This window comes from Panthera tigris, chromosome B2 (assembly GCF_018350195.1).
Source record: "Panthera tigris isolate Pti1 chromosome B2, P.tigris_Pti1_mat1.1, whole genome shotgun sequence".
NCBI lineage: Eukaryota > Metazoa > Chordata > Mammalia > Carnivora > Felidae > Panthera > Panthera tigris.
In genome coordinates, this window is record NC_056664.1 from 35,790,032 (window position 1) to 35,931,996 (window position 141,965).

Here is a 141,965-nt window from a genome sequence, read left to right on the forward strand (position 1 = left end):
TAAATTGTGCCTCATGGATCCCATTTTATTTTATGGTAAACCCTGCACCCGCATTCCTAACTCCTAACAATCACTAATCCATTCTTTGTCTCTATAGTTTTGTCTTTTCCAGAAGGTCATGTAGATGGAATCATACAGTATGTAACCGTTGGAACCTGGCTTCTTTTACTCAGCATTTGAAATTTTTTCATGTTGTTGCCTATGTCAATAGTTCTTGCTTGTATGGTATTCCATTACATAGGTGTACTACAGTTTGTTTATCCATTCTCCAATTGAAGAACATTTTAGTTCTTTCTAGATTTTGGCAATTATGAATAGAGCTACTTGATATACAAACATTTGTATTTTTTATTTTTATTTATTTATTTTTATTTATTTTTAATTTTTTTTATTTTTAAAAAAAATTTTTTTAATGTTTTTATTTATTTTTGAGACAGAGAGAGACACAGCATGAACAGGGGAGGGGCAGAGAGAGAGGGAGACACAGAATGGGAAGCAGGCTCCAGGCTCTGAGCCATCAGCTCAGAGCCCAACGCGGGGCTCGAACTCATGGACCGGGAGATTGTGACCTGAGCTGAAGTTGGACGCTTAACCGACTGAGCCACCCAGGCACCCCAAACATTTGTATTTTTTAAAACTTTTTTCATGTTTATTTATTTCTGAGAGAGAGAGAGAGACAAAGTGCAAGCGGGGATAGACAGAGAGGGAGACAAAGAATCTGAAGCAGGCTCCAGGCTCTGTGCTGTCAGCACAGAGCTTGATGTGGGTCTCAGCCCACTACCCATGAAATCATGGCCTGAGCCGAAGTCAGACACTCAACTGACTGAGCCACCCAGGTGCCCCTATATTTGGTTTTTGTGTGAACATAAGATTCATTTATACAGGGGTGCCTGGCTGGCTCAGTTCGAAGAGCATGTGACTCTTGATCTTGGAGTGGTGAGTTTGAGCCCCATGTTGGGTGTAGAGATTACTTAAAAATAAAATCTTTATGGGGGTGCCGGGTGGCTCAGTCAGACTCTTGATTTCGGCTCAGGTTATGATTTCACAGTTTGTGAGTTTGAGCGCCACCCCACCATGGGACTCTGTGCTGACAGTGCAGAGCCTGCTTAGAATTCTCTCTCTCCCCTCTCTCTCTGCCCCTCCCTTGCTTATGTGCACACACACACTCTTGCTCTCTCTCACTCTCTTTCTCCCTCAAAATAAATAAATTTAAAAATAAGATAAAAAATAAAATCGTAAAAAAGGATTCATTTATATAGGGTAAATAGATAAGTGTGACCGCTGGGTAATAGGTGTGTGTATACATATTAAGTTTCTAAGACGCTGCCAAACTGCCAAATAAAGTTCTTCTAGAGTGTTTGTACCATTTTGTATACCCACCAGCAACATAGAAGAGTTTCAATTGCTTTGCATCTTCACAAGCACTTAGTATTATCAGATTTTTAAAAAATTGTAGGTGTATATCTCACTGTGGTTTTAAACTGCATTTCATTAATGGTTAATGATGTTGAATATCTTTTCAGATGTTTATTCGTCATCCATATATTTTTTTTGGTAAGTTATCTGCTTAAATCTTTTGTCCATTTAAAAAAGTGGGTTGTTTTCTTACTGTTTAATACTGAGAGGGTTTTTTTGTTTGTTTGTTTGTTTTTTTTTTTAAGTAGGCGCCACCAAACCAGGGCTCAAACTCACCACTCTGAGATCAAGGGTCTGTGGCTTAACAACTGAGCCAGCCAGGTACCCCAAGAGTTGTCTGTATATTCTAGATACAAGTCCATAGAGGGATATATGATTAGCAAATCTTTTCCCCAAAACTATAGCATCTCTTTTCATTTTCTCAACAATGTCTTCTACAGAGCAATAATTTTCAGTTTTGATGCAGTTCAATTTGTCAATATTTTTTTATGGATCATGATTTGGTGTCATATCTATGAACCCTTTGTCTAAACCAACGTTATGAAGATTTTTTCCTATGTTTTTTTTCTAAAAGTTTTATAGCTTTAGAGTTTATGTTTAGATCAATGATCCATTTGGGTTTAATTTTTGTATAATGCTGCAGTTTAGTTCAAGATGATGATGATGATGATGATGATGATGATGATGATTTTACATATGGATATTTAATTGGTGTTCTAACACCATCTGTTGAAAAGACCATCTTTTCTCCAGTCAGTTGCCTTTGTACTTTTGTCAAAAAGCAATTGGCCATGTTTGTACGAGTCCATTTATGACCTTTATATTCTTTTCCATTGATTCCCCAATCCCATGACTCTGGGATCATGACCTGAGCTGAAATCAAGAATCAGATGCTCAACTGACTGAGCCCTGTAAATTACAGGTGACCTGTAAACTTTTTATAGTAAGTCTTAAAATCATGTACTATGAACTCTAACTTCTCTTTTTTTGAGATTGTTTTTGGCTATCCAAGTGTCTTTGCTTTTCCACATAAATTTAAAAACCAGTGTGTCTATATCTATAAATATTGCTGCTGGAATTTTTATCGGAATTACACTAAATCAATAGATCATTTAAGGATAATTAACATCTTAATTATACTGAGTCATCCAGTCCCTGAATGTGGTATTTTTCTCTATATAGGTCCTCCTTGATTTATTACATCAACATTTTGTAGTTGTTTTTTCTTTTTAGCAGACATTCCTTGAATAAGTTTTGTTAGAATATTTCATTTTCTTGAAGCTTTTGTAAATGGTATTTTTAAAACTTTGATGTCCAATTATTAATTGCTAGTATGCAGAAATGTTAATTTATATATGTTGACTTTGAATTCAACAAACTTAAAAAACTCACTTATTAATTCTAGGAACTTTTTTGTAGATTCTTTGGGATTATCTATATAGATATCATTTTCTGTGTGAATAAGATCCTTTTCTTCCTTCCTTTCCAATAATCTGTCTTTTTTCTCCTGCCTTATTGCACTGGGTAGGACTTTCAGTATGGTTTTTTTTTAATGTTTTATTTATTTCTGAGAGAGAGAGAAAGAGACAGAGTGTGAGTGGGGTAGGGGCAGAGAGGAAGGGAAACACAGAATCTGAAGCAGGCTCCATCCAGCCTCTGAGCTATCACCAACAGCAAGATGATAACCTGAATGGAAGTCAGACGCTTAACCTGCTTAACCAACTGACTGAGCCACCCAGGAGCCCCAGTATGATTTGAATATGAGTGGTGAGAATGTTTATCCTTCCCTCATTTTTGATTTCAGATAAAAAGCATCAGACTTTTACTGTTAATTAGGATAATTAATATATATCACATATCACTACATTATATTATGATAATATATGGTTATATATATCCTTTTTACTACTAGTTTTTAATGAGTGCTGAATTTTGTCATACACTTTTTTGCAACAATTAATATCATGAGGTTTGATTTTTTTAGTCTGTTAATATGATGGATTACATTGACCTTTTAATATTTAATCTGTGTTGCATTCCTAGGATAAACCCTACTTGGCCATGGTGTAGAATTTTTTTTATACATTGTTGGATTTGATTTGCCAGTATTTTGGTTAGGACTTTTGTTTCTAATTGTCGTAAGGGATATTGGTCTACAATTTTCTTTTCTTCTATTGTCTTTATCTCATTTTTGGTATCAGGATAATGCTGGCCTCATATTAACTGGAAAGTGTTCTTTCTTTTATTTTCTGGAAGAGATTGTGTAGAGTTGGTGTGATTTCTTCTTTATATGTTTGGAAGAATTCAACAGTGAAGCCATCTGGACCTCAATTTTATTTTGAAGTTTTTTTTTTTTAAATTAAAACTATGAAGTCATTTTCTTTAACAGATATAGAACTATTCAGATATCAATTTCTTCTTGGGTGAGTTTTGGTAATTTGTAGTTTTTAAGAAATTGGTCAATATCAGTTGGTCCATTTTTATATGTAGGGATGTTCTTAGTATTCCCTTATTATCTTTTTAATGCCTGCAAGGCCTGTAAAGATACTCCCTTTCTGGGGCGCCTGGGTGGCTCAGTTGGTTAGGCCACCGACTTCGGCTCAGGTCATGATCTCGCGGTCCGTGAGTTCGAGCCCCGTGTCGGGCTCTGTTCTGACAGTCCAGAGCCTGGAGCCTGTTTCAGATTCTGTGTCTCCCTCTCTCTGACCCTCCCCCGTTCATGCTCTGTCTCTGTCTCAAAAATAAATAAACGTTAAAAAAAAAATTAAAAAAAAAAAAGATACTCCCTTTCTCATTCCTGGTATCAGAAATTTATACCTCCTTTTTTTCTTGGTCAGTCTTACAAAAAGATTATTAATTTTACTGATCTTTTCAAAGAACAGCTTCTGGTTTCTTTCTTTTTCTTTTTTGAATTCCACTCATTTTTGCTTTTATTTTTATTATTTCCTTCTTCTGCTTACTTTGGGTTTATTTGCTTTTCCTTTTCTATTTTCTTGAAGTGAAGCTTTGATTGTTGATTGTGACTTTTCTTCTTTTCTGCATTTCATGCAATAAAATTGACCTCTATGCGTGATTTATCTGCATGCTGGAAGTTTTTGTATGTTGTATTTTTATTTTTATTTTGTTCAAAATACTTTCTAATTTTCCTTGAGATTTCTTTTTGACCCATAGATCATTTGAAATAATTAATATAAGTACCAAGTATTTGGAGATTTTTCAGTTATCTTTCTGTTATTGATTTCTACTTTAATGCTAAATAGTTAGAGAACTTACTTTGTATGATTTCAATTATTTTAAATGTATCAAGGTTTGTTTAATGATCCAGCATGTAGTCTATCTTAGTGCACATGTGTACTTGAATGTGTATTCCACTGTTGTTGGGTGAAGTGTTCTGTCAGTGTCAGTTAGATCCGGTTGGTTAATGAAGTTGTTCAGATTTTCTATATCCTTGCTGACTTCTGTCTCTTGTCCCACTGATTACTGAGAGATGAACTCACCAACCATAACTGCCCATTTTTCCTTCCATTTCCATCAGTCTTCACTTTTATTTGGAAGTCCTGTTGTGATGCACATACATATTTAAGATTGTTATGTCTTCTTGATCCTTTTTATCATTATACAATGTCTCTCTTTATTCTTGAGAATTTTCCTCTCTCTGAAGTCTACTTTGATATTATTCTAGATCTTTCAGCTTTCTTTTGGTCAGTATTTGCTTGGTATATCATTTCTTGATTCTTTTAATTTTAACTGACTCTTGTATTAAGTGAATTTTTATAGATAGCATATAAATTGGTTCTTGATTTTTTTATCCTTTATGACAATCTTGGTCTTCAAATTGATGTGTTTAGACTATTGACACTAAATACAATTATTGATATATTTGGCTATAGGTCTGCATTCTTTATATTGTGTTTGTTTATACTGTTTGTTCTGTTTTTCATACCTCTGTCTCGTTCTGACTTTTTTGGATTAAGATTCCATTTTAATTGATATAGTAAGTTTTTTTTTTTTACTATATCTCTGTATATACTTTAAAAATTCATATTTATTTTTAAAGTAAGAAATAAAAATACATCTTCTCAAGTTACTTCTGACTTGGTTTTCTGATTAAGTGACAGGGATGAACATGGCAGAGAATAGAAGACAGAGAACTCTGAATGTAATTTATTTACTGTTTTTCATTTGCCTACTCTGAAAATGGATTTGAGGCAGCCTCTACTGGTGCTATATATTTCTTTGTGTGGATTCAATTTACTGTCTAGTGTCTTTTCTTTCAGCTTGAAAGATTCATTTCAGTATTTCTTGTAAGGCAGGTCTGATAATGACAAATTTTTGTTTTTAATCTGGGAATGTCTTAATTTCTTCTTTATGACCCCTACCCCCAGTTTGGTTTTGTTGCTATTTTTTTGAAGTTTTGCTGGATATAGAATTCTTAATTTACAATTTTTTTCTTTCAACACTTTTTTTTTTTTAAGTTTATTCTGAGAAAGAGAGAGAGCTTGCATATGAGAGGGGAGGGAAGGCGAGATAGGGAGAGAGAAAGAGAATTCAAAGCAGGCTTCATGTTGTCAGTGTAGAGCCCCACATGGGCTTGATCTCACAAACTGTGAGATCAGGACCTGAGCCAAAATCAAGTGTCAGACACCTGACTGAGCCACCCAGGTGCACTCTTTGAACATTGTGAATATGTCATCCTACTGTCTTCTGGCCTCCATGATTTCTGATGCAGTCAGCTGTTAATGTTATTGAGGATCCCTTATGACCTCATTTAACCTTACTTATCTCCTAAAAGCCCTATCTGCAGATGCAGTCACATTGGGAATTAGGGCTTCAACATATGAATTTTATGGGGGACAATTCAGTCCATTATAAGCCCCAACAGTGAAATTTTCATGTCAGTTTTTGTACTTTTCAACTCTAGAATTTCTACTTTGTTCTTTTTATTCATTTAAAAAAATTTTTTTTAACATTTATTCATTTTTGAAAGGCAGAGAGAGACAGAGCGCGAATGGGGGAGGGGCAGAGAGAGAGGGAGACACAGAAACAGAAGCAGGCTCCAGGCTCCGAGCTATCAGCACAGAGCCCGGCGCGGGGCTCGAACTCACGGACCACGAGATCATGACCTGAGCCGAAGTTGGCCACTTAACCGACTGAGCCACCCAGGCGCCCCTACTTTGTTCTTTTTAAAAAATGATTTCTGTCTTCTTATTGATGTTCTCTATTTGGTGAGACACTACCCTCATACTTTCTTTTAATTCTTTGGACATATTATAATAGATGATTAAAAGTCATTATCTACTAGGTTCAGTTTCTGGGCATTCTCCGGTATAGTTTCTATTGGCTGCTTCCCCTCCTTGTATGAGTCATACTTTACCATTTCTTTCTGTCTTGAAAACGGAATGTTTAAAATAATTTTGCAGTGTCCCCTCCCTACCCCGCCCCCCGCCCGCAACTAGTTTGGTTTCATTGCTGTTAGTAATTTTCCTGAATTCTGTAAAGTTTGCATTCTTTGTCATGGATGGCCACTGAAGTCTCTGCTTGGTTAGTTTAATGGTCAGCTAATGACTGGACAGATTTCCTTAAATGCCTGGAACCAATAAATCTCCTAGCCTTTGTCAAGGTCTGTGTGTGCATGTTGGGATATGGCTTCAATGCTCTGACAGGCAGTTTGCAACTAACTCTGCCTTTGTCTTCACTTCCTGCTTGTGCAGAGCCGCACAGTAGGTGAGAGGTGAGAGATTAGGGCCCTCTCAGGTCTGTCTTTTTTTTTTTATTATTATTTAAAAAAATTTTTTTTTCAACGTTTTTTATTTATTTTTGGGACAGAGAGAGACAGAGCATGAACGGGGGAGGGGCAGAGAGAGAGGGAGACACAGAATCGGAAACAGGCTCCAGGCTCCGAGCCATCAGCCCAGAGCCTGACGCGGGGCTCGAACTCACGGACCGCGAGATCGTGACCTGGCTGAAGTCGGACGCTTAACCGACTGCGCCACCCAGGCGCCCCGCCTCTCAGGTCTTTCTTAAGCATGTGCACAGCCCTGCATATTCCTGTAGCCTTCTAGATACCTAGGAATATTCTGGGGCTTTTTAGAGAGCCCTTTGGGCAACTCATTCCCAGATATTTGTTTTTTGTTAGGTCCAACTGGTAACGCTGCCTCAAGTAATGCTTGCCAGTGATTATTTTTGATAATGTTTTGCAAATAGAACTGTTTGCACAGAGTAACCTCTGGGTCAGATAAAATAAAGACATGCTTTGAGAATGGAGTTTTTCAGCAAGCTGCCAGACAGTTAAAATAGAGATAATTCTCTGGAGGTGGGGCTTTGGAGGAGCTCCAAACCTGTTTTGTCCTGCTAGTTGCTGCTAGGTTGATGGTTTTCATAGCTACCATGCTTGTGATGCTGTTGATTTTCAAGTCTACTATGGAGCTGGTGATAAGGGGATAGGATTGGGGCAAGTTAAAATGCCACAAAGCTCATTGTTCTTACTGAACCCATTTTTCCTGAGGAGACCCTCCTTGGATTGTTGCAAGTCTCTGGTTAATTTCTAGAGTTCTAAAAAAATTGATTTTGACAAATTTGCCTGTGTTTTCATTGCTTCTATGGAAGACTGTGTTTTTAGAGGTCCTTACTATGCTATTCCAGAAGTTGGAATTCTTAAATCTTTTTTAAGGGGTTGCTCTAGGGATTACAATATGCATAGCTAACTTTTCATAGTCTATTTAGAATTAATATTTTACAACTTTCAGCAGAATATGGAAACCTTGCCACCTTATAGGTCATTTTGCCATCCCGCATTCATGTTATAGTTGTCATACATAGAGACAGACATCTACAATGGTCTACATCCATTGAAAACCCCATCAGACGATGTTATATTTTTTCCTTTCAAATCTCATGTGAATTTTAAAGAACATAAAAGTAGAAAAACAGTTTATGATATTTACTTAAATACTTACCATTTTTATCATTCTTCCTTCATTCCTGACATTTCCGATGTGAAATCCATAGTTGCTCTAATTGTTGTTTTTCTATATATGATATTCAGTTTTTCTCTGTTTTCTTTTTTTTTTTTTTTAAGTTTATCATTCATTTTGAGAGAGAGGGAACATGCTCAGGAGGGGCAGAAAGAGAGGGAGAGAGAGAATTCCAAGTAGGCTCTGCATTGTCAATGCAAGGAGCAGATGCGGGGCTTAAACACATGAACCTGTGAGAGCATGACCTGAGCTAAAATCAAGAGTCGGACACTTAATTGACTGAGCCACCCAGGCGCCCCTCTTGCTGCTTTCAAGATAGTTTCTTTGTCATTAGTTTTCAGCAGTTTGGTTATGATGCTTTTGGGAATAGATTTCTTTGAGTTTTTCATGTTTGGAGAGTTGTGAGCTTCTGGAATCTATAAATTTATGGGTCCCCCCCCCCACCTTTTGGAAGTTTTCAGCCATTATTTCTTCAAATATTTTTTTCTGCACCCAATATTTTGTCTTTCTGTCTTCCTTCTGGGACTGGTGTCAGACCTTTTGATGTTTTCCCACAGGTCCCTGACATTCTGTTCATTTTTTTTTCTTTGTTGTTCAGATTGGAGAGTTTCCATTGATTTATCTTCAAGTTCAATGACTCTTCCTCTGGCATTGCCATTCGGATATTGAGTTCATCCAGTGAAATTTTTGTTTCTCTTACTGTATTTTTCAATTCTAAAATCCCTACTTGGTTCTCTTTTATATTTTTTCTTTCTCTGTGGAAACTTACGATTTTTCTATTCATTTTAATAGTCTGCATTCCTTCTTAGGTTGTGGTTATAATAGACATTTTTTTTCAATTGTGAGGAAAACACATAAAAATTTACCATTTGTAAATTGTAACCATTTATTTTCATCTTAACCATTTTAATTTTTTTTATGATTTTTTTTTAAGTAATCTCTACACCCAACATGGAGCCTGAACTAACAACCCCAAGATCAAGAGTCTCACACTCTACCAACTGAGCCAGCCAGGCGCCCCTCATCTTAACCATCTTAAAACGTACAGTTCAGTAGTGTTAACTATATTCATATTGTTGTGCAACAGATCTTTAGACACTTAGGTTGCTTCTATTTCTTGACTACTGTGAATAATGCTTCAATGACCAGGGATGTGCAAATATCTCTTTCAGATCCTGCTTTTGATTCTTTTGGATATATACCTGGAAGTGGGATTGCTGAATCATATGGTAGCTCTATTTTTAATTTTTTGAGGAACCTCCATACTGTTTTCCATAGTGGCTGCACTTGACATTCCCACCAACAGAGCACTAGGGTTTCAACTTCTGCATACCCTCATCAATACTTGTTATTTTCTGTTATAGTATATATTTAAAAAATTTTTAACATTTTTATTTATTTTTGAGAGAGAAGGAGAGAGAGAGAGAGAGAGAGAGAGAGAGAGAGAGAGAGAGCGCACATGAGTGGGGGAGGTAGAGAGAGAAAGAGAGGGAGACACAGAATCTAAAGCAGGCTCCAGGCTCTGAGCTGTCAGCACAGAGCCTGACATGGGGCTTGAACCCACAAACCATGAGATCATGACCCGAGCTGAAGTCAGACACTTAACAGACTGAGCCACCCAGGCACCCCTGTTTCATTTTTTGATAGTGACCATCCTAATGGGTGTGAGGTGATGTCTCATTGCAGTTTGGATTTTCATTTTTCTAATGATTTCTGATATTAAGCATATTTTCATATTCTTGTTGGCCATTTGTATTTCCTCTTTGCAGAAATGTCTATTCAAGTCTTTTGCTCATTTTTAAATTGGGCTATTTGTTTTGGTCACTGTTATTTTATAACAGTTATTATAAACAGTTATTATAAACAGTTATTATTTGTCTTTTGAGGTGCCTGTGTGTCTCAGTTGGTTAAGCAAATGACTTCAGCTCAGGTCATGATCTTGCGGTTTGTTGGTTCGAGCCCCACATCAGGCTGTAGGCTGACAGCTCAGAGCTGGGAGCCTGCTTTGAATTCCGTGTCTCCCTCTTTCTCTGCCCCTTCCTTGCTCAGGCTCTGTCTCTCTCTCTCTCTCTCTCAAAAATAAATATATATTAAAAAAAACCTTTTGTCTCTTGCAGGATATAGGATTAATATACAGAAGTTAATCAGTTTCTTATATACCAGAATGAACAAACGGAACTTGAAATTAAAAACACAATATTATTTACTTTAACACCCTCAAAAATGAAATACTTAGGTATAAATCTAACAAAATATGTACAAGATCTATAGGAGAAAAAGTATAAAATTCCAATTAATGAAATAAAAGATCTAAATAAATGGAGAGATATTCCATGTTTATGGATAGGAATACTTAATATTGTCAAGATATCAATTTCACCCAACTTTATCTATAGATTCAATGCAATCCCAATCAGAATCCCAGAAGGTTATTTTGTGGATAATGACAAACTGATTATTATTTTTTTGATGTTTATTTACCTGTTTAGAGAGAGAGAAAGAAAGCATGATTGAGGGAGGGGCAGAGAGAAAGGGAGCAAGAGAATCTCAAGCAGGGCCCATGCCCCAATGCTGGGCCTGATCCCACAAAGCAGGAGACCATGACCCAAGCCAAAATCAAGAGCTGGAGATGCTTAAACATCTGAGCCACCCAGGTGCCCCTTGACAAACTGATCCTAAATTTTATATTGAAAGACAAAAGGTACAGAATAGGCAACACATTATTGAAGGTGATGAAAAAAGTTGGAGGGCTGACATTACCCAACTTTAAGACTTACTGTAAAGCTGTGGTAATCAAGATAATGTGGTATGGACCAAAGAATAGACAAATAGATCAGTGGAACAGAATAGAGAGCCCAGAAATAGACCCACACAAATATAGCCAACTGATGTTTGACAAATGAATAAGGGTAATACAATGGAGAAAAAAATCTTTTCAACAAATGGTGCCTGAATAACTGGACATCCACATTTAAAACAATCTAGACAGAGACCTTACACATTTCACCAAAATGGACTCAAAATGGATAACAGACCTAAATGTAAAACACAAAGCTGTAAAGTTTCTAGAAGAGAACATATGAGAAATCCCAGATGAATTTGGGTATGAGGATGACTTTTAAGATACAACACCAAAGGCATTATTTATGAAAAAAATAATTGATATGCTAGACTTCATTAAAATAAAAAACCTGTTCTATGAAAGACAATGTCAAGAGAATGAGAAGACAGACTGGGAGAAAATATTTGCAAAAGACACATCTGATAAAGTACATTACCTAAGATTTATGGAGAACTCTTAGAACTTCATAAGACAGCAGACAACTTAATTATAAAATAGGCCAAAGACCTGACCAGACATCTCACCAAAGAAGATATACAAATGGCAAATCAACATATGAAAAGATGCCCCACATCATATGCCATCAGAGAAATGCAAATTAAAATAAGATACCATCACACACACACACTGGAATGGCCAAAATTCAGAATACTGATACCACCAAGCATTGGTGTGGGTGTGGAACAAGAGGAACTCTCATGCATTGCTGGTGAGAATGTAAGATAGTACAGCCACATTGGAAGACAGTTTGATAGTTTCTTATAAAACTAAATATACTCTTAAGATACTATCCAGAAATTGTGCTCCTTGGTATTTACCCAAAGGAGTTGAAAACTTATGTCCACACCAAAACATCCACATGGATGTTTACAGCAGCTTTATTCATAACTTAGAAGTAACAGAATAACCAAGATATCCTTCAGTAGGTGAATGGATAAATAACTGTGGTACATCCAGGCAATGGAATATTACTGAGCACTAAAAAGAAAAGAGCTATTTAGCCATGAAAAGACCTGGAGGAAACTTAGTGCGTATTACTAACTAATGACACTCTGGAAAAGACAAAAACTATGGTGGCAGTAAAAAGATCAGTGGTTGCCAGGGTTTGGGGTGGGGAGGGAAAAATAGGTAGAATGCAGAGGACTTTTACAGTAGTGAAAATATTATGTATGAAACCATATGATGAATACATGTCATTATACGTTTGTCCAAACCCTCAGAATGTGCAACATCAAGAGTGAACCTTAATGTAAACTCCGGACGTTGGGTGATTATGACTTGTCAGTGTAAGTCCATCAATCGTAACAAATGTACTATTCTTGTGGGAGATGTTGATAAAGGGGGAAGCTACCACACATGTGTGGGGGCAGGGGTATATGGAAAATCTCTGTACTTTCCCTTCAATTTTGCTGTGAACCTTAAACTCTAGAAAAGATAAAGTCTTTTTTTTAAGTTTACTTGTTTATTTTGAGAGAGAGTGTGTGGAGGAGGGGCAGAGAAAGACGGGGGGGGGGGGAGAGAACCCCAAGCAGGCTCTGCACTGTCAGCGCAGAGCCTGAAGTGGGGTTCAATGTCACCAACCTTGAGATCATGACCTGAGCTGAAATCAAGAGTTGGTTGCTCAACTGACTGAGCCACCCAGGCACCTGAGTAGTTTTGGATTTTATCTTGGACGCTTTGAATATTACATATATGATGCTGGGTCTTGCTTAAATCCTGTGGAGAATGTTGATTTTTTTTTTCTTTTTTGGTTTATTTGTTTTTGCTTGGTTGTTTTTTGTTCTGTTTTTGTTTGTTTTAACTGGGAACTGGGGGCACCTGGGTGGCTCAGTTGGTGAAGTGTCCCAACTCTTGATCTCAGCTCAGGTCTTGATCTCAGGGTCATGAATTCAAGCTCTACATTGGACCCCGTGCTGGGCGTGGAGCCTACTAAAACAAACAAACAAACAAACAAACAAACAAACAAACAAGCAAAATAATGGGGAACTGGCCCAAGTAGGTCCAAACCACAATTGCCTATCTACTTTCTGTGGACTGTGATTCTAATGGGCTGTAAGCTTTGTCCGCATTGTTGCCTGGTGACTGCCGGGAGACTGGGATAGAAGTGAATTAAGGAAGCTGACAAAACAACCCCCTCTCCCCCACTTTCTGTAATCTGTAGGAACCTCTTTCTTGCTTCTGGGATGAGAAATACATGGTTTCTCTCGGAGTTCTTTTCACCTGCACCTGTTGGATAGCTCCACGTTTCAAGCTGCCTTTCATTCCCCGCCAGGAGATACCAACGAGGTTAGAATTGGGAAACTTATCTCCAATTTGGTGGTTCTTTGACTTCTGGTTTCCTTCTCCACTAATCCTGCTACCATTTCCTTTTCAGAATCCTTAGAGAGATGTTCCATGCATTCTTCCTAGGTTTTAGTTGCATTCAGTTGGAGAAATGGGATGGAATGTATTTTCTCCATTTTGACAAGAATTGCAACTTTCTTTCTTTTTATTACTGAGTATTATGTGTTTTTTGGATGTAAGTCATTTGTCAGATATATGTGTTGTGAATGTTTTTCTCTCAGTCTGCGGCTTGCTTATTCAATTTCTTTTTCTTAAAGATTTTATTTTTAAGTAATCTCTACACCCAACTCGGGGCTGGAACTCACAACCCTGAGATCAAGAATTGCATGCTCTACTGACTGAGCCAGCTAGGTGCCCTTTGCCTGTTGAATTTCTTAATGGTGTCTTTTTTATTTTTTAAATGTTTATTTATGTTTTTCAGAGAGAGAGAGAGAGAACAAGCTAGGGGCAGAGAGAGAGGGAGACAGAGAATCCCAAGCAGGCTCCATGCCATCAGTGCAGAGCCCGATGCAGGGCTCAAACCCACAAACCATGAGATCATGACCTGAGCTGAAATCAAGAGTCAGAGGCTTAACCCACTGAGCCACCCAGGTGCCCCTCTTAATGGTGTCTTTTGATGAGCAACAGCCTCTTATTTTTTTCCCAAAATTTTATTTAAATTCTAGTTATTTAACATACAGTGCAATATTGGTTTCAGGAGCAAAAAGCCTTTTATTTGATGAGGTCTATTAAGTTTTTCTTCTGATTAATGCTGTTCTGGTCTTTTGTGAAAAAAAACCTTTGTCTACTCCATGTCTGCAAGGATATTCTCCTGTTTTCTTTTTTTAACTTCCTTGTCCCCCTGTTTATGGAGTTATAATAACATATAGTATCAGTTTAAGGTGTGTAACATAATGACAATATGTATATGTTGTGAAATGATTACCACAAATAAGTTACTATCCATCACCTCACACAGTGGTAATTGTTTTTCTTGTGATGAGAACTTTTAAGATCTACTCTGTTAGTAACTTTCAAATATACATTACTGTTCTCCATAGTTGCTAATGTTTTCTTTTACAAGCTTTACCATTTTTGCTCTTATGTTTAGGTCTGATCCATTTTGATTTAATTCTGCACATGGTGTAAGGTAGAAATCAAGATTCATCATTCCCCTAAATACTTATTTGGTTGTTTCAGCTCTATTCATTGGTTTTTTACTCATATATATCAAAAACTAATTTTATCTTTAATTTTCCTATTTTTAAAATCATTACTTAATGCTTTACATTAAAATTACAAAAAAATCATAAAGTTCATTAAATAATTTATTTCAATATAATTGATTTCCCCTGTTATCTAAACTTGTATTTTGTGCCATTCAAATTATTATTTTTGAGAATGGGTCTGTCCATAAGCTTTACAAGATTACCAAAGGTGTCTAAGGCACACATACGTTAAGAATCTGTCGTGAGTTGGTTTAAATGCTCATCTGCTGCTTCCTGGTTCTGTGACCTTGGGCACATCACTTAACCTTCATTCATCTTCCATACTTCAACAGATTCAATAAATGTCTATTGAGCACCTACTACCAGCCACTGTATTAAATCTTATGGATCTTAAGGATTTAATACAGACAGATGGAGATAACCTTTCTTAAAATTTCTTTTAATGTTTATTTATTTTTGAGACAGAGAGAGACAGAGCATGAGCTGGGGAGGGGAAGAGAGAGAGGGAGACACAGTCTGAAGCAGTGCCCAGGCTCTGAGCTGTCAGCACAGAGCCTGATGCGGAGCTTGAACTCATGAACTGTGAAATCATGACCTGAGCTGAAGTCACATGCTTAACAGACTGAGCCACCCAGGCACCCCGGAAAGAACCTTTCTTGTACAAAATTTACAACCGAGTTGGGGAGGCAAACCTGTCAAGGGGTCATTACACAACACTGTGATAAATGCTTTGATAGCAGAAGGACAAAGCTATGGGAACACAGGGTGGGACTCCCAACCCATACTTGGGGAGTCGGGAAAGATTTCCAGATAAGGATACTAAACACATATCAGGGATATGTGGACATTAGCCAAGCAAAGGGGGAGAAGAGCTATCCAGACAGGAGGATGAACCCTTAGGAGACATGGCAATGGGGATAAAGGATCAGTAACACAAGGCATGACTGCAGAAGGGGTGAGACTGGAGAGTTTTGTAACCATCTCAGGGACATTAGCTTCAACCTAAGTGAAATAGGAAGTCCTTGCTGGGTTTTAACCATTGATAGGTAGTGACAGGATCAGAATAAATTTTTAAAAATCTACACCAGAAGCATCACCAATGGAGACAGGGATAATGGTTTGGAGATTATTGGACTAATCTTGGTTAGAGAAAGTGAGTGCATGGGTTGTGGCAATGGGGATGGAGAAGAATGGGTATATATGAGACATAATTAGGAGGTAAACTCAATTAAGTGTATATTGGGAGGACTTGGGGAATGAGGAAAATGGGCCATCTCAGATTTCTGGTTGGATCAACAGGATGAATGGTGGTGCCATTCACTGGGAAAAGGGCAGGTTTACAGAACATAAAGTCAGATTAGAATTTATGGGTGTGAAGTGACAGAGTGAGGATGTTCAGCACACGTCTGGCCATATTGGCTAGAAAACTGGAAGAGGGTTTGGGATGGGAAACCATCTGCGTCCATATGGTAAGATGCCATAGGCAGCATTCCTTCTTTCCTCCCGACCTTCGTTCAACATCTGGTTAGGATATACTATATGCTGGATGTTGGGGATACAGCCAGCAGTGAACAAGAAGACTGGGTTTCTGCCCTCAACCAGTTCACCATTTACCTTCTCAACTTGTTCTTAATCTGTAAACTGAAGACAATGAGATTAAGTGAAATGAGGTGATGTGACGACACCTGCTCTTCCAATTTTTATATTTGTTTGTCGTCCCCAGAGCGGGAAGAGAAGGTACCTCGGTTACTTTTACTTTCGTATCCTTCCCCGCTAGGCTCTTCCGCGCAGGCGCCTTGGAAGGCCCTGGGTGGGGGTGGGGCGGGCCCTAACCTGGGTCTTCTTCCCCGGGGCCAGGACCCGGCCGCGGGAAGGAGCGGGCTGCCCGTGACGTCATCAAACTGCGCAGCCCGCAGGGCGGGACCCGAGCGCGACAGCGCGGCCGGCGGACCTGGCTGGCTTGTGGGGGAAACGAAACTGAGGGAGGAGGCGGCGGCTCTGGCAGCGGCAGGGCCAGGCCTGGTGGAGGAGGCGGCGGCAACGGCGGCCTGACCCCCCCCTCTCCGCTCCCAGGCAGCTCACCCTCTCCCCTCAGCGTGAGTGCCGACGCGCGGCCCGGGGGGAGCGAGCGGGCGGGCGCGCGGGCTCAGCATCCCTCTCCCCTCCACCGCCGCCTCGGCCACGCACCGGCGGTGGTGACCCTCGCCGCCCCTTCTCTCTCCCCTCCTCCTCTCCACCCTCCCCCGCTCCCCACCCGCTCTTCCAGCTCCCGCAGCCCGAGCTGCCGCTGACAAACGTTTCTGCGCACACATTCACACACGTTGTTTTCAAATGAAAAGACTGGCTCGGAGAGATGGGAGCTCATCTCCTCCCTCAGTGGATAGGGGTGGCAGTGCGAAACCGACACCCCGGGAGAGAAGACTGGAGAGGGGATTTGAACCCGTCCCTTGGGGGAGCAGCAGGTAGAACCAGGCCTCTTGCCTTCCACGCAGAAGTTCCCTGCCTGGGCACATTCTTCTGGCCTGTGTCGGTCACTGGAGCAGGGCACTGGTTAAGGTGTGCGGCCTTCCCCTCTCAGGCCTCAGTTTTTTTCCAGTGGAAAATGAGAGCGCTGGAGTAGATGATTTGGAAGGCCCAAATCTAAGATGGTTTGGGGAGGAGCATCAGTGTCTCCTGCCTTTCACACAACTATGTATTCTTTTTTTGCACCCACCGCGACGCAGTCCACGTTGAATTCCCGTTGCTTACCATCTCTCAGAGTCGCTAATAATCAGATGGCCCTTTTACTTTTGTTATGGGCCTTTGGGGGCATTTAAGACGCTGGTTTAAAGTGAAACGTGGTCTTGCTTTCTCTTTGTTCAGTGTCTCCCGTTTTTCTTCCCTGGGATAACCCCTGCCTGTGCCTAGTAAAAGGCTGCTTCCTTAAAGAGGATAAGATTATGCATTGGGTTGATGGGCTCATCCTTGAGCTGGAGAGAAGTGAAACATGTGATTCAGGGTTTTGTGAGATTGAAGGGATCAGTGATATCTGTGCATTTCATTGCTTTCTTCCTGCTGTGATTCATGTTAAAAGACCATTTTGTGCCTCTGCACCTCCCCTTTCTCAAGGAATTGCAGCCCAGCTGGTCACCCACCTGTTGGCTCCTATGTTTTGAGTTCTTTCTCTTTTCTGAGTCTTAACAGACAGTCAGTTGTGTGTAAACCACACTGTATTCACTACTACTCTTGCTTGCTCTTTGACTTGATCATTCCTTAAAGTTTCTAGATGTAATAATCACTTCATTCCATCGCATTTTTTCCCCCTCATGCTTACCTCCTGTGCCTACACATGGGCATGGGTGATGGTGATGTGGTGCCTGATTGTTTCCATCCTCTTTTCACGGAGGTGTGTTCGTGTTCTTAAAATTATTTTTGTACCTGAGTCCTATGACGTGGCTACTTCTGGTTTCAGTAATTTTCCTACTCTTCTGTATCCTCAGCCCTGAGTCAACTACTGTTTCCATTCCTTACTCATTAAAAACTTTCCCAATTCTTCCATGCTTTCAAATATCCCGAAATAAACCACAGCCAGTATTTTTATCATATTATGTAATCCGTTAATTGTCTTGCTAAAATAATAATGGTGATGGAGCAGTCATTCTGGGGTGGTCCCTTCACCTTCTGGAATGGTTGATACTCATTAGGTCCAGTTTACACTGTTGTCATGCATGGCTAGTGTTGCATGAAAAGTATAGAATGATAAGTTCCCAAGGCTTTTTTTTTTTTTTTTTTTTTCCTCCTTGTGGCCTGTGGAGTTGATCCATGACTTTTTGGTATCTGACACCCTTTCCCTGAGGCCTCTGGATCTGTAAGCACCACACATTATCCAGTAAAATTAACTGCTATTATTGAAGACAAGCTTGGCTAGCATCCTTCCTGGACTTCAATTTGAGGAAGAGGCTATTCAAGTGCTGGCACTGGAAGCTATTTAGAATTGCCAAATCCCATTCCATTGATGACTTTTACCTTGGAATCCCTGCTCTGATCCTAGTGGCTCTAACAAGGGCAGCTGACTATCTGGATTTATGGTTGCAGTAACAATGAGGAGGAGAAATGATCCAGAATGCACTGCCCCTATCAAGAAACAGAAGAAAAGAGTTGCAGAGCTTGCCCTGAACCTCAGCTCTACGTCTGATGACGAACCTCCCTCTTCTGTCAATCACGCAGCAAAAGGTATGCTTGCCCATGTGATGTGAGGCCACTGGCCATCTGGTTATTTGAATCCCTGGTGCCTGAATTGGGCAGAACACAGTCCACTGCCCCTTGAGGGAAATTAGGCAAGTTCTACAGAGAGTTGTTTGCTATAGCTTCTCTTGCTTCTGCCATTCTTCTACTAGGAACGGGCAACTTGTTTTAAATAAAAAAATTGGAATTTTGACAGTAGTGCCTTAGTTCTGCTGCTGGCCTTTCAGCAGGTGGCACTCTTTTGCTGCCTTAAACCTGTTGGAGGTAGTGGTGAGCATTGAGTGCCCTGTGCTCTTAATTGCTGTTAATGATCCTGGGGCTCTTTCACAGGGGATGGGCTCTTTGCTGCAGTGATCTGGCCTAATTCCCCTCAGGTTTTTGTATTCTGTTTTCTCAATTCCCTCAGCATGTGTGACCAGAAACACCTAAATGAATTGGAGCATCCTGTGCTCACTATTGACGTTAAACTCAAAAGATTTCACTGATCTGGTTGAAACTGACGTTTGCTTTGCCTGTTTTTTAGGGTTATGGACATTCACAGTTTCCATAGGTAACTTTCTGTGAGAAATTGTAAGGTGCCTACGAGCTTGCCTCAGATACCAAGCAATTAGAAGTAGTTCCACTTACATTTACCTTGACTTGCCAGCTGTATTTCCTAGGGCTACTGTAACAAATTACCACAAACTGGGTGGCTTAAGACAACAAATTTATTCTCCGTAGTTCTGGAGGCTCCATGTCTGAAGTCACGGTGTCGGCAGGGCTGTGCTCCCTCCTAAGTCTCTTGGGAAGGATCCTTCCTTGCCTCTTCTAGCTTCTGGTAGTTGCTGGCAGTCCTTGGTGTTCTTGGCTTATAGCAGCATAACTCCAGTCTGCCTCTGACTTCCCTCTGTGTGTGTCTGTGTGCAAATTTTCCTTTATAACGACATCAGTCATTGGATCAGGGCCCACCCTAATCTAGTATGACCTCATTTTAATTTGATTACATCTGCAAAGACCATATTTCCAAATCTCACATTTCCCAGGTGCTGAGTGGATATAGCTTTTTGGAGGGACGCTAGTCAGTCCAGTATACCAGTCATCTTGGATTTTGGATCCTTTGCTGGATCACTGGTAAATTAGAATGAAATTTGGTGACAGATTGGTGACTGAAAGGGTATGAAGCATCCTTTGAGAGTGGTAGGAAATACAGTTTACAAGTGGTAGACTAATGGAAGGACAGTTACTCATCAGTTGTACTGAGAAGCTGGTTCCGAGAGGAGAAGCTTGACCGGCAGTAGAGCTGAATGAAGCATTTGGTGCAGCTCTGGTCCCGGTTGAATAAGAGACTCATAACCTTGTGTGTGGAGATATGTTTGCCTTTAAAGTTGTCATAGTAGCTTCCATTCCAGGTAGCTGAGAAAGGCTGTATGTAATTGAGGTTACTAAGTGGGAAGGCAAAAACATACTGGGTGCGTTGGTTCTAGGGATTGTTGAAGAAAGGGAGTTTTGCTTTTCACCTGGGGTTTGAGCAGCTTGGTGAAAGTAGAGTCTCCTTAGGTAGAACTGTGGGTTATTGGGAGAGATGGCCTACAAGAGAAGAAGGGAAAGCACATCTGTGCTTTCACAATTTCTCAAATGCTTTTCACGTTTCTCAGATGTGCTCAGGTGCCGGCAGTATTTAGGTCTAAGCGGTTCTCGGGGGACATCTCTTTGAGGTAAGGAGAGGGCAACGCCCAGGTAGAGGAAGGTACATGGTTAAGGATCTTATAAGGGAACCAGTCTGATTTAAATTTCAAGCTTTTAAAATGGACTGAATTGAGATTACCCAACTCCCCCCTGCATCCCCCTTAATTGTACCAAATAGCTTTAACCTTTTCTGGAAGTAGCGCCATATGATTCAGTTAGGATTGACTATTGCTGTTGTGTGTACAGAATGGAAGTCTAGATGTGGCCAGTACCTTGTACGTGTCTGGCAGTAGGCCATTTGGTCCTTTTCATTTTTCAGGAAATGAGGCGGGAGGCAGAGGCAAAGAAACATTGTGAGATTTCCCTGGTTTAGCTTATTTTAGGAAGGGGCAGCTCCACGTCACAAAAACTGAGGGCTGGAGTCTGGTGTCTTCATCAGCAAGATTGCTTTCTGTGCTGCCCCCACCCCACCTCCCGCATGGAATAAATGCTTAATAAATATTCACTGAATAGAATTGATAGAAGTACCAGTAGCATCTTTTCCAAGAAGCTTAAAATGCTTCACCTCTTTCATTTTGCCTGTCCTCCTCCATTCTGCAGAAGATCATTTCACTAAGTACTTAGCATTTATATCATTTCTGTTCTGTATTGGCTTTTCTTAGGTGTCCCCTGGACGGTGTGCCCTGGTAGTTTACTGTCTCTCCAGAAACTACATTTGCTGGGGTTTATATACAGCTTTCCTAGTGAGGTCAGTGCATTAAAGCAAATGTGTTTCCTTTTGCTTCAGCCACTTCTACCTGAACATACTGTTGAACAGATGACTGAAAAATGCTCTTTAGGGAGTACAAATAGAAAAACAAAAAATAGTAGTTACTGTTTTTGTCTTTCTGTGCTTTCTTGTGCTTTCTGTCTTTATTTGTGCTTTGTCTGCTACTTCAGTGCAATGACTCATTAATAGATCTATTTAGTTTAATCAGTGTGTTTATTTTACTTTATTGACAAGGTAACTGCGTTGCCTGGTCAGAGATTGACATTTGACCAGAGTAGAGGAAAAAAGGGATGTTATTGTAATGGCCACTCTGGCATCATGTGTTCTTTTGAGTTTTGTTTTGTTAAGTTTATTCATTTTTGAAAGAGGGAGAGAGACAGAGTGTGAGCAGGGGAGGGACAGAGAGAGACTGAGACACAGAATCCAAAGCCGGCTCCAGGCTCTGAGCTGTCAGCACAGAGCCTGACGTGGGGCTCGAACTCCCTAACCTCGAGATCGTGACCTGAGCTGAAGATGGACGCTCAACCAGCTGAGCCACCCAGGTGCCCCTCTTTTGAGTATTTTAAGAGGACTTTGAAGGATTTTTAAGCCTAAATAAACTCTTGGAAATTTGCTATTAAGTAACAACCTTTTGAAGTAAGAAGAGGCAGGTGGAGGTCATTTTGTTCTTTTTAGTTGTTTCTCTCAGGGAAAATGCGGTCTAGGCTCCAAGACAGTTTCCTTTTCTCTTTAGCTGTGTGTGTATCCAGTGCGGGCTCCTGGCCCTCCCACAGTGTGTTGCTTTGGATGTTGCCAGGCCCTTTTGCTGGCACCACGCTAGTAGCGTCTTCCCCTCCACCAGGTTTAATTCTTCCCTAAATAGGCTATTTTCCCTGAAACACCATCGCTTTCCTGTCAGCCCAGATTCATGACCTTAATCAAAAACTTCCTTTATCGGTATCTGCTTAAATTGCTCTAACGAGTTACCATTTGTCTGGCATGAAGGAGAAATTGAGTCTTTAAACAGGAATGAGTGTATTCCAAAGCAGTTGTTAGGCAGGATGCGATATTTATTAAAATCCATAATTTATTCTTCTGTATCTGTGTGCTGCTCACCTTGGCCGTTAGTGGTTGGAACTGCCTCTCTATATGTGTTGTCACTCTCATTTTTAATCTTGGCTTGTTTGCCCTACTGTTCTATTGCCATGTAAAAAATTCTGCCCTACTGTTGTATTGCTATGTGAAAAATTTTGAACTTTTCTTCTTTAAGATGACTTAAGAGTAATGATTTCTATCAGGTAGAGAAGAATTCTTAAATGAAAACTCTAAATAATGTTTTGGGCTCTCTGCTAGGTTTTAGAAGGGGAGCTCCTGGGGAGGTAAATGGGAGTGCCACCCAGCTTTGGCAAGTTCTTAATGAAACTAATCATTTTAATAGACTGACCTTATTACTCCTGTTAATTTATATCTTCATTACAAAATTGCCCAGTGTTTGCTAAATTCTTATCAGTCTTGGGAGGCTAAATCTCCTCTTTAGTTACTGCTGCAGCAATGACAGTTGTCTCCTTTTCATCTGAAAAGAGTGGCCCCAAAGGCCCAGGGGTAAAATGGGTAGTGACTGTGGCAGTCTGTGGGCATCAGGATTAATCCAGGCAACTTTATCTTAAATCATGGCAGGCTAAGAATTGGCTTCAAATACTGCATGAAATAAAAGAAATAAGGCTTATCCAAGACACTTCTTGATCTCACAAATGCCTGGTAAGGTGATATTTTAGCTCCCGTCAACCTCACTCTCAGAACCATGTAGACAGCTGCATGCTAGGTAACGCCTAAGGAAGAGGAACGGAGTGGAAAGGTAATTTGTGCCAGAATCTGGTGCTGGTAGTTTGCACCAGAGTCACCACTGATTTGCCTGATAAGCCTTCCACTCAAATTTGGTTCTCCCTGTCATTTTGGTCCAAGAATGTTACGAAGACAAAAAAGACAAAAGATTTCTCTTTGAGATTTGAGGGTGGTGTGTGCCCTGCATGCCCAGGAATGATATTCGTACCATTGATGAGTGACCACAGATGGGTCCTCAAGCAAACCTGAGAGCCTGCAACTCTAACTGGAGCTAGACCAAGGGCACACTCTCCTTTGGTGAGGTTACCAGGTTTTCCTAACTTGTCGTAGGTAGGCCTATGAATCCCCAGAGAGCTGGTGAAAGGAGTAGTAACTGATTTAACATTGTAGCTTCTGGTTAGTCAGGACCCTGAATCCCTGGGCTACACAGAAAGAAACTTAAGGGCTGTGCTTAGGGACCTGCCCACATACCACCTCTTTCTGTGTCATTTGGTACAGGTTGAAGGCATGGAAACAATTGAGTAAAGAGAATTTCACCTTTGGAAGCACAATTCTTTAGTATGTGGGCACTGTGCTGTAGAGTGTATCTGTTTCCTCTGTATGTGAGAGAATAGATGAGAAACCCAGGGTTAGTCTTGAGCCACTTGAGAGCTCTTCCTCTTTAGATCTGCTGCCCTCTGAAGATTGGTCTAAAAAGGAACTGGCTTTTTCTCAAGGTGTGGAATGGTACTTTATTTCTTTATAGCTTTATTTATTTATTTATTTTTTAACTCAAATGTATTCTTTTTTTTTTCTTTCTTTTTTTTTTTTTTTTTTTTTTGAGAGAGAGAGTGTGTGTGTGCAAGTGAGGGAGGGGCAGAGGCGGGGCTTGGTGGGGAGAGAGAGAGAAAATATCCCACGAGAGGAGGAGGGAGAGAGAGGCAGGACTTTTTTTTTTTTTTTTTTTACCCAAAGCGGGGCTCGTGTTCACCTCAAGCAGGGCTCATGCTCACCCGCTGTGGGACTCGAACTCACGAACTGTGAGATCATGACCTGAGCCGAAGTCAGATGCTTAACAACTGAGCCACCCAGCCGCCCTCTAATGAATATATTCTTATTTCTCACACAGAAAATGTAGACAAGTGCAAAACAGAAAATAAATATAACCTCACCTCACAGTTTCCATGGTTACTCATTGTTCTGGGTCTTTCCTTCTGAGTGGCATTCTCTGGCACTCTGTGACATGTGCTGCATTGGTCTGTGTAAGCAAGTCAGTTCCTTTTTGAGAGAATTGGAGAAACCTTACGAGGAAAGGGTAGATTTGATAACCTCTCATACAGGACGTTCTCAACCAAAATTTCTCCTTGCCAGCTGCTTAGGAACCAGAATGTTGGTTTTAAGTTTATTCTATTTTTTTCAAACATGTTCATAGGACTTTTCTTTATTTTGCAAAATGCTATATCCTTGAAAGAAAAGAAATGCATATTTAGTTATCTGATTTTTATTTATTATTATTAAATTTTTTTTTTCATGGACCAATCTAAGTTATTTATTTAAGCCATCCCCTGCCATAAGCAAAGGGACTCAAGATCAGTGTACCAGTCATCATCTGATACAAGTAAGGAAGGTGGGCTTAAGGTCCTATATCCTTTTCTGGTCCTTGTGCTGAGTCATGGTCTAAACCAGTGCTGTGGTCCCCACGGGGCAGTGGTCCAGGTTCTCTTTATTCATCTTCATAGCTAGTGGGAAGTGAATTCATGTGAGAGTTATGGAATAGAGTATGATTACCATCTCCCCACGGAAAGGGCTTGGACCTGATGTGGAAATGGGGGTAGGTGATGAACTCCCAATCTCTCGTGCTCTCCATGAGGTGACTTCAGGAAGATGTTCAGCATGCTCACTTCCACACTGGGGAGCCCTACAGAGTGGGTGAGGGCCTTACACGTGCAGGCTGAGCCTTCCTTGCCATGTGTGCCATCTGACATGGACCACCCCAGTTGTGCCCTGGACCAACGCAGTGGCCTAGAAACCTGTACCCAGCTGCTGCCACCATTTTCAACCAGGACCTTAGCTATCTGATTTTTAAACTCTGAGGGTAGAGTTATTACTTTAGGGGAGTGCCCCATTATATATAGCATGGACCTTTTGTAGAACAGGTTCTGAACCAGAGTGGTTGTCTGATCAATTAAACAATACCAGTGTTTTTTTTTCTGACAGATCTGACACATGTCCTATTTCAGCCTACTGGTGGGAGGGGTGGGGGAATGGGCTTTGTTAATAGTCCAAGGAAGGCCCAATTCTCTGTTAAGGTATAGGCATTTCACACTCATGCTTAAACTTTTTGTTCTTACTTAACCTTTTTTTAAAAAAAGTTTAAAGACTTAATTTAAAAAATTTTTATGGCATTAGGTCATAAAGCAGCTTTTTTAAAAACCATCTTTGTCAGAGTTTTAACGGTAAAACAAAGTTAAATGTACCTAAGTGAGACATGAAGCCATTCTTGGCAATACTGTACATTTTGTCCCCTGGGTATTACTATTTTCAAGTTTTCTCCTCTATATGAAACTATTGAAGGGAAAATTTATGTTGCAATTTCTAGATTACTTTGTACATGTCTCATTCTATAGACAAATGTATTCGTAGTTAATACATTAAGACCATAAATCAAGGCTTAAAATTTTTTTTTAAATTCACTGCAGTGAGTACTTAATTTTTGTTAAATGGAAAGATTCAGTCCAGGTGTTGGAGATGGGATGTGGAGTGTGACACAGTTCTTGCTCTCTGGGAGTGACCCTGTCCTAGTATTTGTGATGAGTGCTGGGCTGATAGTGCTGCTGCTGCTGCTGCTGGGGCCCGGTGGGAGGGAGAATCAGGCCTGGGGTGCTGGAGGAAGGCTTGGCTCTTCTCAAATGTTCACCCTTAGTGAGTTTGTGTTCTCATGGGGAAGTGGGCGGATCAGTGCAGATAGGCTTTAGAATTATGACGTCATTGCAAGTTACGAATACCTGAATAGTAACCATCTTGGGTTTTTGAAGAATTGTTTTACCCGAGTGCCTTTCCTTAACAAGCAGCCAGGCTTTGACTCCGCATCTCTTCTCCGGGACTTCCTTTCTTCCTTACGAGAATTGTGTCAGTCACTTTCTTTTTCACATTTATTTTAAATTTTAATAGGTAATATATTCACATGGTTCATAAATCAAAAATATAAAAAGATAGTAAGTATAAACTCTAGTGATATAAAATGTAAATCAAATGTCATGTCTTTCACTTGTTCCAAGTAATCATTTTGGCATTCTGTCTCCATGCCTCATCTCCGCATATGTGGATAATCACTTTTATTGGTCTTTTTGTACATCTTTCCTTCCAAAAGCTCTTTGTGCAATTACAAGAAATATAAATATATATTCTTATTTTCTCTTTAGTATAGACTTAGGATGCCATGTGTCATGCATATGGTCTAGCTCTTCTGTTACTCATTTGACAGTATGTCCTGGTGATCTGTTCATTTCAGTACATAGAGCAGAGACTCCCAAGTGTTTTTTTTTTTTTTGATTCTTGGCACCCTCAGTGTTCCCTTAACTTTTTTCACCATGCTCCTAGACCAAAAGAAATAACTAAAAGTTTGTGTTATTAATATTTAGGTCTAAGTAACAAGCATTTCTAGTGTAACAACTAGTACATGTTTGAAAGCATAATACATGTAAACTGGAAAAAAATTTTTTTATTCTTAAATAAGTACAGTTACTTATTAATGAAATGTGTATACCGTTGAGCACTGTACAACATCTCAAGCCTTGGGATGAGATTAGACACCACCACCCTCATTTTCTGTCTTGCATTCTTCCTGGCTTGCAAGTTATACCATTTTCAATGGGAATATGCAGAAATCGATAAGTTTTTGAGATACGGTCCATTTCTAAATTTGGTTGGGTTTGTCTGAGAAACTACCTGAATAAAATTACATCAGGTTGAAATCGCTTTCAATTTAAGAAATTCATGTATCTATAAAAGAGAGGGTAAGAGCCAGACAGACATAGTGAATAGAGTGTGAGTCATCCCACTTTGAGCCAGGATACAGGTAACCGACCACTTCTGGCAGCTGCTAAGGTGGGTCTTATTTGGAGTCCTTTGGTAACGAGGTGGTTGACCATGAAGATAATGGTTTAGCTTATTTAGGCCACCAGCTTCCTCCTGAAGCATTTAGGTGTAGCTCCTCTGCTGTTTGCCTTAGTTGATGCTGCTGCATAAGCACCTTTCCTCTTCCCTGTCCTTCCTTTCTTTTCCCCCTTCCTGTTCTTTTTCCTTCCTCCCACCCTTCTCTTTTCCCTTGCTCTTCTTCTACCTCTTCTCTGGGGCAGTGCTGTAGATCTGCCCTCTTACCTACATGTTTGAAGGACTGTGAAAACAGAGGAAACCAGGAGATTAAGCAATCAGAAACTGTTAGTCCCATGATAAAATTGTTGAAAATGGAGCTAGGTATCAGTGTTTGGAAGTTGATGTTCAAATAATAAACAAAATTTCAATAAATACATTTTATATTTGACAGTGTACTTCCAAACACTGGTTTCATTTAACTTTCATACAACCCCATGAGGTAGGTATTATCATCTCAGTTTTGTGGGGGAGAAATTGAAAGGATGGGAAAGGACACCTGTTATTTCTGAGCTCCCGTCGTGTGTCAAGTACTATTAGGAACTTTGAGTGACTTGCTCACGTTAACATAGTAGGAGGTAGAGAATACGTTTGACCCTGGGTCATTTAATGCACTTTATGTGTGCGATGCATAAACTGAACACTAGTTGAATAAATGAAACCTGGACTTCTAGAGGATACTTCGTTCCATAAGCTCACCTAAACAGTTTCTTTTCTTCTTTTCCAGCATCTACCACGAGCCTAAGTGGGTCCGACAGTGAGACTGAGGGGAAGCAACACAGCTCTGACTCTTTTGACGATGCGTTCAAAGCAGACTCCCTTGTGGAGGGAACTTCTTCTCGCTATTCCATGTATAATAGTGTCTCCCAGAAGCTTATGGTATGTCAGTGCTCGGGTTGGGTTTCTAAAGCTCCACCAGCAGAGTAAGAGAAGGGAAATTGTATTGGTATGAAAAGAAGAAAAGCTAGGGCATGAGTTTTTCCTCTGCTTTTCAGCCACTGAAATTTAGTAGAGAGAGCGTGGCCCCCTTCTTAATAGAACTATCTGTCACATTTGAATCATCCATGGTAAGTGGCTGCACAAGCCTGCTTCTTCTGTCCAGAGCTGGATCACTCTTTAGTCTCCCTAGTAATGAAAGCTTATTGTAAGTACATGTGAACATACTTCCCTACACATAGATGTGTGTGGATGGGTAAAGAGGCTTCATGCTGTGAATTTTTGCTCTAGTGAGTAATCTCAAGAGAAATGACTAAAATCCTGCTCACTCTCAGATGCCTAAAATAAGTGGGAGCAGAACAGTCTTTTATATTATTTCGAAAGAAGGTCCGGTTCTCCTTCCCAATTTCTATACTCCATTGATATATCAGAAGAAGGAAAGCGACCAGGAAGACCTGCTTGCTTTCCTTATCAAACGTTAGTGCACAAAGGTTAGGGAAATTCAAGTTTGCTTTCTGACTAGAAATATTAATATTATAGTTAACCCCTCCATTTTCTTTTGGATTCATTTAAGAGTAAGAACTGCAACTTCTGAAGTCATAGTCCAGATTCTAGTCTGGGGGGCCACAAACTTTGGGGAAGTGGACAGTGGGGAGGTTTGTAGCTCAGTCAGCCTTTTTGACCTGGGGAGAGATTTGTGGCTGCTGTAGGAATTCTGTCCAGTTCTTGAGTTGGTAATGCTCCTTCCAAAGGGAATATAGACCCTCAAGGAGGAACTATGTTTTCTTAGGACTGGAGTTCTTTTATTAGATAAGGGTGCTTGGGTTTGGGATTTGGGTTTCTGATTTTGGGGGCATATAACTGGGCCCAATGCCTCAGGGGATTAGTGTGAGCTTATGGACAATGGTGACATTTAAAAAACATTCCTGTCCGGTATCTTATGGTACCTTCCATACCTCAGTGTTACATGAAGTGATTTTTCAGTTAATATCTTGATTAAGTGGGCTCCTGCAAGCCCTCATTGTCTTTACCTGGTAAGGCTGTTTGAGTGGCTGAGAGTAAGGTAGAGTTGCTGCTTGAAGCATTTCCATTTTAAATTACGTTCTCTTTATCAACTCTACTCTAGAGCTACGTTTCAGTTAATCAGACAAATTAGCTGGAAGGGTAGTTGTGCAAATGTCCAATGAGATTTGTTAAGTGCTCTTGGTGCTTTTAATTACAGCTATGAGGTTCCTTCTCATTTATCCAGCTTCTGGTTGCCCTAGACTTTCACCTCCAGAATAGACAGCCACTGGACCCACAGTTAAACTGCAGTTACTTTTTGTGCTTATTTTCTTCATTAGGGCTTTCCTAAAGGAAAACTTCAGGCCTTACTCAAAAAAAACTCATGTTTTTTCAGAGCTTAGCACAATGTCTGACACGTGATAGGGGCTAAGTAAATGTCTGTTTATAGAAGTGCTCCCTTATTATCTGTTTATTTATTTAAATGCTCTATCTTATTTCTTTTTCAGGCCAAGATGGGCTTCAGGGAAGGTGAAGGATTGGGTAAATACAGCCAGGGTCGGAAGGACATCGTTGAGGCCTCTAATCAAAAAGGTCGAAGAGGCCTGGGTCTGACCCTGCAAGGTTTTGATCAAGAGCTGAATGTGGACTGGCGAGATGAGCCAGAGGTAACTGGTGAGGGGAGGAGGAGACAGGAAAGCCAATTTGTATACGTGGCCTTAAGTAGCCATATTAACAAATTAGAAGTCTCCAGAGGCAGTGGGGATTGGAACTGGTTTTTTTTACATGGACTTGTACTGGGGATGTCCATAATGGAAACAGGAGAGATATACTGAGGGAGATATGATAGGATGTGGGTTTGTTTTCTGTTCAGGACCGGTGGGTAGAAGATGCTGGAAGACAGAGTTTGACTTCACAAAGAGCTTAAAAAAATTGTTTTTAACGTTTATTTTTTGAGAGAGAGAGAGAGAGAGAGACGGAGACAGAGACAGTGAGTGGGGAGGGGCAGAGAGAGAGGGAGACACAGAATCCAAAGCAAGTTCCAGGCTTTGAGCTGTCAGCACAGAGCCCTACGCGGGGCTTGAACTCACAAGCTGTGAGATCATGACCTGAGCCGAAGTCAGATGCTTAATCGACTTGAGCCACCCACGCGCTCCCACAAAGAACTTTAGTAAATAGGTATACCTTTCCACTAGTGGTTAAGGTACCTCATGAGATAGTGAGGTCCCTCTCTCTGCTGAAAGGATTCAGAGGCGCTGAATGAGGACCCGTTTACCCATTGTGTGAGTGACTGGATTAGATGCCCTCTAAGGTCTTGCACCTCTATGGGTTTATGACACCCCATCTCTACCTATGTAGGTGTTTGTTTATACTCCATAAGTTACTGTTTGGTCTGCTTATCTGGTTGGGTACCAGTTCTAACCCCAACTACCAAAAGGGACTCCTGTCCTTTTTCATGGCACAGATGATGTTGAGATTTTATTTTTATTCATTTATTTATGTCCTATCGTATTTCACAGAGGATTTGAAGTAGATGTGATAAAAGCAACTAAAAATAATGATGAAATATTACCATTACGGAGTTGAAACTAGAGAAAATAGAACACAAATGTCTAGTCTTCTACCTAGTTGCTGTAGTTGAGCTTCACACGTGGCTCTGAACTCTGGAGAATTGATATTTTGTCTCCCTGATATTCCAGTTCGGGAAAGAACTCTCGTGAATGCACATGATAAAAGCCTAATAAGGCTTCAGAATAAGACGCTGACAAGTCAGGAGCTAATGGTTTCTGGAGGTGGTCCTGCTGTGTTGCCTTGTAGTTGTGAGGAGACGAGACCAGCAGAATAGCAGATGACACAGTGCAGAATAGGGTAAATATTTGTAATTGGGTGCTAGGTAGAGGTTTTTACCTCAGAAATACTTGGTGCTTTCCATGTCTTCATTTGTATGAAAACCAGTAAAGAGTCTTGATTTGATTCTCTTAGTGGGGCAGAATTAGAACTAACTTAACTCAGAATCTCAAATTTGCCTGTAAGATCTCTGTTTTTAATGGACACAGGCTATTGAAATTCCTTTCTGAGGCAAGGCTGTCCTAATTATCACTTACTGTGATTCAGTTTTTCTCTTAAAAGAGCTGCCCTATTGTTTAAGAGTTTGGCCTATTAGTTGGTGTCCACTTCTTTAAGGTAGATGAGTCTGGGTTGCCTTGGGGTGACTGTCCAATCCTGGAGTCGCTGCAGAGAAAGTGCTTGGTGCCTGCTGCAGCCCAGGAATGTGGAATGCAAGGTTTGACCCTTCGGACAAAGTCCTCTTTGCGGTCCATTTTTGCCCTTAATGTTCGCACTTCTGTGGGGAGATTGAGTCTGCTTATTTTCTCCAAAAGGACATGCCAAGTGTATGTGAGTTTTCTTCCCCCTAGAGTTTATAATGTATAACCATTTACAAATGGATTTGACCAGGGTGGGGGGAGGGGGGGAAGCCATGATTCACTGCCAGATTCATTGACAAAAGGCTTCAGTAACTTTTCTTTGAAACTTTCTCTCTCTAGTTGATGGTTGGCTTGCTCTCATGACCTTGCATTGCGTTACCATTTTATGCTTTTCAGAGCATGGAATATTGCCTTTAATCACATTGCTTCAGTTTGCAGTGGTGAGTCTCTTCTCCACACTTGCTTGGGAGGCAGTGTGTAGTGTTGCCACGCAGGTTAGCCACCTGTTTAGGTTTTATAATCCAGTGAATGTAGTCCTGGTTGGACATTAGAATCATTTGGGGACAGCTAAAAATGTACTTAGAACCAGATTCTGCCTCAGACTGATAGAATTATATACTCTGAGGGTGGAGCCTAGCTATCAGTAGTTTTTAAAAGGACCGCAGAGGGGTGCCTGGCTGGCTCAGTCAGCGGAGCACGCGACTCTCGATCTTGGGTTGTGAGTTCAAGCCCGACGTGGGGTGAAGAGATTACTTAAAAATAAATAAAATCTTAAAAAAAAAAACACAAAACAGGACTGAAGATATTTCTAATGTATAATGTAATTGAAAAATTAAGAGAATACACCATTGAGGTGCCAGTTTCGGCTTTGGAATGAATAGGTGAAGAATCTTATTTGTTCATAACACTTTGAAAGGCATCAGGAGGTGAGACACATTGCCATTGGGTCTTCCTGGTATAATTACCTTTTCATAGACTTATATCCTATGTGTGCTTCCCTGTGTCCCTACTGCTCTGATTGTAGGCCCCTTGGGTCAAGGACCATGTCTTTTTAACTGCATTCTGAGTACTTAGCCCATAGTATGTATTTTTGAAATAACATTGGAACAAATAAAAGAAACTTTGAAGTTTTGGGAAGTTTCTAGAGATTCAAACTAGAATTGTTGCTGGCCTTCAGAAGTTAAACTTTAGCATCATGGCTCTCAATTCTCATGTCTGACCACTGCATTTGGTCTCAGCTTTCTGAAGGGACCCTTCCTAGTCTTGTCTGAGTCCCTTTTGATTGTTTTGGGGGAAACCCTAATGAGTTGGGGCATAGCCCTAAGGGGTTGTTTTACTTGACTTACTTGCCTCTTTTTTGTTTGTAGCCCAGTGCCTGTGAGCAGGTGTCATGGTTTCCAGAATGTACCACTGAAATTCCTGACACTCAGGAAATGAGTGATTGGATGGTTGTGGGAAAGGTAGGATTTCAGGAAAATACACCCTGAATTATTGGCACTTATCTCCTGACTTTTCTCCTTGAGTCTAGTATGTATACTCATAGTTTAAGAAAAATGTAAATCTGCCATTCTGGCAAGAGTAAAGCTGTGTCAAGATGGTGTGTCAAGGGCTTTACAGATATTCCCCTAGGAGATGTGACAAGGTTTTTTTCTCCTAGTCATTTAACTTGCAAGGCAGCACAAAATGCATAACTTCTGTCTTCCTCATGGATGCTTTTTAGAGTAGCTGATTATACATTTGTGTATATTCTGGTCACTGCTGGGCACTGTTCCAGGTAGATGAAAAGACACCGTCCCTGTCCTCAGAAAATAATGAGGGAGTTGTTACAGAGGGAATTTGTTTAATCTCCTTCTGGAAAATTGTAAGAATAAAGTAGATAGCCACCAAATCAGTATGGTCTGGAGAACAGTTCTCAAAGTGTAGGGCCCCCTGGGGATCTCCAGGACCCTTTCAGGGGCTCTGCAGGGTCACGGTTATTTTCATAATGGTACTGGAAAGTTACTTGTCTTTTCACTCATTCTCTCATAAGTGTCCAGGGGAGTCTTCCAGAGGCTGCACCACAACCAATTGAATGTAAATGTAGAGAGGAGAATCTAGCCAGATATTAAGAGATTTGTAAAAATGGAAAATAGTGCCACTCATTAAAAGTTTTTTGGGGAAATATAGTTACTTTTCATAAATATGTTATGTTAACACAATGTATTGCTTTTTTACACTGAATGACATTTTAGCATTTTCTCAGTTTTAATTTCTAATAATGTTGATACGTATATATCCCCCACATAAACAAAAGCTCTTTGGGGTCCTCAGTGATTTTGAAGTGTGTAAAACCTGAGAACACCCAAGTCTGAGCATCGTTGGTTTAGAGGTAGCCTCACTCAGACCTGAGGTTGGATTTGACACCCATGTGAAGGTCTCTTGAACCCTTGTCTTCTCTGATGCTACCAGCTCCTACCTGGTGCCTGGTGTCCTACCTTTGTACTCATCATCGATCAGGAGGCTTCCTGGTTGAAGGAAGAACAGGCTTCTGTCATTTAGGGTGGTCCCCATCCGTCTGCCTCCATGCTCTGGGGGCAGACAGCTTGAACGTTTCCTTCCTGTTTGCTTTTCTCAGCCTCAGCGTTCATGAGTCTTATATCCATATGGTGCTCTAGTCAGAGCACCCAGAGGGCTGCTTCATCTCACAGCCATCTGGAGTGTAGCCAGAGGGATTTAAGGTTTTCTCTTTCCCTTCCCCCAGGGATTGATGTTCCTTGGCAGACACTCAAGCCCCTTCTTGCTCTACTCACTTGGAACCCTCGTTTCTCCATTCATTCCCCTAAATGCAGTCACACGTGGTCGTTATTGATTGTTTTCTTCTTTCTATAGAGAAAGATGATTATTGAAGATGAGACAGAGTTTTGTGGGGAAGAGCTGCTTCACAGTGTGTTGCAGTGTAAGGTAAGGCCTGTGGCTAGAGCTGGGGTTGAAAACCTTGTGTGAGGGGATGTTCTGGGCTCTTCCAGTTCTTTTGAATTGGTTGTGGGGCTGAAGTTTAGCTGAGGTTTTTCCTGGAGATCAGATGTGTGTCTTGCTACATTTCTCTGAGATAGTGTCCTTTTTCCTGGTTCCCTGCAGTAGTGCGCTGTCCCTGTGGTCAGTAGCCGGGAAAGGATTCACTTAACAACTCAGTGGGTCCGTTCTTTACCATCAGACCTGAATTCAAATCCTTGTTTTTCAGGTTTTTTTTGTTGTGTGACCTTGGGCCAGTTGCTTTAGCTGCTCTGAGTTTGAGTTTCCCCATCTATAAAATGGGGAGAGAATACTTTCCAGGATTGTTATGAGAATTAAATGAAATAATCCACGTGAAGCTCATGACACGCTGGGTGAATGTTAGTCTCTCCTTGATACTTTTGGAGTGATTTTGTGTCAGGAAGTACGTTGCCTGGGGCAGAATGAGCCAGGGAACCTCTGAGGAAGAAATGGGTTGGAGAAGAAGTAATACCTCAGACCAGCCTCACTGAACTTATGTTTTTTGCCGGCAGAGGGTTGGGAATATCCTTAAGGTGACTGGAACTCAGGTGAAATGAGGCTTTTTGTTCCCCAGGGAAAAAATTGGGAGAAGGAAGAAGGGGTCTCCGTTGTGCATTAGGTGCCATCAGAAAACACTGGTCTTGGTTTGTTTGCCCTCTCTGAGTCAGCTCAACATCAGAATTCTGGTCCCTGGAAAGTTGCTGTTGGAGTGGAGAAACAGATTTGCTCTAAGGATTTGTGATGCCAACAGGTGGCTTTCTGCATAACCACAGGTGCCATTTATTAACCACTTACCATGCAGGGATGTGCTTACATTTTCTCTTTTCCACTTAATAGGTGAGATAGTGGAGGGTCAGAGTGATTGGGCAACTTGTCTGGGGTCACACAACCGGTCGTTTCAGAGCTGAGATGCAGCAGTATTCTACCTCCTCAGAGGGCTGAGTTGGGCTCCTCTAGCACTTGAGTCCCCTGTCCCATCCTGGAGGGTGATGCTCACCTCGAGGTTCTGATTGTCTCTGGGCAGAGTGTGTTTGATGTCCTGGATGGGGAGGAGATGCGGCGAGCTCGGACCCGGGCTAATCCCTACGAAATGATCCGTGGAGTCTTCTTCCTAAACAGGTTTGCGGACGTTCCCCTCCCCTCCCCTGCCCTGATATGTACTGTTGCACATTTCATCTGAGCCTCAGCTTTCCATACATCTGGTGTACTGAGTTGCACTTTTCTGTCTTTGTTGCAGGGCGGCAATGAAGATGGCTAACATGGATTTTGTGTTTGATCGCATGTTTACAAATCCGCGGGACTCTTGTGGGGTGAGAACAAGATTCTGTGTGTGAATTTATAGCTTAAGCTTCAGCGGCCCAGAAATTGCCATTCGTGCAATGCTAAGAGAGTATTCCTGCTATGTGGTAGAGATAGATTTTGCTTGGAGCTCCTCAAATTGGGTCCCTCAGTGCTTCCTCTGGTCCCAGGGATGCTCCACAAGGCAGTTGTGCCTAGGGCTTCAGGCCCAGAGTTCCAGCCCCCAACTCTGCAGATCCTCCTGCCCACCCCAAGTGGAGGAGGGCAGGGCTTGCAGCAGTGGCAAAGGGACATTTCTGGGCAAAGTTGGCAGTTGTTCTACCTACAGGCCTAGGGAGCAGGGAGGTGAGGCTATGAGATAGGGCGTGGGCCCTCCTCCTGCATCCGGTAAACATGTATTTATCCTACTATGTGCCAGGTACCAGGAATATAATTTTAAATGAGATAGATGTGATCCCTTCCCCCGTGGCACTTAGGTTCCGGATGTTCTGGTGGATTTGAGAACTGGTAAGGGTGCAGGGTTGAGATGCTTGTAAAGCCTTTCTGGGCTCATTGGTGTGTGGAGGGCAGCTGCGGCCAGGGAGCTTTAGACTGCTGCCTTCCTACCATGGATGAGGTGGAGTGGTAAGGGTGAGTATGTAGTCCTTACAGTGAGCTTATTTTCCAAATTCAAATTTGTGATATCGTCTGACTTCAGTGCTGTTGCTGGTATGAGAAGGGAGTGCTCTGGCAAATGTGATGTGAGTGTTGAATGAAATGTGGGCATCTGGGTCCTTTCACTGGTCTATTTAAAATCAGTATCACGTCTGACGGGGCGCCTGGGTGGCGCAGTCGGCTAAGCGTCCGACTTCAGCCAGGTCACGATCTCGCGGTCCGTGAGTTCGAGCCTCGCGTCAGGCTCTGGGCTGATGGCTCAGAGCCTGGAGCCTGTTTCCGATTCTGTGTCTCCCTCTCTCTGCCCCTCCCCCGTTCATGCTCTGTCTCTCTCTGTGCCAAAAATAAATAAAAAACGTTGAAAAAAAAAAAAATTTTTTTTAAAATCAGTATCACGTCTGAAAATCTAGGCTGTGTTTTTCAGTGAGGGGTCGCAGGGGGCAGGAAGTACAGAACGTCCATCGAAAGTAGTGTCACTTAAGTTCATCCCTTCTTTGGGGCTCGGCTGCCTCATCTCTGGAATTAGTCCTACTAACCTGCCAGAGGGTTGGACCAAAGGCCCTTAAGATTTGTTCCAGATCTAAGATCTGTGATTTCAGATGTGGCCACTTTCCCTTTCTGCCTTTCTGAACCAGCTTTGCGTGGGATCATAATTATTAGATTTTGGCCCTTCTCAAGAAGTGGTAGAGCAGAATGATTTTCTACTTTGCTACATCTCATTTATCTGAACCCAGACACACAATAATTATAGAGAAAGAAAAAAGGAAATTTCATTCTGGCATTTCCTTTAGGGTTTCAAAGCATTTTTGCCCGGTCCTAGAAAGTTAGTTCTCTTTGACAGTGAAGGGTCAGCAGCCAGCTGTTCCCAAACCTGTTTCTGCTTCACACTCTGTCCTTCCAGTAGGCCCCATGATTATCCACCTGCTAAAGGAACTTATCTTCCAAGTTTTTTAGTGTTTCAGCTCCACCTCCCTTACTGCTTCCCTCAATGCTGGCAAAACTGGCATGTAGACCCCTCCAGCCTGTAGTCATTTCTCTCTCCCAGGTCTCCCTCCCTGTTTGCCAGGACCAGCAGGCAGCACAAAAGGGCTCTTGGAATTAGCATCTTGAGAAAATTAGGTTGATATAATGTTGGTTTAATTTTCTGAGTTCCAAATGATTTCCTTTAAACCCCTGCCTGGCAGAGGAGCTCTGTCAAGCTGATGGGAAGTCACAGCATCATTTTGGGCTTTTGAATGTAAACGCCTCCAGCAGCTGGTATCTGGTTATTGTCTTTTGCTGTCAGGAAAATGAAGTAGGCGCCAGGGTTGTACCATTCAGGTCAAGGGTGGAGATGTTAGTTACATAGGAAAAGGCAACTGTGTTTGTAACGCTTCAGGCAGCTTCTTGACCTGAATTGATTGTTAGTGGCCATGGAGAATTGCCCTTTCTGAGATGTTTCTCTACACTCTGCTATAAAAAGGGATTTTTCTCCAGCCCCTAGTGTTTTCTTCCCTCTTTTCATCTCTGTTTTCCCCTGAGGACCAGAGTGATAGCCAAGCCCAGTAGTCTTGGTGTGTTTTTCAGGCGAGCAGAGACACTCCAGAGCAATCCCCAGCAGAGATGGGAGTGGCTGAAGGTCCAGACACACACTGGGTTTGCTAGAATCTCAGTGGCTCTGGGATCACACAAACTTTAGAATAAGAGCATGGAGAACTTGAAGCTTAGATAGGTGTGAGGAGGTTCGAGGTGGGAAGCAGAGGGGACTGTGAATTTTTTTACTGGGTTTCTGGTTCTGTGGGTTGTGGTAAAAGGAGAAAAGAGACTAGGGAAACAAATTGTAAATATGAATTGGAAGAGATAAGGGAAAGAAGAGAGTTTAAGATTCTTTGGGTATATGCTAGCACGTTATGTGCAGGCTCTGTGTGCCTGGGGGTATTGCTGAGGTAGTAAACATTGTGTAGCCTCAGGAGACAAAAATTGAATGTAGATCTTTAAGTTTCAGTGCTATCTTAGAGGAAATTAGATAGCACTTATAAAGTGCCTACTGAGTGTGGAGTACTGCACTAGGCATTGGAAAAGGAAAAAGATGGGAAAAGACAAGAGTTTTGACTCCAAGGAAGTTGATCAGTTGAATGTTGTGTCATCTTACATTTAGTATTTACAGTTTATAAAGATCTTTGACATATGATACTTTAATCCTACAACAGCCTTGAGAAATTAGTTACATTAATCCCAGTTTACAGTTGAGGGAATGTGAGCTTAGAGGCATAAATCTCATGCTTGCCCTTAACTGCGCAGCCAGTAAGTGGCAGAGGTGAGAACTCCAGCTGTCCTTTCTATGAAAAGACCTTCTGGCCATGACCTGTGAGGTCTTGAAATCACAGATGGAGATCATACTTAAGTGCTCTTTTTGGAGGTGAGATTCTTTCACTGATTCATTTTCCTTCCTCTGCCTGGTCTTCCTTTGGGCCAGTGGCTCACCTGGAGAGCCTAGAGCCTGGGGCTAGGGCATAGCCAGTGATGAGAAACATTGTTTTTCCTCTTTCCAGTGTGTGCAGGCCTTAAACTTGTGACCCCTGCCTCATTACCACTGGGCTGCCTAGAAAATGCTACATAATGTTCTCAGCAAATGCCATTAGGCCTTTTTTGTATGTGTGCAAGTGAATATAATCCAAAAATATGAATAATTGATGGCTCAGAAAGGAAGAATACTGAGGCCGATTGGTGGGAAAGAAGAGAAGGAACTGATACATCTCAGCATGCCTGGGTAGGCTTGTCTTAGGATGATGAAGTTTATTTTTAGCTAAAGTCCAGAGACTTCTTCAACTGTTTTGGTTAAGCAGGATAGCTATCATCAGAGGCTAGGCCCTTTTCACCCAGAAAGTGACTAGATTGTGAACATTAGTATTTTCCATTTCTTTCTTACAGCTCTTTCCCTGAAAGCTTTCTGATCTTTATCTAGTAGTTACAGAACTCTGGATAAGTACTCAGCCAAGACAAACCTATGGAGAGGGAAGGCTGAGCTGCCTAAGCTCCTTCTAGCTGGATGTTCCTCAGGGTCCTCTAGTTACCTGCTCTAGAGCTCAACCTCTTGTTGTCACCAGTGTGCAGGTGGTATATCCCCTCTGCCTTGGAGCCAGGTCGGAAGAAGTAGAATTCATCCTCCAGGGCCAGGTGTGTAAAAGATAAACGCAATATGGGCCAGTGCTGGTTCAGCGTAAATTTCAGATTAAGGGTTAAAAGCTACTGGAGGGTTAAAAACTATAATCCAGCAAAAATTCAAATACTTGTTGTAATTTAGTTATTCCTAAGGTGTGGGTGGGTACCCTGGGGGCTGCCTGGAAGCTCCATGCCAGTGTCTCCTTCCCCCTCTGCCTTGTCAGCCTCCAGCTCTGCACTGCCCCGTACTTCTGGCTGGCAGAGGGGCAAAGGCAGGAGAAGAAGGGAGTGCATAAAAGGAGGAGACTCAAAGCACTGTGATATATTGGACTGGATCTTGGAACAAAACAAGGACTCTAGTGAAATATGAATCAAGTTGAATTTAGTTAATAGCAGTGTACCAGTGTTGGTTTCTTAATTTTGACAGATTTTGTAAGATGCTAACAAAATTGGAATCTGGATGAAGAGTATATGAGAACTCTGTCTTTGCAACTTTTTTGTAAATCTAAAATTATTCCAAGATAAAAAGTTAATTGGAAAAAAATAGGGAGAACCAAGAAGGAAGGGGAGAAGGGAAGCAAAGGCTATGGTTTGGAAAGGTAGGCCCTGTGACCAGGAGGGAGACATGTTAAAGCCTCTCAGACTTTGTTTTTGTTTGTTTTCTTAATGTTTTTTATTTATGGTTGAGAGAGAGAGAGAGAGAGAGAGAGAGAGAGAGAGAGGCAAAGAGAGAGGGAGACACAATCTGAAGCAGGCTTCAGGCTCTGAGCTGTCAGCACAGAACCCGACACGGGGCTCGAACTCACAAGCTGTGAGATCATGACCTGAGCCGAAGTCAGACACTCAACCGACTAAGCCACCCAGGAACCCTGACCTCTCAGACTTTGGATAGGAAGACCGGAGTCCAGCAGTCAGGCCAACTGGGTTCTGATTGAGCTTTGTTGCACACAGGCTATGAACAGGTTGCTTTGTGTCTTGGTGTCTTTTTTCCCTGTCTGTAAGTGGGGGATACAGCATCTATTCTGCTCAATGGGACTCTTAGAGGCAGGATATGGTAAGGAAAGGACTCAGAAATAAAAACGAATACTCAGATTCCCATTAAGATGTTTTTATTAGGAGTCTGAGTCAGGCCATGTAGTTGAAAGGCATTAGGGGTATCTTGAAGCACGAATGGGCAACTCCAGGGGGTGATGATCACAGAGGATACATATCCTGGGTGTCGTGGCCCTGGCGGGAGTTCTGCACTCCGCTTGCTGAAAGGCTCGTTTTACTCCCCTGCATTCTCCTTCCTGTTGCCCGTTGAGCCAGACTTTTTCCCTTCCTCCCCTGTCCTCCACTTACCTTTGCAGAAACCACTGGTAAAGGACCGGGAAGCTGAGCTTCTGTACTTTGCTGACGTCTGCGCAGGCCCAGGCGGTTTTTCTGAGTATGTGCTGTGGAGGAAGAAGTGGCATGCGAAGGGCTTTGGAATGACTCTGAAGGGCCCAAATGACTTCAAGCTGGAGGACTTCTACTCGGCCTCCAGTGAGCTCTTCGAACCCTACTATGGTAGGAACATGGAGGAGGGTGATGGGCTTTGAGAGAGTCCTCTGTGGGGACTTTAGGTCAGATGCAGTTATTATCCACTTGGCATGCTTTCTTTCCTAGGTCTCTCAGCCTGGGGTTTCCAGTCCTTGTCCTGAAGATCTCCGTTCCCTCTAGACCTTCCCTTTTTACCCCAGGCCTGTAGGATACAGGTTAAACACTCCACTAGGCAAACTCTCATCAAAACCATATTAATTCCCCTTTTCTTCTCTTGTGGTGACAGGAGATAATGAAACTGCCTGATCTCCAGCTGAGAAATGACAGGGTTATTAACAAATACAAACTCCATGCCCATCTCCAGCCTGTGCACGGGGTGTGGAATTCACTGGATAACGGACAGCTCAGCAGCCCCACAGCAGTCCCCTCCACTCTTTCTTGATTGTTGTGATTTGGCAGAAAGTCCCAAGTTCTTTCTTAACAGTTCTTATTTAAAAGTGGATGTTGGTTCCTAAATATAGGTGCTTTAAACACAACTTGAGTCTTGAAGAGGAAGGCCCTCTACTTCAATTGATGACTCTTGGCTGGACAACTCTTTGTGAATTCTGCTTTATCACAACAGGCCCTGTTTTTACCTCTTGGTCCATCACTGTAAGGCAGCCTTGCAGGATGGATCCTGCATTGAGTTGCTCCTCACAGGGCCTTTTCTCCAGGTCCTTGAGGAGAACCTGTGTTCACAGTCCCAGAGAGCTTGTGTTCCGGCTCCTGGGATCCACAGGGCAGATGAGCTAAATGTGAATCTTGTGTCCTGCCAGGTGAGGGTGGCATCGATGGAGATGGGGATATTACCCGCCCAGAGAACATCACTGCTTTTCGGAATTTTGTCCTGGATAACACAGATCGCAAGGGTGTCCACTTTCTGATGGCTGATGGGGTAGGTGATCTGTTCTCCATAGAGCGATGCTTTAAGGATTTATCATGTTAGAAGCTTGAGAGTTGCTTTTGTTTTGTTTTATTTTACTTGGTCCTTTTGGCTGCCCTAGAAAATGGTAGTTCACTATTCAGATAGTAGGGATATGTGATACATTTTTTTATTCTTTCTGCACATATTTTCAATGATAACTTTGTCAATGCTGTGATTTTGTGGACACCTTTGCTTAGAGCAAGTGGACCTTCTGAGCTCACTTCTTCGAAGGGCCTCGGTTGGCTGTGAGAAATGGTAGGGGAGAACCATGACTAAGATGGACTACGTAAAACTGACTGGAAAGAACATTTCCATCGTTGGTCACCTGGGTGTGGCTCCTGGTAGAGGCTGTCCTTACATGACCATACCTAAGCCTCTGGATGGGCTGAAGATGACCACATAACCAAAGGCAGTGGCTCAGGGGAATCCACTGGAAGCCCTGTCAGTGACTGGGCTGCAGTGAATATTCAAGGAACCTTGTTCTTCGGGCAGCTGCTTGAGGCACAGAGGGGAGCCCACTGTAGCTTTCTCACCTAGAAATCTGATGCTGCAGGTAGTCTTTTTTGGTTTTTTTTTTTTTTTTTTTTTTTTTTTAATTTATTTATTTTTGGGACAGAGAGAGACAGAGCATGAACGGGGGAGGGGCAGAGAGAGAGGGAGACACAGAATCGGAAACAGGCTCCAGGCTCCGAGCCATCAGCCCAGAGCCTGACGCGGGGCTCGAACTCACGGACCGCGAGATCGTGACCTGGCTGAAGTCGGACACTTAACCGACTGCGCCACCCAGGCGCCCCACAGGTAGTCTTTTTTGGAGGAAGCCACCACTCACTAAGAGGAAAGACAGAATGTGGCAGTTGCTCCAGGGTCACATGGCTAGAATTGAGAAGAGCCTCTAGAGCTCCTTGGGTGGCCTCTGAAGCAGTAACCATGTGGAAAGGTGAAAGAGTGTGTAGGATGTCAGCATAGGCTCTGAAGATGCCTTGGCTTTCCACAGCACCGTGCGTGGCAGGGAACAGCAGATAGGCTTGGGGGAGAAGAGGGAGGGGCTGCTCCAGCTGAGCAGATGTGAGGGCCTGATAGTGCTTGGGGGGCTGTTGTTGCATTGTGGCAGCTAGAGCACAAACTCAAGGATTGTCTTTCTGTTTGGGCATTGGAGCCTGATGACTTGGGATATTTATTTATTTATTTATTTGACTCTGTGAACAGGCATGCATTTTGAGAAACATCTACAAATCTGGAGGACATTGTTAAATAATTTCTGATTCTGAGTCATTTAGCTATTACCTTTGTAGGACTGAGGCAGGGAGACCTGGCCTGGCTGGTGCCAGCTTAACAGTCATCAGCGTCCTTTACATTTTAAGAAAGTTATTGTTAAAACAACAATAACACACATACAATTTACCATCTCAGCCATTAAATTTTTTTTAAATTGTTTTTAATTTTAATGTTTTTATTTGAGAGAGAGTGCAAACAGGGCAGAGGGAGAGAGAGAGAGAGAGAGAGAGAGAGAGAATGAATGAATGAATGAATGAATCCATCCCAAGCAGGCTCCATGTTCAGCGTGGAACACAATGCAGGGCCTGATCTCACGACCCTGGGATCATGATCTGAGCCAAAATCAAGAGTTGGACTCTCAACTGACTGAGCCACCCAGGCGCCCCCCCATTGCAACCATTTTTAAGTTCAGTAGTGTTGAGTATGTTCAAATTTTTGTGAAACAGATTTCCATGCTTTTTTCCTTTTTGTAAAATTGAAACTCTGTAGTCATTAAACAACTCTCCTCTCCCCCCTCCTCCAACTCCTAGCCTCCTTTACTTCTGTGCGAGCTTGGCTCTCTGCTCCCTGCTGGTATCTCACAGAGAGGGAGACCACTCCAGGGGTGGCAAGGCACATTCTTTGAACAAACACCCTGGCCAGAGACCCTGCCAGCTAGAGGGAGAGGCTCCAAGGTCTTGAGACAGGAAGGGGGTTTTGGTTAGCAGAGAACGAGATTATTGTGACTGTCAGTTGTGTTAACTTTTCACCTATCACCATCCTGGGGCCTGAACAGTGGCTAAGCCCAGGCAGAGTATTCACACCACTCTCAGGGTCTTGGACTGACCAGGGCATTCTGTTTCCTATCTTGTAGTTGGCCTGTGACCAGCCAGTATTTTGCCTCTGCCCTGCCTTACTCTTCCCCTGGGTTCCCAAATGGGTTTTAAAATTTTCTGGACCATCTCCTTGGAAAAGTAGTCTTGGTTGTATCCCCTGGGAGTGATGGAGCAGAAGAGTGGCCCTGTGCTAGGAGTCAGGCCTGGGTCCTGGTACTGGCTCCGTCTGCGAGGAGCCATATGACTGTGCAAAATAATCTAAACGCTGAGCTGTATTTTTTATCAGCCTGATGGTGGAAATCAATGGAAACGCTTCAGGAAATCTTAATGAAGATGTAGTAGAGATGAACGAGGTCCTCATCACTACTCTTTCCTACTCCCGATTCTTACACTCTCATTTCAGGGTTTCTCAGTGGAGGGACAGGAGAACCTGCAAGAGATCCTCAGCAAGCAGCTGCTGCTCTGTCAGTTCCTCATGGCGCTGTCTGTTGTCCGAACAGGTAATGCTTCCTCAGGTGTCTCCCCAGCCTGGGGTCCGCTAGAGGCCCCGTTTGGACACGAGCACGTATGGGGTTTTGGAGTAAGAAAAAAAAAAACCTGCTTAAATCAGGTGTCAGTTGGCTAAATGAGGAATTTAGGGAAGTTAGTGCAATAGAATCCCCCAGAGTCCCCTCTAAAACTGAGACTACCCCTTAAATTGCCTCTTTTAATGGACCCGAGTGCTGGGTCCCTGGCTTTGTCACATTTACTCCTTCAGACTACCTTACCACTGGGTAAGAGCCCACTGACGGCTGTTGGTGTCTTCACTCTAATCTAGGAGGCCACTTCATCTGTAAAACCTTTGACCTGTTCACACCGTTCAGCGTGGGGCTCATCTACCTGCTGTACTGCTGCTTTGAACGAGTGTGTCTCTTTAAGCCGATTACCAGCCGTCCTGCCAACTCCGAGAGGTAAAGCCTTCCTCTCCATTCTAATCAGACTAGTTGACTAAATGTTAGAACAGAAAAGTGCAGCTCTCTGGCATAACTACTCAAGCTTGTACTCAAGCTACATTAAAACCCTGATTTTAAGGAAGTGATTAGAGCCAAGAGGAGTCAAGATTTGGATCTTACTGGTTCTGTGGTGTGTCAGTGCAACTTCTGCCTCCTTCTCCACAAGCCTTATTCCTCACACTTAGGTCGGGGATCCTTGGCTTGGTCCGGGAAAGAGAAAGTGAAAAGGGGCACCTATGGGCTGGGCCAGGGCAGGAGGGCCACCAACCAGAGGCACTGTTGGCATCCTAGTTGGGACACAGTGCTCATGCATGACGTGAGAGAAGATGTGGCCAGTCTGAATTGCTAGGTGGCTTGTTAAAAACACAGATTTCTGGGCCCTGTTCCTGGGGAGTCTGATTGACAAGGTCTGTAATTTAACAGACTCCCTAGTGACAGTGATACAGCCAGCCTGGCACCGGGCAGTTGGGAACCACTGCCACAGAGAGTAGAAATATAGCCCAACATAAAAAGGAAGGAATTGAATTGAACTTTTGCAGCACAGAATTGGTACTGTTCTTTGTGCATAGACTTAAGATTCTTTAGCTTTATGACTCAGCAAGGAGTTTGGGGAGGAGGAATGTGGGGGAGAAGCCCTTGCTCAGTGGAGTGACAGGGTATCTTCTGCCAGGTATGTGGTGTGCAAGGGCCTGAAGGTGGGCATAGATGACGTGCGCGATTACCTCTTCTCAGTCAATATTAAACTCAACCAGCTGCGGAACACTGATTCTGATGTCAACCTTGTGGTCCCCTTGGAGGTAATCAAGGGAGACCATGAATTTACTGACTACATGATACGGTCCAATGAGAGGTAAGCAAACCCAGTGTTTTTTGCTGATACCACTGTAGTTATCAAGGAAGACCAGAGATTGAAGGACTGAATGGCTCTTAGTATCACTTTGTCGATTCCCAAACATTGGTAACTAGGATCGGTGTGCTTGTTCCAGGGCTCTCTGGGACGTGGGGGACCTTGGGGACCCTTGTCCTACTCCCATGCCCTGTCCCTAGGGTGGCCAGTGGGAACCTGGTTGGTGTTGCCCTGCCCATGGGAGCCTGAATATGATAGTGGAACCTGATAGAGAGCAGCCTTGCCCGGTCCCTGGAGGCAGGAGTAACTCTATTTGCTTCTGTTTGTGAAAAGCCATCATGGTTGTTGCCTTGTGAAACTCCCTGTTTGGAAATAGGAGATGGCTAGAAAGCAAATATGCAACATGCTTTGGAAATTTCTGGTAGTAAAACTTTTTTGCCAGTTCATGAATTCTTTAGATGCGTGATCTGAATGCTGGGGTTTTTTTGTTTGTTTGTTTGTTTTAAGCCTTTTTTTGGTTTCTGCCCCCTTCTTGTTATTGGTAATAATTTAAAGTTGACAGTTGACTCAGTTTTCTAAGGGAAAACTTGGAGAAAAATTTTTTGAGGTAAGTTGGAGAGTTGTATAGTAACAGTGGATCAGTAGAAGTGCTTTCTCACAGGGCCAAACAGGTGTTGGTGTCATTTCTAAGGGTATAATCCTGTCTCCCATGGAAGTTTGAACGTATAGGTGGCCCTGGAGAATCACAGAAGGATAGAACGTCTTTACCCATTTGCCCACCATCCTACAGTGTTTTAACTTTGTACAGTACTGCCACATCAGCGCTTTCATCTTGATGGTAATGCTAGGCACCACGGTGGAGAAGACACTAAGCTTCGGTATGTTATACATGAGGAAACAGGTCCGGGAACTGGTCTAGAGTCAGCAACGCCAGGGCTTTGTAACATTTCTGTTTGCTGAACCGTGCTCCCATCTGCTATGAATGTGTGTGGACGCATGGCGGAACTGGACTCTGCAGTGCTCCCAATAGTGCAGTGTTTAAGCAGACCTACAATGAATCAGTTTGCTTTTTTTTTTTTTTAAAGATTGATGGATAATTCCATAATTGAAATGCAGATCTTATGTGTATTTTTGACAAATGCATATCTTCATATAGCCTACATTCCTATTAAGATTAAAAAAAAACAATTAACCTCAGGAAATTTCTTTGTGCCCCTACCTAGTCAACCTGGAAGTAACCACTCTTCTGATTTTTATCTTAGGCTGATTTTGCCCGTTCTAGAACTTAGTGTAAGTGGAATCATATATACATACACACTTATGTGTCTGTTTTTTGTTTAATTTGTCTTTTTTCCTTACCGTAACATTTTTGAGATTCTCTCATGTGGTGTTAGTTTGTTCCTCTTTATTGCTGAATAGTATTCCATTGTATGGGCATACCAAATTTATTCTTCTGTTAATGGACACTTTATTTCCAGTTTGGGGCTATTCTGAATAAAGCTGCTAAAACATTCTTGTACAGCGATTTTGGTGGACAAATGTTTTCACCTTTCTTAGATAAATACCCAAGAGTGGAAATTGTAGGTCATAGGTTAGATGAGTACTTTTTAATAATGCCATACAGTTTTCTCAAGTGCTTATATGAGTTTATATTCCCTGTAGCAGAGTGTGAGAATTCTGATTGTTCTACATCTTTGCCAACATTTGGTATTGTTAGTCTTTTTCATTTTAGCTATTCTGGTGGGGGGTTCTATTTTTGTTTGTTTGTGTGTGTGTGTGTGTGTGTGTGTGTGTGTGTATAGTTAATTAAGTACCTGTGTTAGTTTCAGGAGTACAACATAGTGATTCAGCATTTATATACATATATGAAATGGTAACTACAATAAGTCTAGTTACCATCTGTTACCATATAAAGTTGTTACGATATTGTTAACTATATTCCCTGTGCTATATGTTACATTCCCGTCTCTCATTTATTTAACTGGAAGATTGTACCACTTGCACCACTTAATCTCCTTCACCTATTTTGTCCATTCCCCCTCCACTCTTTCCCTCCTGGCAACCATCAGTTGGTTCTCTGTAAGTCTGTTTCTGTTTTGTTTTATTTGTTAATTTGTTTTGTGTTTTAGATTCTACGTATAAGTGTTTTTGTCTTTTTCTTATTTTGACTTATTTCACATAGCATAATATCCTCTAGATCCATCCATATTGTTGGAAATAATAAGATTTCATTCTTTTTTGTGGCCAAGTAATATTCCATTGTATATATACATTTTATTTGTCCATTCATCTGTTGAACATTCAGATTGCTTCCACATTTTGGCTATTATAAATAATGGTGTGATGACTCTAGGGGGACATATGTCTTTTCAAATTAGTGTTTTTGTTTTCTTTTGATAAATACCTAGAAGAATTGCTGGACCGTGGTAGTTTTATATCTTTAATTTTCTGAGAAAATGCTATACTGTGTTCCATAGTGGCTGTACCAATTAACATTCCTACCATCACTGCACAAGGGTTCTCTTCTCCACATCCTCTCTAGCACTTGTTATTTCTTGTCTTTTTTTGGGGAGGGGGGGTTGGTTTTCAGTTTCTTTTTTTTTTTTTAACTTGTTTTATTTTTTATTCTTGATAATAGTTCTGTGAAGTGATATCTCATTGTGGTTTGGATTTGTATATCTGTGGTGACTAATGACGTTGAACCTCTTTTCATGTGTTTATTGGCTGTTGAACATGTGACTCATGATCTCACGGTTTGTGGGATCAAGCCACACTCTCAGTGCGGAGCCTGCTTGGGATTCTCTCTCTCCCTCTTTCTTATCCCTTTCCTCACTTTCGCAAAGTAAATAAATAAACTTTTTAAAAAAAGTTGATTTTTTTTTTTTTTCTTTTTTTGTGAGAGCACAAGCTGGGGAAAGAGAATCCCAAGCAGGCTCCATGCTTAGCATGGAGGCTGACATGGGACTCAATCCCGTAACCCTAGGATCATGACCTGAGCAAAATCAAGAGTCAGACGCTCAACTGACTGAGTCACCCAGGTGCCCCTCTTTTTATTAAATTGTAATATATTTTCTATTTTCTATATTTTGAATACAAGTCTGATTTCAAATATGTGTGTTGTGAATATTTTGTCCTAATGTGTGACATGCCTATTCATTTTCTTAATGGTATATTTTGATAAACAGAAGTTAAAAAAAGTTTTTTTTAAGTTTATTTATTTTGAGAGAGAATATAAATAAGTAGGGGAGGGCCAGAGAGAGAGAGAGAGAGAGGGGGAGAGAGAATCCCAAGCAGGCTCTGTACAGAGCCTGCTGACAGCACAAAGCCCGTTGCAGGGCTCCAACTCACCCAGGTGCCCCCTACTTTGACCCTTTTTATTTGTTTGTTTATTTTTGAGAGAGAGTGCAAACAGGGGAGGGCAGAGAGAGAGAGAGAGAGAGAGACACACACACACACACACACACACACACACACACACACACACACACACACACAGAATCCGAAGCAGGCTCTAGGCCCCGAGCTGTCAGCACAGAGCCGACCGTGGGGTGGGCCTTGAACCCACAAACCGTGAGATTATGACGTGAGCCGAAGTTGGAGGTTTAACCAACTGAGCCACCCAGGTGCCTCTATTTTTAAAATGTGTAATTCTGGGGCACCTGGGTGGCTCAGTCGGTTAAGTGTCTGACTTCAGCTCAGGTCATGATCTCACAGTTTGTGGGTTTGAGCCCCACGTCGGGCTCTGTGCTGACAGCTCGGAGCCTGGAGCCTATTTCAGATTTTGTCTCCCTCTCTCTGCCCCTCCCATGCTCACTCCCTGTCTCTGTGTCTCTCAAAAATGAATAAATGTTAAAAAAAAAAAATGTATAATTCACTGGCATTAAATACATTCACATTGTTGTGCAACCATCATCACTGTATATTTCCAGAATGTTTTAATCATCCAAAACAGAAATTCTGTACCCATTAAACAATAACTCCCCATTTCTCCCACCTTGAAGCTCGATGAATTTGCCTGTTCTAGGTACCTCATATAAGTGAAATCATAACGATATTTGTTCTTTTGTGTCTGGCTTATTTCACTTCGCATAATGTTTTTAAGGTTTATATCATGTTGTAGCATGTGTCAGAATTCCATTCCTTTTAGGGCTAAATAATATTCCATACACACACACACACACACACACACACACACACCACATTTTCTTTACCCATTCATCTGTTGTTGGATATTTGGATTGTCCCCACATTTTAGCTCCTGTGAATAATACTGCTTTGAATATTGGTGTGCAAGTAACTGAGCCCCTGCTTTCAGTTCTTTCGTGTATACACTTAGTGGAGTTGTTGGATCCTATGGTAATTGTGCTTAAAATGGTGCAGCTACAACTGCCATACTATTTTTTACAACACTTGGCCTATTTCACGTTACCAACAGTCATGCTCAAGGGTTCCAGTTTCTCCACATTCTCACCAACACCCGTTGTTGTCTCTGTGTTTTTGTTTCTGTTTTTGTTTTTTTTGGATAATAGCCCTCCTAATGGGTGTGAGGTGGTGTCTCATTGTAGTTTTGAGTTTTGATATTGAGTATATTTTCGTATCAGGCTGTTTGTGTATCTTTGGAGAAATGCTTATTCTATCTAGTCCTTTGCCTATTTTTAAATTGGTGTTTTTCATTGTCAAATGGTAGGATTCTTTATTAATATTCTGGATATTAATCCCTCATCAGATATATGATTTGAAAATATTTTCTCTCATTATGTGTTTTTTTTCCTGCATTGATTGTGTCCTTCAATGCACAGATTTTAATTTGATGTGGTTCAATTTCTTTTTTTTCTTTTATTGTTTATGCTTTTGGTGTAATATTCAGGAAATCATTGCTGAATCCAGCATCATGAAACTTTTCACTGTGCTTTTTTCGAAGTGTTTTATACTTTTAGCTCTCATCTTTAGGTCTTTGATCCATTTTGAGTTAATTTTTGTAGATGTTATAAAGTAAGGGTCCAACTTCATACATTTGCATGTAGACAACCAGTTTTCCCAGCACCATTTGTTGAAAAGACTATTCTTTCCTCATGAAATGGTTTTGGTACCCTTGTTGAAAATCATTTGATCATATATGCAGAGGTTTACTTCTGGGCTGTCTATTCTGTACCTTTGGTTCTGTATGCCTATCTTTATGCCAGTACCACAGTTGTGATTATTCTAGCTTTGTAGTAAGTTTTGAAACTAGGAAATATGAGACCTTCAGTTTGTTTTTCTCGTTCAAGATTGTTCTGGCTATGGGGCCCCTTGAGATTCCATATGAATTTTAGGATGGGTTTTTCCATTTTCGCAAAAATTGCCTTTGGGATTTTGAAAGGGATTACATTGAATCTGTAGATTGCTTTAGATAATATTGTCTTGTTAACAATATTGAGTCTTCCAATCCATGATCACAGGATGTCTTTCCATTTATGTCTTTTTCCATTTTTGTCAGCAGTGATTTGTAGCTTTTAGTGTATAAGTCTTACACTTCTTTAGTTTATTTCTGAGTATTTTATTCTTTCTGATGCTATTGTAAATGGAGTTATTTTCTTCATCCTTTCAGATTATTCATTATTGTGTAGAAATGACTGGTTTTTGTGTGTTGATTTTGTATCCTGCAAATTGGCCAGATTTGATTATTAGTTGTAATAGTTTTTGGTGGAATCTTTAGGGTTTTTTTGCATGAAAGATTATGCTGTCTGTGAACTGAGATAATTTTACTTTTTTTTTTTTTTCCAGTTTGGATGCCTAGAACTTTTAAATTTTGATAATGAAATCCAGCTTATCAGTTTTTTCTTTTTGTTAGTGATTTTTCTTTCTAAACAGTCTTGGCCTAAAGTCATGAAAATATTCTTCTCTTTTCATGTAGACATTTCTTTTGTTTAGGTCTATAGCCCACCTGAAATTAACTTTTTGTATGTGGTGTAATGGTAGGGGTTGAAGTTCTTTTTTTTTCCTTAGAGATACCCAGTTCTAACACCATTTGTTAAAAATACTTTTCTTTTTCCATTTAATTGTCTTGGCACTCTTGTTGAAAATTTATCTAGAGCATTCTGTTCTGTTAATCTGTATGTCTTCTGCCATATTCTCTTGATGACTGTACCTTCAAACAGGTCATCTTGAGGTCAGGTAGTGTGTGTTCTCCAGCATTGATCTTTTTCAGGACTGTTTCAGCTTAGTCTAGGTGTGTTGTTTGCAGTTCTATGTAAATTTTAGAATCAGTTTGTCAATTTCTATAAGATTTGATGAAGATTACATTGAATTTATGAATCATTTTGGCAAGAAGTGACATCTTAATACTGAATCTTTCTATCCATAAATTAAACAATACCCATTTATTTAGTTTCTTAAATGTCTCTCAGCAGTGTTTTATAGTTTTCAGTATAGAGGTCTTACACATCTTTTGTTAAATTTATCCTTAAGAATTTTGTGTATTTGGATGCTCTTATAAGTGGTATTTTTATTTATTTATTTATTTATTTATTTATTTATTTATTTATTTCTAAGTTTGTTTGAGAAAGAGGCAGAGAGAGAGTGGGGGAGTGGCAGGGGGAGAGAGAATTCCAAGCATGCCCCACGCTCAGCTCAGAGCCTGACACAGGGCTTGATCTCATGAGACCATGGCCTGAGCCGAAATCGAGAGTTGGATGTTTAACTGACTGATCCATCATGTGTCCTGTAAGGGGTATTTTAAAAATTTTGTTTTCCAGTTGTTCATTGTTAGTATGTGGAAATACAGTTGACTTTTGTATATTGACTGTGTATCTTGTGAGAATGCTTAATTTACTTATTGGTTCTATGAATTTGACTATTTTAAATTTTTTTTTTTCCAACGTTTTTTTATTTATTTTTGGGACAGAGAGAGACAGAGCATGAACGGGGGAGGGGCAGAGAGAGAGGGAGACACAGAATCGGAAACAGGCTCCAGGCTCCGAGCCATCAGCCCAGAGCCCGACGCGGGGCTCGAACTCACGGACCGCGAGATCGTGACCTGGCTGAAGTCGGACGCTTTACCGACTGTGCCACCCAGGCGCCCCGAATTTGACTATTTTAGAGAACTTATATAAGTTATGGAATCATGTAGTATTTGTCTTTCTGTGACTGGCTTATTTCACTTAGCATGATATCCTCAAGGTTCATTCATGTTGTCTCATATTGCTTAATTTCTTTCCTTCTTTCTTTCTTTCTTTCTTTCTCTCTCTCTCTCTCTCTCTCTCTTTCTCTTTCTTTCTTTCTTTCTTTCTTTCTTTCTTTCTTTCTTTCTTTCTGTCTGTCTGTCTGTCTGTCTGTCTGTCTTCCTGTCTTCCTGTCTGTCTTCCTGTCTTCCTTCCTTCCTTCCTGTCTTCCTTCCTTCCTGTCTTCCTTCCTTCCTGTCTTCCTTCCTTCCTTCCTTCCTTCCTTCCTTCCTTCCTTCCTTCCTTTCTGTCTAAATACTCTATTGTATGTAAAGGGGTGTCTGGCTGACTCAGTGGGTAGAGCGTATGGCTCTTGATCTTGGGGTTGTGAGTTCAAGTCCTACATGTGGTGTGCAGTTTACTTAAAAAAATTTAAAAAGATATTCCATTGTATATATATTACCACATTTTCTTCATCTGTTCATCTGTCAGTGGACATTTAGGTTGTTTCTACATCTTGGTTACTGTGAATAGTGCTTCAGTGAACATGGGGGTGCTAATATTTTTGCAAGATCCTGATTTCAGTTCTTTTGGATAAATACCCAGAAGTGTAATTGCTGGATCATATGGTAGTTCTGGTTTTTTTCTTGCCTTATTGAACTAATTCCTTCAATTTGATGTTGAATTGAAGTGATAAAAGCAGACAGCCTTGCCTTACTCTTAATTTTAAGCATAAAGTGTTTAATCATTAAGTGTGGTGTTGGCAATAGGTTTTTGTAGACGTCCTTTATCAGTTTGAGTTTTCTTCTATTTTGAGATTGTTGAGCGTTTTTATTTTGAATGGATGTTTAGTTCTGTCAGATACTTTTTGTATCTATAGAAATTATTATGGTATTATTCTTTATTCCATTAATACAATGAATTACATTGAATGATTTTCAGATGGTAAACCAGTCTTGCATTTTTTAATATGCTTTGGTTATGAATATCATTCTTATATATTCTGTATTTGATTTACTAATATTTTATTGAGTTGAGTCTGTGTTCATAAGGGTTATTAGTCTCTAAATCTGTATTCTGTTATTCTTAATGAATTGACCTTTTGTCATTATGAAATATCCTTCTTTATCTCTAGTAATACTCTTTTTCTTGAGTATATTAATACCTCATCTGGTATTAATATAGTCACATCAACTTTCTTTTGCTGAGTATTGATTTGTCTTTTTTTCTTCAATTCATTTATTTATTTTTGAGAGAGTGTGAGTGAGCAAGGGGCAGAGAGAGAGGGAGAAAGAGAAGAGAAAGAGAATCCTATATAGGCTCTGCACTGTTAGCACAGAGCACGGGGTTTGAGCCCCGTGTCAGGCTCTGTGCTGACAGCTCAGAGCCTGGAGCCTGCTTTGGATTCTGTGTCTCCCTCTCTCTCTCTGTCCTTCCCCTGCTCGTACTCTGTCTCTCTCAAAAATAAACATTAAAAAAAAATTTTTTTTTAAATCCTCTTATCTTGGTTGTTTAGTATCTCTTTATCCTGTTTTCTTTTTGTGTCTCAGTTCCTTCCTTTTTTGGGGGGGGGCTGGTTGGTATTTTTAATATTCGTTTATATCTCCTTGGATTTTTTCTTTTTTATGTCTTTTTGTTTTATATTTTAGCTAATTTATTTATTTATTTAATATATGAAATTTATTGTCCAGTTGGTTTCCATACAACACCCAGTGCTCATCCCAAAAGGTGTCCTCCTCAATACCCATCACCCACCCTCCCCTCCTTCCAATACCTCATCAACCCTCAGTTTGTTCTCAGTGTTTAAGAGTCTCTTATGCTTTGGCTCTCTCCCACTCTAACCTCTTTTTTTTTTTTCTTCCCCTCCCCCGTGGGTTTCTGTTAAGCTTCTCAGGATCCACATAAGAGTAAAAACATATGGTATCTGTCTTTCTCTGTATGGCTTATTTCACTTAGCATCACACTCTCCAGTTCCATCCATGTTGCTACAAAGGGCCATATTTCATTCTTTCTCATTGCCACGTAGTACTCCATTGTGTATATAAACCACAATTTCTTTATCCATTCATCAGTTGATGGACATTTAGGCTTTTTCCAGAATTTGGCTATTGTTGAGAGTTATTTTAGCTCTTTTAAAGATAACAGTATTCATCTTTAATTTATCATGGTTTACTTTCAAAGAGTATCCTGCTTTATGAACAATGTAAGAACCTTATTACCACAGTATATATGTATTTACAGTTCTGCCTTTGTGTTCTTGTTTTATATAAACCCTACTTTAGCTTGCTATTATTTTTATTTTAAACCATAAAGTCTATATCATCTTTTAAAGAGATTTAAAGTATATCTGCCTGTACAGGCATACCTCAGAGATATTGCAGGTATGGTTCTAGATCACTGCAGTAAGGTGAATATTGCAATATGGCAAGTCAAATTAATTTTTGTTTCTTAGTGCATATAAAGTTGTTTATACTATAGGTTACTAAGTGTGCAGTAACACTGTGTACAAAAAACAATGTACAAATCTTAATTTAAAAAATGCTTTATTGCTAAAAAAAATGTTAACCATTGTCGGGGCTTTTAGTGAGTCATAATCTTTTTGCTGGTGCAGGGTTTTGCCTCAGTGCTGATGGCTGCTGACTGATCAGGGTGGTGATTATTGAAGGTTGGGATGGTTGTGGCAGTTTCTTAAAATAAGACAATGACATTTGCCACATTGATTGACTCTTCCTTTTATGAATGGGTTCTCTGTAGCATGTGATGTTTGATAACATCTTACTGACAGAACTTCTTTCAAAATTGGAGTCCATCCTCTCAAACCCTGACACTGCTTTATCAGCTAAATTTATGTAATACTCTCAATCCTTTGTTGTCATTTCAACAGTCTGCACAGCATCTTCACCACGAGTAGATTCCATCTCAAGAAACTACTTACTTTGCTCATTCATAAGAAGCACCTCCTCATCTGATAAAGTTTTATAGCAATTCAGCCACATCTTCAGGCTCCAGAGTTCACTGATCACAGATTACCATAACAAATATAACAATAATGTAAAAGTTTGAAATATTATGAGAATTACCAAAATATGACACAGAGACATGCAGCGAGCAAATGCTGTTGGGAAAATGGCACCAATAGACTTGCTCAACACAGGGTTGCCACCTGCAATTTGTAAAAAATGCATTATCTGTCAGGTGCAGTAATGTGAAGTGCAATAAAACGAGGTATGCCTGCATATGTACATTTACATTTTTTACAAAGGTCCTCTGTATCTACTGACCTATTTACACATTTTGGTGTTCTTCATTTCTAGTTCTTGCAGAACTGGGTTTCTGTTTGGAATCCTTTCCCTTTGGCCTAAAGAATTTCTTTTAGCCTATTTTTATTGTGCAAGTATGCTGGAGTAATTTGTCTTTTGAAAATGTATTTATTTCCCTCTCCTCTTTGAAGGATACTTTTATTGGATATAGAATTTGAGGTTGGTCGTGTTTCTCTTTCAGCACTTTAAAGATAATGTTCCATTGTTTTCTGCCTTCCTTGTTTCTGATGAGAGAAGTCAGTCATTACTGTTACTGTTTTCATGCATATCATGTGTCCTTTTTCCTCTGAGTGCTTTTAAGATTTTCCCTTTATCTTTGTTTTCAACATGTTGACCAGTGTGTTTATATATGGTTTTCTTTGTACTGATTCTGCCTGGGGTTCTCTGACCTTGGATCTGTGGATTGATATCATTTACCAGTTTGGGAAAATTCTTGGCTATTATCTTGTTAATATTTTTGTCTTATTCTTTTTTCTGCTTCTGAGACTCTACTTATTTATGTTTAACTGTTTGCTATTGTCCTGTAGAGTTCTAATACTGGTATTTTTTTTTTTTCACTTTTTTCTCTCTTTATGTTTTGGTTTGAGTTTCTGTTGACCTCATTGTCCCCAAGTTCACTGATTCTTTCCTCTACTGTTTTCAGTCTGGTGATAAGCCCATCAAAATCATTCTTCATCTCTAATATCATAGTTTTCAATCCTAGAATCTTGGTTTTTTAGAAATATGGTTTCTGTACCTCTGCTGAAATTCTCTATCTTTCCATGAATGTTGTACATCTTTTCTACTAGATCCTTTAATATGTTTTTCAGTTATTTTAAGGGCCATGTCTGATAATATGAACATCTGGACCATTTCTGGATCTTCTGCTATTGGATTGTTTCCCCTCTTGTTAGCTGGTCACATTTTCTTGCTTTATCACATGTCACACACTCTTTAATTTAACGCCAGACATTGTATAAAAGGATAGTGGGGATTACAGTAGCAAGGGCAGCTGCTAGTGTAGGTGGGTTGAGTCAGTTCAGTCTGCAGCTGAACTGGGTCTGGGCTTTGTCGTTGCTTTATTTAGAATTAATTCACTACTGCTTTCAAGTTTTTAAGGATGGGATCAGAACTTTCCTTTTAGCAGGACTTGGGAGCTGGGTGTCTAGCGGGTTTGACTCAGTTCTGCTTTATTGTAAGCCTTTAGCAGGCCCCATGTAACTGTATCTTGGGGTGTAGTCAAGGGGGTTCTCTTTCAGTTCTCCCGCCCCTCTCCCCCAAATGTAGATGGCCACTGCTCTGGCTGAGCTTCTCTTTTTTGATATCTTTTGCCTTTTTTTGGTAATCCTTCTGAAATTAAATCTTTTTTTTTCCCCCCTCTCTCTAGCCACTGTAGTCTGCAGATCAAAGCTCTGGCCAAAATCCATGCCTTTGTTCAAGACACGTGAGTGTTGCCCACTCCCCAGAATTCTTTTATTTCAAGGAAAGATCTTTTCATTTTGCTCCTTCCTCTGAGATCTTTATTTCATTTCAACAAACATTTAAAAACGTCTATTTTTTTTTAATCTTTTACTCTGCTGTGGTCTGTGAAGCATACCAGAGAAGTAGATGGCATGAACCTTGCCCTCAAAGACTTTATGTTTGTGTTTAGGCAGATAAGAGTACCCCAGGAAAAGGATACAGGAGGAATGTAGAGGGTGCATCAGAGGGTGTAGAGTGGCATAGTATGAGTAGAATGCCGTACCAACAGTCCCCTGTTGAGGGGACACAGAATAAAGAGTGATCAAGAGAGGGGAGATAGGACTGGTCTAAGAAAACCATTCTTCTGGTAGGGGGTCAGCATAAGCTGATAAAGCTTTCTGGAGCATAGTGGCATCCTTTGGGATGGACTTAATGTGTATCAGCAGAGGAAAAGCCAGAACATGCTCAGAGAGGAGAGTGTGTGGGGAACTCTGGCATTCAGGGTGATCGGAAGGGTAGTCTTCCTTCCCTTTGTGGTGAGAAGGGGAGGTCATCCATTTTGTCTACATCTGATCCCCCTTCTTTAAGGGGCAGAGCCATGTGAGTGTTGTAAGCATCCTGGGCTAATGGCAGCATGGCCTCTGTGTGCACACACGTTTATTCATCTGGGCTTCCTCTCTTGGGAGTTCTGAGGGGTGCATGGGATGCACACTCCTTGTACCTCTTGGAGGTTTTAATCACTTGTTGGTTTTATTTTCCCAGAACCCTGAGTGAGCCTCGGCAGGCAGAGATCCGGAAAGAGTGCCTTCGACTTTGGGGGGTGAGCATCTCCCTAGCCCATTATTACTCCAGAGCAGGGAAGCTGTAGAGAAGAATGGATTGACCAACCCTGTCTACTTAGGGTTTCTCCTTACATGTAAACGTCTCCCTACCCTCACAGGGTACCAGAGTTAGACGTCTTAGCATTGTCAGGAGTTACCTTTTTGGCCCTTTCACTGACATTGTGGTCCTGCAGTTGGGTCAAAAAGGACAAGGGTGGTGGGTGACCAGGCCTCATTTTGTTGCCAGGGCCCTATACAGCAACTCTCTGCCCACAGAGAGTCCCAGACAGAGGGAAGGGGCCTTTGTGGTGTGCAACCACAGGGCTTGAAGTGAGGTAGTGACCGGATTACCCACTCCCATCTCCTGCTTTCTAGCCCCCTTTGTTGGGGGCCATTGCCTCTTCCCCTGTCTGGACCTATCCCCTCGCCTGCATGTGCATACACACAGCTTTCATTGAAAGTACATTTGCAAATCAAAGCTCTTTGCTGTCTCCTTTCAGATCCCAGACCAGGCTCGAGTTGCTCCTTCTTCCTCAGACCCCAAATCTAAGTTCTTTGAGCTAATCCAGGTGAGTTTGGTATCTGTTGAAAATAAAAAGTCAGAGAGGCCTAACTTCAGATGTGGAAGGTATCAGACCCGTGCCATCCTCCCTCCAGATGCCTGGCCTCCAGAGGGCTTGTGTAGGCACCTCCTGGATTCTGAGGGGCTGGGCTTCATTTAAATCTAGCCCAGATTATGGGGCCGTTGTGCTGGTTTTGTGAGGTCACGGACTGGAGAATGAGGTTCCAGATGACCTCAGAAGAGTAGCATGTGTACATATTTCTGAGTGGGGTGGAGCGGTCACTTAACTGCTCTCAGACCAACTACTGATGAGTCCTCGCCTTCAGTTTTATTGAAGGGGTGGCTTTTATATTCTGGCGGCATTTCCTTATAGTTCTGGTAAATTGATCTGTACTCAGGGAGTTGGTGTTCTTTCCCTTCCCAGCCTCTTCTAATAGGTCCTAAAGGAACACTCCAAGCAGATGGAATTAGATCCCAGTTAGTGCATGGTTAGGGAGAGCAGGGGGGCATGTTTCAGAGAGCAAGTGCTTCCTGTCCCTCGCCTCTCCCAGCCTGCCCCCATCCCTCATACAGGCACCCATACTGAGCGCCTGTCCCTTCCCCCAACCCAGCCATGTTTTCTCTGACCCGGGGCTGCAGGGCACTGAGATTGACATCTTCAGCTATAAGCCCACGCTGCTCACCTCCAAAACCCTGGAGAAGATCCGCCCAGTGCTTGACTACCGCTGCATGGTGTCTGGCAGCGAGCAGAAGTTCCTCATCGGTCTGGGGGTAAGTCTGCTGCTGGCTTCCTCTCTACTGTCGGGGTGGTGGAACCTTGCTCTGTGTCTGTGGGAGTCTGGACAGCTGCCTGCCACCCTCGGTGCATGTTCTCTTGGCACTAGGGAGCTGGGGCTTTGACCCCAGGGAAGGTATTTCTTAAAGCTTCACTTCCTTTCTGTGAGTTAGCCAAGTGTCATTCATCCATTCAGTTTTTCATTCATTCACATTTGCGTATTCATCTCTGTGCATTGTAAAGGGAACACTGCTTCTTTTCTTGTGATATTAAGCTTCCTAGGCTAACAGGATTGTCAGCAGGCTACTGTGGCTTGAATCCATGCAGCCATTTCTTTGTAACACCACCCTCATCGGGCTCTGTGCTGACAGCGTGGAGCCTGCTTGGGATTCGCTCTCTCTGCCTCTCTCTTTCCCAAAACAAATAAATAAATTAAAAAAAAAAAAAAGTGCTCAGCCAACTGAGCCACCCAGGCCCAGGTGCTCCATAAGCTTGATCTTCTTTGAGGGTCACTAATCATGGACTTGGGCCTTTTTTTTTTTTTTTTTTTAATGTTTATTTTTGAGGGAGAGACAGAACATGAGCAGGGGAGGGGCAGAGAGAGAAGGAGACACAGAATCTGAAGCAGGCTCTGAGCTGTCAGCACAGAGCCCGACACAGGGCTCGAACCCTTGAACCGAGAGACCATGACTGAGCCAAAATTGGACACTTAACCAACTGAGCCACCCAGATACCCCTGGACTTAGGCCTTTTGAATGGTCCCCTGGGCCTGTTCCCTACCACCAGGACTGAGCCAGATCTCTGTCGCTGAAGTATAACACTAATCTCTCCTAGACATTTTCTTCTGACATTTCCCAGCCCCATCAGCTTATAACCGCCATCTGAAAGCTCTTTTGAGCGCTCACCCCTCAATCTCCATGCCTGCCTCATGAGGCCCTTTCTCTCTGCCTGTAGAAGTCCCAGATCTACACGTGGGACGGCCGCCAGTCAGACCGCTGGGTCAAGCTAGACCTGAAGACAGAGCTACCCCGGGATACTCTACTGTCTGTGGAGATCGTCCATGAACTGAAAGGGGAGGTCAGAGGTGGTTCTGCTCATGTGTTCTGGCCCTGCCAGCTAGGGAACTGGGGCACGGCTGAGCCTGGCCCTTTTCCCCCCAAGTTAACTGGGTCACATTGTGGTGCTTGACAGGGCCCAGAGCTGGGGGAAGGCTGTGAAATGATTCCTCCTCCTTGGGTAGTTGCTCGAAACAATGATACGTTTAGGTAGGAAGGATCACAGTCCCCATGTGTGCAAGAGGGAACCTCAGTCATCTCTGGGCATCCTGGGCCCTAGTGGGCCTGCTGGGTATTTTTTAGCTGCTGATTTTGTTTTTACCAGGGATCCCTTGAGCTTTGGCCATGACAGCCATACAGATGACTTTCAGAACAGTCAATGGGAACAGTGGACAAGATTGGGAAGCTAGGCCCCGAATGGAGCACCATGGCGGCAGCCTCACTGAGTTTGAGGTTCAGGGGTGCTCATCACCTAAAGCCTCAGATCTCTGGCTGCTCGGAAGTCTGGGCTGGTGTGGTGCTGAGAATGATCTGGGAGGGAGGCACAAGAAAGTTCTGTGTTTGGAGTCCTTCTCTTCCCCCGGTGATATATAGGTAGAACGGAGGCCAGCATGCCGTGGTGGGCAGTGGGCCCCAGGCCGATGCTTGGCAGGATGGGCAGCGCACTTCTTCTTCTAGGGGAAGGCCCAGCGGAAGATTAGTGCCATCCACATCCTCGATGTCCTCGTGCTGAATGGCAGTGACGTGCGGGAGCAGCACTTTAACCAGCGGTTTGACCTGGGTCCTGGGGAGGGAGGGCAGGGTAGGCCAGGTCAGCTGTGTGGCATCAGCCTCTGAGGCTTGGTCCCTCACCCAGGCCTTCTTGCCTAAGGCTATCGTTAGTTTTCCTTCCCCACCCGTGGGCTGGTTCCAGGGCCAGGGTGAGGAATTAGTATCTGCACTGCAGAGTTTGCTGGGGCTTGGGGGCCTCCATTGCCACAGATACCAGCACACTCTGTTTGGCCACAGCTGTTCAGATCAGAAGTGATGTTTTGATTCAGGTTGAGCAAGAGGATAGGCTTATGGAGAGAGGGAGGGTCTCTGAAGAACATGTCTTGAGCATGGGTGGTCCCGTTTAAGTCTGTTCATCTGGATCCCCCAGCGGCCCTTTTGCTTGTGGATGGATGACTGATCAGTTGTTAGAAGGGGGGTGGGGGACACAAAGGAGGGACCTCTCACACTGCCGTGATACTGATATGCCTAAGTTGGTTCTTCTGAGTGGGTGTGCTGTGGCATCAGTGGTTTGGGGTGAGTTGACATACACGATACAGATGACATCTGAAGTTCTAGTGGAGGGGACTGAGCACAACTCAAGGCACACTTCAGAAAAGCCTACCAACATATAGCAAAACTGGATGTCCAAATCTACAGAGGGAGGGCGTGCACAAAGATGTTAGTGGAGAAGGGCAGGGTGGGCTTCCTCAGGCATAGGAGTGCTGCCTCTTGGAGTGGCTTTGCTCCACATTCAGAAGTGTTCCGTCTCTGGTGCCACGCAGATGCCCTGGGGGCAGGGGTGCTAGTGGAGGCGCCTTGGCTCACCTCTGAGAGACTCTGTTTGTGCTCTAGAATTCAGCTTGCTGAGAAATTTGTGAAAGCTGTTTCCAAGCCCAGTCGGCCTGACATGAATCCCATCAGGTGAGCATATGGTCTCCCTCCCAAACCCCCATTCCCCATTGCTTCTTTCTGGCCAGTGCCTGCTTCCCCATCCTGTGGAGGATGGGAGGGCTCAGTAGAGAGGACCAGGCAAAGTTGTGGTTAGAGATAAGACTACCCTTGGTGAATGTGAATTGGGGTGGGTGCTGGGTAGGTGTGTCCTTCGCCCCAGAGTGTCTCCCCATCCCGCCTGTCATGGTGGGCCAGCCTCCACAGGAGATGCATTCCTAGGGGTTAAGGTGTCATTGAAGATGCACATGCTTCTCGGGGCACTGACACACCTTGCACATTCACACTCATTAGCATACCACCTGGCCTTTTCTTTTTTTTCAGGTGAGAAAAGGGTGCTAAGGGAATGGGAGTTTTTGAACAGGAAGAAGAGAGTGTTTGTTGCCATGTTAGATGGTGTGAAAGTTCCAGGCCCTGAGGTAGGAGAGGAGGATGAGGACCGTCAGGGAGCCCACATAGGGAGACCAGACTTTCCAGGCTGTGCCCGGGTCAGAGGTTATTACCTTTGGGGCTTGGAGACCCAGACTATATGACTGGAGACCGAGGTGTCTCTCTACACTTTTTATAAAATGTCCTGTCTGCCAGGTCCTGAGGGACACCTTCTGGGGACCCTCCCTGTGTTGCTTGTTGTCTAGTTGCTGGGTCCCTGGAGACCTTACCCAGCAGTTCCAAAGATGTGTTCAGAGGCCCCCAGAGGTGAAGGAACCCTGCATCCTGGGTAGAGGTCTCCCTACCCCCTATGGTAAAAGGCCCGTTAGGACTGTTTGGAAATAACTCTGCTACAGGAAGCCCTAAAATCCATGGTGACCTACACAAGAGCCTGGACCTTGGTATTTGGGCCCCTGGTGACAGTGAAGATGACTTGGGTGTCTGCCAGATCTTCCTCTCTCCCCCTTCTTCAGTAACCATAGTTGTGCTCCTCAGTTGCCGTGGGGCAGGCCCAAGGGGGTGTTTGGTAGCTCTGAGCTAGGGCATCTGTGTTGGATAGCAGCACACGGGGCTGGAGGTCCTCATTCTGGTGGGTTGGGGTACTGGGGCCAGAAGAAGACAAGGACAGGCACAGCCTCCTGCCTCCAGCTGCTGCTGGGTAAGAATATCTGCGCCCCACACCCCAGAAAACCTTTGTCCTCTCTCTGTCCCTCTACACACAGGGTGAAGGAGGTGTACAGGTTGGAGGAGATGGAGAAGATTTTTGTCAGGTGAGTGACTCAGTCTTAGTGCAGGATCTGAGAGGAGAGTTGGGGTGGGGGTGCAGCAGCGTTCTCTTTTTGCAGAGGTGTGTCGTGGGGGAGGTGGTGAGTTGGCCCTGGCAGACTGCCTTTAGCCCCCCTGCCGCAGCCAAGAGCCCCCCGGCTGAGAGCTGATTCAGCACCGTCAGGAGGGGAGCAGGGCGGTGTGTGTCAGGCAGAAATACGGGCTCATTGATGCTGTAATAGTTACGATTGTCCCTGCGAGGGGCAGAGCAGCAAGCTGCTTGAAACACTATAAATCCCAGCTCCTGGTGCTGACAGAGAGATTGAGCCTGGAGGGGCAGGGGGGCGTAACTGCTTCCTTGCATTAGTGGTGTGCAGGGTGCTCTCATCTGGGGGGTCTCATCCTGGGTTTGTGCCTGCTGCGGCCATGGGAGCTGGGCCAGGTCTCCGTGGTCTCATGTTAACTCTTTAGTGGCCACAGTGATGCCTTTGGTGGGGGATCGAAGACCCAGTGGCACCTCTGGTCTCAGATCTTAACCTTACTTGTGTCACCCTTGAAACACCCCCCCCCTCACCTGTCCCCCAAACGGCAGCAACAGAGCAGGGACATCTGTCACTTTCCTGACTCCATTGCTTAAAGTTTAGAGCCTGAGTCCTCCATCCAGCTCTGCACAGACTCCCTCGATGGGTAGCCTGGAGCAACTGGAGCAACTCACATCTCTGCCTCAGTTTCCATTTCTTATGTTGAACTGAGATAAAATGCTGTGGGTGGTGGGATTTTAATATTAGCCGGAGAAAAATGTGAGGGCTCGCTCTCATGCACAAAACCACACTTGCTGTTTACTCACCTCGGGGAAATTAGGTTAGAAATGAAGATCATCAAGGGCTCCAGTGGCACCCCGAAGCTCAGCTACACAGGGCGGGATGACCGGCACTTTGTGCCCACTGGCCTCTACATCGTCAGGACGGTGAATGGTAGGTGATGGGTGATTGTTGCCTGTCCTCTTTCCTGCAGCCAGGGTGACTGGCCCAGACCCTGTCTGAGCCGGAGCTGAAGTCTGCCTACTAAGGTGCATGGCAGCCAGGCTGGCGTTTCTATGAGGTGTGGGGTTGGGGACTGTTTCCCGAGCCTCTTCTGTTCCTTGGTGGGTCCTGGGGGTCGGGTTGGGGCTGAGAGGAGCCCAGTTGGTTTGTGCACACACAGTGTCCTCATGCAGGTAAAGGGCCTTCTCTGGGGGTGGCAGCAAGTCAGGCTTGGCCATTTGTATCCTCTGTACAGTCCCTTTTCTTCAGTGCCTTCTGGCTAAAGAGCCTTCCCTCTGCCAGGGTCCCAGAGTTGTTGCCCTGGTGGCAGGTTGGCAGGACTGGGGTGGGGTTGTTGAGAAGTAATTATCTTAGTCGTCCTCCTTGAGCCCCTTTGGGCTGGTGATAAAGGCTGCATCCTCCTCACAGGCTGTTCTCTGCCTGCTTTTTGGGAGAGAGGGCAATGGAAGAACACAAGTGCAGAAAGGCACACCCCTATGTTGGTCTGTTCCTGTCCCGCATGAATATTTTGTGTCCTTTTCTGAGCTTTCCCCTCTTCCTTCTGTCAGAGCCATGGACTATGGGATTCAGCAAAAGCTTCAAGAGGAAGTTCTTCTACAATAAGAAAACCAAGATCTCTACCTTTGACCTCCCTGCAGACTCCATCGCCCCCTTTCAGTAAGTGGCCCTCCTCTGTGCCTGTCCTCTCCACAACCCCAGGTGCTCCTGCCAGGATGCCGGCCAGCCCTCTTGGGGCATACCCCAGGTCCTGAGAAAGATGGCTGCCCAAGCAGGGGCTCCCCTAGCATAGACTGGGCTCCTCCCAAGGGTGGGGCTATGCCCCCTCTAGGGCGTGGCCCCCAGTTCTGGATAGAAGCTCAGAAGCAAGTGACACCAAGACCTGCTGTGATGGCTGGGGGTCCTGGGTGGGAAGAGCCTCATCCAGGCAGGGCATCTGTCTGCCCCATGGAGCAGCCACTGCTTATGTGACCTTCTGACACTGGCCTGGTGGTGCAAACCTACCAAGGGCCTGCAGCCCTGCCCCTTGGGATTCAGGGGTCTTAGGTGTCTCTCATGAGCACCCAGAGTCCATTTGCCAGACTGTTACAGTCATAGGTTTTGACAGCAGCCAGTAGCTCTAATGCGCCTATAATTAGCCACTGACACCAGTGTCTGTTGCTACACTAATACTGTTTTATTAGAACGGCACAGACAGATAAACCAGGAATATCAGTAATTCTAGGAATCTAGTTGGACACAATTAGCATCAGCATCTGTTTGTTGGAAAGGAGCTGGGGCCTACTGGGTACCTGTTGGCTGCTAGAGGGAAGACCCTCAACTAGAGTTAAATGACCCACCCCTTTAAGGATCAGTCCTCTAAGTCATGGTTGCCAGGGTTGGGGTGGTGATCTCTTGGTCCTGCTCCACCCGGGTACAGCCCTCTGACCTCCTTTCTCTTCCTTCTCCCCAGCATCTGCTACTATGGCAGGCTCTTCTGGGAGTGGGGGGATGGCATCCGTGTTCATGACTCCCAGAAGCCCCAGGACCCAGACAAGCTGTCCAAGGAAGATGTCCTCTCATTCATCCAGATGCACAGCGCCTGAGGGTGTGGGGATGCCCACCCCTGCTGAATGATCTGTCATTCTCTGAGTCAGGGCGCTCTGCCTGGGGCTCACAGTACTGGTTTTTTACCCCTTCTCGGAAAGGGACTGGGGAGCACAGTCACTGCAGCCTGACCATAAGGGGTGGGTGGTCTCCTCTCCATTCTCCCTGAAGAACTCAGTCGGGGGCCTTCTGAGGACTCTGACATTCCTTCTGGGACACCTTTTGGACTTCCCTCCCCAGAGACCTGCCTGGGAATTGTCTTCCCTGCCAGGAATCAGCCTGAAGGATGCTGCTCCTACAGGCGGGTTTGAGGTCAGGGCCGAGGGCATGTGTGGCCAGTGGAGGACGTGTCAGAGAACAGCAGGGCTTTGTTTCTGCCATTCTCTCTTGTATCCTGTAGACTCACTTTTCTGAGTTCCGTGCACTGCCCTGAGGGCGGCCATGCCCGTGCTCTGCCCAGCTTTTTATTGGGCCGACCCTGAGTGGGTGTAGGCCAGGGGCAGCTGCTGTACAAATCAAGGTTTTGTTTCTTTGAACTTGCTCTGTTTTGATGCCAAGTTGGAGATGATTTTATCTCCTCCCTGACCTCTGTCCTGGTCTTCCCTGGAGTTCGTCCCAGCCGGACCTCTGACAGTCCCGCAGGCCGGGAAGGGAGGCACGTGGGCCATACTTCCCTGCCACTGCATCGGGACACAGTGCTGTCTCGATAGCGGGCATGACTGCCTCCTGGGGTTGTAGAGCCTTCCTGGGCCCCATTCCCTTTTGTTCTGAACCTTGGGCAGCTCTAGAAGAGGAAGCAGCCTTTAAAGACCTTTTTCTATGCCCCAGCAGCAGTGGCCCCCTGGCAACAGAGGTACCTCGGGTTGGGTCACACCTAGCCTTCTGGCAATCATGGCACCCCCCCCCCCCCATTTGCCACAGCCACCTTGCTACTCACCCCCTTTTTCTTCCCCAGTAGGAAGTACAGTCACTTTTGTTTGTCCTTTTGTGGTCACTCCATTTCCTCTGTCTTGGCAGAGGGGGAAGAAGGGAAGCTGGGCAGTAGCTTTGGGTGGGGGAGGGTACTTGTGGTTGTTTTTAATGGGAAATACCTCTCAGAGATGCTCTTATGGGCTCCCTAGAGCCCCATCCCAGTGCTAGGCTGGTTTCCATGGCGATAGGCCACAGAGACTCCCTGTGAGGTTGGAAATGACTCTACCTGGGGGTGGGGGTGGTGTCGCCTAGCCAGCATCCAGCCCCTCCCTCCCCCCAGGTTGGTGGCAGCACGGCTGAGAAAGGTGTGTTTCCACCCCGTTCTGGGTATATCAGTGTGTCTTGCAGAATCTTGGATCATTAAAGATAAACATATTTTTAATGCCTGTGTGGCTCTGTGCTGGGGCTAGTGCTGTTTGTCCTTGGTGCTGTGTGGTCTGGGATTGGCTTGGATGAAACAGTTTGGGCTGGAGAAGGGGAGGAAGCTCTACTTAAGAAGCGGGGAGGAAAGCAGGTTTGTTTAATCAGAGCCTCTACAAGCTCCTGGGCCTTGTGGGCCCTGCTGCTAGAGAGGGGCCCCACCTAGGAAGAGTCCGGAAATTATGCAGCTCCTGTTGGAAGCAGGGACTGGAGAATGAAAGAACCTACTGCCCAGCAGGGCAGGGAGGCACCTTCTCCCTTACATAAATCACACGGCTCACCCCATGGTAGCACTGTGACAATCCAGGATCAGTTTGTGTGACTAAAATAACAGAGGTGTCAGACCAATTAGTGTCACTAGACCGGAGGGAGAGAGGGAGGGAGAGACGGTTGCACTGACCCCTGGCCAGCCTCCCCTCCATTCTGTGCCTGCACCGGTGGGGGTGGGGGGGCGGTGCTTGGGGTGAGGTGTGCAGGTGCTGATGGTGCCTCCCTCTCAGCCCAGGGCTAGAGCTGCTCCACCAGCTCCACAGCTCTGGTGCTGGCCTCCTCTAGCCTGCTGTACTTTGGCTCCTTCCTTCACCCTGGCCCTGAGGGTCCTTGATGTCTCACACCCTGAGCTCCTAGGGCAACTCCACTTTCCTAACTGGTGTAGTCTCCAGGCCAAGCCCCTGATCCTTCTGGTTGCCCTACTATGCTCGGCTTTGCTCAGCCTCCCACTCCTGCCCCTGGTGCTGGGAGCAGAGTTGGGGGGTGGCCGTGTTTGTTGCTCCTGCCCTCACTCCAGCCAACCCTGCCTGATTTGCTGCCCACTGTCACTGTAAGTCTGGTCATTACCATGGCTCTTGCCGCCTACTCACTCTGCCGGGCCTCACCAGCCCTGCTTGCCTCTTGAAGATGGGTTAAAACTCTGTGGTACCTCCACATGACCACTTCCCTGGTCACCCTTTGCTGCATGGCGTGTGTTTTTGTTTTTTTTTCATGCCACAATTACAGGCAGCGACCGTGACTGGAGGGCAAGAAAGTGTGTTTGGTGGGCACGGTGGACTGGTAGTGCAAGGCCTAAGCCCTGGAAATGGCTCCCAGAATAGTTTTGGCTTTTACATGCTTCCTCCTGTCTCCTTATTCCCCACTTAAGCTGGGGACTCACCTTCGCAGCCCTGCCTTCCCTCTCCTTTCTGAGTTCTAAGCTGAACACTTCCCCTTGAACATCTTTTCTTCCTTGATTCCCGAGTGCCACCCCCACTGCCCTCCAGCTGCAGTCAGACCATGACATTTACTCAGCAGACAGAAGCAGCCTGGCTGTTCTTTATTGCCTCTCCCTTGGGCTGAGAGGGGAATCAACACAAAGTCCTTCTGGAGACCCAGGCCCCACAGCAGGACCAGGAGTGAAGAGGGGCTGGGCTGGCAGCCCTGATCCAGTGTCGGGGTCGGGGAGAAATACGCCTGTACCTTGGTTGTCTTGAGGCTTGAAGGGCCTGCTTGGTTGTGACCAGGGGGCCAAGGAGGAACCCCGTGCTGACTCTGGAGAAGTCTCAGGCTCACATGGTCCAGTAGGTGTAGATGAGGGTCAGGAGAATAAAGATGGCCACAGAGAGCAGCATGTTCTTCCGGTTCTCCTGCCGAAGCAACTTTAACTCCTTCTCTGGGAGGAAACAGGAGTGGACAGGTAGTTTGGGCCCATATGCTACTCTCCTCTGTCTGCTTCTCTCACAAATGGGCACATACATTGCTCTGAGGGGCAGACGTGTTCCTTCCCAGCTTCTCCACTTCCTTATCTATAAAAATGACTATCCTTGATCTGCCCAGATTCTCACAACCTTTTGGCTACAGATCCTGGCCCAAAGGAATCCCACCACGCAATGCTGCTCAGCCGTTTCTCTTCAAACGCAGTGAAAGTTGAGGATGGAGTGTGTGAGGGGGTTATCAAAAAGGCCACACCTGAAAGCCAAGCTAGGTGTTGGCATGGCATCACCAGGTGAGTCCTTTGGGCTGGGGGTGGGGGCTACGTGGTGCTCATCCTTTCAGGTGTTCTCATCTGGCCAACTAGAGACTCGGGGTAGCTGGGACTTTTGGGGCCTGACGCTGGAGCGGGTACAGGGTGGGGCCACACCATCAGGGCTTCCAGTCCTGCCCCCTGTTGGACACCCAGCTAAGCAGGAACCAGGGACACTAAAAGAAAGCAGTTTGTACCCACAAGGTGGTTGGGCTCGCCTCTAGAGGAGGCCAGTCCTATGGCCACACTGAATCCATTCATCCCCTCGTGTGACATGCAGGTGGGTGGTACTGAGGTACCGTACCTCTCAGGGAAATGGGGTTGATGCTGCGGCTGTAAAAATTGCTAGGCTTAAGGGGCACCTGGGTAGTTCACTTAAGTGTCTGACTTCGGCTCAGGTCATGATTTCACAGTTTGTGAGTTCAAGCTCTGCATCTTGCGCTGTTAGTGCAGAGCCGGCTTCAGATCCTCTGTCTTCCTTTCTCTGACCTTCCCCGGCTCACTCTCTGTCTCTCAAAAATAAACATTAAAAAAAAAAATTGCTGGGCTTGAGGCAAAATGGATATCCCACTCCTACTTGCATAAAAGAGTGGGTATGTACCTGTAAATCAGCGCTGGGCAGGCCAGACTGAGATTGGGGCCCACGCAGGGGTGTGTATGTGCTTACAGTGTTGATTCAAACTGGTCCCTCTGGGAGGTTCCCTGTCACCTGGACTGTTCTGGGGCTGATTCTTGGCCAGGTCTGGTCTCTCGGGGAGGACAGAACAGAGAAGTCTGATGAGCCTCTGTAGACCATGTTCCTCTGAGGTTGGCTGGGGCAGGGTGGGGGTAGGGGTGGTACCAGCCACCTTCCTGCTCTGCACCCTACCTGGTTCTACCTGGCTCTGCCCCCAGCGCCCAGAAGGTGGCAGCATTGCTTCACCCACAGTAGCCCTTCCTGCTGCCCAAGTGGGAGGTTCATCCTGGGATGGAATGGAGGGGAAGGGGAAGGGGGGGGGGGGGGTTCGGAGAACAGATGTCCCAAGTCTGGGTGGATATGAGAGTCTCTTTTGAACCTGACTACAGCCATTCCCCTTCATCCCACAGAGGAAGAAGAGGCCCGTAGGCCTCTCCATCTCCCCTGGAACAAAGAAACAAACCTGCTCTCCTTCCAGGCTGCTGGGCCTACAGTGGGTTCCTACAGCCTCGGTGGAGGAGCAGGGGGGGATGGCTCCCTCCCAAAGAACCCTCTCGATCCCCATCACCCGGTGGGCTCCCTGGGCCTGGAGGATGGGGCTGGTAAAGGAAGGGAACTTTCTTACCATAGTTAGAGGCTTTATTCATCAGGCTGTTTTTCTCCTTCTCCAGAGACTTCCTGTAAGGGGAGAAGGAGTATTATGGCTCAAGCCCTCTTCCTTCCCATCTGAGGGGCAGCTGGCACACCGGGGCAGGATGGACAAGGAGCCCAAATCTCCAGCGGCAAGGAGTAGGGCAAATGGAAGCTCAGGGCCAGGTCCCCAGGATGAGAATGAGGGGCCAAAGGCAGATGCCTTACCTGGCCTCTGGGCTCAGCTCCGTCCCACAGAGCCTGGAGTTTACAGCTTCCAGGTCTTTCCGACACTGTGACAGCTTCTCCTCCAGCCCATCGATCTGAAACACACAGCACATGGGCAGATAGAGATGGGTGACAGAGCCTTTCAACTTTTAAAACAGTTGGGGTCCTCGGATGGGGAGGAAGGGCCTCTAGGAGTCTTCCTGGACGGCACCCCGTCCCCCCAGCATCTTTGTTTTGCCGTCCTCTACCTCCACACAGTGCAGCCTGAGCCCCACTGCAGACAGCTATGGGTGTGGTGCGGTTCCCACAGTTGCCCTGCTTCTCTGGACCAGGCATGGGTGGGGGGCCGTCGGGAGCAATCTCCCTGTCTTCCCAGGACGCATGCCGGCCAGGCTGACAGCAGAAGTGACCTGAGACAGTCCTGGTCTAGGAGGGAACAAGGCACTGCTATGGGAGGCCCTGCCTTTCCCCAGCACTCCACACACATGAGGGATGGGGATTAGACATATAGGGGCCAAGAAGCAGAGGTATTTCTTGCGTTGACACACTTAAGGTAGTTTTAAGTTGTAAGAATATATATATATATTTTCCCATGAGAATCAATAAAAATCACGGACTGTAAAAAAACACAGCTCAAAAACTTGTTTCTGACTTGGTTCTTGTGCAAAAACATTGCCTATCATCAAGGTAGCTGTCGCTTGTGGGGCAAAGTAGCTAAGCTCCTCAAAGGCTGGCTGACAAAGGTATCAGTTTCCCCCCCCCCCCTTTTTTTAATTATAGTTTCAGAGTCATGTTCTTGGGGAAATAATGTGAGTTGTAGGAAAATGTTTTCTAAAATACTGGACTGGATCGTTCAAGCCTGATTCCTGGTATCATGTATGTGGCTTTGAAAGTTCATCTCTGTCCATCTGTCTCCAGGTGTCTAATCTGCCACCTCTCTGGGCCCAGGTCTGTTCCTGTACCTCTGCCCTGCTGGAGGCAGCCTAGATCTCAGTCGGTGGGAAGATTCAGAGGGCCCAGTGTCCCTCAGTGGCAGGTGACTGAATAGTGCCTGGGGTCCCATGATGCTCAATTTTCCATCACATCCCTGGAGAGGGATAGCAAATATGACCTCTATATGGGAGGCTGGGATCCCCAAAGGGAAGGACTTTTTCGAGGAGTCAGACTGGAGCACCCCTCTCCTTAACTGGTCTCAGCCAGTTCTCTATCCAGTTCCTCCCGGAGAGGCCCCTGCAGAGACAGTGATCAATGATTACAAGTGCAGATCCCAGAGTCCCAGGCAGGTGTTCTGAGGCCTGTGTTAGGAGAGATGCACTTGAAGCCTTCTGCCCCTCTCCCTGGCCAGCACCCATCCCAGCCACTTCTGGGTCAGCCACTTTGCCTTGTCCCAACGCCTAGCTCTAGACATACCATCTATTCCCTTCCCTACAGCCTCAGCCACCTGCCAACTGCAGCTCCAGAGGCAAGGCCCTGTGGGAGGGAGCAAGTGAAGAGCCCTGAGTTGATTGCCTGGTTAATTGTGTCATTTCTCTGCTAATGGGCACCAAAGGAAGGACTGTCCTGGGGAACAGCCCCAGCCACGAGCTGGGGCCTGTGCCTTGGGAGGCCGAAGGCTATCCTGGAACCTGCACTACAGGGAAATAAGCACTGGGCAGTCAGGCTCGGAACAGCAAGAGCGTGACGTGATGGTCAGTGGAGCTGAACGAGAACAGCAGGTGGTGTAGGCCGCCACGCAGCCCCCTCTTCCAGCAGCACCCTCAACACACACAGCCCAGCTCCTGGGGCCCTGAGACTTGCTGTTTCCATCCCATGGTGTGCAAACCACAATCAGGGCACCAAATTCCACGCTAGGTCCCAAAGCTTAGTTCTTGAAGTGCTACCCCCTCCACAGGCCTTCTCTGCTGCCCTTGACTGGAGCAGTATCACTTCCTTCCCTTGGCTCTCCTAAGGCTGACTGCACACGATGTCATCCCAGCTACGGGTGTCTAAACCTCACCTTCCTATACTCTGGGAACCCCTAGGGCAGATGTTGTAAACTTGTACCCCAGGGATCAAGTCTAGCCCAGACTGGCCCATTCCACTTGCAAATGTGACTGCCCGGCTCCTAAGGATACCTGACTTTGTAGCTCCTATCCTAGAATGGCGGCCGTCTGTCTCCCCTTTGTGATCACCACAAAGCCTGTCCTGCTGCAGTCTTTGTGTTTGTAGCCACGGAGGAAGGACTGCAGTTGAACGTGGATGGGGCTGAGGGGCTACAGATACATCTAGGCCTCATGTAGAAACTAGAGCCTGAAACCCTCCCTTAGAGCTCACTCTTGCGTCAGATGTCTTCCTGCCACTCCTTGGGCCAAGTCCTGGTTCAAATGTCCCCAAGCAGGCTCGGTATTTCCACGCCTAAACATCTCTGGAAGGCTACCGGGTGCCCAAACAAGTGGTAATTGGCCCAGAACAAGACCGGGAACTCACGCTAAGCAAAATCGTTAAATTGAGGTTGGCAAACCACAAGTGGCCAAGCCAATCTGCTGTCGTGCTCTGGGCAGGGCGTGTGGAGCTGGCAGTAGGAGGTCTTTATCTGAACAAGCCCAATTTATCTGCAGTTCCACTGAATATCCCCACTTTCATTTACCACTTTTTAATGAGGCTTAAACGGACGAACACAAATCAAGGTTTTAGGGACTCAAGTTCTAACCTCCCTCTATGAATATTTATGTCCTGCTGACAGCTCTCTCTGATTCCCTTCTAAATAGCAAGTTCCCCCTTTTTTTTTTTTTTATAACCCAGCTGCTTGATGTGGGCCGAGTGAGGGGAGGCTGAGACTGTCAGGAAGCTCTTCAGTAGGCCACAAACCTGTCCTCAGTAGGTGACTCTGCTGGCAACCACCCTGCAGCATTTGCTGAAGCAGGAGGCAGCTTTCAAGCAGCTTAATAGTGGGTGCAAAGATCCAGGGTAACCTGGCTGCAGAGAAGGCAGGGAGGGAAGGTCAGGACGCAGCTTTTAGTTATGACTGGGGTCAGGAGTGGTGGCTACAGAGTGGGACTGACTCAAGATGGGCCCAGAAGTGGGGGAGAGGACCTAGAAAGTGGGCCTTAAAGGAAGCCTCTCATTGGGTTTTCAGTCAACTCACAATGACACTCTCAAGGTGGATTATTCACCTTGCAGATTCCCCAGTGCAAATCTATAATCCTTGGTTAGCTTTCTCTCTGCTGCCAGGCTAAAGGCAATAGAGGACAATACAGCCAGGACAAGAGAGAGGACAACAGGGTTAGGACCAGAATAAAGAGATGAATGTCAAGCAGATTCTAGAAACATAGGGTCAGAGCTGGACAAGCAGTTGGGAGTCCAAGTGCCCAGAAACCTGAAATTGTGGTTCCTGAAAAGTGTGGTAGTAAGGAGTGTGGGCTGTGATCAGGTGCCTCAGCTGACTGCTCACTTGCCCTCTAAAGGACTTCCTTAATTCTGCACCTATTATTCATGTGCAAAACAAAGTTAATGTTTCATATTTCAAAAAAAGCTGTTGTCAGAATAAGAGGCAATACATGTAAGGTGCTTAGAATAGTGCCTAAAAGTTAAAGAAGTGTGTGCTATCACTATTAGCAGAGAATGGCTTTCACTGGATCTTCGGAGAACAAAAAGGAAAGTGAGTTAATGTGAGGTGAGAGTAAGAGGAGGAGACAGAAGTGGGTGGGGTGTGTGATGGAGAGGAATCTCTACTCCTCACTGGCTGGCAGCAGTGGGAAGGGGAGACCCTCTAGCTGGGATATGGCCATCCTCTGGGTCTGTGGTGGGGTTCGGCGGGGGAGGGGGGGCCTGCAGCACAGACCATCAAAACAGCACTGCCTCTAAAGGCTGGCCCACCACGCTGGCTTAGGACACAGCATGCTGGGAACCTCATGTTCCTGTCTGAGGATGAAGCTGGAAGCGTGGGGCTCTGGAGCCAGCACCAGCCTGCTGAGGCTGGGCCCAAGGATGAGGCCAGAGCAGTGCCTAAGGGCAGAACAGATTCAGGTGTGGTGTGGGCACAGATGGGCCTCTGAGGAGACATGAAATGGCAGGCGGACCCTGGCAATTGGAGACCGTGTTTGGCCACACCATGGGCCTGGCATCCAGTTAAGCCGACAGCAGGAATGTGAAGCCCCGGGACTAAGAAAGGGACTGTCAAAGAGACTGGACTGACTCAAATAGGAAGAGAAGGTTACACTCTGGAGGCCATAGTGTCTCCTAGGACTCCTGCCCAATGGACGATACAGCGTCAACTGGCAAGAAGAGCACGGCTGGCCCGAGGTAAGCTCAGGTACTGGGGCTTTTCTGGAGCTAAAGGGGACAACATTGCTGGCTGTGACTGTCACAGGCAAAGTGGTAACAGCCAGGGGGGACTCAGACAAGGCACTCATTTAGACACAGTGTGGGAGCACAGAGTGGATACTGATGTAAAATTACATTAAAAAATACCAAGGGGCGCCTGGGTGGCTGAGGTGGTTAAGTGTCTGACTCCTGATTTCAGCTCAGATCATGTATGATCTCACAATTCGTGAGACTGAACCCCGTGTGGGGCTCCGTGCTGGGCGAGGCGCCTGCCTGGAATTTTCTCTCTCTGCCCTTCTCCTCGCATGTGTGTTTACTCTCAAAATAAACATTTAAAAAATGCATTACGTTTATATTCAGAAGACCAAGTGTCCATTTTCATACAGGGAAAAAGAATATTGTAAGTCTTTGAGATGACGGTCAGCCAGTGAAGCACAGATATAAAGGCACACCAGAAGTCAGAAAGGTGGCGGTGTGAGCTATCATTAGCTGTGACCTCTGGCACTTCACGCAGAGTTGAGGACCTGGAAGGTGTGAAAACCTGTGTGCAGCAGTTCAGTGGACAGAGAAGTAGGTGGGGAGTGTGCAGGGTGTCCTGGTAGCAAAGTCTGTTCTTATCCCCGAGACGAGACCATGGGGACTATGGGTCTGAGCCCAGGCAGGAAGATGCAGAGGAGGAGGGAAAAAGAAGTATGTAAGGTAGGGAGGCAGAAGGATACAGGAAGGAGTTGAAGGTCCCAGAGGCGGTCCTGGAACCAGGGTCCAGGAAGGGTGTACTTGAACAAGAAAGCCCACAAGTGATTCCATCGCCATCAGGATGAGAACCGCTGTCTTTCTGATGCCCCAAACATGGATTGGGGCATCAGAGCCCAGAGCCTGGGGGGCGGCTTCGAGAGCGGGCAGAGGAGCAGGCTCAGTGAGAAGTTTAGGACCAGGGATTCTCCACAGAGCGGGGGATGTTTCCTGCACAACAAGGTGAAGATCTGAAGTCAGCCCAGCAGTCAAGGTCAGCAGAGACCAAGTGGGGCCACTGATCCTGTTGGCAGGTGCCAAGGGAAGAAAGGGCTTCTTCATTTCCAGTCCTTGGGGGGCAGAGTTCCTGCAGCCTCTTCCTCAAGTGCCCTTCAGATGCGGCTGAGTGCCGTGTGCTCTGTGTGCCGCCCCGGCAGTTCAGGAGCCCTGAGCCAGCTAAGAAAAGCCCCTCTGCCACCTGACTTGGGGAATAACACCTTATTCTCAGAGCTTTCGGGAAGTCTCCCTGGGGTCCTATAACGCCATAAAACCACTGTGTTAAGAGAAACTGTAAAATTCGTCTGAAATCCCGTGAGGCACTTTTTTCAGGAGTGTGGAGCCTCCTGGAATCGAAACCCTGAATAAAGCCTCTTTGGGGACGGTGAACCCGGGTGCCAGCTCACGCATGGGTAACTGCCCAGCACGCTGGTCGGGTCAGGCCCCGCAGGGGTGGGGGAGCAGCCCCAGGTCTGGCTGCTGCTGGGCCCTGTGCACAGCTCATATTCTGCTGACAAGCTTGAGCCACAGGCTGCTGCTTCTCTGCTGCAGGTGTTCCTACTGAAGGTGGCTGAATGGTGCTCCCATGAGCATCTTGATGGCCTGGGAGGTGACTCCCTGCCTACCCCAAACCACCGTCTAGGGCCAGGCTTTCTTCTGGGAAAGGGCAGAAAGCACCCTCAGGGCTTAGCTCTGGGTTACAATGCAGATCACTCTACTTTCCGGTTTGGGAAGTTATTTCTGGTTTTCCCAGTCTTGCTCTCAAGAGCTTCTGGCCAGTGACTGACAGAAATTGCCAGAATAGGTTAACCTCCGAAGTCAGACAGTGGTCACGGGGCATATCCCACACCTGCCTGGCCAGGTACTTGCTAATAGAGAGCATGGTGTCAGGGTATTAGATGGCACAGCATGAGTCAAAGCAGCTTCTGGAAGCCGAAAGTCCATGCAAAACTAAATCACACTACCAGTAGCAGCCAACACTTCTATAGCATGAGCTATATTCCAGGTTGTTCTGAGCACTTCACTCACGGAATGCTTACGATAACCCTATGAGGTGGTCCCCCCTGCTCAGTGGTCCCCCCTGTCTGCTGGGAACACGCTCCAAGGCCCCCAGTGGATGCCTGAAACCACAGATACTACTGAACCCTATATATATACATATATGGTGTTTTTTCCTATCCGCACATACCTATGATAAAGTTTAATTTATAAACTAGGCACAGTAAGAGATTAACAATAATAGTAAAACTATAATAAAAGTTATGTGAATGGAGTCTCTTTCTCAAAATATCTTACTGTATGTACTGTATTCACCTTTCCTGTGATATGAGATGACAAAATGCCTACGTGATGAGAATGATATGAAGTGAATGACGCAGGCTTTGCAAGGGAGCATTGACCTGCCTGCCACCTTTTGACAATATGTCAGGGGGAGGATCATCTGCTTCCAGACCGAGTTGGCCGCAGGTAACTGACATCACGGGTAAGGGGGATCTCCTGTATTCGCCTTTTGCAGATGAGGAAACTAAGGTCATGGAAATGAAGCCATTTGTCCAGGGCTACCCATAGGGGAACTGGGCAGTCGGAGTCTGTGCTGTTAGCTGCCCCCCCCAACCCCCAACGAAGAAAGCAGAGAGCTACCAGCCCGAAGCCACTCAGCTCCTGGGCGTAACCTCCGCTCCTTGTACCCCAGGCTAGGCAGTCTGAGATGGCTTCGTATATGCTACTGATGTCAGCATCAGCTCTGCAAGGAAGGGACTGTCCCTGTTGTAGAGGGGAGCAAACTCCCGGTGGGGAGATTTTAAGGTCATGTAACTGGGAAGTGGCAGAATTGGGGATCTGAATCTGAGTTTTTCTGCTTCAGAGCTTATGCTCCTTCCAATACCGCAAGCTCTTTCTCCAAAATCCCTCATGAAAACATTCATGACAAAGAAGGGTTCGGGAGAACAAAGTCATCCCACATCCCAGTCGAAGCCAATCTAAGCTTGTTGATCTGGCTTCAACAGATTCTCTACTCTGAATAATCTTGTACGAGGGCTTTGCTTGGTCTCTGTCCACGGAACAGATACTCTCAGTGAGGGAAGAACCTGACTGCAATCTGCTTGGAGACAGTAAGACAGGAGCAGAGCGCCTGTCCTCATGTTAAAGGCAATTGCCCCCGCCCCCACCTTCCAGCTTCTTCAACATCCCTGGCACCCTCCCCCAGATTGCCTAAACTGCCACAGCACCCTCCAAAATTCACACAAAAAGACCCAGTTTCGAGAAGGAAAAGGTGGTCTAGTTAGCCCTGACAAGTCCTTCTTTCCCCAGTGGGGGGCAAGGCCTTTCTTTTCACCTGCCAATTTACAGCCCTGAAGAGGGTGTCAGTGGCTTCACCTCCAGCCCCAGTGGCCCGGGAACTGGATTTCTGGAATCATTTTCACACATCAGGGAGGCCCTGGGACATTTATTATAATGGGTAAAGAGGCCAGAACACCTGCACAGATGGTCTCTGGCAAGAGCACTGGGGCTTTCCATCTGAGGCCGTCAGACCACACAGCCAAGTCACATGGGGGTCACGGCCTCGATTTTCTGGGTGACCAGCCTCAAACCCCAAAGGGCCGGTTACCCTGACACCGCTTAAGGGGTGTTTTTCTGTGGAGGTGGCTCAGAAAACAAAAACCTCACCCATGGCTCCCCAAATCATCAGAAGTTTCTCTCCCAGGCTGAGCAGATGAAGACAGTAAACCCTCCGAGTTTTTAATCAACAAACAACTTCCAGGAAAAGCAGACAGCCAAAGGGCTTGTCATTTCTCTGGAGAATCACCCCCCACCCTGGGTCAGGATCACGAGGGGCCCTGCCGAAGCACACGGCAGCTCTGAGATCCCGCGAGACCTTCTGGCGTGCCGAGCAGCTCTGCGAGGAGAGCCACGTCAGTCCCGGCCTGAGGCCTTCAGCTGTCCCCAGGCCAGAACGCTGTTTGGGGTTTGTTTTCCCTTCTTTCCCCCAATATATGTTTTTTGATAAATTAGCAAAAGCTTCTTCATCGCTGAAAGGCTCAAAGCACTGTTCAAGAACTGGCATCCACCCCATGCCTTATGAATTCATTAATTAAGATGCTGGCAAACAGCCACTCCACACATGCTGACATCCAGCCGTGTTAGGTAATGAGGTTTTAGTCTCCTGACCCCCGTCAAGTGGAACGGAGCCAGACACGGGCTGCCGAGAGAAATCACCTGCCCAACGGCAACCTGTCGCTTGCGCCTGGCAGCAGGTGAGGCTCACTTAATGGTCAGTGGCCCTTGAACAGTCTCGCACGCCATGAGCCTCTCTCCCGGCCCCTGGATGGGAGGCATCCAGCTGCCTGCCCCACCGTGGCCTCCTAACCTCTGACCAGTGAACCACTCAATGGGGCCCAGACGTCAGGGGTGCGGGTTCAAGTGCTTCCTCCAGCCACTCAAGCCAATTCAGTAAATATATATTGATGATCCACTAAGCTGCTGCTTCCCCTTGTCTCAGAAAACCGGTAGGTTCCCCTTAGCCTTGTACACAGCCTATCCCAGTACTGTGTCTTCACCTTTGTGCCGCAGGAGGTAATGAAGGGAGCGTGACCGCAGGCAGGTTGACCCGCGCGCAGGACTAGGGCAATTGGAGGCTCCTCACCCCTCCCCTGACCTTGGAATGTACGTTCTGCCCACTGTTCCCACAGTGGGAGCTGTTCTAAGGACATAGCCTTGAGAGACCAATGTGTTGTGGAGACCATCTGGACAGCATACATGACTGAACCCAGTTAAGGCCTCTATACAAACTTAAGATTTGGCAGGCGGGTGTGGAGGTCTACTCACCACCCAAGACAAGCCTCATATGTGAATTCCCTTGCTTATTACTTTTTTAAATGTTTTTATTTATTTTTGAAAGACAGAAAGAGAGAGAGAGAGAGCGTGAGCAGGGGTGGGGCAGAGAGGGAGACACAGAATCCGAAGCAGGCTCCAGGCTCTGAGCTGTCAGCACAGGGCTCAAACTCATGGACTGCGAGATCACCCAAATCGGGTGCTCAACCCACTAAACCACCCAGGCGCCCCTGTTCCCTTGCTTATTAAACCTGCCACCTACCAGTCTGGAGTGGCCTGCCCTTTCTTGGGTCTCTCTCTGCCCTCCAGGTCAGGGGGCTGTTTGCAAACCAACAACTTGGTGCTTTTGCCCCTCTATGCCTGCTGGGAGTTTACAGCAGTGGCTTATCATCGAACAAATAATTACAATGTCAAGGTTCTTTCCTCCTGGTGCTCATCCTGCGTAGGCCATTTTCTCCCCTCAGTTTACCAACTCTCCTTACTCCTCAGTGATCCTGACCTCTTTTTCTGGTAAGGATTCCAGTGAATTCTAATGACTTCCATTAACTTTTCTTCCCTATAGCAGATACTATTAGTTGGCCAACCCAACACTGATTCCCAAACCCCTCTTCCTCTGCCCACCTCCATTACAGAGGTTAGAAAAGCTCAACAGGTGCTTTCCCAGACTCACTGCAGCTAGGGGTGATCATGATCCAGTTCTGGCCAATGAGATGTTCCAGAAGTCAGCTGGAAGACTCCTGGGACAGCTTATGCGTTGCTGATAAAAGGGACAGTGTTGTAGTTCCTTTATCCTTTTTCCTGACTTAAAAGTTGGATATGATGACTGGAGCTGTGGCAGCTACCTTGTGACTATGAGGAAATAGCTAAGAGAATGCAGAAATACCAGCCTTGACTTAGCTGAGCTTTTGAACCAATAAATGCCAGGGGACATTTACCTCCAAATTTGTTAGAGAGAAAAAAGTATATTCCTATTTACTTAGGCCATATAGGTCAGTTTCCTGTACCTTGTAGCAAAAAGTTTCCAAACTGACAGATTTTTGTACTGGGGACCAGATCTAAGCCAGTTATCTCCCTTAAGATGTCAGCTAGGACACCACACATCTCTTAAGACCCACTGGATGGGGCACCTGGGTGGCTCAGTCGGTTAAGCATCCGACTTCGGCTCAGGTCATGATCTCACGGTCCGTGAGTTCGAGCCCCGCATCGGGCTCTGTGCTGACAGCTCAGAGCCTGGAGCCTGTTTCCGATTCTGTGTCTCCCTCTCTCTGACCCTCCCCCGTTCATGCTCTGTTTCTCTCTGTCTCAAAAATAAATAAACGTTAAAAAAAATTAAAAAAAATTAAAAAAAAAAGACCCACTGGCTGTTGAAACATCTAAAGACACCAACCTGAATGGACGGTGTAGCTACAAAAGAAAAGTACAGTGACCAACAGCTCATTACTGTCAGACATTAAAAAAAAACAGAAACAGGTTTTGTATCAGCCAAAATCCTATCAGTTTAGACTGAAACGCCACCTATCCCTCCTTCCACACATTAAAATCAATCTCATCTGAATGCTCTCTCATTATGCAGAATTAACTCTCAGAAGCTAAAACTCATAGCCAGTCTTTTCCAACTCTGAGATCTTGGAAAGTAGCAAATGGGTTGGACAAAAAGACCTTAAGAAGAGATACAAGCAGAGGCGGCTAGGAGGTGTCTTGGTTGTCCTGGGAGGTGACTGCTTGGTACAGCCCAGTACAGCTGGCCCAAGCCAGTCTTCGGGTGAGAACCACCGGGTGAGAACCACCAAGCAGGCAGTGGTAATTGGTTCATTACAACAAGTGGAGACTGTTTGCAGGTGCTGAGATCATTCACTTGTGGGGGTTTTATTGCACTCGTCAGATTAACAAACATTTTGATTAAATCACCACTTCACTGGCTCTGAGCACATGACTTTTAATAAGAGGACAATATCCCCTGCTACTGAATATCAGTGCACATTCAAAACTCAGATCTGCTGGGGGCAACAGAGGAACAGGTGGGGAGACAGCCAGATGCCAAGCTTTTCCTAAGGTGCACAGTTATAGATCTCGAATCTTAGAATATCCAAGCAAAAAGTAACCTTAGAGAACAAGATCACATATGTAAATAAATCAGTATCGACAAGATTAAAAAAAAAAAAGGCGAACGTGACCAGTAAAGACACCAGGAGAGCATATGCCCACCAAATTTGAAACATTTTAGAAACCTGTGTCAGCCAAACAAAAACATCTGTGATCCGTATTGGGATCACGGTCAATGAATTTCTAATCTCCGGTTAAGTTTAAGGCCTTCATGCCACAGAAAAGGCAACTAAAGTCCAAATGTGGGGCCTAAGCCATGATGGAAGGTTGCAAAAGGACTACAAAGGCTACTCGTAAGAGCGCTGTTTGTTGATTATCCACCCTGAGCCAGGCGTGAGCTAGGCATTTCACACATTATGGTCTCATGTGAGCCTCGAAACCACACTTGAGGCAAACTGCAATCTGCAATAGAGACTGCAGGCTGTTCACTAAACACACTAGGCCCTTCTTCCACAGTGATGGGGCTGTAGCTGGGCATGCGGCCTCCTGGCCAATGAATGCATTTCCCAGCGCCCCCTTACAGTTAGGTGAGCTCTGGAGTCTTAGCTCGCATCTTTGCCAACCGAAAGTGGGCGCTCTGGGCCCACGACTCTTAAGACAGTGATGTTTATGCTTCCTCTGCTCTCTTTCCCTGCCAGTGGACACATCAATGGGATGTGACTTAGTTTCATTCATGAGGTGAAATTAAGGCACTGAAGAAGCGCAGAGTCACAAGATGAGAGGAATATGGCAGAACCACTACTGCCCTGGTACTCTAGACCAGGGATTGGTAAACTGTTGGCCTGGGGGCCAAATACAGTCCCTGCCTTTTTTCATAAATAAAGTTTTATTGGAACACAGCCACACCCATTAATTCACACGTTGTCTATGGCTGCTTTTGTGCTAAGACAGCCTGTCTAAGCATGGTTGATGCTCCTTATTCATGGTAGTCATGTTCTATTACAGTTACTGCCAACAATGAATTAGCAAATACTGAACCAGGTTAGATTCCTGTGAGCCTCTGGTCACAACAGTTTTATCAACTGATCAATACAAAACCTTGTTTTTTGTGTTTCTGTTTAGAGACCTTATTTAATATATATTATTGATTCATTAACATCGAACTCAGAGCCAACAGCACTATAACTCATCTCTGAACAAAGCTTATCTAACATATATTTTCTCTGGAAGGCAAATACAGCCTTCTTGTGCTTTAGGAAAACTAGATAGCACTTGGGTACTACACGTGAGGGCCATTTTAAACAACAAAATCACCAACAAAAAGCACAGAGACACAAAGAACATGGCACTACACAGACCACAAAAAAGACACATGTTTACAGCATAAGATGAAACACGAAGGCAGAGCACTGCTTTGTTCGACCTTAGCTGGGCCTCAGGTGACTCCAATTTTTCACCGGTTTGTGTAGGAATTACTGCAACAGCATCGCAAGTACTGATCTGGGGGTTACGAATACATTTTAGCAAGAAGGCAAATTCACAAATACAGAATCCGTGAATAATTAGGATCAACTATAGTTGCAGCAGAGACATATGGCCCACAAAGCCTAGAAATGTACTATCTGGCCATTTATAGACAACATCTGCCAATCCCTGCTCTGTCCTATTAGAAAAAAATAAACTTTCTGAAGCCACTGAATTTTTGAATTTGTTTCAGCAGCCTACTATGTCCTAATGCAGGTTATAAAGTCTATGCTCTTCCCACCACACACTGCTATCTCATTTTTCCAATCATATTCTCTTCTGGAGGGAGGTTCACATTTCCATCAACCTTTTTTTTCGTGCCACGTAGGCTAGTATTTCTCAAGAGGTGGTCTAAAAAACCTTCTGCATCGGCATGGGTGTGTGCAGCTGGTTAAAAATGGAGCTTCCTGGGGGTGCCTGGCTGGTTCAGCTGGTAAAGCATTTGGCTTTCAATCTCTGGTTCATGAGTTCAAGCCCCCATTGGACATGGAGCCTACTTAAAAAAAAAAAAAAGCAGATTCTTTGTTGAAAATACACACCCAAGTCCTACTAAATTACTCGGGGTAGAAGACAATTCAACTCTCCATTTTTTTAAAAAAATTTTTTTTAATGTTTATTTATTTTTGAGACAGGGAGAGACAGCATGAACGGGGGAGGGTCAGAGAGAGAGGGAGACACAGAATCTGAAACAGGCTCCAGGCTCTGAGCTGTCAGCACAGAGCCTGGTGCGGGGCTTGAACTCACAGACCAGGAGATCATGACCTGAGCCAAAGTCGGATGCTTAACCGACTGAGCCACCCAGGTGCCCCACAACTCTCCATTTTTACCAGGCTGACAAATTATTCTTAATACATTCTAAAGTCTGAGAACTACTTACTGGTAGTAAGTTCAGGAAGACTATTACCCTGTATCTATCTCTCTTGCACTGGGACAGTAATCTAGGGAACTGTAACCCAGAAGAAACAAGATGCATTACAGGGCAAATCACCTGTGCTGATTCTCAGCTCCTCCAGTGCTTCGACCTGGCCTCAATCTGCAACCTCAGTTTCCCCACCTGTAAAAATCTCACAGGCCCACAGCGAGGACTGAGAACGCAAATGAAGTACAATGTAGCAGTCAGTTGCTCAATATGCTTCAATCTTCTTTCCCTTCCATATGCAGTCAATTATTTTTAAGCTCTTTGGGAACTTCATCATTCCACAATTCTCTACAAAATCCCACAGATCGCCAAAGTAATTTTCAAGCTACAAGCTTCAGCACCCCAGAGGGAAAACTTCCTATCTCAGGGGATATTTAAGCCATTTAGTAATATAGTAAACGGCATGGGCCCCCTCACTTCTGCGGGGGTTCCCTCATCCACAGGCATGCTTTTGGGGTCCCCCTCACCTCCCAGTGCCCGCCCCTTTTACGTCCTCTTCAGTTACACGTTTTCACTACGGCCTCCTTATTTCCGTGTCCCGCCTTCTTTGGGGCTTTCCCTTCACCCCCACGTCTCTTTCCCCCTGGAGGTCCCCTCACTTCTGGTGCCCCCTCGGACTTTCCAACTTGCCTTTCCCTCAGCCCGCCCCTCATCCCCGGGCACCCCCTCGGACTCTCTATGGCCCCTCACGTCCCTCGCCCGAACCCGCGTCACCCTCACTTTCTCCCCTCACCCCTCCTCCAACCTGCAGCCGGGCCGACCCACTTCCCCGCCGCGGGGAGAAGGCAACGAACGACCCGGCCCACCCCCCATTTCTCCCCTCACCTCTAGAGCGACGCCCAGATTCTCCCGCTTCTTTTTGGTCATGTTACTCGCAGGGATCCCCCAGTCATTATTGGACGCACCCACTGGCGGCACCACGCATGAGCAAAAATCGTGCTTCTCCCTCATTGGCCGTGGCGGCGGCGGGGGGCGTGGGGCTGCTGGAGGTCACCATCTTATTGAGGGGCGTGGCCAGCTTGGGGCGGCCATGTTTATGAGGGGCAACCTCTAATTTGAGGTCTCAGGCTAGGGGCGTGGAGAGGATGGCTAGATTGGCCCGTGAGGAGCAATGGCCCACCCTCTAGGGATGGAGTTGCTCCTTTTCTTTCTAGTTCAAAACCATTTCGCATCTTTTTTCACCGCATTCCATTCTATTTCATTTTATTTTGTTGTTTTTTTTTTTTTTTTTTGAGAGAGAGAGAGAAAGAGAGAGAATCCCAAGCAGCCTCCACACTCAGGCAGAACCCAACGCAGGGCTTGATCCCACGACCCTGGGATCATGACCTGAGCTGAAAAAGAGTTGGATGCTCAACTCACTGAGCACCCAGACACCCGTATTTCATTTTTAAAAAGAGCTGGTGGGAGGTGACTGAGTGGCTTGGTTGGTTAAGCTTCCGACTCTTGATCTCAGCTCAGGTCTTGATCTCAGAGTCGTGAGTTCAAGCCCACATTGGGCTCCATGCTGGGCATGAAGTCTACTTAAAAATAAATAAGTAGGGGCGCCTGGGTGGCTCAGTCGGTTAAGTGTCCAACTTCAGCTCAGGTCATGATCTCACAGTCTGTGAGTTCGAGCCCCGCGTCGGGCTCTGTGCTGACAGCTCAGAGCCTGGAGCCTGCTGTGGATTCTGTGTCTCCCTCTCTCTCTGCCCCTCCCCTGCTCATTCTCTGTCTCAAAAGAAAAAAAAAAAAAAATTAAAAAAAAGTAAATGTTAAAAAAATTTAAAAAAAATAAAATAAATAAGTAAATAAACAAACAAAATAAAAAATAAAGTTGGTGGTAGGAAACCTTTTAAGTTTCTTTCATGGCCCATTAATGGATATTGAACTGCAATTTCAAAAATAGTCATAAACATTTTCCCATGTCTTTGAAATCATCATTTGTGATAGCTGTATATATTGCCAGGTAAGTATATGCCATTCTTGTATCGGACAGTCTTCTATTAGACATTACTTCCAAATAAAGCCAAAGCAAACATCTTTGTATACATAGCTTTTTATGATAAATTCACACAAGTGGAATTTTGGGTCGAAGAGGATGATACCAGAATCAAAGCTCCTTACTTTCTGACTAGTTATCTCTCCACTGGAACCTGTGTTTGTGTGTGTGAGTGATAACCCCAACTCAATGTCTGGGCAGGGGGGGGGGGAAGGAAAAATGTTTTCAGATCTGTGTTCTCTTCTTGATAGAGTCATTGAGTGATGGAGCTGGAAGGGACCTGAGATATCATCTCTCCTGGCTGCCTGACTGAGGCCCACAGAGGGAAAGTAGAGTAAATCCTGTCTGAACAGGAGGCAGGCTGTTGAGCAGTTGTTTAGAGCAGTTCTCAACACCCAGCACAGGAAAAACTTACTCAAGAACATTGTCCATCAACTGTCAATCAACAGCATTTATTGTCAGAACACTCTTCACAGTATTGGTTCCAATCCCAGAAAAACCAGACTCTGTCTTCCCAATTATCACAGGCACAGGCACAGGGGAGGTGAGAAGAGGGGGGAAAAACACTGTGTTCTTTTAGAAGTGGTTCCTTCTGCATTTGTTTGCACCAAGAAAAAGCCACAGAGATCTAAGTGGGCTTCGGTCCCTTGTCTCTGTCCCCAATTCCCCTGTGAAATGCTAGGCAAGCTATCATCCTTCTCCTGGAAGAGCCTCAGATTTTCCACGCCAAACCTTGCCCCATGGTTCTGATGATGGGACAAATACTTGAAATGGGGCTGGAATCAGAGTGTGTGTGGGTTGGGGTGTAAGGGAAGTGAGGGAGACTGCCCCGAACTCCAATCCCAGCTCTGCCACTTAGCAGTGGTGTGATTTGGGACGAGACACTTAAGTTCCCTGAGCCATGTTTTCTACGTCTGCAAAATGAGCTCGTGGAGCCGGGCTTGTAGGGTTGTTGTGAGAATTCTGAAGTGGTTGGTGCTGTGCTTTGTGAATGACCAGGAGAGATGCCTCTGGGGCCAGCTTTCCAGTATAGGTTTCACTTAGTAACTTCTGCCATTGGTATTTTTTGGCATTGTTTTGGTATTGGTTGCAATCAGCTTTGACACTGTTGTAAAGCACCTGTTGTAAGGAGTTTGGGGCAAATACTTGGGTTGTTTCCTGCTGTCAAGGATGAGTGGTTCACTGCAAAAGACAGCCCCCAACATGCACAAGGGTCTCTCTGTGATGCTCTCTCCACCTCTCTACTTGTCTTTCCTGCTGAGACCATCAGTCATGGGTTTCACGTGTCCAGACATATAGTCAGTGTGATCCCTGTGGTGCTGGGGAGGCTGAAAAGCCCCAGGTAAGCCCCCGACGTCCTTTCGTCCCCCTGGTACATATAAAGACCAGCTTTGATTCCCATGGGAGCTGTCTGCCAAGCCTATTGCAGCTTGGCCTGGCTTTGTGCTGGAAATTCTGCCCACACACAGATGGATTACTGTGGGCCAGTTGTCTGTCCATCTTTGTTCTCCAGAGGGCTGTGGTTCTGAACTATTTATGAGTTTTAGAGCGAAGTGTTTAAGGGAAATAGAGCACTGCATTGGCAGACAGGAGAACTGGTTCATTCCTGGCAAGGCCAGGTTCTCACTGCATGGCCTTGGGCAGGTAAAGCCTCCTCTTTGGTTTTCAATTTCCTCATCTGTGAAATGGGCATGGGGCGGGGGACTGGATAGCTTAGACACCTTAAGATTCTGTTTTAATGACCTTGTGATATGTCAAGTGCCTAGACATAAGGTGCCCTCCTTGACCGTAAAGGAGACATGTAAAATAAGAACCAATCATTAACCTCAAGATATCTTCGATCTAGTTAGAGAGACAGACTGACAACATGAAATAGTGAATGCCAGACATCATATAATTAAATGCCAGCTGTCTGGCATTAATGCATTAGAGCTCAGAAAAAAAAGAGAATGCTGTGGGCTTTGTCTAGGCTGTGGGTCCCAGGATGGACAAGGTTAAGTTAGGTGACGATGGAAGAGAGGACAGTGCAGGTGGGACCCCAAGGGCCTTCCCATGCCTACAGGGTCACCCTTTCAACTTTGCACAAAAGCGCTGTGTAGGCTAGCCACAGCCCTGGCTTATTTGTCACGGAGACCCTTGGGTCGATTCTTCTATCCCTTGTTCCATCCTGGGCTTGCCTGACCCGTGGGGCCCATACCTGGACCCCAACCCTCCTCTCCGCGCCCCCACTGCCTCGAGGGCACCTTCTCAGAGCAGGAGTGGGGGAGAGTGGAATCCTTCACTGTCAGAAGCATTTCAGGCAGGAAATGAAGAATTTCGTAGGTGGTTAAAAATACAGTGGAGGCTGATTTATGTTTGAATTTTGTTCCAGGACAGCAGATTACAGCCCAAGTTCTGAGGCAAAGGCAGCGGTGTCTTTATGGCCTGCTTGGATCAGTTTTATGTCTTGGTGATTTTTATTCGTTTCGGCTAAGCCAAGGTGCTCGAACTTTTCTGTCCTGTACTTCACTGGGGAACCGATGTAGCACTCCTTGCGCCCAATCTCATTTTACCATAAACAGAAAGCAAAAGAGACGAAAGGGATGTTTTTGCTCTCTATTTAATTGGCATCTGCTTTTTAGCTAAATTGAATCAAATCATAAATGATGAGTCTCCATGAGACCCTGAAGTAGATGTCACGTGACATCGCAAAAACAAAAGGACAGGGATCTAAATATTATTGAATATGCATATCCTTAATGTCTTGATATCCACAATATCCTCTTGATCAGATGCTAGTGCCAAGATAAGCTGTGTGACCTTCCCTGGCATGTTGTTAGGTTTTTGCCTTGATGGCTACTGTCTCTTTTGTAACTGATCACGCTTCCCACATTTTGGTTCATGAGGAAGCTCAGGTGTGAACTTGTTCAGGGATTTTGAGCATAGGTTTCAAAGGACTACTGTTTTCCCTGGCTTTATTTTATTTTTCTACCCTTGTTTTCCCTTTGCTCTCTCACTCTATTTTTATCTCACTCTATTGTGTGCATCTTGGTAAACTACCTCAAATCCTGTTTTGGAACACAAAGAACATAAATAAATCAATAAATACATCCTGTGTTTGTAAATATGGCACTTTGTTCTTTCTAAAGCAATTTTCGCATCCATTAGCTCTGTGGATCCTCACACGCCCCCGTAAGGAAAGTTAGGTAGACACTCAATCAGCCCCATTTTGCAGGCAAGGAAGCTGAGGTGCATCCATGAATGCAGTAACTTGCAGAAAAGGACAGACTCACCCTCTATATATCTAGACCACTGAACACCTTTAAAGAAAAAGACAGGAATATGAAACTAACAGCCCATTAAGTAACTTTCTATTAGAAGATGTCGATTGAGAAGGAGAAGGACTCCAACCAAGGTTGGAGTCGCCAGTTGGAGAGGACACAAACTGGGGTGACCGCTGGCTTCGGAAATCTCCTCCCTCCTCAGAGTCTATCTCTGTGTGGCCATCTCTATTGGCCCCTCCTTTCTGGTAATAGACCCACTCCCACTGCTCATATGGGTGGCATGTGACTCAAGTTGGGCAGCCAATCATAGAACTACATGCCCCTGACCATAGTGATTGGTTCAGACCAATCGCATGACCTGAGCTGGGCCAATGGAGTTCTTCACTGAGATTTTTAATCTCTAGCTGGGAAATGAAATTCCACCTCAGCTCTGCTTGTAGAGCTGTTGGGATGTGATCCTGGAACGGCTGGGAGCTATACTCTTCTCGAGAAGAAGCAGCTCATGTGAAATATGAGAGAAGGCCGGCAGCATGCAGAAAACAGCAGCTATGACAGACAGAGGATGCCCAGCAGCTGTTTGGAGCTCATGTTCCTCACCCTTGCCCCTCCCAGGATGGAGGCCAAGAAATCTCCTTTTTTGAGTAAGCTAGTTTGAGCTAAGTTTCTTTCACTTACAGCCTAGAGATTTCTTAATTCATATAATATTTAGACTTTTTTTTTTTTTTCTTTTCTAAGGGAGTATACTCTGAAGTTCTGTTTCTCTGGGGTGCAAATTTTGGTTTCCTGGATCCCATGTCAGGAACCTCAATGTTTAGCTTCACCAAGGGGGCTTAGGCTCTGGGCAACAATAATAGTAATTACCACCACCTTGTCATGAACCTGTCTATAGCTGGGCCATCGACAAAGGCCGTAGAGCTTAGTGGTTCAGAGTGGCTCCGAACATGGCTTCGTTGCTCATCAACTGTGTGAACTTGGGCAAGTCATTTAATGTCTGAGCCTCAGTTTCCTCATCTATAAAAAAATGAGGATAATAATAGTAGATACCTCATAAAATTCGTGTGAGGATTATATGAAATCATCCCTTTTAGCATACAATGATGCGCCTAGCACCTTATTAGCATGCCATAAATGTAGTTCAATTATTTTGGGTAATTTACGTGCAATATTCCTCAAGCGCTCCTATGAATGAGGCAGAACAAATATTCTCATATCTGTGTGGCTGATGAAGACTTTGATGTTCAGAGCGGTTAAGTGACCCACCTGGGTCATAGAATAACTGGAAGAGTCTGGATTCTAGACACTGGAGTCAAATCCAGGGGAAAAACGAAACAAAACAAAACAAAAAACGAAACCAGGGTCATCTCCTTGAGACCAAATGACACTGTGCTGTCTATTGTCAGGAAGCCAATTTCAGTTACAAAGGGCACTATCCCTCCAGGGGCAGAGTCCATTAGAGAAGCCAAATTCTGTCCAGGAGGCTGTGCTTGGTGAGGATAGAGGATTGACACTGGAAAGATGCCCAGAGAAAGGGCTGCTTCAATTGGCTTCCCTGGACACCTCCAGCTGGTGTCTGTCTACCCTCCTCTCCCTCTTCTTCCTCACTGTCAGCTCTCACAACCCCCACAGTTTGAAAATAAGCATTCCAGAAGGCAGACTATCAGAATCAGAAGGTAATACAGAGATGGCTGGATCCCATTCATTCATTCAACAAACACTTGTTAAACATCTACCATATGCCAAGCATAGCAAATAAAATGGTAAACAGACACAGATCCAAGCTCTTACTTTACAAATGAGAAAACTGAGTCCCGGGAAGGAAGATGGATTCCCTAAGGTCTACAATGAATTTGCAACTTTATTAGACACCTTCTAGAGATAATCTGCCTAGCTCACAACGATCCCCCTTTTCTGAGGTTTATGGGATCTTGCCTTCCACATCACAGCTGTTGGGACCTGAGGAGAGCACCTGACTGAAGCTGGACCAATCAGATTTCATCACCTAAGAATCTGACCCTGGAACGAGATGATGGTCTTAAGCCTAGCAAGAAAGGCACAGAAAGAATGAATGCATGGTCCGATCAATGCACCAGTTCTTGGTTCAACACTTGTGTATGCCACGAACACCACCCATCCCTTATTGTATTTCGTCTTCATTTTGGGAATTTTGGAGTTGTTGTTGTTGTTTTTTCTTCCTTCTCACAACAAAAATAACCTAAACTAAGACTGTGGCCAAGAGTGGATTAAACCCAAGTCTTCTGGCTCCCAGATCTGTGTTCTTTCCATCACGCTGACTGGCAGCAGAGATGCATTTTCAAGGATCCCTCAGAACTCTGGCTTTTGAATATGACCTTAGATATATCAAACAAAACCATGCCATCCAAAGGGGTCCTCAGCACTTCAGGGAAGGGATCTCTGGGGGGGGGGGCAAATTCCATGATCTCTAAAGCAATTGCCTTGGAGGTGCATGTGATGGTTTCCAACAGCAACAGAGAATGGAGATTAAAAGTTCAGGCTCCGAAGCCCGACTGCCTGAGTTCAAACCCATCAAGGTCCTCCACACCAGCTGTGTACCTCGGGCAAGTTGCTTTTCTCAGATTCCTCCTCTGATATTTACTCCCACAGGGTTGCCGTAAGCCTCCATACATGTAGAAAGTGCTTAGAACAGTGTGCAACAATAGTAAATGCTAGCTGTTTACTATTACCTGCTTTTTTTAGATTGCATTTCCCTGCAAAACATTCCCAGGCCCTTAGGGTTTAGCTTTCACTCACTTCTGTAGCTGCTGCTAGTCTCCTGAGATCCACCTTGGTCTGATCACATTTTCGGCATAAAAACCAGCAGCATTCAAAGCCCAAATCAGAGACCCACATGAAAAGCAATCAGTCTCTGACATTTTACACACCTTGATGTGTATTGTACCTGTGATGAGTCAGTTGTCTCAACTCGTACACTCAGGAACTGACCGGCTTGCTTAAAGTTTCTCATCAAACATTCATTCAATAATTATTTACTAAGTGCCTACTAAGTGCTGATCTCTATACTGGGGCTGGCAGACAGGTTGAAAGAGAAATACAATGCCATGTTACTAGCCCTGTAAGAGAGGCAAACGTAAGGAGCTAGGGATGTGTTGAGAATGTGGACCTAGTTCAGACTGGGGACTTAGGGGGGCACCTGGGTGGCTCAACCGGTTGAGCGTCCAACTTCAGCCCAGGTCATGATCTCACGGTTTGTGAGTTCGCACCCCACATCAGGCTCACTGCTGTCAGCCTGTCAGCGCAGATCCCACTTCAGATCCTCTGTAACCCCTCTCTCTGCCCTTCCCCTGCTTGTGCTCTCCCAAGAAATAAATAAATATTTAAAAAAAAAAACCAGACTGGGGAGCTAGGGAAGAAGGCTCAGAGGAAGGCAAAGGTGAGTAAGAGTTAGACAGGCAATGCAATTTCACACCCATCAGATCAGCAGACATCTGACAAAACCAAGGGTTGACAAGAGTGTGGAGCCACGGAAGCTCTGAAACACTGCTGGTGGAATGTGAATTAGTACAATATTTTGGAAAACAAATCAGCATTAACCAGAAAAGTTGAAGATGGACTCGTGCACCAGCTGACATGTTATAAGCATGTGTCTTGTTGTAATAGCAAAGAACTGGAAACAACTTAAACGTCCCTTGTATTAGTCAGCTACTACCGCGATTTGGCAAAAAATGCTAAGTAACAAATAATCCTAAGAAAATCTCCCTGACTTATAACAACAAACATTTACTTCTTGCTCACAGGATTTCAGGTTAGCTGGGGTGATCCTGCTCAGGTTCGCATCTGCTCCGTGTATGTCTCATTTGGGGACTCAGGCAGAGGAGACAACAGTTTGCTGGGAATTTCCTCTCCTTGCAGCAAATGGCAAGACTGCAAGAGGCCAAGCGAAACCATGCAGGTACTTTCAAAACCTCTTTTTGTGTATCACGTTCTCTATTAATGTAATACGTCACATGATGCTAATGTAATATGTCACCGGTACACTGGTTGACATATTACAAGCATGTAATTCTGTCTTGGACCAGTGGATGGTCTTGCCATTTGCTGGGACAGGAAAGTCGGGCAGAGTGGCTGATTTAGGAAGAACAGTGATGAGTTCAATGGAGTGGTGACCCTGAGGGCTGGGCTCCAGGGTACAGCTGGAGGGGTCATAGATGGGATGGGAGGGCAGGTGGGTGGTTGAGGGAGCCTGAAGGTCTCTGTGTTCTTTGTGCTCCAGAAGGGGAGCAGTGGGGACTGGGATGGGCATGGCAGACACTACCTATCACTTACTCTACAGGATTCCTTCTCCCTCACTAAGAGAGCCCAAATCCTCTCCACCAGTCAGTGTGCCCAGGCCCAAGATGAATCATGATAGATACAAACCAGTTATGACCATCCAGTCCCCTCTGCCAGTGATCGTCTTAGGAGTAGACATGTGACCCCATTCTGGTCAACAAAACCAAAGGTCTGCTGGGTTTTCTAGGAAACTGTTTCCTCCATGATAAGAGACATACGTGAGAAGAAAATCTTCCTGTCTTCTCACGGTACACATACAATTTTTCTCTGCCTGACCCTTTCATTTCTACTTGGGCAGCCGTTGGGAGGGCGTGCAAGGCTCGGAACTGCAGCAGCCATCTTGTCACCATGAGGAGACACATTAAGGGTGGCAGAATGAAAAAAACAGGAAGAGTCTGGGGCCTTGATGACATCTGTAGAACTGCTAAACTAGTGTTGGGACCTGCTCCCTGCAGATACTTGTCCAGTACACAACATATACCCTCACGATTTGAGCCACTGACTGTTGGTTTTTCAAATGCATCCTAATTGCCGAATGCACCCTAATTGACACAGGGGATTTGACATTTTGAAATAACCAAAGTGTGGCTTGAAAGAAGGAAACCAAATGCAGTGTTAAGGTCTTGAGGCTCTTCCAATAGCCTCCACAACCCTCCACAGCTGGATTTCCCGCCCACTAACTCTGATGTCACCTCCTATTACTCTCACTTGCTCACTCTACCTCAGCCACATTGGCCTTTGCTGTTGCTCAGACATGCCAGGCCCACTCCCACCTCCACACTCCCCAGTGTCTTTGTACCTGCTGTTCACGCTGCTGGGAATACTCTCCCCCCAGATGCCTCCATGGCTTCCTCTCTCGCTCTCTTCAGGTCTTTACTCAGAAGCCACCTTCCGGATGAGATACGCTCTGGCTACTTTCTTTAAGTTGATGCCCCCTCCCAAGTCCCCTTATTCTCCTTCCTGTTCTTCCATAGCACCTCCTCTATATTTTGCTCATTTATTTTGTTCATTGTCTCTCTCCCTGAGGACCTGGCTCCATTTCATTCACTGATGTATCCCCCAGGGCCTAGAATAGTGAACATAAGTAGTAGATGTTCAATAAATATTGGTTGAATGAATAAATGTGGGAATGAATGAATGAATGAATGAATTTGCAGGGGCTCCAGGACGAATAAGAAGGAATCATTTTCTCTTGCAGACCTCAGCAATCTGGAGAATAAAGGCAGATGGCTGGACTAATTCAGGGACGGGCTTTGCTCAGAAGGAGTAGCGAAAGACAGCAAGAGGGACAAAGGTTTGGAGGGGCTTCTCTGGGGTAGGGTCTCTACATCTGAGGTTATCAAGACACACGGTGTGGTGTTTGACAGCATGGACTGTCCCAGGACCTGTATGTGGCCCTTCCTACCAGCCCGCCCCAGCACAGAGCCCCCTGCCCTGCCTCCCTCCTGGGTGATGTTCCTGTTCCAGTCTCCTGCTTCTACTTCGGTGGCTCCCCTCACCTGGAATTCTTTTTTATTTTTATTTGAGAGAGAGAGAGAGGAGAGCAAGTGAGAGCACAGGGGAGGGGTAGAGGGAAAGGGAGAGAGAATCTTTTTTTTTAAATTTTTTTTGATCTTTATTTTTGAGAGAGAGACAGAGCATGAACGGGGGAGGGACAGAGAGAGAGGGAGACACAGAATCCGAAGCAGGCTCCAGGCCCCGAGCTGTCAGCACAGAGCCTGACGCGGGGCTCGAACTCACGAGCCGTGAGATCATGACCTGAGCCGAAGTCGGATGCTCAACCGACTGAGCCACCCAGGCGCCCCGAGAGGGAGAGAGAATCTTAAACAGTCTTCGCGCTGACTGGAGCTCCATCCCACGACCCTGGGGTCACAACCTGAGCTGAAATCAAGAGTCTGTCGCTCAACTAACTGAGCCACCCAGGTGCCCCTCCCCTGGAATTCTGACTCTAGCTATGCTTAGCCACACTGCCTGCCTCCTCTGGGGCAATTTCCCCTTCTTGCTCACAGGATTTCAGGTTAGCTGGGGTGATCCTGCTCAGGTTCGCATCTGCTCCGTGTATGTCTCATTTGGGGACTCAGGCAGAGGAGACAACAGTTTGCTGGGAATTTCCTCTCCTTGCAGCAAATGGCAAGACTGCAAGAGGCCAAGCGAAACCATGCAGGTACTTTCAAAACCTCTTTTTGTGTATCACGTTCTCTATTAATGTAATACGTCACATGATGCTAATGTAATATGTCACCGGTACACTGGTTGACATATTACAAGCATGTAATTCTGTCTTGGACCAGTGGATGGTCTTGCCATTTGCTGGGACAGGAAAGTCGGGCAGAGTGGCCAGAATTGCCAAATGCGCCCCAAATTGTGTCCCCTACCCCCAAAGTTCCCACATTTTATGTCTGTGTTTGACCTCCAGCCCAGCTGCCAGCCCCCATCCTCTCCCCTGCTCCAAGGCAGCCTGCAGGGCAGGGGGGCCCACGAAGACACTCAGCAAACCCATAGGGGGCGGGGGAAAGGTCCTGTTATTTCAACAAGACACATTTAGAGACGAGTATTCCTTTTGGGTCTTCCATAAAATGGCACTTGCCCACCATCCCCCGTTTCTTCTGGTGAGGAACATATGCTTCCACACGTGTTGTCGCATTTACTCCTCCAAGAACCCGGGGAAGAGGGTGCTATGATTGCCACTTTCCAGATGAGGACACTGCGGCCCAGAGAAATGCAGGAACCTGCCCGGAGCTACGCAGTCAGAAAGATGCAAGCCGGGTCTGAGGGGGGTCCGAGTTTTCCCAGGGGTGAGGGCGAGAGAACTCGTTTCCACCTTCTCTGCCAGCCACCTCTCCCCTTCTCCCTCCCCTCCCCTCTCCTTCTCAGCCATAAACACCAGAACCCCTGCTCCAGGGAAAGGGAGAATCAGTTCCCTGTGCTCGCGGTGAACAAAGGCTCAGGAGGAGCTGTTCCTAAATGGTTTGCTGGAGGCACCGGCGTTTGTATCTATGGCCTCCCCTCTCCCTCACCTCCCCTCGTTGAGGCTGTGAGGACTCAGAGAGATTCTGTCCTTGCTGGGTGCCGGCTCAGGCTAGGAGTTAGCCAGATTACAGTTTAGCTGCCTCCACCCGCCTGCCTGGAAGGCTCAGATTTCTTCCTCCAACCTTCGGCTTGCCTGGATCCTCCCACTCACTCCTCCAGCCTCTGCTTGGGGTGAGAGTCCCTCCCGCTGGTACCTGGAGGGCTGTGTGGAGCTGGGCTGTGGCCACGCTGAGCGCCTGGGGGGCCGGGGGCCCCGGGGGCAGCGGCAAGGCCTTTCGGGAACAGAGGTCGTTTCTGGTGCTGGACAGGAAACCTTCTCCTTGTCCCTCCAGATCCACATCCCACCTTCCCACATCCTGCTGCCTCCTGGCCGCCTCCGAGGGCTCCCCTGACCTCTGGCTTCCTGCTGCGTTTGGAGGAAGGGAAGGGAGTGAGGACGGGAACTTTATTATCCAGTTCCCTCCTGGTGAGGTCATCGCGGGCTGGCTGTGCCCTCCACCCACCCTTGCGCACTGTCAGGCGGCCCCCTCCACACTGCTACTCTCTCAGGGGCTCCCCACTTTCTTCAGCCCTAGGGTGCTGGGCTACCCCTTGCGGGCTTCCCTAAACCCTGTCTGTACCTCTGTAAGCAAACCATTAAACTCCCCTCACGGACAGGAAATGGGGACTGAGAGGCAGTGGGGTGAGCAGGAGGCATGGCCACCCCAGCCCCCACTGTCCCGTCTTCTGGATGAGGAGTCGCTGGCGAGCCACGTGTGGGAGTTCAGTCAGGTCCATCTCTAAAGCAGACCAAACACCTGCTGCTTCCAAGTTTGGAGGGGAAACAAAACGCTGGAGACTGCTGTCTTCCCCTCTCCCCTTTGGAAGAGCCAGGCCGCCCCGATGGGTCCAGATTTCTGGGTAACAGAGCACGGAGTTAACAGCGATCTCCAAATGTTTGGATCACATACTCCTGTGGGTGAAACATTTTTGAGGATGTGCCTGTGTATCAGCCAGGGTCCCGGCGGGGAAACAGATGTCCTATTTAAATGAGGGTAATCCAAGAGAGTTTATATACAAAGGATTCTTTGTAAAGATGTACGTGTATGGGAGCCCGGGCGGCTCAGTCGGTTGAGCGTCTGACTTCGGCTCAGGTCACGATTTCATGGTTCATGAGTTCAAGCCCTGTGTCGGGGTCTGCACCCACAGTGGGGAGCCTGCTTGGAATTCTCTCTCTCTCTCCCTCTCTCTCTGTCCCTCCCCCGCTCTCTCTCTCTCTCTCTCAAAATAAATAAACTTAAAAAAAAAAGAGATGTGGGTGTACAGGAACCACAAGGGACTGTGCAGTAAGCAGAGAAAAGACCACCCCTCTGTCCACAGGGAAGAGAAGGGAATGATTATAGAAATTTGGAGGGAGAGAGTCAACCTGTGAGGAGCTTTCTAGTAAGGGACACAGCGGTCTGAGGTGGCTCTGCAGGGGGGGGAGGCACGAGAATAAATTCCCTCCCTGGACTGTCCTCCAACAAACCCTCCTATTAACCAAATCTTACCCGAAACGCCAGGGCAGGGAGCCTCGGGGCAGGGTGGAGGAGGGCCAAGGGGGGAGATATTCAGCTCATATCCCCAGCAAATATGTGTTTATCTATTAATAATTCTAAACACACACAACTGTGTTAATGTATTATATGTATTATAAAGTACACACAAAAAGCCAAATTGAAAAGGATAAGGTAAAATAGAAGCGGCACCCCAATAGATTATTTCATGCCTCCTTGGGATGTGGGCTCCCTGCTTTGATGCAGACTGCTTTGTAAAGGCCAATGTCCCTGTAGGAACATTCTGGGGTGACGGAAATATCATCTTGACCTGCATCATGATTACACGAGTGTACACGTGTGTAAAAACTGACCGAGCTGTGCACTTAAGAGTAGTGTATTCGACTGTACCTAAATCACACACACACACACACACACACACACACACACACAGACACCTCAGAGCTCAGTGGTTTCCTACCTGGTTTCCATGGCTCATCCGAAAGGGTAGAGCAGCCTGTCGTCCAGGGCTACTTCTCCCCCCTTTCTTCTCTTTTCTCCCTTTGTCCACACTGACAGTGTCTGGGCCCGGTGCACCCTCCTCGGGAGGAGGCCCAGCTGCCTGTTCCTGAGCGTAATGAGTCAAACTTACAGGGCTCTTACTATGTGCTGGAAGCTCTTCTAGGCACTTCACACACAGGAACTCATCTAATCCCATGACAACTTATGGACATTGGTACTATTTTTACGTTCATCTAACAAATGAGGAAACCAAAACACAGAGAAGGGAAGTGACTCACCCAAGGCCACACAGCTATTAAGAGGCAGAGCTAGGATTCGGCCCCCAGGTCTGTGCTCTATAGTTGTGTAGCTTCCCTGGGGCAGGCAAGGAAGCCGTCTTGTGCCCTGATCTCTTTTCCTCTCTCAGCTCCTCCAAACCCCTCCCCCGCTACTCTCTTCCTGTCATGTGGTGATTGGTATGGGATCCATCCTGGCCTGGGCTAGCTGGGCACCTCAGGGCCAGTGGCCTGGGAGGTAGGAGTCAGGCCCTGGAGCTGGGCCCTCTGTCCCTCCACCTGGCCTGGAAGAAGGAGAGGTTTATGTTTGCCCCACACCCTTTCCCTCTGGGCAGGCTGGCCTCCTCTTCTCCCTGACTGGCTGATCCTGGCCTCTGCCCTTTGCCAGCCTCCTCCCCACTGTCTGCAATGTGTTCTGCTCCCAGCCCATCCCAGCCCGCTTCTAGGCCCTGTTGAAATCCTGCCCTCCCTCTGGAGAGTGTCCTGCCCACCCCAGCCCACCTTTTGAATCTGCAAGCTGGGCTTCCTTCTTACCACAAGCTCAGGCAGGGTAGGAACCATGTCTGTCTTGCTCACTGTCACCAGCTGGACACCTTCCTCCAAAGGTGCTTGGGACGGAGCAGGTACCCTCTGACTGAATCAGCAGGGGAACATATTCATGAGTCTTGATGTTGTTCTGTGAGCCCGTGGAGGATCACGGGGGGTTTGTCAGCACCTGCATTGCACGATCAGAATCCTCCCAGTGTCCTGGGGTGTTTGGGGCTGGCCTCTGTCCTCCTTTCTGAAGATTGTTTGCTTGACAAGACCCCTCGCCAACGACTGTAAGAGAAACGGTAGGCCCAGGCTCATGAGCAGCACCAGCCGTAAGGCAACCAGGCAGGGCAGCGCTTACAAGGTCCGCTTTGCTGACCGTGGGCACCATTAAGTGCCCGCCCAGTGGGGGAGAGCCTGCCCACCCGGGCCTCCTCGCGACAGCCTCGCGTCACAAGGCCTCCGGCAGGCTGAACTCTGTCACTTCACAAGACAGGTCATTTCCCTCCCCAGCTTCCAAGCCTTTACCGGAGCTGTGTTCTTGTCCCTTCTCTCTGTTGGTATTGAAGTCTGGGCGGCCTGACAGCCCTGGCAGACAGCCCAGAGGCCAGCGCCCCAGGCAGACACTCTTTCTGCCTTATTATTCAGCTTCAGTGGCCTCGCTGCGATTGGGTGGCATTTGTGAGCACAAAAGAGAAGACGCGAGCATTCTGGAGTCCCTTTCAGAAAAGGGCGCCACCGGCCTCCTGGCTGGAGATTCTCTGGAGGTCTGGTTGAGTCTATTTTCGGCTGTTGGGCATTTCTGTTTGCGTCCTGACCCTGGCCCTGGGCAGTGCAGGGTGGGGGTGGGGCGGGGTGGGGGGTCTGCTGCCCGGGGAGGGGGCTGGCACAGGGATTTCTACCAGGGCCTCCTCGCCTGGAGGATCTGGTGCGGGCTGCCCAGAGCTGGAGTAACAGTCTTCCCCAGGCCCAGGCACCCTATGTGCACACTTTCTCAAAAACTGGGGTGATGGGGGTGGCGCCCACCGGGGTCTGTCCTTTGCCACAGGCACCTGTTTCCACCTGGCTGCTGAGCCTTCCTCCTCCTGCCTGTGCAGGCCCCTCTGGGAAGTGAACAGAAGCCCCTGTGCGTGTAGATGAGAGTCGGCAATAAAGGGCCAACTCCCTTAATTGGTGCCTTGTGTGACTCAGGGCTCCTTTGTCACCCACATCATCATCCGTGGTACCCAGATCAAAGCTCCTGCCAGCTGCGCCCCAAGCCCCGCTCTCGACAGGAAACAGCGGACCCGCACAAGTGAGAATGAAAGATGAACTCGGGACCGAAAGACGCTTTCCTCCATAACAGACTCTGTCCCCCTCAGCTCCCTGCTGGCTCCAGCCCCCAACCTTGTCTCTAGTCCTGGGAGCAAGGGGGGGCTTTGAAAATTCCACCCAGAAATGATGCCCTGGTTCCCGGCATGCCCTGTGGCCGTCTGTTGTTGATTTGAAATCTGTTCTCCGGGAGTCCCAGTTCGGCTCAGCAGACAGCAGTATTTGCTTATTAATTTGTTTATTGATTTACTGGGCTGTACTTGGGGCTTCTCCCGGGAAGAACTCCAGACGTGTGGGCCGCCCAGTATCCAGCCATCAGTCAGCCTCAAGTTGGGGCTTAAAATACCGCAAGGTCTGGAGCAGGCCACCCATAGGCTGGTACAAAGCCCTGGAAGGACTGACAGCTGGGCAGTGGGGCCCTGAGGGGCTGAGGCCAGTTGGGGAGGCGGTGGGCCCACGGCAGCAGCTCCAGGGACCAAGGCACGCTGAGCTCTGAGCGAGCAGCACCGACTCCCCCACCCCCGGGCCCCCGGATTTGCACCCCTGCTTTGGGCCTCTCCCTGTGGAGAGGTTATCACAAATCCATGGCCCGAGCTGGGGAAACATAAATCTCCATCTCCAGAGGGGCGCTTCCCCAGCTCAGCCGGTATTTGAGAGGCCTCCTTCCCTGAGGCAGGGGGTGGAGGAGGACCAGTCCAAGGTCTTTGGTGCCCGAAGGCAGTCAGATCCTTGTCTTAGGACGGGTTTTCCAAACGTGCCAGGACTGCGTAAGGCAAGGGGTGTTTCTAGCGATGATTCTCTCAGCTCTTGCATAATAATACTACTTTTTTTTTTTTTTAAACCTCTGAGGACGTCTGTGGCTTTGTCGCCTTTTCGAGGCATATGTTGACTACAGATTGTGGTAGCAGGATGGGAGGGGGACGGGAGGGTGGTGAGGGAAGAGGCAGCAGCATCTGAACAGAATTCTGTCACGGATATAAAGATCTCTGACAGAGATCTTGTAAGAGTGAGGCCACCTAGGGTGGGCTTGGGGGGGGGGGTCACACAGACGGGCTCTAACATTTATGAGCTGGGCAACCCCAGGCAAGTTACTTGCCATCTCTGTGCCTCGTCTTGTCTGTAAAATGAGGGTGAGAGTGTAAGCTGCATAGTGTTGATGTGTGGGTGTAAATGAGAACACGTAAGAAAAGCACTAACATGTAGATGGTCGTTAACTCCCCATCGTATACACGAGATTAGATACGTGATGTTTCCTTTTGGAAATCTCACCCCCAACACAAAAGGCCCCCCTTTTTCGATGTGCCTTTCTCTTTGGCTGCTCTGTACTTTCTGGGCCTCCCTGGAGTTCCTTCTCTCCCTTTCCCTTCAGGATCAAGACCAAAATCTCCTGGCATTGCCATAACGGGGCCCGGCGCTCATATGAGCCCGCAGAGGATGCCAGGTGTGGACGGGGCAGGGGTTTGCCTGGGCAGGTGGAGGGAAAGAAAGAACTTAGAGTGAAGTCCACGGTTCTGAGAAAGTGCATTGGGTCTCGGGGGGAGCACGCAGGCTGAGGGGTCCCACTGCCCAGATGCCAGTCTGAACCCCATCTCTCACTGCCGTGCAGTCGGGAGCAAGGGGTTTCATCTCCCTGTGCCTGGTTTCTGCATCTGCTGAGGAGATTAGGAGAGTGCTTGCCTCATCGGATTGTGGTGAAGTTGAGGGATTTTTACTCCTTAAACCACTTAAAACACTAGGTACCTGTTCACAGCTTTCAAGTCTTGCTCCAGACATGGTTTAAAACACTCGTGACTCCTCTTCCATGATTCCTACCCTCTCCCTGTGCACACTGTGCTCAAACCACACCAGACTGCCTCTGTCCCTCAGCCCCGGCCTCTTAGCCTCTGTACTTGCCGTTCCTCATCCAGGAATGCCCTTCCTCCCAGCCTTGGCCTGACAAAGTCCTTCTTTAAAAAAAAAAAAATTTTTTTTTTAATGTTTATTTATTTCTGAGAGACAGAGCATGAACAGGGGAGGGGCAGAGAGAGGAGACACAGAATCTGAAGCAGGCTCCAGGCTCTGTGCTGTCGGCCCAGAGCCCGACACAAGGCTCCAACTCACAAACCGCGAGACCATGACTTGAGCCGAAGTCAGACGCTCAACTGACTGAGCCACCCAGGCGCCCCCTGACAAAGTCCTTCTTATCAGAGTCTGGCTCCACTCACTCTGGAAAACCTTCTTTGGTCTTTGGGGACAAAATTCTGTTCCCCCCTCCCAGAGTTCTCCCTTCTCCCCCCTGCCATCTTGAAAACTCCTCCCCATCCTTTGAAATCCCCTTCCCCCACATCCTCCTCCCAGTTGGGTTGTGGTCTCTCCCCTCCTCGCCGCCCCACCCCCCCAGCCTCTGTGCTTCTTCCCACGGTAAGTGCCCTGTGCGTGTCCCTTACCACCTCACTCAGCAGAGTTGGTCCGTTTACCTGGTTGACTATGGTTTCCAGCAATGGAGCAGTAGGCATCAGTTAGGATGGAGATGGGCTGCCTTCAAATATTGGTTTATACAATGTAGAGGTTTTATTTCCTTCTCTCTTGAAAGTCTGGCATCCAGGTGGCTCTGTCCTCCAAGATCTAGGCTCCTATCATCTTGTTGCTCTGTGACAGATGGCTTTCATGACCAATGACCCCTCACAGACTAACATGACTGCTCCAATGCCAGTCATTACATCACTTTCCAGTCAACCGGGGGAAGAGTGAGTGCTACCTGTCTATTAAGGAGACTTCCAGAAGCTATCGCTTGACGCTTCCCTTTAAACATTAGTTGTCAGAATTTAGTCCCGTGAGTATATCTAGCTGCAAGGGAGGCCAGGAAATGTAGTCTTTATTCTATTTGGTCATATGATCTGCCAAATTTCCAGGACTGGGGAAGAAGGGGAGAAAGGAATGGAGATAACCAGCAGTCTCTGGCTTCCCTCCACCCCGTGTTGTACCCCTGCCACCCCATAGCGCATTGCTGGGCAGAGAGTGAATGCTCAGTGTTTGTGGAAAGACAGACTCATATAGATGGTCACAGAGTGTGTGTTTGCTTCCCCCAGAGTGGGGGGTGTGGCAGCCTCTGACTGATCTGTGTGTCTCCCCTCTCCACCACCATTCATTCATTTATACAGATTTGTTGATGCCTCCTATGTGCTAGGTGGTATTCTAGGTGCAGGGATAAAGCGGTCCATCAAAGACACAAAAGTCTGCATGCTTTTGAGCTTGCTTCCCAGTGGCTTCTACGGTGCTATGAAGCACTGTGCTAAGTGCTTTCTGAGGATTAACTCGCTCAAGAGGGGCGCCCATATTAGTCCTCTCTATTTTATAGATGAGGAGACTGAAGCACAGAAAGGTCAAGTACCCTGTCAAGGTCACGCAGGGTGGAAGAGACAGCCGAGATTTAAGCCCAAGTGGTCTGGCTCTAGAGCCTGTTCCCTCAGCATCTGCTGGATCTCGCCTCTCCACATTTCTTGCCCTGTGGTACTCCGACTGTACAAACTGTGCTGTGTCCTGCTTTCTGCACTTAACTGGGCCACGGATATTTTTCCATAACTCGTGTAATCACTATTTGTGGCAGCCCCCCCTTCCTCTGGGGGAAGGCGGGGCAGAACAGCTGTGATCTACGCGTATGCGGAAGGGGGTGGGGTGTGGTCCTTGTGCGGGGGTTGGGGGGGGGGTGTAAAGAAGGATCTGTGTGTATCTGATTGGCAGGGTCCTGTGACTGGTGGGACCAGGGCCCTGCGGGCTTGGGGGACCTTTGCTCTATATCCTTCTTTGAACCTCCAACTGGGGTCTGTCTTCTCAGCCCTTCTCCACTTGACCCTGCTCCTCAGGGAAGCTGCTGGGCCTTCAGCCTTCCCCACCCCACCTTGACTTGTCCTATGACTGACTTGTAGGCCTCAGATTTGCCTTCCTCCTCTAGCCGGTGGAGGCCTAAAGGCTCCCCCGACTCCTGCCTTGTGGACTCTGTAAAGCACATCTGTCTTCCCAGACCCTTCCCTAGCCCAAGGAGAGGTGGGCGGAATTAGAGAGCTCTGGAATAAGGCGAGTGGTACCAAGGGTAAGATGCTGGGCCCCACAACTTTCCTGCCTCCCCCTTCCTCACCTACTCCCCAGTCACCCTCCACTGTGCGTCAGGGAATAGGACCAAAGAGAAAGGAGCAAACCCTTTCTGAAGACCCATTCTCCTTTGAGAATGTTATAGGGGTGGACCCCGGGACTCAGAGAGGCCTGGTCCCTGGCCCTGGGTTTCTGGCTTGTTGGTAGCAGGGGAGAAATTGAAACTCTGCCCCTCGCCTGGAGGGCAGGGAAGGAGGGGGCACAAAAGTGGCTGACTGTCTTGCAGATGGGCACAACAAGGCCCGGAAATTTAGGCTGTGCCCAGGCCACAGGGTGCACAGTGAAGGCAGGCCCATCTGACTCCATCTTTGGCCTCACAGGTTTGGTTTCTAAGACCCCAGAGATCTCAGAGCACTTGTCTAAACCTGTAGAAGGCCTGGTAATCCGCAAGTGCTTGTGGCCAGGCTGGGTGTTGGCAAGAATCGTGTGAAGTGCTGTGGGGGGTGCAAAAAGAAATTAAGATGTGATTCTTACTGGGAGGTGATGGTGGGGTGAGGGTTTTGCAATCACGTTGGGGAGATGAGCACTTAGAATAGGAAACATGCCTCACATACAGATATTTCAATGTGTGGTAGTGCCCTTGGGTGTTTTGAGAGCCGGACTGTAGCAGTTAAGAAAATTTAATGGGAGAGGGGGATTTAAACTGGACCATGAGAAGGATTAGGAATCAAACTCATAGACAAAGGACGGAGAGATGGCAGGAGGGTGAGGATACCAGCCGGAGTAAAGGCACAGAAGCTGGGCGGAGGTGGCCCACGCCAGGTACAACGTGATGGGATGGCCTTGGCGAGTAGTGGGTGATGATACTGGAGAGGGGCCAGACAGTGGAGGGATTTGGAAGAACAGCAGAGGTATTTGGTCTCAATTCTAGCCCAGGGAAGACAGCTTTTCAGCAAAGGTGCTTCCAATATCTCACCTTCATCCATGGCAGGCCCTGCCAATCAGTCACTACACTCTCCCTGCTGAGCCACGCTGGGCCTTGGAGTTCTGTTCAACCCAAAGCTCCAGGCAGACCCTGCCTGTGGTTTGTGACTGAGAAGAAGCTTTGTTGTGGTGGGAGCCTCTGGGAGGTTCTTGAGCAAGAACGGAAGCCTCTGCAGGTTCTTGAGCAAGAGAAGGAATGTCAAAACGGGTTTTGCATTCTCGGAGACTGTGTGGACTGCTTGTCATGATCCAGGTCAGCCTCGAGGCACAACTGTGGTGGGGTCAAGGTCTCTGAAGATGACAGGAGAGTGGGGACGTTGCCTTCACCCCTATAAACCCACCTGGGCCAGGCTTGTCCCCTGGGGAGAAGGTCCAGCTTTTCTCATTATGGAAACTGAGCAGAGAGAGAGAGAAGCAGTCACCCCACCAGGCGAGATTGAATTCTGAACGAAGCCCTGGTCGGCTGCCCCCCTGCTGAGGGAGAGAGGAGGCCAGGCCAGGGCTGGGTGGGTGCCTCCACTGACCCAGATTTAGTTTAAATGCACCTTTAAAATGCATAGAGGTCTGAACAAAACTCATCTGTCATGGTTTTCAGGGTGAGAGGGATCCATCCATTCACCATAGCTGTGAGTGTGTGTGTGTGTGTGTGTGTGTGTATTTTTTTCCCCAAAAGTAAGTATTGATTCTCAGTGACTGTAAACAGGCCTTAAGAGGCTCTCATGCCTCTCACCCTTAGATTTCAACCATGCAGATATGACTCTGAGATGACATTCCTCCTATGGTTCTGGTTTGTTTGTCATTGCTGGGTGTGTGTGTGTGTAGGGGTTGATAAGAAGCACAAGAAGGACAAAGGTGGGGATAAAAAGGGAGCCATTCTGCTACCTGGAGCTGCTGTGGACACCGAGTACAGGTGTTTGTCTGTCGTGAGTCTCGGAGGCTGGTGGATGGGAAGGGACCTCCAATATACCTGGAGTGGGGAGCTGAAGGTCGCTTGCTTTGCAGGCCCCTGGACCCCCCCACCCCCACCCCACTGCACCTCTAGGCTGCAACTTCATCCCTGGCTGGGGAGGCCTGTTGATAACCCAGCTCCCTGGTGAGTGCCAGGTCCGTGAGCAGCTGAGAGATATGTTTATTTCCTTTTAATGTTGTTCAGGGTTCAATTTACCCAGTGGCACGCTAGTAAATAAATAAGAAAACCAAACCTTTGACAGGGGGAAATATGGAGTTTTCCTCCTACATTCCTGAGTAATATCTCAAAACTTTTGTGACTCACGAGGGCCTGCGGTATTTGGCTAACAGAGAAAAAAAAAAAGAAGGAAAAGAAAACCATCTTGTTTCTTATATATTTGTCAACAGCTTTACGGCAAGTGGAGAATATTCTGTATAATGTGGCCCCATGCACCATACGTGCTGACACCGGTTTCCCTGAGGTCCGTGGCTGTGTCTGAAGCCAGGGAAGTGTAACCTGCATAATTGTATCTCTGCAAAGGGGGCCGTTTGCTACTGCCCAGAACCCATTACCCACCAAATCTCCTGACACTAATCTCCCAGGCCTCTAAGATCTGGGCGTTGGGGGTGGGGAGTTATTGCACAAAAATCGTTCAAATGCTCCGGCTCGGAACACAGCGGCAGTTAAGAAAAAAAAAAAAAAGGCAAATGAGAGCGAAGCTGTTACAGGCGAATGAGGCAGTAGGAGGCGAGACCAGTGAGGTAAGAACGACAGCTCTGCATTCTGTTATGTGTTTACCTGGAAGGCTTTGAGACCCTATGTGCCAGGTATCGGGCAAGACACAAGCAAAGGAGGGAACAATAACAATAACAATAACAATAGCGAGGCAATCATACTGGTGATAATAAAGCGGCCATTTACTGAGTGTGTACTAGGTGCTAGGCAGTGTGCTGAGCATATTATCTCAGAATTGAGTAGCAGAGCTCCTTGTTCTCAGAGAGTTTATAGTCTGGTGGAGGAGAGGGGAGTGGAATTAACTGCCCCCTGAAAATCCAAGGATATTTCTAGTCTTGAAGGATAGTTGGGAAAACCCCAAATTGGAGAATTAATAAATTTTGAAATTCAGGCTCTTGATTGATGTTGGAAACCTCAGCCCTGTCCCTTTGAGGGACTTAAGGCCAAGGAAACCAGGAACCCTGGTAATTTAGGTTTTCGTGGGAGAGCTGGCCAAATTTAGCACAAAAGGCATGGGCAAAGTGGTGAGGAGGGGAGGGGACTGGGGGAAAATGACAGAGAAGGGGAGATTCAAGGCACAGAGAAAGGCAGGGGGCAGGAAGAGAGGAAGGGGGTGGGGAGATGTCTGACCACTAGGGTGTGAAATGAATAAAGTCTATGACGTGCAGATGAAGGCTACGGGACTTGGAATCCCCCAGCCCAAGGCACAGTTTTGAGAAGGAGGGAGATGAAGGCTGTCGGCTGGCTGAATGGGAACTGTGTTAGTGGTGACTGAGGTCTTCTGCATCCTGAAAGGAATCAATGAAAGCGACTGAGAGTGAAATTGCTCCTTCAGTTGCAGGACAGAGTTTGAAGATGTGCCTCCCAGGGAGGGAGAGGGGAAAGGAGGAATTGAGTGGAATTCAAGGGGAAGCCGATGGAGGGAGATCGTGGGGAAATCGCCAATCTCACCTGCTCAGCAGGCTCCCCTGTCTCAGGCCTTGTGGGGGCGGGAAGAAAAATATGAAAGGGAGATGCCAGGAACTGTCCAGGATCTCAAGTCCTGAAACAGATTCCAGGAACTAGGCCTTTTTTGGTCCATAGAAGCTGAAAGCCTCTGATCCAGTGGTTCTCAAAGTGCACTCCCTGGACCAGCAGCATCAGCATCATCTGGAAACTGGCTAGAAATGCAAATTCCCAGACCCCACTCCAGATTCAATGAATCAGAATCTGTGGGGAGAGACTGTGTGCAACAGCAATCTATTTTTAGCAATCCCTCCAGGGTATTCTGAAGCCACTCAGTTTGGACAACTACTCTTACAATGGCTTTTTCTGTTCCCAATCCCAGGCCCCTGGCACCCTGTTCTACCATGACACTTGCCACCCCACCTTTAAGTCATCTCTATGTCCGTTTCTTCATCAATGCTGAGCTTTATAAGGGGAGGATAATGTCCTACTCAACTCTGAACTGCCAGTTCCTGGCACAGACTGGCACACAGTAGGTGCACAGTAAATCTTGTTGATGAATGGATGGAATGATGAATGAATGAATTCTAAAAAGGTAGCTAAGGTGACCTTTAAAAACAAATGAGATTGGGTCACTTTCTTGCTTAAAACCTTCCAAGGGCTCCCAGTGCATTTAGAATGAAACCTAGCTCCTTACCATGGCCTATGAGATCCTTTAGTCTGGGCCTGGTGGCCTTGTGACTCTGATTTATCCTTCTGTCCTCCTCAGCCACTGCTGTCGGTCTTCCAAACACCCCAAGTTCATTTCATTCCTATCTCAGGGCCTTTGCATGACTGTGCCCTCTGTCTGAGGTGCTCATGGCCCAGATGGTGAAAGTTCCTTATTTTTATTCGTTTATTTTTTAAAGTGCTCACACACATGCATGGGTGGGGGGGGGGGGAGGGAGGGAGACAGGGAGGGGGATGGGGAGAGAGAGAGAATCGCAAGCATGCTCTGCACTGATAGTGATCATGACCTGAGCCAAAGTCGGATTCTTAACCGACTGAGCCACTCAAGTGCCCCATGAACTGATGATAACCCATATGGTAACACAAGGGGCTTCCTCTCATTTCTCAGGAGTTGGCTGACATGATACCTTCTCAGAGAGGCCTTCCCTGAGTACCCATCAAAAGCATCACTTCCCTTTCCATTCCATTTTCTTCCGGGTTGTTGGTTGGTTGGTTTTTCTTCTTCGTGGTACAGATTCCAAGGGTATATTTGGGTGAGATTCTCCTCCACTATTTCCATATTTCCCTTCCAGTGTCCCTCCATACAAAGGAAAATCGTTATTTATGTAGACAACTGATATTGCCTCAATTAAAAAGAAACTTTCCTATATTTATTTAGTTGTAAGTAAAATCTTTGTGTATACTTAGCAAACTCAGCTTCAAGATGAGCTCCCTTCTCATCAGCTTGCTGCCTCTAGGTCCCTTTGGATGGGACTTCTGGAATAGCCACAGACGGAGCCCCTTTAATCTCAGGATCATGGGAGTTACAGACTCAGGGCAAGACAGGTCCTGTAATCTGGGCTGTTCCATTGAGCAGGCAAAAAAAAAAAAAAAAAAAAAAAAAAGAAAAAGAAAATGGGCCACCCAAGGAGGACATAGAGATTATGGCTGAAGACTTCAATACATTCAGAGAAATGAGGGACAGATGGATGCTTTGGGACTGGGGTGCAAGTTTCATTACGGTTAATAAGAAAAGGCTTCCTGCCTAACTGGGCACTTGTGTTGCACTGCAAAGATTTTAAAGGGATGAAGATGGCTGAGATAACCATAATAATAGTAATTTTGTACAGTGCTTGATTCCATGCCAAGCACTGTTCTAAAAACTCGTATTCATTTAATCCTTACAAGAATCCTTATAAAGAGGGTGCTCTTTTCATCCCCGTCTTACCGGTGTGGAAACTGAGGTACAGAGAGGTGAAGTAACCTCTCCAAAAGTATCCAGATAGGAAGAGGGTACGGCAGTCTTAACCATCATGCTCTACTGCCTCTCCAATAATGATGTCAGCAGCGCTTTGTTTCTGTACAGTTTCCCAAGCCTGTCCTCCTAGTTCTAGATGGTTCTGAGTGCCCATGAGGTAGCCAGGGCAGATGTTTCACCTACATTTTCCAGGTGAGGGTGCCGAAGTTGGAGAGGTTAAGCAAACTGCCCAAGGAACCACAAAAAAGAAGAAGCAGAAGTGCCACCAAGCCTGCCTACAGGAAAGCCTCTGGGGTGTTGGTCCTCCCGCCACCAACCATAAAAGCCCCGGCCCCGAGCAAGCAGAGGGCATCTGGGAGACGACTCTGAAAGCCAGCAAGCAGGCAGCGCTCCTGCGCCTTTCCCCAGCCCACCCTCTCCGAGCCGTAAGATATATATAGCGCCAACAGAGAAATGAATCGTGTGTTTGTCTGCAGCCCCTTCTGCAGATCCATCACAGAGCAGTACTCGGTGCAGATTTTGCAAACAGCTTGAGATTACTGAATTAATTAGAATAAAATTAATCAAAACACCCACCACAAAGGAACCTGAGCGTGTGGAGTGTGACTTGGGTGAAGGAGGAGGTGCAGCTGAGAGATGGCAGGCACTACAGCCTGCACTGGCTGCCCGCCCAGAGCCCACTGGGGCAGGCCAAAAGCCACTGGGGTGGGGTTCTGATTCCTGCCCGCACTTCCACATGCTCCCCCGTTTCTGCACACAGGGCTAGAAAAGGAGGGGACTGTGCCCCTTCTGTCCAGGCTGTACATTTTACAGGGGCCGCAGCTTGGGTCCTGTAAGAGTGTTCGAGGTGATAACTGAGCGGGAGGTGGGAAGGCAGGGCTAATGCAACAGAGCAGAGATCAGAAGACCTAGGGGCTCTGGGCATCGTGATGCCAGTTTCCCGGGACAGAGAGTTTTGACTTTACTCATTTGGGTTCAAAGCTTAGTTCCACCACTTACTAGCTGTGTGACCTCAGGCACTGACTGACTGGGTAATGTCTCCAAGCCTTAGTGTTCCTCATCTGTCAAGTGGGGATAATAATAGTACCTCCTTTATGGGGTCTGGTATACAGTAGGTGCTATATGCATGTAAGCTGTTATTATTATACCTAACCAGTCAAGAGGCCCTCTCTGTCTTTCTTCAACTTGGCTTCCTATTTCCTTTCTCTTCCTGCTGCCACTATCTCTGTCAGGCCTTCGTTCGTTCATTCATTCATTCATTCATTCATTCATTCTATAACTATTTATGGAGCTCCCACTCCGTACCTGACACCGGACCAAGAGCCTGGGGAAGCAAAGATAAGACCCAGCCACTGCTTTTGGGGGTTCTCCGTCTATCATAGGGGTGTGGATGCACCTAGTCAAACTCCCAGGGGTCAGGGAATGCTTCACAGAGAACTTTCAGCTATAATTCTCCATGTGTATCAGGTGTAAAAAGGAGAAAAGGCATTCTGAGCAGGGGAATAGCATGTGCAAAGCACTGCCACCAGAGTTAGTATGCTAAAACACGACTTTGATGAAGTCACGTCCTGGTTCGAGAACCTATAATCGAGAACCCCTGTTAGCTCACTGTTGTCCATGTTGTAGGTGGCATGCCTTCGGCTTGGGTTTTAGGCTTCTTCCCAAATCTGCCTTCACTTACTTACTCCTGTGCTCCTGAATTCTTAGTGCTCCCCTTCAGCTGGGAATGTAAAATGATACAGTTATTGTGGAACTTAAATGATTATGTGTATGCAGCAGGTGCTTAATAAATAAGACTCCCTCCACACAGATACTAGGCTGCTTAGTCGGGTTCTCTTTGTTCAAGTGTGTGCACACAGGCAGCTGTGTGATGCTGGGAAAACCTAACATCTCTGAGCTCCCACACTTGGTTCCTCTGTAAAATGAATGATGATGGTAAGAGTAACTGCCTCATAGTGTTATTGGGAGTGTTAAACACGATAATGAGCGTAAAACGCTTAGCACAGAGCCTGGCATGCAATTAAAGGCTCAATAAAAAGGTTTATTGGGTCATCTTAGGCAAAGTTGAATCGCTCTCAATTTTCTCATCAAAGAAGGATAATAACGCCACCCTCTCACTTTGTGAGATCAAAGTCAGCACGCACATATATGCCAGGCACAGCCGGCCCTCTGCAGGGCACATGGCTGGTGGGCGCGCAAATGACTCGCCATCTTTGGAGGTCAGTGTGGCAGCATATTTCAAAATTACAAATGCACGTATCTCTTGTCCCAGAAATTCCATGTGTAGCTATTTTTCCTACCTGCTCCCAAGCATGCAAAATAACATATGTACGAGGTGTGTATTAGCAAAGGAGTGGAAATGGGTGGTCATATCCATCCATTGGGGATTGGTTAAATCAATTATGGGACATAAATACACTGGGATACTAACAGCCGTAAAAGGGAACGAGGAAGTTCTTTATGTACTCATCTGGAAAGATCTCCAAGATATATTGTTCTGGAGAAAAAAGAACGACGTGCTATAATGCCTACATTTGTGTGCTTGTCTATCCGTAGAATATCTCTGAGAGGATTCACAGTAAATCAGCAACAGCAGCTGTTGTCTTCAGGGAGGGAAAGTGGAGTGCAAAGAAGGGAGGGAGTCTTTGGTGAATTTGGAACCATGTGCGTATAAAAGCTATTGATAAGTATAAAATCTGACTTAAAACATCAGGGACCGTAATGAGCCCGAGTCTGAAGTGAGGTCTTCTGCTGGGGGATGGCTGTGAGGCTTGGTTCCTCCAGTTTCAGGCATATGGTCCATTGCTCTTGCTTCCTGCACATACTTCTGAGGCCAAGAGGGAGGCTCCGTGGGGGGGGCCAGGAAACATGGGGCCCCCTCGGGGCAGACAGCCGCTTCGTCCATTCCTGGCGCCCTGGGAGGCCGCTTTCCCCCAAGGGACCCCACATGTTTGCGCTAAAACTGGGGCTGTGGTACCAAGCGCCTGATCGCTCTGCCCAGGACTGCGCCACCCAAGGGCTCTGTGGCTGTCTGTGTGATTGGAAAAAGAGTCCTTGGGTGGCCTCTCAGTGGCTGCCAGGGAGGAAATTTCACAGATGGCCCTGGCCCCGTGCCCCTTTTCCCTGCCTGGAGCAAAGGAGCTGCTGCTGTAGCTCCGAAGGAATGAGGTGTCTGTCCCTGGAGCAAGATTCAGAGGCAGGCGGATGGAAATACAGAGCCTACGGAGTCAGACACACTTGGGTTCAAATCCCAGCCGGGCCACTTACTTACTTGCATGATCTTGGGCAGGGCATTTAGCTTTTGTGGGCCTCAGTTTCCATACCTGTAACCCAGAACAATCACACACACACTTCACAGAGTTGTTGCAGCGAGTGAAAGTAATGCCTAAAGTGCCTTGGCACAGAGTGATAACTGAGGGAAGGGTTTGTGGGCAAGGAGTTTATTTGGAGGGTGATCTTGGGAAGCACTGGGAGGCAGGTGGAGAAAGGAGGAAAGCCGATAAAGGGTGTGTTGAAGAGCACTTACCGTCCTGGATCCTGGGTTCAGTCCTGCTGGGCCTCTGGGAAACCGCGTGGAACAAACCTCAGAGTTGTCTCAACGAGGGACAAGGTTGCTGGGCATTTATATGGCAACTCCCTACTGTGAGCAGGTACTTAAACTGCTTGCATTTCCAGCCTGCCTGGAGCTCAGGGGTGGGGTAGGTGGGGGGGGGGGGGATCGAAGAAAGCTGTCAGACACAGAAATGCAGATCCTTGAAACCGACAGATCCAAGTGCTACACGTGGACTCGTGAGAGCAGAGGGCATGTGGTAGGGGCACCGATATCTCTGTCGCAAGTGCTTTAGTATGTGTTTGGCACTGCTCTAAGGATTTTACAAATATTAACATATTTAAACCTTACCGCAACCCAATGAGCTACATGAAGATACCGAGGCACAGAAAGGTTAAGTAACTGGCCCAAGTTCACCCGCCTAGAAGGGGAAGCCAGGATTTAAGCTGAGGCCTATGGGGACTTTAGAGACCACCTAGGTCAACCCCTTTATTTTATGAATGAGGAAACTGAAGATCAGAGAGGGGAAGCAATTTGTCCAATGTCACACAGCTAGCTAGTGACAGAACCAGCACTTGATCTGGGATCTCCCGTTTGTTCTGTGAAGATTCCCTTGCTTAACCTTAGCCTTTTCTCCTCTGGGCTATCAGTCTCAAGCAGGGCCAGAGGCAGGTGGAGGGTATGTGGAAGGTGGCATTCTGCAGAACTCTGGGTGCTGTAATACAGAAGCCAGGGTGCCATTAATCGGCGGGGAAGGCGAGCATGGCAAAACCAGATTATGATCTTTAAGACGCGTGCCTTGAATCTCAAAGTCAGAAAAAGTATCAGAACCCAGAGGAGGTTTGTGTTGCCTGTCCCTGCTTTTTAACCCCAGGCTGGCATCAAAAAGGAAAAGACGAGCTGGGCTCACTAGGGTGTGAAATTTCCTTTTTGTCTCCTGAGGTGGGGAGGGAGAGATGAGAAATTGCGATGCACCCCGTGTGTAATTAAAGGCTCTAGAATTTCTTGAGGATTATGTTGCTCAGAGACACATGGGGGCTCTGGGCGGTATTGCTGGGCCCTGGCTGACGTGCCTCTGGACAGACTAAGGGAGGTAGGGAGGTGTTTTGTGTGTGTGTGTGCATGCGCACATGCGTGCATGTACTTGAACTGAGGGGAAATCACAACTGACAAGACATCAATTAACTCTTACCGCTTCATACTTCTGAGAAAAGCCAGAGCAGGTGCTGGCTGTCCTCGCCTGGAGATAACCTAGAATCTTCATCTTTGAGTTGTCAAGGGGTGCCCTTGCCAAACTCTCAGGGGGTTGCTGTAGACATGGCTAGCACGAGGCTGTCCATGTCCCGGGTTGCCTAGGAGAGTTTCAATTGTAGCACTGAAAATCCTACATTCTGAGAACCCTCTCGGTTCTGGACAAGTCAGGATGGTTAGACACTCTAGGCATGACCTTTCAGTACTCATCCTTGCTAAGGCTGGACCAAGAGAAGCCAGCTACATGAGAAGATTGGGTCTGTGGGGGCTGGATGAAAGCAGGGCCACCGGCAAGTAAAGGCCACACTGGCTACGCGTCCAAATCTGGCTCCAACTCTTGTCTTTGGTTCCCCCTCTTTTATCTGGCTGCTCCCTTGAATCAGGTCATGCTCCTGTCAGAGGCCTTTCCTGCTCTGGGAAAGGGGTCCATGATCCCCCTGCAGTCCCATTGAGCCTGACAGGCAGGGCTGTGTGCCTGGGAAGGGGCTTGGTGTGGGAACAGTGTAGGACAGGGACTGGGTTACCATGTGGGCACTGTGCAACCTGGGAGACTCCTTTTCTCTCTCTGGGCCTGGTTTAAAATGAAGGGGTTATACTGGAAGATCTTTCTTTCTTTCTTTCTTTCTTTCTTTCTTTCTTTCTTTCTTTTCTTTTCTTTTCAAAAAGATTTATGTTTAAATTATGAAAGCAATGCAATTGTTTGTTGAAAAAAATTGAACAGTACAAAAATTTAAGAGTAAGAGGTTAAAGTCCCTTTCTCTCCATCCCGTGGGACAACCGCTGTTAACAGTCTTTTTTATCTTCTCAGACATTTTCTATGCATATGCAAGCATGTGAGTATATATAGCCTTTATTTAAAATGTAACACAAATGAGATCGCTCTCTACATGCTATTCTGCAACTTGCTTTTTCTGTTTAACAATATAGTCTGGACATCTTTACACACACACACACACACACAGAAATCTCTTTCTTGTTGTTTTTAATTTTTAATTGAAGTGTAATAAATAAACAGCGTTAGATTAGTTTCAGCCGGAACTGCTGGTTTGTGAGGGCCCTACTAGCTCACTGCCCAGGCAACAGAGAGAAAACCAGGGGGTGGAACCGGGGTGGGGAACATCAGCTGACTGTCAGTCCAGGAAAGCTTGATGTATGTCACATCTCTTCCCTGAGAGATGGAAATGATTTGGAGAGGGGTGAGGAGGGAAGAGAACGCCTGAGTCCAGACAGTTAGGCCTGGGGTGGGGGGAGGGGCTTTTACAGATCCAGGAAACAGCCCCTCTGACACCCAAGTGAAAGTAGGGCCAAATACACAGGCTCCCCGCTAATGCAATGTGACAGGGCTGCAGGGCCTGATAAGTTTTTCCATTTCTTTGTCTTTCCTGAGAGAAGCTCCTGATTATCACCTTGTAGGTCACCAGAGGCAGAGCGCAGAGGGACAACGCAGCTCGTGCGCTTCCAGCTGGCTCCCATCAAGAAGTTAGAAGGGAGCCTGCAAATACATCTCCTGTTATCATCTTTCCACCCCACAGCGACGTTCCCTGGCGGGGTTGGGGGAGGGGACGCGGGCAGCTTGCCCCTCAGGGGGACCTGGGCAGGAATATTAATGCCCTACGACTTCCCAGCTCCGGGGTTGGGGGGGAGGAGGAGCAGCGGCGGCGGCCGCCGAACGGGGTCCTCGGAGGGTCTGGAAGCTGGTTGCTGAGCAGCCCGCGGGAGGAACGGATCCGCCGGCTGGCTGCAGGGGCCGCCCAAGTCCTAATGAAAACATCGCCTCGCTTCTGGCAGGGCGCCCTGGACACACCGTCCGGGCCTTTCTCGGCCACCTGGGAGAGGATGAATGCAGCGCGCCAACGACCAACGTGTCTGGCTGTGCGCGCACAGCCACAGCGCTTTACTCCCGGCCCCGCATCCGTCTCTCTGGGTCTAGATAGATAATACAATCTCTCTGCCCACACCCCATTTGCTAGGAGACAGCCTGGGCTTCTGAATTTTTTATGGCCTCACTTAGCTTGGAGGAAATCCAGAGGTCAAAGCCAGCGCAGACGCTCCAGTCACCTTGCCCGTCCGGGCGCGCAGCCTTTCCGAAACGGGCTCACCCATGGGGCCCTAAATTACGGCGATTACACTGCAATTCGCGGCGCGATATTACTTTGATACACTACCTGCTGCAGCCGCGACTGGGAGGCGTGCATTATTTACCAGGGAGGCTGCCCGCGCTGCGCACCAGAGCCGCCAGCGCTCCGCGGGGTCCCGCCTGTCCCTGCAGCCCCGGCCCCGCCCGCAGGGTGCGGGGTCTTGGCGGGGAGGGGACTGGAGCAGCCGTCCTCTCTCGGAGGGACCCTTTCCTGACTCCAGTATAGGTCAGGAGAGGAACGGGTGACAGAAGTGGCAGCTTCCGATGAGGTTGGGGTCTGTGGGTGGGGAGAAGTACTGAGCCCCCGGTTTCTCCTGCTCTTAAGGGCATGTCGGGTCCCCTTTAGCCAGCCTACCGGAGCCCCTGCCACGCGCGCTTCGGGAACCACCCGGAGGGCGCGCCCAGGGCGCACAGCTGCTCCCGGACCCTGGCCAACTGCTAGCAGCCCATTAACCCCTCGGCGAGGCTCGGTGGCTCGGCCGGCGGCGGGTAGCAGAGATGGAGGGAGACCAGGCTCTACCCCTCTCCTGTAAGTCCGTGGAAGCTGAGTCGGCCGGCCGCAGCCGCAGCCAAAGCTTGGTTTCATTCTCGCTGGGGGCTGGGGACCCGAGTCGGGCAGCTGGCCTCTCTCCGGCTCCCCCATTATGACTTGGCATCAGCATCTAGATTGCAGGTTACTTCTGCTTTTATCCAAAGCGGTCCTTAAGGGAGATGGATTTCTGATTGAAATCCAGTCAATTGGCGCTGAGGCTCGAAGGGCGCAGCATGAGCACACTTCTGGGGAAATTGCCCTGGGTCGGGGAGGAGGGGTGGGGGAGGGATCAGGAGCCACAGGCCCTGCTCAGGCCCTGCTCTGGAGCCTGTGAACACGCTCCTAGGAGTCCCCGGACATAGAATTTGCTCCTTTCTTCCAGTGCCCTGGGATTGATGGGGCTAGAAATCTCCAGCAGGGGACCCCCGGAGGTCACTGCATCCAGTCCCTGGCATGCCGACAACATGTGATAAACTAGCTCCAAGAGAGAGCCCACCCAAGTCACCCCACAGCAACGTTTTGGTGATGTCTGTTTTGGTGGGTGAAGTGGATGGTCTGCGGTGGGTTCATGGTGGTTGGTTGGTTCAGATGGTGGCTGGGGACAGCCTTGCCATTGGTTCCTGGTGGAGAGGGCTGCCCCCAGCCTTCCGGGTGTGCCCAGGCTCCTTTTTATCTCCCTCCCCTCCTGGATAGTGCCCCCACCTCCACCTGAGCCTTCCTTCCTCATCAGGGAGCAGCCAAGGAGCCCCGGGAAGGCATCTCTGACCCCCCACATCTTTCCCTGTCATCCTGAAAGCCCTTGATGTCCGGGTTCTGGCTCTATATTAAGCCTTCCCCTCTTAGCAGAGCCTTACTTAGTAAGTAAATTCTTCTGGAAGGAACAATACTTTGAACGGCTACTATCTTCCAGTGGAGGAGTTTATCAGCCCATCAGGCAGCTGGAGGAACTAGGTGTGGAGGGGCTCCTGGAAGGAATCAAAAGGCACAGGAAGGTGAAGGATGACAAAGGTCTGTGCTTCCCAATTGCTCAGGAGACAACATGGCTTGGGGAGGAAATATGGGAGACTGAGTGTAACACATTCCTTGATATTCCAGAAATGTCAGGAGCTCATTGTGCCTGCTCTTCCTGGGTCAGCAAATAATGCACATATCATCTCTCTGTCCACTTTGGGACTTGCCTGCGATGAACATATTTTTAAAGAGGAATCCCAGCTGCTGCAGGAGCGGATGGCACTGTGGGGGCAGCCAAGACTGAGAGAAAGCACTGGCTTGCAAGGAAGGAGCTCCAGGGCTTTGCCCTGGCCCTGCCCCTTGCTAGCCACTAGCCACAGTGCGACTGTGGGCAAGTCATTCCCTGGTTCTGGCCCAGGTTCCCTTATGAAGAATGAGCGGGTCCCCCGTAGTGTCCTAGGTGGGCAGAGGCCTTGCTCTCCCGCAGTAGTAAGGATGGAACACGATCCCGGTCAGCAAGGAAGATTTATTTTCCTATTTATTTGTTCTGTTCAGCTACAGAGAGTGGGGCCATCTTCCAGGCCTGCAGCAGCCACAATGTGTTCATGCATCTCTGTTGTAGCTGTTTGCCTGACTAATTTATTCAGTGGCCTCCTTGGCGGGGGCTTGGTCCCTGTGTCCTCCTGCTCATTTGCCTCTGGCCCATTCCTGGGGTTATCAGGAGGAACAGTCCTAGGTGTGAGGGTGGATGAGACTAGAACACCCACCATCACTGATTGACCCTTGGGTTTGGAAAGGATCTTAAAGGCACTTGGTCCAGCTATCACCTGGTGCTTCAGACCCCTCCTCAGAAGCTCCCCCTTTAATAATGGGAGGCTCACTACCTCTTGCCCATCCATTCTCTTAGAAAGTTCATCCTTTTCTGTAACCAAAGTCCAGTTCCCTGTATCATCTCTCCTTAATTCTAGCCTTCTTCTTGGGGGTAGCACATAGAAAGAGTGAATTCTACAGCCTTCACAGGACGGCCCTTCTGGGATTCCAAGGCAGCCATCTTGTCCAACCCCACCCTGTCTTCTCCAGGCTCAACCCACCCAGTGGTGCCCAGCGTCCTCTCGCTGCTGCTTCCAAGTCCCCTCGAGATCTTAGCTCTGACAAGAACTGATTGAGCCTCCAGTCTGATGGCAGAGCCCCTGGTCTTCAGGGAGCTCCCAGTCTGGGAGATAGTCTTCCTAGGACCAAAAAATGAATAACAAAATTACACAGGCATTTGGAACTGTTGAATTTCCAACTGGCGTGGTTGCTGGTCTGGAAACCTCCTCAGAGGTGAGTGGGTTTAGTTGTCTTCCAGGGAGAAGAATTTTCCAGTTCTGTCTGAAAAAGCTGTCTCGCCTTTTCTCTGGGATCAGCAGGTGCTCTGAGGGGGGCTGGGGCCTGCTAGGGTGCCCCAACCCTCCACGGACAGGGAGAAAGATAGCTATGGGAGAGAATGTGCTTCAATTCTTCCATCCCCCACCCGGCCATCCTGGGGGGTGGGGGACCCACCAGGTTAGGTACCACAAAGATCTGGGGTCTAGTGGCCTTGTAACCTTGGGGAAGCCACCTCAGCATCTCAGACCCGGAGCTCCCATTATTTCCCCCGACGCCTAGAAGATGTTCCTGGAGGGGCCAGTCTACACTGGCAGGGAGTGAGTGGGCCTTCCACATCTAGTCCCCTTCTACCCGCCCCCAGCTCTTAATTTATTATTAACTCTGGAACTGACTTTGAAATTATGGAAGACCATGTTGCTTCTTTCCTCAGCATCTCTTATGGTCCCTGAGGGGAGGCGGGCTGAGAGTGCCAGATACACAAATATGCTGTGAAAACCCTGTGGATTTGCGGTTCTAGCAAGGGGAAGGAAATTAGCTGTAATAAGCTGCTGTCGCTTCATGCGAAAGCCTCCAACGCAGACCCTGGGAGGGGCTCCGGGGCCCCTTCCTCTGCTCTGACCGCTGCCCAGCCACCTGGCTGGAGACCTCTGTCTTCACGTCCCCTGCATGACAGCGGCCCCCCTCCCCACCTAGTCCTGTGACATCACTGATGGGGATTATCAGTCTCCCCAGGCAGGCGGGTGAGGAGAAAGGGGAGACCCCTGGCACACAGAGAAGCTTGTCCCTGCCTTTCCCTGAGCGATTAGCTTGAATGGTGGTAGGAGAAGCAGGTGGGAGTCAATTTTCATTCTCCTAGAATTACTGGAAGGGAGAGGGTTATTTGGAAGTTTCTGAGAGGTGAGAGGGATTCATTGGCCCCCAAATAAAAGGAGCAGTAGGCGTCTGGCCTTTTCCTTTTTCCTCTCCTGAGGAGAACCAAGGTCTAAAACCTTTAAGTGACTACCCCACAGTGGCCACTGCACTAACAGCAGAAAATAGCCCCGGGCTACAGCTGGGGCAAGGGAAGGAGCTGTTTTAGTCCTAGACTGGCTAACAAGTTGGCTTACGACGATCTGGCCTCCGGCTTCCTATTTCGCTTCTGGTGCAAAGAACATAACTCAGTCACGTGGCAGATGTTATATAAACATTCATTGAATTGAGTGGGTTAGCTTCTCCAGCTCACTTGCTGTGTGACCTCTGGCAAATCACCCAACCTCTCTGGGCTTTGGGTTTTGTACACATAAAAGAAGAACAGAGGTGAGAAGACATAGCATAATCACGGTCGTTAGCAGTGTTTTATAACCGTGACCCAAACTCACTTTCTGCCACCTCCGCCAGTCAATGGGATACACCGTCTGCTGCAGCCTCACTCACTGGTAGTACAATTATAAGGAAAGTTATATGATATGATAGTCAGGACTTTCCACTGCTAACCATTATCTTTGTGATTTAAAACCTTGGCAATAAAATGATTTTTTTTTTTTTTTACCAATATTGCTGTGCCTTTTTACTTCTTTAAAATTTACTGAGATTTTTTTTTCCCTTGGAGAGCATGTGTTCAGGAACCTGACTATTTGGATGTGAATCCTGGTTCTACGACTTACGAGCTGTGTGACCTTGAGCACGTTTCTTAACGTCTCTGTACCTCGTCTATAAAATAGGGGAAAATGATGTATCTTAAGGGTTGTGACCTGAAGGGCTGAGAAGAGTGCTTGGAGCATCGTAAGTGCATACTTGGTTGGGTATTTTTACCCATTCCGTTGGGTAATAACGGAATGCCTTTAAATGCTTCTCAGGAAAGGTGGACTCTTTGTTTTTATTGTACTGGGTCCTGAGTCTTTGCTAGAGTGATCAATTAGAAATATATAATTTCTGGGCCACCTGGGTGGTTCAGCCGGTTAAGTGTCTGACTCTTGATTTCAGCTCAGGTCATGATTTCACGGTTTGTGAGTTCAAGCCCCTCATCTGGCTCCGTGCTGGCAGTGTGGATTCTGCGTGGGATTCCTTCTCTCTCTCTCTCTCTCTCTCTCCTCTTTCTCTCCCTCCCCTCCTCAAAATAAATAAACTTAAAAAAAAAAGATATATAGAAATAGATATAATTTCTGAAATCCTGAGAACACCGGACAGGATGATCTCCAAGGTATGCTTCCAGGTAGCGTGCTGACGGTTGGGGGAGGGTATGTTCCTGGTTAACAGAATACTCTGGTTAACTGAGAGTAGCCCATTCCTTTCAGTTTCATTCCCTTTGTGGTTGGAAATTTATCTGAAATGCACAAACTCCTTTCTTTGATTTAATCAGCAGGGTACTTAATATTCTTTTCTGCGGGTGGCCTCCTGGCATTATTGGAAAGAGCCCAGGCCAGGCTGCCTAAGGCTGGCAAGTCTGTCCTGCCTCCACGCCTGGCTTCTGCATTTATAAAATGGGGTGGTGGGGGGTGGGGTCATGATCGCTGAGCGAGTGCAGGCTTTCCCTTCTCACATGGAGGTATCAGGTGGGATGAGGGCTCCAAGAGAACTTTCTAAACTGTAAAGCCCTGGGCACCCAAAGGGGTACATCATCTGGGAGCCTCTGCTGGGGGCCCCTTTCCAGGATAAGAAGTTACATTATCCCCAGCCCCTGGAGCGAAGGCCCAGGTAATGGCGCAAGGCTGCTGGGTCTCAGACTCCGCCCCAAGGAACAGAAGGTGCTTCTGTGCCTTCTTTGCTGATCTTGCTTTATCCTAAAAGTCAAAACGCAAATCCAGTTAAAGGACAGTCCCGTGAGCCAAGACTTCAGAGGTTGGATATGTGTGTATGAAACACACAGTACGTGCGTGTGGGGTCCATGTGGGGCCCGATCTTGACCACTGGTTTTCAGAGTTTATGCTCCAGTCTGGTCCCCATGCCCTGCACGTTCATTCACTGGACAAGAATCTGTGGAGAACCAGTCAGATGCCGTTCTAGGCGCTGGGAAGGCAGCCAGGAATAAGACTGACAAGGTTCGTGCCCTCCCGCAGCCCTAACTGAAGTGGAAAGAGAACGCCATAAAGAGAGAGATAAATAAGAAGGTTGTGATGAGCATTGCAAAGAAAATAAACCCATGGGGCTGGGCCACTTCCTTGGGCATGGTCAGGATGGGACAGGCTCCGCTGAATGGGCAACTCTATGAAACAGAGATTGTCCTAAATCCTTTCTCTCTGATACAAATACTACTATGCATCTAAGCCCCACAACAGCCGTATGAGGAGGGTGTCGTTATTAACCCCACTTCACGGATGAGCAAACCGAGCCACAGAGAGGTTAAGTAACTCTCCCAACATCGCATAGCTAATAACGAGTGAAACTGGGATTCGAGGGTCCCGGTGGGTTTATGAATGTTGTTGCGTTGGGGGACTACAGCGTAAGTATTTGTAACTGTCGCTCGAATAGTTATGCTCCATTAAGTATTCTTCATTCAATTTGACCCATTTTCAAAATGCATTTGGTAATGTGTAGTTTTATTTTATTTTCGTGAAGAGGGCTTCTCTTGGGAGTCAGGAAGCTGGTGGTTCAGGGAGGTTGGTAGCTTCTAGGGTGATAGAGGCATTACAAAGCCCTGGGATAGGAAAGCCGCAAAGGCTGTGGGGACCTTCTGGCCCAGGGCTCTTATCGTGTAGATGGCGAAGGTGAGTCCAGAGAAGGGCATGAGTCACCCAAAGATACACACGCCGCAAACCACACACTTAGCGTCCCCTCCCCTCAGCCTCCCACACATTTTGAGGAGCATGTCAGATTCTATTAAGAGTAACCACGCGCAGTGTTCAAACGCGGTTTCAGCCTATTTATCCAGGGACACCACAGCTTTGGAGGCAGCAAACATGCCCATTTGTTACTATTTGCGAAGATGGTGAACACCAAACATGGGCTTTCTGTAAACAAATTAAAAAGTAATAAAGTGGCCCCATCTGCATACTAGAGCACCATGCTTCCATTTTAATGAAGCTTGCTATCGCAAAGCCATTTTGATGGCTTGTCAAACATGCTGAAGCCCATGGCTGAACACGGAAATGTGCTGTCATTCCTTCCTGCGGTCCTTTCTCTCTCCAGTGCGTATGGGGCACCTGCTGTGTGCAGATGGGGTAGCTGAGGAGCTGGGCCTGGCCCCTAAACCGTCTGCTACGCTAGCGAGAGCTGACATGTGCAGATGATACCGCTAAATGTCAAAGTCAGATGTCACAAAATGGTCCGCGCGAGCCACCTGAACAGTAATAATAGTCATACTATTTCATCAGTGTTTACCATATGGCAAGTGCTGCGTATCTTCTGTCTGTTCCTCCAAACCCACTCTCTGCCCTCTTCCTCCCTGCACTGTGGCTCCAGGAGCCTGACCTCATGGACAACGCCATGACCTCCCCTGCTTGGCAGTGTCCGGGAGGAGGCTGCGCTGAGAAATGGAGGAGGGAGGGGGGTAAGGTTGAGGTAGGTGTTTCGGGATGCGGTGGCTGCTTCCTCAGTGCTCACGATGCCCCGTCTCGGTCCCTCTCCTGAAGCACAGCTTTGTCTCCCGGCTCCCCACGACCGCTTTCTCCTCATCTTCCTCTAGGCCTAGGGGTGCTAATAGCTCCCCAGTGTTGCCAGCCCCCGGGGTTCTTCCCATCCCTTGCTCCTTCCTCAATCCTGCCCATATCTTTGCAACTAACCCCTCTGATAGACTCTCCTCGGTGGTTTGAATGAACCATCTGTTTCCTGCCAGGACCCAGATCAACACAAACAGCCTGAGCTAAGCCTTGGCAGATATGCTCTCCATCCTCCCTCAGAACAACTCTGCGAGGTAAGGGGCGGTTATTCGCCCCATTTACAGATGAGGGAACTGAGGTTCAACGTGCCCAAGACTGAGGACGCGGCAGAACTTGACTCTAGTCTGTCAGTCCGCAGAGATAAGCTCTTAATCACTACCTCACGTCCAGGAGGGGGATCGGCCCACCTGTCATGCAATCGTTTATTAGCAAACACTTATTGAGCATGGACTATGTGCTAAGCATGGCGCTAGGCGCTGGGATTTAGTGGTGACAAAGCTTCCCCTTCCTCTAGAGGAGACCTCAGCCCGATCTCTCAATTGCATGGCTCTCAACCTTGCAGCTGTTGGCATTACCCGGGGGAAGGAGACAGAAGCAATGCCCTGCAGCCCCACACCCAGGCAATCAAATCAGAATCCGCGATGGGGAGGCCGGGCATTAGTGTTTTAGGGAACTCCCCAGGTCGAGTCCAGTGCGTGCCACGGTTGAAGACTGGAGTCGAGGGCCGGGGCCGTGCTCGAATGCAGCAGGGGGTCAAAGAAGGTTGAGAGAGTCTGTGCCTGGGCCGTTTGGAATTCGGGCTGACCTGGGAGGATTTGGAAAGATGGAGTGTGGTAAAGGTGAGCCATCTAGGCTGGGGAATCACTGGCGGGCATGTTTGCATTTATTCACTCAACAAACACTAGCTGGGCAGCAACTCAAACCTAAGCAGTCTGTGTGGCTTATGCGTAGAGACGGTCCTTCTGGCTCTCACAGCACAGGAGCTTCCCTCTGGGGCTCTGGAGAGGGCTGGGCACTGGGGAGCCCTTCACACTCCTCCCTGCCCCTGAAGCCAGAGACAGGTCTGTGAAAGCTGCTGGCTGGGGCAGGAGCCGGGAAGAGAGGGTGTTCCGGACATGCCCTCCATCAACCCCCACTGCCTAAACATGGGCTCTACGCCTCTCACCGGGCTTTCCACTACCTGCCTGCACTTTAATTCTCTATCTCACATCCCTGCCCTCAGGGAGACCAGTCTGACAGGGGAGACACAGCCCAGCCTCAGCAAACCCCAGCCTGAGGGAGGAGACACAGCCCTGTCCTCAGGGAGCCCCAGTCTGAGAGGGAGAAGCCCTACCCTCAGGGAGTCCCAGTCTGAGGGGGGGACACAGCCCTGCATCAGTGAATCCCAGTCTGAAGGAGGAGACACAGCCCTGCCTTCAGGGAGCCCCAGTCTGAGGGGGAGGCACAGCCCTGCCCTCAGGGAGCCCAGTCTGAGGGGAAGACACAGCCCTGACTCAGCAAACCCCAGTCTGAAGGAAGAGACCAGCCTTGCCCTCAGGGAGTCCAGTCTGAGGGGGGAGACACAGCCCTGTCCTCAGGGAGCCCCAGTCTGAGGGGGGAAACAGCCCGGCCTCAGAAAATCCCAGTCTGAAGGAGGAGACACAGTCCTGCCCTCAGGGAGACCCAGTCTGAGGGAGGAGACACAGCCCTGCCCTCAGGGAGACCCAGTCTGAGAGGGAGAAGCCCTACCCTCAGGGAGTCCCAGTCTGAGGGGGGGACACAGCCCTGCATCAGTGAATCCCAGTCTGAAGGAGGAGACACAGCCCTGCCCTCAGGGAGTCCAGTCCAAGGGGGGGGGGGAGAGACACAGCCCTGCCCTCAGGGACCCATAGTCTGAAGGAGGAGACACGGCCCTGCCCTCAGGGAGACCCAGTCTGAGGGGGAGACTCAGCCCTGACTCAGAAAGCCCCAGTCTGAGGGAGGAGACACAGCCCTGCCCTCAGGGAGTCCAGTCTGAGGGAGGAGACACAGCCCTGCCCTCAGGGAGTCCCAGTCTGGGGCGGGGGGGGGGGGGGGGGGGGGGGGGGGGGAGGGGGGGGAGACACAGTCCTGCCCTCAGTGAACCCCAGTCTGAGGGAGGAGACACAGCCCTGTCGGCAGGGAGCCCAGTCTGAGGGGGAGACACAGTCCTGCCCTCAGTGAACCCCAGCCTGAGGGAGGAGACAACCCTGTCCTCAGGGAGCCCCTAAACAAGGGGACAGAACAGTGACTGCGTCTTCAGAGAGCTGAATATCTGAGTGGGGGAGATACCACATGTGAGGGAGCCTCACCCCCATGCACAGTTAGGACAAGATGCCTCCTGGTCGGGGCCCTTGCTGGGTTACTCCTCAAAAAACAACAGAGCGTCCTGGTTCCTGGTCAACACTGTGCTTTCCCCTTCCGCGGTGACCACGCTGGCCTGATGGAGTCCTAGGCCAACCAGGGGGCAGAGATCCTAAAGGAATGCCTGGTGGCCTGAGGCCAGTCCCTTGACGGGAAAATGACCAACCACAGATGAGTTCTCTGTCGGTTTCTCCCTCAGGAGTCGTACAGAAAGTGAACAAAGAATGAAGGAGGGAAAAACATAAGCCAGGCCGAGTGGCTTAAGCCCAGACTTCCAGTCCCTTCCGTAAAGACCCCTGGACTTCTGCCGCTGCTCCTTGGGACACCCTCTGCTGCCCTCCCCATCTACTACCCGCCCCACCGTGCGGCCCTTCTCCAATCACCCAACCTGTTACACATCAGATGCTTCCCCCATCCCCCAGGGAGACCTTGAGGCGCGTCTGCCTCCTTTTTCATATCTGCCCCCCCCCCCCCAGTGCCCACGATGACGCCAGATGGTCCAGCAGCTGATAATGACAGTTGAGCATTTACCATGTGCCCGCGATTGTTCGAAATCTTTATCTGTATTATTACTTAATCCTTACAACAGCGCTGGGAGGTGGCTTCTGTTATGGTCTCTGGTTTATAGATGAGGAAACAGAGGCCCAGAGAGCGTCAACAACTTGTCCAAGGCTGCAGAGCTGGTGGGCACTGGAGGTTGGGTCCGTCGGGCTGCAGAGCCCCCGCTCTGGCGGGCTCTCTCACCCTCCTGCCTCTCAGTAAAGTGTGCAGATTAATGAGGTGTGGATGTGAGTCCAAGGCTTTGATAGATGGAATTAAAGGACAGAGGCCTCACCTCCGTGCCCCTTTGTCTACCCGTCCCTGGGAAGAAAGGATTCGAGGCTGGAACTTCTTCCCGATTTCGCTCTCCTCTCTTTCTCCTGCCGAGAGGCTGAGGGTTTGGGGCTCGTGGCCCTTCTGGCTGGGCACAAATGGGGAGCAGGGCCGGTTATAAATGAACCGCCCTCTGAGACTGTCAGGTCCGTCCGGCCCTGCACAGATGGCAGCCCAGGGCGGGGGGCAGGAGACTCTATTAGCAGCTCCGGCTGACTGCATCCGGAGCCAGGGTCGGCCTCCTTTCTGCCCCCCTCCTGGAGAGCAAGGTGAGTCGGGCTGGCTTCAAGGTGGCCCGGGGTGGGCCGGGAGGAGTGCACCAGCCCTCAGGCAGCTTTGGGGTGGTATACCCACCTCGGGCTGGGGGGAGGGGGGTCACCCGTGGTTGGGTCTGTACCAGGCTAGACCCCCCCCCTCCACTCCGGGGACCCCTGGCACATTAGCTCACTTAGTCCTCACAACAGCCCTGTGCGGTAGGGATGGCTGCTACCCCAGTTGTTTTTTTTATAGGTTCAAAGAGGCCAAATCACTTGCCCAAGGTCACATAATCCCTGCTAACTGCACAGCCAGTGTCCTTGACCACTAGGCACTTGTCTTGAAGCGATGCCGAGCCAGTCCACATAGTTGTGCCCATGCCTCAGTTTCTTCTCTGAGCCTCCAGCCCCCAGTAGAAACAGAACCCTGCCTGGAATGCCTGCCTCTGAGTATGGGGTCCCGACCCTTTTTCCTACCTTTGCCCCCTGCTCCTGGTCTCACTCCCCAAGGGATCGGTTGTGGCTTCCTCAGATGCCTACCCCTGAGACAGAGCCTGGCACTGGCCTCTCAGGACTTGGGCCCCAGAGTTCCATTCCAGCTCTGCTGTGTGGTCCTGAGCAAGTTACCTAGCCTCTCTGAGCCTTAGTTTCCACACCTGCCAAATGGGGAGGATGATTGCGGGTGGGGTGACCCAGGGATCTGAATTTTTAAATTAGCTTCCCAGGTGGATCTGATGTCCACTAAAATGTGAAGCCTCTGGGACGCCTGGGGGGCTCAGTCGGTTAAGTGTCTGACTTTGGCTCAGGTCATGATCTCACGGTTTGTGAGTTTGAGCTCCACATTGGGCTCTCTGCTGTCAGCACAGAGCCTGATTCAGATCCTCTGTCCCCCCTCTCTCTGCCCTTCCTCTGCTCGCACTCACTTTCTCTCTCTCTCCAAAACATATAAACTTAAAAAAAAAAAATGCAAAGCCTCTTTGAGGGGAAAGGCAGGGTCGGGTCATAGACTTGTTTGGATGGATGTCAGCCAAGGGAGATCAGATCTGCTAACCCTAAGGTCCTCTGACCTCTCACCCCTTCACACTGAACTCCTGCTGAGCAAAACTCTAGGAAGCCCCCTGCCCTCCCTATAGTGCTGCCTGCCAGAGTTGCACTTTCCACGTTCATCCAAATTCCTCTCCTATGACAAGGACCCCCCAGGCGTCCTTGGCAAAACACTGAGCCTCCCTCCTGAGGAAGCAGGCACAGTGGTTCCCTCTGGCGCAGCTTTGCAGGGGGTGAGTGGGTGTGTGTGAGAGTGTGTGTGCACACCCGTGTGCATGCACGCGTGCGTGTTTGTGTGTGTATACATCCGTGTGTATGCATCTCTGCATATCTGGCCCCGTGTGTGCACGCTGGTTGACAGCAGCAGCACCTTCCCGGTGATGAAGGCGTTCCAGCTGGTGTTTCCTTGTCTGAGTGATGGCAGCTGCCCTCTGCAGCTCAGATTCCTCTGAGCCTCCTGGCACCGTGTCCCAGAGGCCGGCAGACCTGGCTTCTGGCTTCTGGCTTCTGGGCCCTCCCTGGAATTGTACTTTTCCTTAACTGTTTCCTGCCTGAAGTCTGGAGTAGCATCTTTAACTATTTACTGCCCAAAAGCCCAGCACTGAAGCAGCAGAACTGGGAGCCCCTGGATGTCACCCAGGCTGAGGACCTGGTTGCAAAATGTAAGGGTCACAGAGTCTAATTTTCAGATCTGTTCCCCGTCTGGTACCAGCTGTGTGACTCTGGGGCAGCCGGTTGGTTAATCGCTCTGAGTTTCAATGCCATTATATTTAAAATGGAGACGATAGAAACTACATCAGGAGGGGCGCCTGGGTGGCTCAGTCGGTTAAGCGTCTGACTCTTGATTTCGGCTCAGGTCATGATCTCATGGTTCGTGGACTCGAGCCCTGCATTGGGCTCTGCGCTGGCAGCAGATTCTCTCTCTCCCTCTCTCTGCTCCTCCCCTACTGTCCCTTTCTTTCTCTCTCTCTCAAAGTAAATAAAGAAACATTAAGAAGACACTACATCATGAGGTTGTTAGGAGGACAGGAGAAGTCCGGAGCCCATGGTCTAGTCGAGGAGACAGACTCATTGTCAAATTATAATACAATAGGGTAAGGGCCAAACTGGTATTAATAATAATTTAAAAATACATTTATTGAGTGTTTACACAGTGTCAAACACTGGGCTTTACGTGCCTCATTTAATCGCCATACCAATCCCATGAAGTGGTTTCTGTTATTATGCCCATTTCACAGATGATGGCACTGAAGCCCAGAGAGGTGAAGTGACTTGCCCAAGTCACCCAGCCAGTAAGTGGCAGAGCTGGTATTTGAACCCAGGCAGCCCTGGCACCAGGAAAGGCAGAAGAAGGTGAGAACAATTCAGTTCTGCCTGGACAGGCAAGGAGGAAGAACAGCAGAAGTCAGGAAGCCTATTCTGGCTTCTGCCATTGGGGTAGAGTGTAGACATCGCTCCAGAAAAACAAAGAGGAAGGGCAAAGGCTATGCTGAGTCTGATTCATCCCCCCGCCTGTGAGCAGAGGTTGAGGGGGGGGTTGCAGCCCCAAAGCCCGGTGAGGTAGGCTCTGCCTTCTGTCGTCAGGACGGGAGTCACAGCGCTGAGTGGCTCTCTTTGCCGAAGTAATAAACCTGCCTCCTTACCCCCTTGCAAAGAGGTCCTCTTGTTACTTCTCGGTTCTCCTATCACCACAGCGCCAATAAACTGTGTCTTTATGACCAACAGCAGACACATTGAGCCGGTTAGGGATGTTCCCTCGCCTGGTGTTTGCCCAGCATCTAAGAGGAGACCTGGGCCCCATTCCCACTCCCCTGTTGCAGAGCTGAGTGGCTTCTTTCTTTTTTTAATAGTTTCACTCCAGGAGCTGAGTCCCCTGATCTCTTTTCCAATCTTTGGTTACAACACTTTATTAATTCTATAGCCATATGGTGCATAATAGGTCTCCTGGTTCCTGGGAGTCTTGGCTGTGATGACAGATTCCTAGAAGGCACTGGCTAGATTGGGGCTGGGGGTGGGGCACTGATGTTCACACTGGCGTATACAGTGGACATTGACTCCTTCCCACTAATAACCCAAGAGAGGCGCATGACCTTGGACAAGCTACTTGACCTCTGTGGGCCTCAGTTGTCTCATCTACAAATTGGGGATAATAATAGGACTCACCTCCCAGTGTTGTCGTCAGGAACAAACGAGTCCATCCAGGTAAAGCAACTTAGGATAAATAGGGCCTCCACACAGCAAGCCCTATAGAGAGTGAGCTGTGTTGGTGGTGGTAGTGTGGATGACGATGGATGAGGCTTGGGGACTGACGTTGCTTGCCCAGGTCACACAGCAAGGATTCGGATCCAGGCCTCCCTTGCTCCTAAACCCACATTCGGCATGCAGTCCAAGCCTTTCCTTCCACAGGGAAGGAAACAGTGAGCCTGGAGTGGTACAGGAGCTTCCCCAAGAGCACAGCAGCAAGCCAGGAGGATGAATGGGAAAGAGCCCTGCATGGGTGACAGACACCCTGGGTTGGAGTCCACCCCCTCCTCCACACGTACAACTCACAAGGCACATTCCGCCTCTAGGCCTCCATTTCCTCACCTGTAAAATGGGTGAGGGAGTTGGTCAGACTTGATGGGTCCAAGGCACTTTCTAGTTCTGAGTGCTAGAGGCTGGATCTAAATCATAGATTTATTTATTTATTGTTAATTGGGGGGGGGGGGTTGGGAGGGGCAGAGGGAGAGAGAGAATCCCAAGCAGGCTCCACCCTCAGTGTGGAGCTTGACATGGGGCTCTATCCCACACCCCTGGGATCATGATCTGAGCTGAAGTCAAGAGTTGGACGCTCAACCAACTGAGCCACCCAGGCGCCCCTAAATCATAGGTTTTTAATGGTAGAAGGGACCCTCCTGAAGCTCAACCAAGTTATAACAGGTGGACCCAGAGCTGTGGGCAGCCCGCAGACCCATTTCGTTTGCCTTGCAGAGTATTTTTTTCAATTTATGTTTGACTTTGTCCACACAGGTTGTAGTTTAGTCATAGTCTGCTCCATTCCCTATGGCCTCACACCCCATCTCCTCACACGCTTATCTCCTTGGTCCCCGAGCTGTTCTAAACTCGTCATGGTTCAGAAAATGATAACTGTTATTCTGGCTAAATGCATTGAGCTCTTCTATGTGTCAGACCCTGTTCTAAGCCCATTTATATGAACTGACTTATTTAGCCCTCACGGCATCCTTGTACGGGGCTCGTTACGAGCCCCCTTGTCCGGACGAGGATCATGAAGCCCGACACCCCCCAGCAAGACTGAGGCCCAGATATGGAGCATCATTTGCCCAAACTGGCAAAACAGAATTCTCCTGATTCATTTTTCTGCCCACAGATCTGCGCCTCAGCCAGGGCAGAAGTTGTTTTAGGCGGCTCCCTCTTGCTCTGCCCTTTAAGAGGGTGGTGGAAGGAGGGAGAAGGGGGGAGCCCCGACCTCCACATCCAGACACCCACTTCCCCGCAGCCGCCCCCCCCCCCCAGTCTCTCCAGGGGTTCTACAATCTGGTGGCTGGAAAGGATCAAAACAGCAAGTTAAAAGCGAAAACGCACAGCATTTTCTTCACAATTCCCTCTGCTCTTGAGGAAGGAGGCACGCATGTTCGCGGAGCTTTCAAGTTGTCGGGAACAGAAACGGGACCCTTTCATGGCTCTTCGTCTATGTTTGAGGCACTCAGTGCAAAGTGTTATTAGCAGTGCCTTCGCTATCTGCCAAACAGGCTTCCCCCCGAAGAAGTAAATGCGTTATTTGGTGCAAAATAAAAGCACATACCCCCATTTGCAGCCTCAGACACCACCACATAGTCATTTTTGCAATTTTCATAGTTACATCTTGTGGCCACATCACATCTAAATAAAGCAATTAGCTCTGGCGGAGGACGGGGTAGAGGGCAGAGGGCAGAGGGCAGAGGGCAGAGGGCAGAAGGCCCTAGCGAGGTTTTAGCAGTCAGACGAGGTGGTTTATGAGTCTTAAGGCTGGAAACGGGGGTCCTCTGGAGAGCTGGAAGGACTGGGGTGCCTGGGTTTGAGCCGGGCAGGGCAGGGCAGGGCCAACCCCTGTGGCTGCATGGAAAACAGGAATCAAAGGGTATGGTCACTGGCCCCCAGGTGATCTGAAACCCAGGGGACTTGACCTTGGCCTTTGGAGGCTCTGAGCTGAGTGATTCCCAGCAAGCAGCCTCTTCTCTAAATCTTACCTCCTGGAGCCAGAAACTGGGCTCCTTTCAGCCTCCATAGCAAGTCTGCTTCCTAGCTCTGCTGGTTTGATTTACAAAAGAGTCTAAAATCCATCTGTGTCTTTTGCCAGCGCCAGGGCCTTAGCGTGGGTCCCGGTGGAGCAGAGGCGAGCTGGGGGTTGAATCCGACTCCACCATTACTTGTTGGGGGACTTTGGGCTAGGGCTGGCTGATTTAGGAAATCAAAAATATAGGATGCCCATTTGAATTTGATATGCAACATTTGGGACATATTTATACTTAAAAAAAATTCCTTGTTTATCTGAAATTCAAATTTAACTGCTCATTCTGTATTTTATCTGGCAACTCTAGCTTGGACAAGCTCCTTAACTCCTCAGCTCCCTCCTTTATAAAGTGGGGATAATAATAGTCCCCGCCGCAGAGGTGGTTCTGAGGGTTAAATGAGTTTAAAATGTACAATGCTTGGAACAGGATGATAATAGCTGTCCACACGCGATTAGTGTTATTAGGAAGCGCTTTATACATTCAAAATGCCGTTGATGAGTTACTGTTGTTGATCACAGCCAGCAAGGCAGCAACGTCAAGGCGCGGGGGTCAGGTGAGGAAGGTGAGGGGGATGGAGGTTAGACCTAAGGGAACTTCCGGGCAGGACGGGCTGGGAGACCTGCAACAGGTGACAGGAAGCAGTCCACACGGCTCCTTCCAGGGCCCAGGAGCAAGCAGGTATCGTGTGTAGAGCAGTTAATGTCACCGAGAGGCAAGGCAGGAGGGAGGTTATGAGTCTGGAATCTCAGAAAGCTGGAGTCTCAGAAAGCTCTCAGCCGAGAGCTGGTGTGGTTGGCAGCGGGGGGGGGGGGGGGGGGGGGAAGGGAACAAGGGCTGGCCACCTGGAAGCCTGGTTGGAGGGATCCTGGGAAGGCGATCATTCATTAACTCAGCAAACATCTACCAGGCAACACTTAGGCTCCAAATGCTATTTCAAGTTCTCTCCCCAGCTACTGCCCATGCCTGGGATGCCACCATTAGAACTTCTCTCTGTGGGTGCCAGAGTCTCCCTAGGCTCCCTGTTAGCACACAGCACTCCCAGGAAGGTGGGAGAGCTTGGGTTCAGGGCCCAGAGCCCGGGGCTCACTTTGGCCCAGCACTCCTACCGTGCCATCTAGACAAGTCTGTCTGCAGAGGCTGCAGAGGGCTCTGCCTGGCTGCTGCGAGACTCAAGCTGTGTCCCCACCGTATGGGTGGCCTGAAGCGCTAAGGTGCTGCAGCTGGTGACAGCGGGACTGGGCAGATGGGCACGAAGACAACACTTCTCTACAACAATGAGAACGAATGAACTGTGACTACACCGACCACACTGCTGAGTCGCACAAACACCACCAGGTTGGTTGAATAAAGCTAGACACGAAAGAATATGTAACATACGATTCTATTTATGTAAAGTTCAGAAACAGGCAAAACAGCACCGTATTACTGAGGGAGCACACAGACTAGAAAGAGAAGCAGGAAGTGATTGCCTGGGACCTCCTGGGGAAGAGGGAGGCGGATGGGCAAGGGGTCCATGGGTTGCTAGAGCTGGTCCTTGGCTGGGGTGGTGGCTACCCTAGTGTTTGTTTAAAATAATGTATTATTTTTTAAATGCTTATTTATTTATTTTGAGAGAGACAGAGACGGTGTGAGTGGGAGAGCGGTAGAGAGAGAGGGCGTGAGAGAGAATCCCCAAGCAGGCTCTGTGCTGTCAGCACAGAGCCCGACACGGGGCTCGAACTCACGAAACCGTGAGATCATGACCTGAGCTGAAACCGAGAGTCAGACGCTAACTGACTGAGCCAACCGGGTGCCCATAAAATAATTTATTAAATTGCACATTTGTTCCGTGTCCTTTTCTGGATGCGAGACTTATTTTGCAATGAAAAAAAAAAAAGGTTATGGGACAGAGAGGAGGCATGAAGGGTCACTGCTGGGATGACTTGAGACTTGTGGTGTCACTTCTTCCAGGAAAGAGCCTCCAAGGAAAAGCTGGAAGCTGACCTCTCCTTGGTCCCAAAGCTAGAAAGTGAAGCTGGCGTGGCAGCCCCCAACCATGGCCCTCTGGCCCGGAGACTCATTAAGATTCCTCCTCAGTTCTGCGCTCAGAGTCCACTGGGGCAGAGAGAAGCCCATGAACCATGCAGATCTCTGGGGTGAGAAAGACAAGAAAGAAGGGGTGGGGGAGAGGGAGGGGGAAGGAAAGAGAGAGGGGGAGAGAGAGAGAGGGAGCGGGAGAGAGACAGAGGGACAGAGAGAGAGAGGAGGCAGGAGGGGATGAGGACCCCAGGTCCATGGTGCCAGCCAGCTCTCTATTCTTAGCCCATCTAGGCTAATGACAGCTTTTCAAGCGTCTCCCCCACCCCGCCTCCGCCACAGGAGCAGGGATAATTATTGGAGATAATGATCACCCAGGGGGACAGGGGCACTTTTCATTAACCCCAGACCTAGTGTCCCACTGCCCTTCCTGGGGAGGCTGACTCCCCACCCCTTCAGCCCCCACCTCGGGCCCAATGCCTGTCTTCGCCTTAATTCCCCAGTAAGTGACATTTAAGGGTGAGCTCTTCATTGGGCCATAACGATTTACAAGCTGTGCAGCGGCAGGGTTGCTCTGGGGCCTGCAAGGCGGGAGCAGTGACCCTCCATCATCCACTAAGGTGAGGGGTCAAGTGATGCACGGCTCCTCACTGCAGTCCTTGCACCCACGGTGATGACGCAGCCAGGGAAATAAAACATTTTAGCAACTCATTTTCATTTCATTTCCCGAGTCACCCTGTCAGGAAAGCTGCTCCTGACTTAGGGCAGCTGGGAAACACAGCTGCCTTCAGATGCCTTATCTCCGTCCTCCCCTCCCTCCCGCGCCATCCAGGGCAGCAAGGCTTCGAGCTGCCTCCCCAGCCCTTGGGCTGCTCCCCATCTTGCCACTCTTTCCAGCGGACGTCCCTCAGAACGCCCCCCCCCCCTCCCGGGACCATTTCTTGTTGGCGTTTATAAAGTGCTTGCATTGTCACTGAGCCCTCAAGCGTTCAACACCTGGTGCTCGTACTTGCAGAGGTGGGACTCAAATTCAGGCCTGTGGCGGACAGCTAAAGCCAGATCCTTCCTCAAAGGGGTGAGGCCAAGCAGAGAAGCTCACAAAGGAGGCGGCCTTGAGCAGCCCCAAAGCGGCAGAGGAGTGAAGAGGGGAGAGGCCGGGCCCACACTGTCTATGAGAATAGCTCATTTTCACTGGAGGAGGTGCGAGGGTGTGACAAGTGACTCGGTGTCTGGACCAAGAGCTTCCTGGAATCTCCTTCCAGCTCTTTCTCCCCTCAAGCTTCACTACTTGCTTCCTTCCATGGGAATCTCCAGTTTTCTTTTTATTTGTAGTTCCCTCTTTCCTGTCCTCTCTCCCTCGTCCTTTTCCTTTACTCCTCATCGCTGCCTCCTGCTTCCCTCCTGTTTGCCCATCTCCAGCTCTCAGCCATTTGCTAGAGAAACAGCCTGGTGATCTGGGAAAATGAAATGCCATGGGCCCTGACCTGAAAGTCCCAGGGTTCAAATCCCCGCTTCCCCACCAAGGGCTAAGCCTCTTAACCCCTCTGAGCTTTGGTTTCTCCTTGTATAAAGGGATTAACAGTCTTTGGTTTTCAGGGCTTGTTGTGAAGACTAGAATAAACTGCATTTTGTAAGAGGTGTGGCCCAGGAGAAATGTCCAATTAATGCTGGCAACAGAAACAGAGCTGACCAGCAGTCCGCCACAATTTCACGAACCCCATTCCACGGTGACGAGTTTTGGGCTGAGTTTTGGCCATGCTTGAGGCCCCTTTCCATCTAGGTGGGGCCACATTCCTAGTTCTCCCCAGTGGAATGGGGGCGTGTCACTTCCAGGCAGAAGCATCAAGGGTTGGGGGCACCCTTCCGGCGTCTCTCCCGCTCTGCTGGCTGAACAAGGAGGAGTCAGAGATCTTAAGGGAGGCAGAGGCACAAAAGAAAGGAGCCTGGGCCCTAACGGGCCACATGGCAGGCCACCCCAACACTCGCATTGGATTGTGGCTGAGAGAGAAGTGAACTTTCATAGGCCAGGCCCTTGAGATGCGGGGACCTGCCTGTTACAGCAACTGGCGTTGCTTCTTGGTTTTTTCTCCATTCCCCACAACCTCCAGTCCCTGTCTCTATCCCTGTATGTCTTTCTGTTTGAGCTCACGGTCTGGAGTGGGCCTGTGTCCTCCTCCCTGCTGCTGCCACATCTCTCCAGGTCAGGCTGTTCCATCTCCCACGTCACAGGGCCTTTCCCCCACCCCAGGCCCACTGTCCTGCTGTGCATCAGGGGCCGAATGCATCTGTCTCCGTTGTGAGGCTCTGGGCAAAGTGCGGCCTTCTTTTTCTAGATGCCAAGGGCAGTCCCAGCCTCAGTAGGTGCTGACAGGATAGTCTGGCCATCCAGGGATCTCACTCAGTTGTATGGGCCTCTGGGGACTGGTTTATGGGAATCCAAACCACGCTGGACTTCGGTAATGTCCCTTTCCCGCCAGGAGTGCTCAGGAAGAGAAGAGCCAGCAGCCATGGGAACAGTTCGCCTTGGCCTCCACTCTTGTCTCCCTAGCTTTCCATCTTTCGGAGGCAAGCCCTCTACGGGCCCTCCTCCTGCTGCCTCCCTGATGGTGGGCTGGGGGCCTGGTGAATTTGTACCATTTTCTGTGATAGTTCCTTCTCCCCAGGCTCCCTCGCCCCTGCCTTGCTTCTCCTGACCTCTGTCCCCCTCTCCCTGACTTTTTAGCTTTGTCCCCTGCCGCCGCCCACTCCCAGGTCCTCCCAAGGGGATGCCGCGGCACAGACATCTATGTCCTCCTTGAAATAGAAGCATGGCAAGAATCTTGGAGAGGTCATCTCCTGGGGGACAGGCTTTCCCTATGCCTCCGTCCTGGCAGCACATGAAGTCTCTGGAGGAGACAGTGGCAAATTGGATAACAATCTCCATGTGGCAGCAGCACTTGCCCGGGGTTAGGCAGAGGTTCAGGCTGGCGCTCCCGGACGGTGCCCCGAGTCACGCGCACCTGACAGCAGAGATGGAGAGCATCTCCCCTCCCTGACCTTCTCTCCGGGTCCCTGCCTCAATTACCCAGAGTCCTCAGCACGGCCCCGCTGCCCGGTCCACCCCTTCTCCCAGCTCCGAGCCCCTTAGCCCCGCTGCTAAACCATGACCCTGCCTTGTTTCCTGAACCCTGCCCCCCATTCATTGCCTCGAAACATTTCTTTTTTAAAGTCTTAACAATTTTACATACAAAGAGCCAGCACTACTTCGGTTGTTGGGAAGATGTCTCGAATGATCCATTCCAGGAAGGTCACCGATCCAGCTTAATGAAGCCTGTGTCCTCTGCGTACTAAGGGGGACACTAGCAGCACTTATTGAGGCCATATTTCCAGATGGGACCGCAGGTTTGCGCAGATGCTGCAAGAGCGGGAACTCTGGTCACATTTTCCCAGAGGGCTCCGGTACGGATGCCGGTGCCCCGTCTTGCTTTCACGGATGCACCGAGGCAAAAGGCTTGCGAACATTTCTTAGACACATCTCCTAGATTCTGGCCCTCTGTCTCTTTTCCCTACAAACAAGCGTTCAGCTCCGATTCTCCTGAGGTGGCGTTGGGGTGTGGACGTTGGAAAACCCCTTGGGACAAAGAGCCCTGCCTCTAAACAGCTGGGCAATTCATCCGGGGATCCTGAGCTGGCCTGCAGAGCGGTGGTCTCCAGGACTCCATCCAGGAGACAGACACGCAGACAGACAAGGGCAGGGAAATGTTCCCGAGCCCCTGATGCTGGGAAGCCCAAAGTGGGGGTGGTCCGTTTCACTGGGGAGGGGACCAGACTCATGAAAACCTTCGCCAAGAGGAAAGAGATTGCAGCTAGTCTTGGAGGACGGCTAGGAGTCGGCAGAGGGAGGGAAAGAGCAACAGGGAGGGTGTTCCAGGCAGAGGGCACAGCATGTGCAAAGGCCAGGTAGGGAGCGTTGAGTCTGAGGCAGAGGAATGACAGGGGAGGAAGGTGGAGACAGGATGGCAGGGCGTTGCCAGTCCTGCTAAAGGGTCTGGACTTTGTTCAGTGGGAGCCACTGAGGGGGATTAAGCAAAGCAGCAACATGACCGTGTGCATTAGTCTCCTTGCTCCACAGTCCTCTGACTCCTACCCCAACACCTTAGCTGGCTTCCAGCACCTGACAAATAGTAGGTGCCAGCACACGAATGGAGGGATACCACTCATGTCTCTCCTGTTGTCCTTAGAATACACTCCACAGTGCAGGGCTTGCCCTGGACACGCCTGCCCACCTGGCTGGTCCTACTCCCGGGGCCGCCCTGGCTCACGGCTCCCGCCATACTGGCCTTCCTTGGGTCTTGGTATGGCGCCCAAGCTTGGTGTTGCTTTACAGGGCTTTGCTGAGGCTGGTCTCTCCACCTGGGCCCTGTCTCCCCACTCCCTACCCCATGCCGCATGCACTCTTCCTCTTGCTTGGCCCCCTCTCATCAGGAAGGTCTTGGTCACAATATTACCTCTTGGAGAGACCTTCCTGAGCACCCAGTCTGAAGAATCTCCCTCGCACATGACGCTGTCTTCCTTTGTAGCGTTTAACCTGATTTGTCATTATACAATTGCAGTTTGTTTGGAGTCTGTCAGCTGTACTAAACTATATGGGGAGCCTGTGGCTTTTGTCTTCCACAGCGTCTCTGGGGTCAGGCACAGAGTCTGGCACAGGTTCCATGATTTTTTGGTGAAGGAATGAATGAAGCCCAAGTCTCCACTCAGACCCAGGGCCCCCTGAAGGCAGGAATCTGCCTCTCTTCCCAGCCTGGGACACCTCCACTCCTTGCACAGAACAGGGACCACATGTCTCCCTCTGTGTTTCTTCCAGGGTCGTCTTGCCGGGCCACAGCTGCAGCAGGTGGCAGAGGTGGGGCAGAGATAGCTGGGAATATATTCACAGCTCAGACCCTGCAGTTTTCTCCAACCCACAGAACGAGCATGATTGAGCCGAACAGTAGACATCTCCAAGGAAACCCCCGCCAGTCCCTTGAGCTTACTGCCTGGCCCCAAACCCGGCCACTTGCTTGAAAAGGGACACATCTTCTCCCCATCTCTAAAGATACCTCAGAGCCCACTTTCATTAGCCCATTTCTTTTTTTTTTTTTTAAGTTTATTTATTTATCTTGAGAGGGAGAGAGTGAGTGC

General features: G+C 47.3%; 2 protein-coding genes, 1 long non-coding RNA gene and 1 pseudogene across 6 annotated transcripts; 2 read left to right on the forward strand and 2 right to left on the reverse strand.

The window, feature by feature from the left end:
* The first annotated feature begins 16,635 nt into the window (after positions 1-16,635).
* On the forward strand, positions 16,636-71,622 carry CMTR1 (cap methyltransferase 1). 4 transcript variants are annotated; one of them, XR_006217618.1, is made up of 25 exons: positions 16,636-16,879; positions 18,858-18,995; positions 28,121-28,272; positions 29,841-29,999; positions 32,906-32,998; positions 34,407-34,478; positions 35,575-35,669; positions 35,788-35,860; positions 40,994-41,192; positions 41,981-42,099; positions 44,623-44,719; positions 45,037-45,169; positions 45,882-46,061; positions 57,884-57,940; positions 58,720-58,777; positions 59,279-59,347; positions 59,980-60,111; positions 61,070-61,192; positions 61,849-61,940; positions 62,776-62,844; positions 64,023-64,070; positions 64,927-65,039; positions 65,657-65,765; positions 69,918-70,062; positions 71,428-71,622. XR_006217618.1 is itself a non-coding variant. In XM_042986245.1 (24 exons), the coding sequence occupies exons 2-24, from the start codon at positions 18,863-18,865 to the stop codon at positions 69,985-69,987; spliced, it is 2,445 nt and encodes an 814-aa protein (XP_042842179.1). In that variant the 5' UTR covers positions 16,636-16,879; positions 18,858-18,862; the 3' UTR covers positions 69,988-70,493. The 4 variants fall into 4 exon arrangements, 3 of the variants coding, with proteins under 3 accessions (XP_042842179.1, XP_042842178.1, XP_007085300.3); XM_042986245.1 differs by lacking the exon at positions 71,428-71,622 and having other exon boundaries at positions 69,918-70,493; XM_042986244.1 differs by lacking the exons at positions 69,918-70,062; positions 71,428-71,622 and adding an exon at positions 66,559-68,046 and having other exon boundaries at positions 16,637-16,879.
* On the reverse strand, positions 24,948-25,367 carry LOC107179931 (annotated as a pseudogene).
* CCDC167 (coiled-coil domain containing 167) lies at positions 69,365-86,151 on the reverse strand. The gene is made up of 4 exons (XM_007085237.3): positions 86,067-86,151; positions 71,615-71,709; positions 71,382-71,434; positions 69,365-69,729 (listed from the first exon to the last, which is right to left on the reverse strand). The coding sequence occupies exons 1-4, from the start codon at positions 86,106-86,108 to the stop codon at positions 69,626-69,628; spliced, it is 294 nt and encodes a 97-aa protein (XP_007085299.1). The 5' UTR covers positions 86,109-86,151; the 3' UTR covers positions 69,365-69,625.
* Positions 86,152-122,162: 36,011 nt separating this feature from the next.
* Positions 122,163-123,407, forward strand: LOC122238374. The gene is made up of 3 exons (XR_006217282.1): positions 122,163-122,239; positions 122,998-123,170; positions 123,372-123,407. It is a non-coding gene; the product is annotated as an uncharacterized LOC122238374 (long non-coding RNA).
* The last annotated feature ends 18,558 nt before the right edge of the window (positions 123,408-141,965 follow it).

Bases quoted from the DNA above. Each gene is read 5' to 3' on its own strand.
- CMTR1 (XM_007085238.3), top strand. From the start codon at position 18,848: ATGGTTGCAGTAACAATGAGGAGGAGAAATGATCCAGAATGCACTGCC. The intron at 18,996-28,120 runs GTATGCTTGCCC...CTTCTTTTCCAG, and splicing joins TGTCAATCACGCAGCAAAAG to CATCTACCACGAGCCTAAGT. The intron at 35,670-35,787 runs GTTTGCGGACGT...TCTTTGTTGCAG, and splicing joins GGAGTCTTCTTCCTAAACAG to GGCGGCAATGAAGATGGCTA.
- CCDC167 (XM_007085237.3), bottom strand. From the start codon at position 86,108: ATGACCAAAAAGAAGCGGGAGAATCTGGGCGTCGCTCTAGAG. The intron at 71,710-86,066 runs GTGAGGGGAGAA...TGTGTGTTTCAG, and splicing joins ATCTGGGCGTCGCTCTAGAG to ATCGATGGGCTGGAGGAGAA. The intron at 69,730-71,381 runs GTAAGAAAGTTC...GTTTCCTCCCAG, and splicing joins GAATAAAGCCTCTAACTATG to AGAAGGAGTTAAAGTTGCTT.